We start from the raw sequence: 144179 nt of genomic DNA on the forward strand, positions 1-144179 counted from the left end.
GCGTTTAAGTTCCTCCCGAGTATCATTTATATTTGTTACTGTTGCTCCAAGATATTTTAATTTTTCCACCTCTTCGAAGGATAAATCTCCAACTTTTATAGTTCCATTTCGTACAATATTCTGATCACGAGACATAATCATATACTTAGTCTTTTCGGGATTTACTTCCAAACCTATCTCTTTACTTGCTTCGACTAGAATATCCGTGTTTTCCCTAATCGTTTGTGGATTTTCTCCTAGCATATTCACGTCATCCGCATAGACAAGAAGATGATGTAACCCGTTCAGTTCCAAACTCTGTCTGTTATCCTGAACTTTCCTAATGGCATATTTTAGAGCGACGTTAAAAAGTAAAGGTGATAGTGCATCTCCCTGCTTTAGCCCGCAGTGAATTGGAAAAGCATCAGATAGAAACTGGCCTATACGGACCATAAATAACTACAGTATTATCTAATAATCCTTGGGTACTACAGTCCAACTTGTTTAATTCGATCGTTTTTAATTCCAAATCGTGGATAATTCGAACCTTTTGCGCGTTCTCTTAATATACCTATACAACGGAGTGTAAAAAATATTGTCTGTAGTAAGATTTTTGTGATAATTCGAAGTGACATTCAATGAAATGTAGTTCCAAAATTATGAAAACCAGTCCGCAATATAGCGCGACCAGGAAGTCGCCCTGTCTTCAGATGAAGAATAAGCTCTCCTAAAAATTTATATAAATGTCAGATCACTGTGCCCCTTTATAACAGAAGTTTGTGTCTTGAGTCGAACGCCTCCGAAACGTACTATTTTTTGGTTTGTTGTACCAATTTTTCTCAACAACTGCTAAATGTAGGGCAATTAAATTTTATTTACAGCTATTTGCAATGTAATGAATATAATGTAGGCTTCATAATGTAATAATAAGCTATGGTATGGTTCTGGTATTGTACATGTACACTTCTCCATTCCAAAGACGGCTCATATTCTATTTATATTAAATTAAAAATATTAGAACCAACATAATCACTGTTAAAACGTTTAAAACGGCTGTTAAAATAGCACAATGTTACAGATTGTATTTTTAGGAAAATTTGGTAGTCCGGTAAAAAACTAAATTCCTTTCGAAGTTATAAGAATTTGAACACGATTCTATATCTGTGCATCCGTCCCTCTTAAGCTGTGTTGCTTATCTTAAACAATCACATACATTTTTTCTATATTACTGTTCCCTTACTATAAACACATTTTTCTGAAATACTGTACAATGTTTCTGGAATCAGTTGAGATTCTGAAATTACTTGAATGATTGTATATTAAGAGTTTCTCTTCGAAAAAGTACATTCAGCCTATAACTTAAATTACACGAACTAATCGTGAATATAATTTAATCTGAAATAGGATACCAAAGTTAAAAATGTAGGTAATTGATATAAATTGTATTTTTAAATCGTGGAAAAAAGTGTTTGATTATGAAAGTCTCATAATTATAGTGGGTTTTGTTTTATTTTCAATCTCAGCTATATAATTTCGTCACCTGAATGCAAGAACTAGGTAACCCGAAATTTTCGTTTTTAGTTTCCTCTGTCATACCATAGCAAAAATCGCACACAATGTAATGCAAGAACTAGGTAACTGATCGAACAATACCAGGGACATCTATTTTACAATGTAACAAATAGGTAAGAGAAAACGAGATATATTTCTTAATGCAATAAACAGCTAAATAGGCAGTATCTCAAAATAAGAAAAATTGAGTTACCTAGTTCTTGCATTCAGGTGACGATTTGATTTGATGTTCGAATTACCTTCATCATAATTTTGAATTCAAGTCCAGTTCATTTACTTACAATTTTGAAGCAATAACAGTTGCTACTGCGTTATGGTAAATCGATACGCAATATTTGCATTTGGCTTCCTCCTTGTTGGTGGTCTTTTGAACCGTAAAGTTACCACACTTCAGACCTACGTCGCATTTCGAAAACATTTACTTGATCACTGAGGTGCTCCTGTCTACAGAAATACTTTTATTTACACTCACTTAGCTGACAGATCTTTTCGAGAGGCAGAATTAAATAGCCTCTTTAATAAAAAATTTCCATGCTCAGGACGAGAGTCGAACTCAGGATTTCGTGATTTGTAGTCATGACTGCTGATCTTAGACTACGAAGACCTTATCTTACAGGATCTGCTTATTATTTCGTCATTTTAATAGCACTGATAGATAACATGGCCTGATGTTTATGATATTAGCAAAGGATTGGTGTTTGTAAGTTTGCGCTGTATTCTACGAATAGCTACCGGCGCACAGTGCCCAAAAACGCTAATCTAGATGGATTTCAACGGATTGTTATGAAACTTTGTACAGATCTTATAGATAGCACATATATTTTGTGTACAAACTTTGATTACGTTTGAGTAAGAGAAACTACCCCTTTATAAGGGATACGTTTAGACAAAATTAATAACTTCTCTCCTATCCAACAGATTTTATGAAACATTGTAAGGAAATTATAAGTAGCAAATATTTTATGTGTACAAACTATATTTTAGATTCCTAAAAGGCATATGACTTGGTTAAGAGAGAAGTTTTATATGATATTCTTATTGAATTTGGTATTCCCAAGATACTAGTTCGATTAATTAAAATGTGTCTTAGTGAAACGTACAGCAGAGTCCGTATAGGTCAGTTTCTGTCAGACGCGTTTCCAATTCACTGTGGGTAAAGCAAGGAGATGCACTATCACCTTCACTTTTTAACTTTGCTCTAGAGTATGCCATGAGGAAAGTCCAGGATAACAGAGAGGGTTTGGAATTGAACGGGTTATATTAGCTGCTTGTCTATGCGGATGACGTGAATATGTTAGGAGAAAATCCACAAACGATTCCGGAAAACACGGGAATTTTACTTGAAGTAAGTAGAGACAGGTTTGGAAGTAAATCCCGAAAAGACAAAGTATATGATTATGTCTCGTGACGGGAATATTACACGAAATGGAAATATAAAAATTGGAAATTTATCCTTTAAAGAGGTGGAAAAATTCAAATACCTGGGAGCAACAGTAACAAATATAAATGATACTCGGGAAGTTCACACCTGTGGAGTAACGGTCAGCGCGTCTGGCCGCGAAACCAGCTGGCCCGGGTTCGATTCCCGGTCGGGGCAAGTTACCTGGTTGCGGTTTTTTTCCGGTTTTTTCCCTCAACCCAAATGCTGGGTAACTTTCGGTGCTGGACCCCGGACTCATTTCACCGCCAGTATCACCTTCATCACATTCAGACGCTAAATAACCTTAGATGTTGATAAAGCGTCGTAAAATAACCCACTAAAAATACTCGGGAGGAAATTAAACACAGAATAACTATGGGAAATGCCTGTTATTATTCGGTTGAGAAGCTTTTGTCATCCAGTCTGCTGTCAAAAAATCTGGAACTTAGAATTTATAAACAGTTATATTACCGGTTGTTTTTTTATGGTTGTGAAACTTGGACTCTCACTTGGAGAGAGGAACATAGGTTAAGGGTGTTTGAAAATAAGATGCTTAGGAAAATATTTGGGGCTAAGAGGGATGAAGTTGCAGGAGAATGGAGAAAGTTACACAACATAGAACTGCACGCATTGTATTCTTCACCTGACATAATTAGGAACATTAAATCCATACGTTTGAGATGGGCAGGGCATGTAGCACGTATGGGCGAATCCAGAAATGCATATAGAGTGTTAGTTGGGAGGCCGGAGGGAAAAATACCTTTGGGAAGGCCGAGACGTAGATGGGAAGATAATATTAAAATGGATTTGAGGGAGATGAGATATGATGCTAGAGACTGGAATTAATCTTGCTCAGGATAGGGACCAATGTCGGGCTTATGTGAGGGCGGCAATGAACCTCCGGGTTCCTTAAAAGTAAGTAAGCAAAAACTATATTTACTGTTCCATAAGACGAACTACACCTTTATAAGGGGTGCATTTACACAAAATTAACCTCTTTCCTACTCAAAAGATTTTTATGGAACTTTGACCACGACTTACAGGTAGCATATACTTTTTGTATACAAACTCTTATTACATCTATGCTACCTGTAGGCCTAATTATTGTACAAAGTTTCATTATATAAGAGAGTAGTTACTAATTTTGTTTAAATTCACAACTATAAAGGGGCAGTTCCTCTTATAGAAACATAATCGTAAACAAAAAATATATGCGACCTCCAATTTCTCTATAATGATTCATAGATATGTGTTATATAGGAGAGAAGTTATTAGCTTTGTTTAAATGCACTTGCTATAAAGGGGTAGTTTTTCTTATGCAAATGTATTAAATGGTAAAAGAATTGCTGTAACCGGACGTGACCGACTACACTAAAATTCACATTATATTTGAAGAACTTTAAAAACGGTATTTTTCAATTGTAATATTTAAACCGTACTGTATGAAGAAAAATACTTTGAAAATTTGGAATTGAAGTTACATTAGTAAGAACGTACTTATCTGAACAGATTTAATGTCTCACAACACAATAAATCACTAACAATTGGCACTTACCCACATACGAAGCCTCTCTGTCTATAACTGAACCGGAGCGAGACGTGTTAGAAAGAACTCGTTGTTCATACCGTTCTAAAAATAGCTTGCCGCTGATAAAACAGTAAAAGCTATCCCTCAAAGCATTCTTGAAATGTTAAAGAACGTGAATTCATATTCTTCTACGCCTAACTTAACAAGTCGAAATTTGATTTTTGTCCACCTAGACTGAGAAAATTGCACAATGTGCAGCGTATGTCAGTCACCGAGGCGATCCGAAGCTACGTTTGGGGCGTGGGTTCGATTTCCGATTTGTTCCACCAATTATGTTTATTGTCAACAATAGCTTATGTATTTTCATGAGTCCATATTCTCAAGTTGTGTCAATGAACATTCGTGGAGATGTGAAAAATGGCTTCATTACCAACAACTAGTGTTTGTTATTGTCCATAATAATTAGCATGAATTGATCAGTAGTTACATGGCAACCATTATAGGGCAACAAATTAATGAGTTGTAATCGTTCTTTCTTTCAGCGGTGATTTAAAAATTCTGAAGTGTTAATTGCAGTTGTATAGTCGCTTAAACGCCACGAAGATCTTAGACACACACACTTTAATGTCATAACAAGATGCAAGAAATTAACACAAATCCTGCTTTTCATATCTGAGAGGATCAGAGACATTTTGGATACAGGTAACATGTTTTTCTATTAATACAAGGGCATTATATTCGAACTTGCCTAAAGGGTGAAATCAATTGTTAAAGAATGTTATGAATAGGGACCTGATTTTTATGTAATATAAAAGTGTGAAATATGTACATATTTATGTAAGAAAAGTAAGCTGAATATGTACAAAAATATGTAAAATCATGAAAATATTTAATATCAATATCTGGCAGATGTAGGATAGGTAAGACTCTCCAGTTGCGATTTCATAGAGCACCCGACTTTTTTACCGCACACTTGACACATTACTATTTTTCCATCTGTAGTGAAAGTTCCGTCCATTGCAATCCATGATTTTATTTTTGTCGTTAGGGTTGAAGATACAGGGCCATTTCAGTTAGCGTTGTTTGAAAAGTGACATTCCTGTCTTATTCAGAAGGGTAGGATTATTCAAGCCGAGAACCATACTTTCTAATTGCTCGGAAAATCCCATTTCCTTATAGGTATACTAAATTTAAAATAAAGAAGTCAAGCAATAATCTGAAAGTCTCATGTCAGACTTGACACAGGTTTTCCCCTGGAAAAATTAGGAAGAGGGTGGGTAAGGTTACAAACTGCATGGGAACGGCTTGTTAAGACATGTGCAGAACAATTATAGTTCGAGAAAAATCATGTCGTCCTCCTACCTATTTTCTGAGTGATTTTTACAATACAAGGTAGTTGTGTGAGGAAGACTGCCTTTTGTTCACTCATATTTACAGTGGGCGGTATGGAGTGAGTGCCTCTATTACTTCCTGGAATTAAGGACGTTATGTTTCGTCCCGAAATATATCCTTTCTTGGGTAGGTAAAAAGGCTTTTTAAATCTGTGTATTTCTAATTGTAAACTTCCCCAGCAGAAGTTTTCTTTTCCTTTCAGAGAAGTAAAAATGAATAAAACTCCTAAATATGTAGATTTATGTAATATTAAGCTATAATATGTAATGTGGGGTAAATATGTAAAAATACGTAGTATCAAATTTTATATTGGTGGTAATTACAAGACTCGCAAAGCTTAGTTATTTATATACGGTTAGTTTGAAAGGAATATAATAAAAATCCAGTCCCTAGTTATGAATGTTGACGTTGCGTTGCGTATTCTAGTAAGTTTGCGGATGCACAGGCGAGTTCCCAGCTCGCTGTTTTCTTCCACTATAGCGGATTTGTTTCGTCATATAATATAACAGATTGATCAGCCTAAGGATGGCTTTTATCAATTTGACTGTGCTGCCTTCTAGCGACCGCAAACGAAGCCACGTTATGATCCTTATGAAATTCCGTGGAGCAATTGTACTTCCATCTAGCGGTCGTTACCAAACAATGCCTCTTCGACGGTGGAGAATCTGGTGGTTGTTCTCCTTTTATGTTGCCGCTTCATAAAATGTGAATGGCCAATCTCATATACAGGGTGTCCCATTTATCTTGTGCACCTATTATAATTCTTTCTTTGGATAGATATTGGAATTTTTGTTTTTGAGAGTTATGTTAGAACGAGGGCTAACATGAGTGTAGAGATCTGGTGCATGTAACTACATTATGGTACAAGATACACGTGACGTCATAAATTTTTCAAATAGCACTACATACATTAATCATGTTACATTGATTACACACATTAAGACGAGTTAAAAATGTATCACAGTGTCACCTTCCCAACCAATAACAACAACAAAATGCAAAATGAATGCCATCAGAATGTGCCGTTTGTTGTGGAGTCCCATTCATCTTGTGCATTAACTTACACAACATGAAAGACGACTGACGTCCGTACACGTCGTGTGTTGTGTGTTTGGTGTCTTAACATGTAAAACCACAACTGTCGACGCCACAATCCTCGTAAAGTAGCCTGCAAGCTCTCTGGACCTGTCGCCACTCGACTTCTTCCTGTGGGGAACTGTAAAGGACAGTGTGTACCAGAACATTCTGACAACACCAGACGACATGCAGCAACGCATTCAACAGGCTTGTGTGTCCATTCAGCCAGCAACATGCCGGGCAGTCATACGGTATTTCGGGGAACGCCTTCGAATGTGCATTAATGTGAATGGTCACCACTTGGAACATCTTCTGTGACCCTCAAAGCATAACATTATTACATTGGAAGTACGTTTTTGTTTCGTTTTGTTGTTATTGATTAGGAAGGTTACATTGTGATACATTTTTGAACTCGTCTTAATGTGTAATCAATGTAACATGATTAAGGTATGTAGTACTATTTGAAAAATTGATGACGTCATGTGTATCTTGTACCATAATATAGTTACATGCACCAAATCTCCACACTCAAGTTAGCCCCTCGTTCTAACATAACGCTCAAAAACAATAATTCCAATACCTATCCAAACAAAAAAGTTATAATAGGTACACAAGATAAATGGGACACTCTGTATATGTGATCATGGGTCGAACCTAGTTCCACAAATGTCTCACTGTCAGTGCTATGCAGTCGTATAACGTATTAAATGTTTATTGTGTTGTACATGATGTTTGCGGTCAGTGAATTTGTAAAACCAGTGAATGTGTTATTTTTTATACAAAGAACTTTAAAAATAAAAACAGTTTCAAGTGAAGATTCACGATTTTAGGAACACAAGGTCAACGAAAATGCCGTTTTTTAATCTTATGAATTGGCTTCGCATATCACTATCGAAACATCCTCAACCCTCGACATACAAAGAGATGAGAGTGATTCAGATTGTGATAGAGAAGGTGATGTTCAATTAGCTAAAGATTCGTCTACTGATGAAAAAGAAGAAACAGAATCATCATAATCAAGTTATGAGCCTATTCCTCCAAAGAAGTCTAGCAAGGAATTCAACGTCTGTACAGAGTACAAACAAAACACAGTGAATCTGTGGCTAAATGAAAAAGAAAAGAAAAGTTACGGTATTCTCTAGGTACAGTACGTAAAGCACTTATTTATGTTACGTCCATAATACAAGTATATAGGCCTACATGGAAGTGAAACTGTGTTGGAAAGAGTGGTTGAAGAAACAATGAAGCTCAAGAGAAGAAGGAATTGGGGGGCGACGGAAATCTGTGAATGAAATGATTGAATACATAGAAGTGACAAATTGAACAGGAGGAAGTTTCTGGCACTAATTGAGTAAATTGTGGAAAAAATTGTAAAACCGTTTCGTGGAAACATGGAAAACTAAACAAATGTATGACAAGATCTGCGTGAACGTGCTCTAAATATTGCATCTTCAATGGAAAACGTTAAGTTTCGTGCTTCTAATTCTTGGGTACTCGTTTTAAAAACACATTTCCGTATTCGAATCGAAAAAAATCACAAAATTTATGTCAAGCAGCTACGCAAGGTCGGAAATGCAGGCCCAGGACGAGAGTCGAACCCGTGATAAGATTGGTAGTCACGAATGCTGACCGTAGATCACGAAGCTGTATCTTATATTATATCGTCATTTATAATGCATTGATCAATAAAAATTACTGTTCGCTGATAGTTTCAGGTAAATCTTGGGTTCCAAATACCATGGTATCATCATCACATGTTGTTTATGCAATTAGCAAAGCCTGGTGTAGCTAAGGTTGCATTGCATTCTACGAATGCTACTATTAGGGTACTCCTGATTGTTTTCACGAGTCAAAGAAGCTTTCCCGCCAAACTAGTAAATGGTGACAAAAGTTGAGGGGCTGTTTCACTCGTATAAAAATATACAATATTTCGTCAACTTTTCCTTCTTTCTCCCTGGTCATTTTCTCTTTGCCGAAACGAGCTTTTGCAATGTTTTGTGTTTAGTTGCTGTGTAGACTATGGTTACGTTCGGACACAGTGTAGTGAGTGTGCTACTGATTTGTGCTTTATAGCCTGTGATTGGTGCAAGAGACAATGCTATTCATTCCATATGTACAAATATTTTGAGAAAGAATTCGAAGATAATAAAACCTACAATTTCAATGAGTAAAGTTTTTGAGAGGACTGTTAAGGCCACTAGTATTAAAATTCTATCCAAAATTATTAAATAAAAGGAGAGAGTTGAAATTTTCTGCGGAAAAAGCGGCCTCACGAGTGGCCAAAAACGAAAATCGACGATTTTGATAAAGACGCGTTATTCAGACACGTCTTAAGTTTCCAATTGGGAAACGTTCTAGGATTGTGACACACGCAGGCAGCGAAAAAGGATTTGCATGCATCTCTTGCGTTTTTGGTTTTTAAATCAAATTCGACCAAGGATTACAACGAGAAGCTGGACAGAACGAGGGTTACGAAATGGATCCGGGAACAACTGATTCTCAATAATCCTGTGAACTCGATCATTGTTATGGATAATTTGAGTTATCACTGCTACGAACTTGAGAAGGCGGGCGCATCCTCATGTAAATTAGGAAAGGGGCCAAATTGTTCTCATAATAATAGAGCTCTCTCATTGAACATCGAAGAGGGCTTTATGAATCTAGTAGAAAATGAGAACATGGATGGTGTTTGGGTGAAGAAGAAAAAAAAAATTTCGGTCCCGATCTCGGGAGTCACTACGTCGTTCACCATATGATGTCAGACAACGTTTTTTCTTCATGTTGTTTGAATATTTTATAATTAGAAAAATCTATTAGGTCATTTTAGAACAATATATCTAACTACTTTAACTATTTCCTACTATAAATTACTACAATTGCACTATAAACAACATACAATTGATCAATGATTAGTGACTAAATCAGCAAAAATCTCGTCATCAAATCTGATGGAAGATTGATTGCCAATCAAACACCAATTATTCTTTCTGCAACGAATATAGAACTGATGGCCAATCAAGCCATGCTTGATCGCTGATCTGGTCGGCCTTTCTGACACCGAGCCAGCTATGCAAATATACGAGTATCTGGTGGTTGGGTAAAGGAGAGAAGAAACTAATAGAGACGTCGAAAATATAAGGGAAGAAGACAAAAGAAGAGAAAGAAAATAAAAAAAAGTTACATCAGAAAGAGACAAAAAAGAGAGAAAGAAAACACCAGAATGATAAAACTAAATAGGAAAAGTGACGTTCAATCACAGGTCGTGAAGTTATTAGGAAATATATTGCACCCAGCTATGAATTTGAAACCTTCTGCAGGTCTAAACTTTCTTTGCACGAGATTATAGAGAGTCAGCTATTTGCTGAGAATTAAAGGAACTGGTCCCAAAGAACTTTCATGCATTTCTTAACAGTGTAATGTTATATGGGGTTCATATATGGGGTAATTGGATTTGAACGGATGCACTTTGCGAAGGTAATGGAATTGTTTGTTTAAGAACAAGTTATAAATCAAGTGAAATCAAAGTTCTAAGGTACGAGCGCTAATATGTTTGTGTTTAATAATAGGTTTTATTTACACTGAAATAGTCAACAAGGTTCAGGTTTTCTATAGTTAATAATTTTAAAGGTATTTACGTCATGTATAGGTGAAATTAATTAGTTAATTATGAGAAAGGTGATAATGAAGCTGAATGTAAAAAATTAGCATAAACAGCTATTAGTGTAGTTGAGATAGAGAGAAGTGTAGAGATTAATAAAGTGTGATAAATTGGGAGGCATAAGTGAAAGCGAAAGGACATGAAAGACACAGTTAAGAGCAGGTAGCCATATTAACGTCACAATTCGCCCGTGTTTTAAGATGTAAAAAGTGTAAGTAAGGATATAGAAGTATGAAGAGTCAGAGGACAGATTATATTGAAAGAAATGTATATAACTTATCATATATGGGGTAACAGTAGTGGCATTCCTAATATTCCTTCTTATTCATATAATGTCCATTCTAGACAGCTATTTGTTAAAAGCGTTTTTAACGCTTATATGGGTTAAATCAAGACTAAAAGGACCTTAAATCAATTACAGGAGAAATCTGATGTGCAAGAGAAGATAGGCATGGAAAACAAAGAAGAAATGGGCAGGAAATAAAAAGACATATCCACAAAATTAACAAGTCAGGTACGGATATATAAAGAATATTGAAGCAGAATATAAGAAGAGAGGTGCAGAATATTGAGAACAGAGGAATGTAAAATGAAGAAGATGGCGCAGAAAATAAAAGGAGAGGTGCGTAAAATCAAGAAGTGAGGTATGCAAATATAAAGAAGATATGAGTTGGATATAAGAAGAGAGGTGCAGAATATTGAGAAGAGAGATACGTAAAATGAAGGAGAGTAGGGTACAAAATGGAAGAAGAGATGCACACAATTACCAAGTGAGGTATGACAAGTAAAGAAGGTAGGAGGTGGAAATAAGAACAGATGTGCTGAATATTGATAAGAGAGATATGTAAAATGAAGGAGAGTGAGGTACAATATAAAAGAAGAGGTGCACAAAAGTAACAAGTGAGGTATGACATGTAAAGAAGGTAGGAGCTGGAAATAAGAACAGTCGTGCTGAATATTGAGAAGAGAGGTATGTAAAGTGATGGAGATTGGGGCAGTGAAAAAAAGAAGAAGTGTACAAAATTAACAAGTGAGGTAGGACATGTAAAGAAGGTAAGAGCTGGAAATGAGAAAGATTGTGCTGAATATTGACAAGAGAGATATGTAAATGATGGAGATTGGGGCAGAGACAAAAAGAAGAGGTGTACAAAATTAACAAGTGAGGTATGACATGTAAAGAAGGTAGGAGCTGGAAATGAGAAAGGTTGTGCTGAATATTGACAAGAGAGGTATGTAAAGTGATGGAGATTTGGGCAGAGAAAAAAAGAAGAGGTGTACAAAATTAACAAGTGAGGTATGACATGTAAAGAAGGTAGGGGCTGGAAAGGAGAAAGGTTGTGCTGAATATTGACAAGAGAGATATGTAAAGTGATGGAGATTGGGGCAGAGAAAAAAAGAAGAGTTGTACAAAATTAACAAGTCAGGTATGATATGTAAAGAAGGTAGCAGTTGGAAATGAGAAAGGTTGTGCTGAATATTGACAAGAGAGATAAGTAAAGTGATGGAGATTGGGGGAGAGAAAAAAAGAAGAGGTGTACAAAATTAACAAGTGAGGTATGACATGTAAAGAAGGTAGGAGCTGGAAATGAGAAAGGTTGCGCTGAATATTGAGAAGAGAGATATGTAAAGTGATGGAGATTGGGGCAGAGAAAAAAAGAAGAGGTGTACAAAATTAACAAGTGAGGTATGACATGTAAAGAAGGTAGGAGCTGGAAATGTGAAAGGTTGTGCTGAATATTGACAAGAGAGATATGTAAAGTGATGGAGATTGGGGCAGAGAAAAAAAGAAGAGGTGTACAAAATTAACAAGTGAGGTATGACATGTAAAGAAGGAAGGAGCTGGAAATGAGAAAGGTTGTGCTGAATATTGACAAGGGAGATATGTAAAGTGATGGAGATTGGGGCAGAGAAAAAAAGAAGAGGTGTACAAAATTAACAAGTGAGGTATGACATGTAAAGAAGTTAGGAGCTGGAAAAGAGAAAGGTTGTGCTGAATATTGACAAGAGAGATATGTAAAGTGATGGAGATTGGGGCAGAGAAAAAAAGAAGAGTTGTACAAAATTAACAAGTGAGGTATGACATGTAAAGAAAGTAGGAGCTGGAAATGAGAAAGGTTGTGCTGAATATTGACAAGAGAGATATGTAAAGTGATGGAGATTGGGGCAGAGAAAAAAAGAAGAGGTGTACAAAATTAACAAGTGAGGTATGACATGTAAAGAAGGTAGGGGCTGGAAATGAGGAAGGTTGTGCTGAATATTGACAAGAGAGATATGTAAAGTGATGGAGATTTGGGCAGAGAAAAAAAAAAGAGTTGTACAAAATTAACAAGTGAGGTATGACATGTAAAGAAGGTAGGAGCTGGAAATGAGAAAGGTTGTGCTGAATTTTGACAAGAGAGATAAGTAAAGTGATGGAGATTGCGGCAGAGAAAAAAGAAGAGTTGTACAAAATTAACAAGTGAGGTATGACATGTAAAGAAGGTAGGAGCTGGAAATGACAAAGGTTGTGCTGAATATTGACAAGAGAGATATGTAAAGTGTTGGAGATTGGGGCAGAGAAAAAAAGAAGAGTTGTACAAAATTAAGAGGTGAAGTATTACATTTAAAGAAGGTAGGAGCCAGATATAAGAAAAGTTGTGCTGAATATTGACAAGAGAGATATGTAAAGTGATGGAGATTGCGGCAGAGAAAAAAAGAAGAGTTGTACAAAATTAACAAGTGAGGTATGACATGTAAAGAAGGTAGGAGCTGGAAATGAGAAAGGTTGTGCTGAATATTGACAAGAGAGATATGTAAAGTGATGGAGATTGGGGCAGAGAAAAAAAGAAGACGTGTACAAAATTAACAAGTGAGGTATGACATGTAAAGAAGGTAGGAGCTGGAAATGAGAAAGGTTGTGCTGAATATTGACAAGAGAGATATGTAAAGTGATGGAGATTGGGGCAGAGAAAAAAAGAAGAGGTGTACAAAATTAATAAGTGAGGTATAACATGTAAAGAAGGTAGGAGCTGGAAATGACAAATGTTGTGCTGAATATTGACAAGAGAGATATGTAAAGTGATGGAGATTGGGGCAGAGAAAAGAAGAAGAGTTGTACAAAATTAACAAGTGAGGTATGACATGTAAAGAAGGTAGGAGCTGGAAATGAGAACAGTTGTGCTGAATATTGACAAGAGTGGTATGTAAAGTGATGGAGATTGGGGCAGAGAAAAAAAGAAGAGGTGTACACAATTAACAAGTGAGGTATGACATGTAAAGAAGGTAGGAGCTGGAAATGAGAGAGGTTGTGCTGAATATTGACAAGAGAGATATGTAAAGTGATGGAGATTGGGGCAGAGAAAAAAAGAAGAGTTGTACAAAATTAACAAGTGAGGTATAACATGTAAAGAAGGTAGGAGCTGGAAATGAGAACAGTTGTGCTGAATATTGAGAAGAGAGATATGTAAAGTGATGGAGATTGGGGCGGAGAAAAAAAGAAGAGGTGTACAAAATTAACAAGTGAGGTATGACATGTAAAGAAGGTAGGAGCAGGAAATGAGAACAGTTGTGCTGAATATTGAGAAGGAGAGGTACGTAAAGTGATGGAGATTGGGGCAGAGAAAAAAAGAAGAGGTGTACAAAATTAACAAGTGAGGTATGACATGTAAAGAAGGTAGGAGCTGGAAATGAGAAAGGTTGTGCTGAATATTGACAAGAGAGATATGTAAAGTGATGGAGATTGGGGCAGAGAAAAAAAGAAGAGTTGTACAAAATTAACAAGTGAGGTATGACATGTTAAGAAGGTAGGAGCTGGAAATGTGAAAGGTTGTGCTGAATATTGACAAGAGAGATATGTAAAGTGATGGATATTGGGGCAGAGAAAAAAAGAAGAGGTGTACAAAATTAACAAGTGAGGTATGACATGTAAAGAAGGTAGGAGCTGGAAATGAGAAAGGTTGTGCTGAATATTGACATGAGAGATATGTAAAGTGATGGAGATTGGGGCAGAGAAAAAAAGAAGAGTTGTACAAAATTAACAAGTGAGGTATGACATGTAAAGAAGGTAGGAGCTGGAAATGAGAAAGGTTGTGCTGAATATTGACAAGAGAGATATGTAAAGTGATGGAGATTGGGGCAGAGAAAAAAAGAAGAGGTGTACAAAATTAACATGTGAGGTATGACATGTAAAGAAGGTAGGGGCTGGAAATGAGAAAGGTTGTGCTGAATATTGACAAGAGAGATATGTAAAGTGATGGAGATTGGGGCAGAGAAAAAAAGAAGAGTTGTACAAAATTAACAAATGAGGTATGACATGTAAAGAAGGTAGGAGCTGGAAATGAGAAAGGTTGTGCTGAATTTTGACAAGAGAGATAAGTAAAGTGATGGAGATTGCGGCAGAGAAAAAAAGAAGAGTTGTACAAAATTAACAAGTGAGGTATGACATGTAAAGAAGGTAGGAGCTGGAAATGACAAAGGTTGTGCTGAATATTGACAAGAGAGATATGTAAAGTGATGGAGATTAGGGCAGAGAAAAAAAGAAGAGTTGTACAAAATTAACAAGTGAGGTATTACATTTAAAGAAGGTAGGAGCCGGATATAAGAAAAGTTGAGCTGAATATTGAGAAGTGAGATATGGAAAATGATGGAGACTGGGGCAGAGAAAAAAAGAAGAGGTGTACAAAATTAACAAGTGAGGTATGACATGTAAAGAAGGTAGGAGCTGGAAATAAGAACAGTTGTGCTGAATATTGGGCAGAGAGATATGTAAAATGATGGAGATTGGAGCAAAGAAAAAAGAAGAGGTGTACAAAATTAACAAGTGAGGTATGACATGTAAAGAAGATAGAAGCTGGAAATAAGAATAGTTGTGCTGAATATTGAGAAGAGAGATATTTAAAATGATGGATATTGGGGCAGCGAAAAAAAGAAGAGGTGTACAAAATTAACAAGTGAGGTATGACATGTAAAGAAGGTAGAAGCTGGAAATAAGAACAGTTGTGCTGAATATTGAGAAGAGAGATATGTAAAGTGATGGAGATTAGGGCAGAGAAAAAAGAAGAGGTGTACAAAATTAACAAGTGAGGTATGACATGTAAAGAAGGTAGGAGGTGGAAATAGGAACTAATGTGCTGAATATTTAGAAGAGAGATATGTAAAATGATGGAGATTGGGGCAGAGAAAAAAAGAAGAGATGTACAAAATTAATAAGTGAGGTATGACATGTAAAGAAGTAGGAGCTGGATATAAGAAAGATGTGCTGAATAATGAGAAGAGAGGATAGAAAGTAAATGAGGTAGTGGCAGAAAAGGAAAGGAGAGTTGCACATATATTAACAAGTGAGATAAGCAGAAGTGAAATATAAAAGCTAGAAGTAAGAAACGAGGCTCTGAATATTTAAAATAGTGGTATGCAATATGAAGGCGACAGGGGAGAGAATAAAATGTGGTGCAGAGAGAAGAGAAGAGAAGGGAGGGGCAGGTTATCGAGAACAGAATTGCAAGAAATGAAGAATGTAGGGGCAGGAAATAAGGACCTAAGGGGCAGGAAACAAAGATTAAAGCGACAGAAAATGAAGATCCGATGAGCAGTAAACAAAGAATAAAACGGCAGAAAATGAAGATCATAATGGGCAGTAAACAAAGAATAAAACGGCAGACAATGAAGATCCTCATGGGCAGTAAACAAAGAATAAAACGGCAGACAATGAAGATCCTCATGGGCAGTAAACAATGAATAAAACGGCAGACAATGAAGATCCTAATGGGCAGTAAACAAAGAATGAAGCGGCAGAAAAGGAAGATCCTAATGGGCAGTAAACAAAGAATAAAGCGGCAGATAATGAAGATCCTAATGGGCAGTAAACAAAGAATAAAGCGGCAGATAATGAAGATCCTAATGGGCAGTAAACAAAGAATGAAGCGGCAGATAATGAAGATCCTCATGGGCAGTAAACAAAGAATAAAACGGCAGAGAATGAAGATCCTAATGGGCAGTAAACAAAGAATAAAGCGGCAGATAATGAAGATCCTAATGGGCAGTAAACAAAGAATGAAGCGGCAGATAATGAAGATCCTCATGGGCAGTAAACAAAGAATAAAACGGCAGACAATGAAGATCCTAATGGGCAGTAAACAAAGAATAAAACGCCAGACAATGAAGATCCTCATGGGCAGTAAACAAAGAATAAAACGCCAGACAATGAAGATCCTCATGGGCAGTAAACAAAGAATAAAACGCCAGACAATGAAGATCCTCATGGGCAGTAAACAAAGAATAAAGCGGCAGAAAATGAAGATCCTAATGGGCAGTAAACAAAGAATAAAACGGCAGAAAATGAAGATCCTAATGGGCAGTAAACAAAGAATAAAGCGGCAGATAATGAAGATCCTAATGGGCAGTAAACAAAGAATGAAGCGGCAGAGAATGAAGATCCTCATGGGCAGTAAACAAAGAATAAAACGCCAGACAATGAAGATCCTCATGGGCAGTAAACAAAGAATAAAACGCCAGACAATGAAGATCCTCATGGGCAGTAAACAAAGAATAAAACGCCAGACAATGAAGATCCTCATGGGCAGTAAACAAAGAATAAAGCGGCAGAAAACGAAGAATTGACTTACAGGAAATAAACAGCCTAGGGGCAGGAAATAATGGAGATAGCGGCACAGAATAACGAAGATGCAGGGCAACACCAACTATGGCAGCAGGTACGGCGCCGGGATACCTAGCCATATTCCTGCAAAGCAATTAAATAGTGACTGACAGATGAGTGGAAAAATGTTGGAGAAAAGAAAATAATGTGAGGCTGACAGTAAACACTGAAGTAAGAAATTAAGAAGTGAATATGGTAGATGAATGACGAAAGAAAAAGAGACAGGAAGTTTGGAAACAAAGAGTAAAATGAAGATGGAAAATAGTGATAAAATTTACTATATTAGAATACATTACGTAACTGGCCACGTCCAGCCTTTTTCGATTTAAATTGTTTTAAATGTTGTCTTGAAATTGTTTTATTATTATGTTAAAATCATTGTATACATATTTAAAGTCTTTTTTATATACATTTATATTATAATATAATATTGTACAATCTTTTGTAAATGTACCTACTTATTGTTTGCTGCAAAATAAATCCGAGTAGAGAAGAAGATAAAAGATGAATAAATGAGAAGTGTACTGTGAAATAAGGAAGAACAGAGTAGTTATTTCAATAAATACGTATATACATATGCATATCGATGACGTTCAACAGCAACATCGTATGTCAAAAATATTCAATTTTACAGAAGAGCGAAAAAAATGTCTGACATATGGGGTAAGTAACTTCTTGTAAAGTTTGTATCAAAGCCTTGACATTATGATGTGTTTGCACAGGATTCGCGAAGACATTCCGATAGGGATCAAATGAAATCTCATTTTGTTGTATTTTTTTTTTACATACGAAGTTACTGTTGAACACCATTGTTATACAGGTTGGAAGTAATATAACTGTGTAGGATTTAACAACTTATTCCTTCGACAGAGTAATAATACTAATAATAATAATAATAATAATAATAATAATAATAATAATAATAATAATAATACAAGTAGTCCCTAACAATACGTAATAATAATAATAATAATAATAATAATAATAATATTGAAATACAAACTGCTGAGCCATTTATATCCGGACCCACACTTTCTGAAGTCGAAATTGCGATAGAAAATCTGAAAAATTATAAGTCTCCAGGTATCGATCAAATTCCAGCAGAATTAATACAAAAGGGTGGAAGCGCATTATCTAACGAAATTGATAAGCTTGTACTTGCTATTTGGGAAAAGGAAATTGTACCAGAACAATGGAAGGAGTCCATAATCGTACCTATCTTTAAGAAGTAACTTTCGAGGAATATCACTTTTGTTGACGTCGTACAAAATGTTGTCCAATATTCTTTTGAGAAGATTAACTCCATATGTAGATGAAATTATTGGGGATCATCAATGTGGTTTTAGGCGTAATAGATAAACTATTATCGACCTGGTTGGCGAGTTGGTATAGCGCTGGCCTTCTATGCCCAAGATTGCGGGTTCGATCCCGGGCCAGGTCGATATCATTTAAGCGTGCTCATGTCAGTAGAATTACTGGCATGTAAAAGAACTCCTGCTGGACAAAATTCCGGCACATCCGGCGACGCTGATATAACCTCTGCAGTTGCGAGAGTCGTTAAATAAAACATAACGTTTTAAACATTTCAACTATTGACCAGATATTTTGTATTCGACAGATAATGGAAAAAAATGGGAGTATAAGGGTACAGTGCATCAGTTATTCATAGATTTCTAAAAGGCATATGACTCTGTTAAGAGAGAAGTTTTATATGATATTCTTATTGAATTTGGTATTCCCAAGAAACTAGTTCGATTAATTAAAATGTGCCTCAGTGAAACGTACAGCAGAGTTCGTATAGGTCAGTTTCTGTCAGACGCGTTTCCAATTCACTGTGGGTAAAGCAAGGAGATGCACTATCACCTTCACTTTTTAACTTTGCTCTAGAGTATGCCATTAGGAAAGTCCAGGATAACAGAGAGGGATTGGAATTGAACGGGTTACATCAGCTGCTTGTCTATGCGGATGACATGAATATGTTAGAAGAAAATCCACAAACTATTAAGGAAATCAGAGAATTTTACTTGAAGTAAGTAAAGAGATAGATTTGGAAGTAAATCCCGAAAAGACAAATTATATGATTATGTCTCGTGACCAGGACATAGTATGAAATGGAAATATGAAAATTGGAAATTTATCCTTTGAAAAGCTGCAAAAGTTCAGATACCTTGGAGCAACAGTAACAAATATAAATGATACTCGGGAGGAAATGAAACACAGAATAAATATGGGAAATGCCTATTATTATTCGGTTGAGAAACTTTTATCATCCCAATACCTTCTCATTTTTTAAAGCTTATTATTATTATTATTATTATTATTATTATTATTATTATTACTATTATTATTATTATCATTATCATTATTATTATTATTATTATTATTATTATTATTATTATTATTTTAATTCACTTTCAGTTGTCAGTTCCTATATTCAATGCCATGTTGAAATATGCGTGGTATGCATCAAAATTGATAAACGAACGAGAAGTGTTTGTGAATGTGAAGGATATCTGTTTCGCAGCAGAAGTGCGGAAAAATGTGTGTGACTGTGGACAACCTTCTTTCATTTGGTGTGCATGGTGCAGAAAATATGTATGTTTTGTGTGTTTTTATGACATCATAATGAATCTGGTACAAAATGAAGTGGAATAGCTGCTACAGAAATAGAACAGACACCAGTAACACATCTTACCTTCCTACGTGAGCAGTATTTCATTGTTTAACCTTTACAATACAATGTTAGTTAATTAGTAATTTGTTTAAAACATGATGAAGCATTCAATCCATTGAGAAAAATGATATAGGTATGTAAATAGATAACCGTGATCACAATATTAATCATTATTAAAAGAAAAATATATAGAACCAGTTAAGATTCGAATGTAGGTTGTCTGGATAACAACTCAGCATACAACCATATGGGCTACGCTGTGACATAGTCTAATGCTTCCCTATTGAGCACCTAACGGAAGTATGTCACAAACAATAGCCAGTATTTCCAAAACGAGGGGTCATTGGCCACCCATATCAGGTATGACTTTAAACAGTACGACTTGTACAGGGACATAATTTTATTTTTATTTCAATTTTTATTCTACCTGAGTTTTGGAATGTACTTCACTCCCACCCCTTCTACTAGTAAACTTCCAACCGTTCACGACACAAAGCCGAGGGCGCGTAAGCAGTACTGAGTTATTGAGTACAGTACGTTTCAGATATATGTTCGCGTTTTCCAGTGACGAAAGAGCTTTCAATATTGAATCATATTTTCGTACGGGCACTGTCGTCCGTTTCCCTATGTCGCATCCCGGTTTCCCCCATCTGCTTCTGTTCGCCTCTTTGTAAAGTCTAGTAGCTGGGCTATCTTAGCTCTTTTCTGAAAACATTAATTTCTGTTAGGAATTGGACATCTACGTAATATTATTCAAGTGTTTAAAATAACTTAAATAAAAAGGCCTCCTTAAGTAATTAACTGTCACGTGATTCCCCCCCCCCTTTCTACAACCCTGCGACAAAACCACTTGAACGGACAGTAGATAGCATTTCTGAATGATTTTATCTTTTCGGATCGGGCAGAAGTGAAGATTGAATTTACAGTACGTAAGGTACTCTTTTGTAGAGTAGGTACAGAATTATTTCAACATGAGTTACTCGTACGAAGGACGAAACTGGTAATTGTAATTAGGTACAATAGTCTATTGTGCGATAATATGCACAAAAGAACTGAAGCCTGTATCGAAATGAACGGCCACCATTTTCTAAAATGTGTTTAAATATCCATATTATGATTATTTTTCAATTTAACTTCATTCTCTATATTGTACGCTAATGTGCTGCAACAGTACAATATACAATGCATAATTAATACTTCCGAATGGACAGCTCAATTCGTGTGTAAAACACTAAGTGTTAATACAGTACTGTATTTTGATTAAACAAAAACCTAATGAAAATGATCAAACTCAAAATTGCGATATTTCCTAGTTTACATAAATGGATGAACCAATTTTCTTCCCTCCTATACCTAGTAAAGTGATTTGTATTTTACGCCAATATCATCGAACTCCGTCGTGGAAAGGGTAGCAAACGGTGTTTCCTGTTTCAATCGTTAATAGAAAGGTATAGCCAGGTTAATATTAAAAATGTTAGTAAAAATAAAATGATGTCCCTGTACTTTCATCTCACACAATCTTATTCCATTCGGTGATATACAGAGCGTGTCCTCTCCTTGTAAGTCGATAACACAATTCAGCTGGCAGTCTGCGTTATCAACCTTCGTTATTTAGCATTCAGATCTGTGTTGAGAGAGTTGTGTTTCCAACCACAGATACATAGTACAACAACGTATTTTCTTATTTACCGAAGGAGCCGTTAAGTGTGTTTACGCTTCGAACAATGTTTCTCCTTATTGAGAGAAGAATCTATTTCTAAATTAATAATTTAACTCACTGTTTAAATGGTTGTGTAACTTCTGGAGGAGCCTCAGAAACTTGAGTAAATTGTATTCTGAGGGTGCTTAATTGTTTATTAGCTATACATGTCTGATTCCTTCCTCCCCATTTTTAAAATTCTATACATAACTTTTACGACATGTTTTAAGTTTCGTGGGGGCCAGGCTACTAATAGGATTATACAGGGACATCATTTTATTTTTACTTGCATTTTTATTGTACCTGCATTTCTGAATGTACTTCACTCTCACCCCTTCACTAATGTCCTTGCTCCCGTCAGACACACAAACTTACGGCCGCTGTTGCATTCGAAGTCTTCAAGCAGTGAAGTAAACACTGCAGTGTATAGTGTGTTTCATAAATATGATTGCGTTTTCTATAGAAGAAAGAACCTATATTAATAATATCGTACTAAAAAATTATATTCAAGAAACGATAAATTCAATTTCAGAGATGTTTTTAATAATATGCGTACTGAATTGAAGCCTGCATTGTAATGAACGGCAACCATTTTCAGCAACTTGTTTAAAAATTCAGATTAGCTTATTTTGAATTAAGCTGGCTAGAATCAAAGGAATGCTAGTGACATTTGTAATAACATGAGTTAAGTGCATCCAGTGTAAGCTAAAGTATCTAAAATTTTAGTGGCAAAGGGATATTTCAATCGCATCACACATTAAAATTTAAATACAAAATTTCACCGATTTTACGAAAGCTTAAATATTTAAACCCCATTTTCTCAAAAGTAACTTAAGTGCACCTACAGCCCTTTACTTATGACCCCCTCAATTTAAATGCACTCTCTATATTGTATCATAACATCAATAATTAATATGCTAAATAAAGTAGACATTACATAACGAACATAGCCGCCTGAAAAGTTGAGTTTTTGAAAAAAAAAATGTTACTACTCTACTGTATTTTGATAAATTCCGTAAAAGTGATAATCAAACTGAAAATCGTAATATCGTATTTCCCTACAACATAAATAGATACACTACTTTTCTCTCCTATAGCTAGTAAAATGATTTGTTTACATATTGCACTAGTAACATCAAACTCCTGTAATGGAAGGGGGCAACAGTGTTTCCGAGTATAGCCAGGTTAATGTTAAAAATGTTGGTAAAAATAAAGTGATGTCCCTGTATTTTAGATAAGTACGATAAAATTCTTTAAAACCTTAAAGCCCTTTGTTTAGTGGTTGCTCGTATATGAAACTTTCTATTCGCTTCGTGGGTACCGGTTACAGATAATCGATTGTATGTGAAATAGAGAATTCGTGTGGTATTCCCATAATTGACAATAAAAATTAATTATTAATGGATTTGTTTTGTGTATAAGCGTACCACCAAAACAACATCGATTTCTTCCAGACTTACTGTCACGCAACCAAACAGTCTGTAAACGTTTACACTATTTTTGACGTTATAAGTGAAAGACGTCTATTGGTAATACACATTACAAATGTAAGGTGAGTTCTTTGCAATGTTGTAAACGTCTGCATCGGACGTTTTCGCTCGAGCACCAAGTAGTTCATAGCATAATCCGATAGGTAGCGCACATGCATGAGGGGTTAAATTGTCGCGAGCGATAAATCCTCGAACGGTGTAAGCCGAGCGTTAGGCATTCGTTCTTGTTACAGTGATGAACTGTGTAGTAACATTATAGATGTTTATCATTTCAAAACTTTGCAGTGTTTAACTAAACTCTCCATAGTACAACTACAAAACTTGCTTTAAAATGTAATATAAATGTTGTAGGTAAATGTTTTTTTTTCCCCCCCACACAGGAGTGATTTTATTTTTGTCATATATGATAGATGTTATTGGATGTAAATGTAATTATTATAAACGGAGAAAACAATCAAGACAGTGCAATAACCGTATCAAGTTTTCTAGTAATAATAATAATAATAATAATAATAATAATAATAATAATATGTAATAATTAGTGTATCAATCTTTGCGTCTGTAACAGTTGTGCAGCATGGTTATTCGTTTTATTATATTTTCTGTGACGTTATCTCTGTACTAATATTGCTATTAATCAACTGCTATATCAGTAATATTTTGTAAAACGTTTCTACATTATCGCAGTATGTAGGCGGAACACTATGTATGGACCTATCATATTGTAAATTTTATTAGTAACAACAATGTAATTTATTCGTCACAACAATAATTCCTTTCTACAATTCGCCTTAAACGCTCTCGTCAACAATTGGATTTTCACTCAACACAGTATTCGTTATAGCACTCCACTGATGACAATGACAATTTACTTGGACTAGTACGAACAACAATGAACTGTTAATCTTAACTAATATTTACAAAGCACTATTTACAAATCAGAACTATCAGTTCTCAGTTCACAGTTCTTCTATCTCAGTCACTCGAGTTCACAGTATCTCGAACCACAGACCTTCAGAGACAGTTCACTGTACTCGAACTCAGGTCCCTCCAACTGCGGTCCACTGCACTCGAACTCAGGTCCCTCCAACTGCGGTCCACTGCACTCGAACTCAGGCCTTCGGATGCTGACGCAGATGCGGACGCACACTCGAGTCGAACTCCGGCACACAAGTCTGGCTTGCTTGCTCTGGCTTACTCACTGACTGAATAACTGAAAAACTGGAACTCCTGTCGTTCCTTCGCGACCGTAATTTATAACCACAGCGACGTAGCCTCGAAAGTTCGAATTCGCGAGTCTTCCACTTCGACGGATTTCTCGGCCTCTCTAGGCAAGCAGAAGATGCGCGCGCAAACTCCCTCTCCACTCTCTCGCCACGCGCCGTCCCAAAGTGCTCCGCGCGATCTTCTCTCTTGCGGGACGCTGGTCGTGAGTTCGAATCTCACGTCGCTGTCACAATATTATATATGTGGTAAATCAAATATTGAATAATTATTAATTAGCAATAATAACTGTATATCGAAGTTTTTCATACAATTTGATTTATAACTTCATGTTCCTGTTTTGGTACGTTCCATTAGACTATTACATTAAATATTTGTCATAAACGCAGAAAATAATGCCTTATTTTTTCCGTGTGAGCAAAACATATGTGTATCTTACCTGTCGCCTTCCATACAAGATAAGATATGTCTGTGAGATGACCTTGTACTGTTTTTCTATTTATTACGAGCGCAACATGACCGATCTTATCTCACTCTAGGGTGCAATACTCGACCGAGTAAAGTATGGACACTAAGAAAATGCGACGAAAGACGGCTAACAACTGCCGAAATGAGATTCATGCGAAAAACTGCTGGATACTCTCTTCTCGACCATCATCGGAACGTACAGTAGATATTCTGAAGGAATTAAAAATTGACTCTATTGTCCATTATCTGCAGCAATACAGGCTTCAGTGGCAGACACATGTCAAGAGGATGGATCGCTCTAGATGGCCCAGGCAGATTTTGTCGCATGTCCCAAGAGGTCGAAGACATTTAGGAAGACCTAGGAAACGCTGACAAGAGACCGTAACAGATCCACTGGGGTCTAACACTTGAAGGCTGATGATGATGATGATGATGATGATGATGATGATGATGATGATGATGATGATGATATTATTATTATTATTATTATTATTATTATTATTATTATTATTATTATTATTATTACTTACAAATGGCTTTTAAAGAACCCGCAGGTTCATTGCTGCCCTCAGACAAGCCCGCCATCGGTCCCTATCCAAGTGCAAGATTAATTCAGTCTCTATCATCATAGCCCATCTCTCTCAAATCCATTTTAATATTATCCTCCCATCTACGTCTCGGCATCCCCAAAGGTCTTTACCCTCTCGTCTCCCAACTAATACCCTATACGCGTTTCTGGATTCGCCCATACGTGCTACATGCCCTGCCCATTTCAAACGTCTGGATTTAATGTTCCTAATTATGTCAGGTGAGATTACGAGTACAATGCGTGCAGTTCTGTGTTGTGTAACTTTCTCCATTCCCCTGTAACTTCATCCCTCTTAGCCCCAAATATTTTCCTAAGAGCCTTATTCTCAAAGAGCCTTAATCTCTGTTCCTCTCTCAAAGTGCGAGTCCAAGTTTCACAACCATACAATATAACTAATATAACTATTTTTATAAATTCTAACTTTCAGATTTTTTGACAGCAGACTAGATGACAAAAGCTTCTAAACCGAATAATAACAGGCATTTCCCATATTTATTCTGCGTTTAATTTCCTCCCGAGTGTCATTTATGTATGTTACTGTTCCTCCAAGTTATTTGAATTTTTCCACCTCTTCGAAGGATAAATCTCCAATTTTTATTTTTCGATTTCGTATAATATTCTGGTCACGAGACATAATCATATACTTTGTTTTTTTTTTCGGGATATACTTCCAAACATTATTATTATTATTATTATTATTATTATTATTATTATTATTATTATTATTATTATTATTATTATATTATTACAATAATTGTACTTATTATGTACTGTAGAGTGTCATCGTCTGACAGATTGATGCATGAATAGCTTCGACGTAATGCCAACTCGCATTTCCCACAATGATCCCATATCTCGATAACAAAGCCGTCACGGCTATATGTTTCTATGACAAAATCTGTTTATATTGGAGTATAGAATACTCAACATTATATTATAGTACACAATTACAAATCAGCCTGTATAAAGAATAAAGAACAAAATCAAATAAAACTTACAATGTTTCATGTGACTAGTAATAATTTAACGTATACGTGGATTGCGTGTGTAATATCATGGGATGAGACCGTATCACATGGCTAGTAGATAAGTCACAAATAATTAATGTTAAAAATCTTTTCACAATAAAATGTGTACAAACACAATAAGTGAGCTGAATAATGATACAGGTTCCGTGTGGTGTTAAACATAGGGACAAAAGCTTTATACAATTCCTTGAGTGTTAAAAAATCTTCGCAAGCGAAAGGCGTTCGTAATTGTATGTGCCTGGATCTGAAATGAATACGTAATCTATTTTGGTAGGAATTTAAGAGAGCGCAATCAAATACAATGTAGAAGGTTGTACAGGGACATCATTTTATTTTTACTTCAATTTTTATTGTACCTGAGTTTTTTAATGTACTTCACTTCCACCCCTTCTACTAAGGAAGTTCCAACTCCACACAGAACCAAGACCGCAGATAGTAAGCAGTACTGAGTTACTGAGTATAGTACGTTCCAGAAATATGTTCGTGTTTTCCAGTGACGAAAGAGCTTTCAATATTGAATCATATTTCCGCACAGGTACTGTCCGTTTGCCTACGTCGCATCCCGATTTCCCCCACCTGCTTCTGCTCGCCCCTCTGTAATAGCTGGGCTGTCTTAGCTCTTTTCTGAAAACATTAATTTCTCTTAGGAACTGGAAGTTTACATAATATTATACAGCTGTTTAATTTAACTTAAATAAAAGGGCCTCGTTAAGTAATTAACTGTCACGTGATTTCCTCTCTTTCTACAATCCTGCGGCATAACCACTTGGACGGACAATAGATAGCATGTCTGAGTAATTTTATATTTTCGGGTCGGGCAGAAGTGAAGATTGAATTTACAGTACGTAGAGTAGGTACAGAATTATTTCAACATGAGTTACTAGTACGAAGGACGAAAGTGGCAATTGGAATTAGATGCAATAGTCTATAGTGCGATAATATGCACAAAAGAACTGAAGCCTGTATCGAAATGAACGGCCACCATTTTCAAAATTGTGTTTAAATATTCATATTATGATTATTTTTCAATTTAACTTCTTTCTCTATATTGTACGCTAATGTGCTGTAGACAGTATAATATACACTGCATAATGAATACGTTCGCATGGATAACTCAGTTCGTGAGTAAAAACACTTATTCTTAATACAGTACTGTACTTTGATTAAAGAAAAACCTGATGAAAATTATCAAACTCAAAATCGCGATATTTCCTAGTTTACGTAAATGGATGAACTACTTTTCTTCCTTCCTATACCTAGTAGAGTGATTTGTGTTTTACGCCAGTATCATCGAACTCCAGTCTTGGAGGGGGGAGCAAGCAGTGTTTCCGGTTCTCTAAAGGTATAGACAGGTTAATATTAAAAATGTTAGTAAAAATAAAATGATGTCCCTGTATAAGTTGTGTAATAAATATTAAAGAATTATGAAACTTACGGAACAGATGTTGAGAACTGATGGATCCAGTATCTTCGGAAGACAGGCACAGACTCTTAGGGGCCGTATTCATAGACATTCTTAGCGCGGGCTTTCGGTGGATGATGAGCGAACTAACGTTTTTTGTATTCACAAACCAGTGTCAGCGATATGATACGATATGAATCCTGTTTAGCACGCTCGTAGCCCGGGCTAGCGAAATGTCTATGAATAGCACCCTTAGTGACGTCTCGTTTACAAATCTAACCAACATCAATAGGTAAGGGGGATGACAATTGGTTTTAAGCTCGATGGGAGTCATTTGAGCTATGAATGTTTAAATTGAAAAGTGGATTACGTACGTTTGAAATCTGTTGTGAAATTTCCTTGCAGAGCAATTCAAACAGATATAATATTTCCGCAAATCTTAGGTATGTGGATGATACCCTACTTATTTATGAAGATGATAACAATACTACTGATATTATTACTAATTCATTTAATGACGTGCACCCATCAATAAAGTTCATACCAGAAACAGTTATTAACAGCTCTATAAGCGTTTTAGATCTGTGGATTTTTATAAAATTATTCTAAAATAAATTCTGACATCTTTAGAAAACCTACATCTACGGACCATTCCATATATATTTCTTCTAACCATCCGGAAGTACATAAATTTAGTTTTTTTACTTGTTTATTTAACGATGTTGTATCAACTACAAGGTTATTTAGTCTCGATGGGGATTGGTGATAGCAAGATGGTATTTGGCGAGATGAGGCCGAGAATTCGCCATAGATTTCCTGACATTTGGCTTACGGTTGGGAAAAACGTCGGAAAAAACCCAAACAGGTAATCAGCCCAAGCGGGAATCGAACCCATGCCCGAACGCAACTCCGGATCGGCAGGTAAGCGCCTTAGCTACGTCGGTGGCTTATAAATTTAGTAAGTTTAGGTTCCTCATAGATAGATTGCTAACAGTTCCATTAAATTTGTTACAACAATGAATACAGATACTGTACATTGTCAACTTAGCAAAAATCAATGGGTCTGGTAAATTTGTAATAGATATAAGCTATCCCATAAAATAACATACTACCTCACATCTAATACTTCCGTACCCAAAAAATCGTGGGCAAGTATGACTTACTTTGGTAAAGTGCCTAATCAACTAAGTCAGTTTTTCTCAAACTTTTTTGAAGTGGGGACCACTTTTTTAAGTCAGAACAGTTTCGCGGACCACCTTACTCTTGTTCCCTTCGAAAGCAAATATATCATTTTTGTAGCATATTTTAATACCAGTATATTTATATTTTAAAACAAAATTAATTTATTAAAATTAATTTTATTAATTTAATTTTATGTTAGTATTAACTAATTAAGTTATTGTTAATAGAAAAAATTCATTTTTGATTTTTAATAAATCAAGGCTATTAGAGTTTGGATAATCTTTAACTTAGTAACTAAACAAAATAAATGGTGGTACTCACATTAATGAGATGGATAAGCCTGCCGATTCTTGCACAATTCTATATTTAGATGTATGCTGGTAAGCTTAAGTCGGAGATAGTCACATATATCGATTCGATTTCAGTACTTTGTTTTTATTAGAGTTAGTGATGAAAACCCTATCTCACAAAGATACTGAATTATAATCTGTAAAGCACCATTGTATAGTTCACTATATTCTCTTTTCACTAGTGATAAGGTCCAGAAATTAACCATACTTTCCGCTTGGAATTTCATTTTAAGTCCGGTCTCATTCGAGAGTTCAATTAACTGTTCTCTTTTACTCAATGAAAGTTTGTTAGTTTCAATATCGCAATGAAAGGGGTCACAAAGCCATGAAAATTCGTCATATTTACTTGCAAAATAAGTTTCAAATTGTGACGCCAGAGTTTCGAAATGCGAACAGATGTCATTGCATAATTCTTTTCCAATAACGAAATCATGTTCAAACAAAAAAGACTCTAAGGTTGAAAACAGTGAAAAAAAATCCCCTGTTTTACGGAACTGACCATAAACTAAGTTTCCTCTCGAACACTATTTTCTCATGCGCACTGAGAACAGTCAAAGAATTACCTTGTCGAGAGAGATTTAGTTCGTTTAGTTTTGAGAACACATCTGGAAGATATGCCAATGTACTTAGCCACATGTCACTAGCTGATGTGCAGGAAAAAGATGGCGAGAAACACCACGTTCATAGTGCTTTAAATTCCTCTTTTGTTGCTGAGAGTTAGTGGGAAGTCGGTAGACAGGTAGGGTAATAAATTTCATAAAATGTCAGTACTGGGAGAAAAAGTGAAAGGTGGTTGCCATATGTCATTTCCTCACTCTGAGATTTTCAGTTATAGTGCGATACGCAATTCGTTTGAATTTTATTTTCTCTTCTGTTCTTTTTGAAGGACCACAAGGGCAGACATCGGGAACCACAGGTGGTCTGAGGACCATAGTTTGAGAAACGCTGAACTAAGTACAGTGAAACCTCTCCTTGCGGACACTCCCAAGATACGGACACTTCTCATATACGGACAGATTTTTATGTCCCAACTGAAATAATATAGAAATAATGATAAATTTTACACTCATTTACGGACACACTCAGACACGGTCACGGACAGCTGTTTCACAGTCCTAAAGCTTGCTTTACCTCCTGACTGCGGACAGAACTTGGATTTCAAGACCTAATGTGTTACAAAAATGGAAAATTTAGTACAGAAATTCCTTAACATGAAAGAAGACAATAAGGGTCTCGTAGGCTACCACTAGCCCAGCCAGCTACCCCTTGTTAACTGGAAGCGGGTGGATAAACAAAGTCATTAAATTTAACCTATCTGATGGGTCCAAGGTTTCCGCGATCGTGAAATTGTATTCGACACATGATATGGTTAGTAGGATTATTCTCCTCACTTCACTCAGTTGTCCTGTTTCGAGAGATATGATATCTGAACGTAAATGTTAAGTTGAAAACTGTAAATTACAGTACTGCAATAACTGTAGACCTAGAATAAAATCGCTGGCACAGTACTGTATTTTCCTTTCTCGGTCTTATCTACTGTAGTTCAAAGTTACAAAGAATTTACTGTAGTATACTGTATTTGGAATGAAACTACAGTAATACATTTCATTTAGAGCGTGAAGGGATACATAATGCATATTATAAATTTACTGTTAGATTGGGTAGCCTCCCTCTCAATAAAGGACACCTCCCAGATGCGGACAGATTGTTACGTCCCTTCTATGTCCGTAAATGAGAGGTTTCACTGTAATTTCTTAAAAAAAAACATAACATAAATATAACTTTCCGTACGAGTAATAAATTCACTAATAGCATCCCTAGCAAACTACGTAATAGTGATAAATACCAGAATGAAGGAATATAATTCTGTGGTGTTCTGGTAAAGGGGTATGTCATCTTTTTGTGCAAATGGAGCTTTATTCCCCAGGGGAATACACAAGCTAAATTCTACAAGTGATTATGCAAAACAAAAAAAAAAACACACACAAACAAAAGATGTGTTTTATCTATGTAGAAAATTATTTCCAATAAGGAAAATTTATGACTTATCTCCCTTTGCCCAAACACCACAGATTTATGTTATAATGCAAAAATTGCCCTATTAAATATATTGGTCAGACACAGAGAAGCTTTAGAATAAGTTATAATTAGACTTCGTTGAATTGCCACACGCAGCGTGCAATCAGGTTGCCGATGTACGGTAGTATAGAGGAGGTGAGCGACCGCCCGTTCTTGTAGTATAAGCAGTTCATGTTAAGAGTTGTGACCGGTCCAAATAGATAGAGCAGCTACAGCTAATGTATACCTATGTAAGAACTTGTTTTTGCATTACTATGGTCGGAATAGTCAAAGCTTAACATTTGTTCAGTGCAGACAAGAATTCAATCAAACATACTACAATGAGATTGTTGCTGCTCCAAACAATTTCCTCTGGAATACCCTTACCCCCGCAGCCAATCTTGACCCGTTGAAAAACGTGATTGGATGCTGTTAATTATTATTCAGAATATTATGGCAAAATAATGGAGGTAATTGAACCATTACATAGCACAGACAGTTCCGCTGTTGCAGCTGTAAAATCATTGCCTTCTGAACAGCTATTGGAAGATATTCTGTTCATTGATTCTAATTTTAAAATCGTGTCCAAAAGCATCACCCTGTTAGAATCGTCTAAACTACAACTCTCAAAAGCCCTTAATATAGTGGATAAAGTATCACAAATCGTTATCCAAAATATCACTAATTTCAGAAAAAGTGAAATGTAAGTTGAGAAACATTATTGCTAAAAATTCTGCCTATTCACAATTTCGTACTATAAATGATGTACTATCACGTCACGACAAGACGTGTGAAGTTGGTGTGCTAAAAAGTAGTGACTTCCCGTTCTTCAAATATGCACCTATTATATCGTGTGATGTTGAACGTACATTTTCCCAAAATAAAAACTGTTTAAGTGACCATCGGAGGAGGTTACTTTGCAGTCGCTCAAAATGTACGTAACTCTTCACTGCAATGCACATATTCAAGGATGATGTAAGTATATTACATTAAATTTTAAGAGTTAATATATTCACTACAAAATAATTGTGTATTTACATGTTTAGACATTTCCTACTTCAATGATCATTCATTATATTTCTTCAATGCAGGATACAGGTTTTATTGTAACCGCAGTATACTGCTCAGTGTTTACATCAGAGGCATACTCGATCCGTTGCATGTCCCCTTCTCATACAGTCTATACCGCTAGCGTAGTAAACCTTACGATTCTCGTGGCAATTCCACGAAGTCTAGTTATAATGAACATGTTTCAGACTTTAAATACAACAGGAGAAAGTCCAAATTTGCCACTCATTTAGCTGAACAGGGTCAAAGATTTATGACATAATGTAAAAATTTCCCTATTAAATATATTGGTCAGACACGGAGAAACTTTAGAATATGTTATAATGAACATGTTTCAGGCTTTAAATACAACAGGAGAAAGTCCAAATTTGCCACTCATTTAATTGAACAGGGTCACAGGTTTATGATATAATGTAAAAATTTCCCTATTAAATATATTGGTCAGACACGGAGAAACTTTAGAATATGTTATAATGAACATGTTTCAGACTTTAAATACAACAGGAGAAAGTCAAAATTTGCCACTCATTTAATTGAACAGGGTCACAGATTTATGATATAATGTAAAAATTTCCCTATTAAATATATTGGTCAGACACGGAGGAACTTTAGAATATGTTATAATGAACATGTTTCAGACTTTAAATACAACAGGAGAAAGTCCAAATTTGCCACTCATTTAATTGAACAGGATCATGAATTAACTAACATAAAGGCGGCTTTGCATATTATTCTTCCTACGAACAATACTTCAAACATTAACATAGCATAAGAGTTTCATAATATGGATAGCCTAAGCATAATATAATAAAGCCGTCCAGCTTTTAAAAGAATTGATTTCAAACGTACGTAATCCACTTTTCAATTTAAACATTCATAACTCAAATGAGTCTCATCGAGCTTACAATCGTCATCCCCCCTACCTATTAATGTTCGTTAGATTTGTAAACGAGGCGTTACTAACAGTCTCTTCCTTTCTTCAGAAGAAACTGGATCCATCATTTCTCAATATCTGTTCCGCAAGTTTTGTATTTTTCTACTATAGATTACACAACATATTAAAATTTTTATTTACCTGCACTCTCTTAAATTTCTACCAAAATAGATTACCAGACCCAGGCACACAGTTACGAGTTCCTTCGTTTCTGCTTCGCTTTGCGAAGATTTTGTAACATTCAAGGAACTTGTATGAAGCCATTGCCCATATGTTAACACCTCACGGAACCAGTATCATTATTCAGCTCACTTGTTGGGTTTGTACATATGTTATTGTGAAAAGTTTTTTAACATTTAATTTGTCACTTATCTACTAGCCATGTGATATTTTCTCATTACACGCATTTGTTAAATTATTACTAGTCGCATGTAACCTTGTAAATTATATTTTATTTGTTGTTTATTCTGTATTTATTTGTGCTGCTCATCTTTCACTGCTCTGTATTCGTTGTTTATTTTATCGTGTTGTGTATTTAACCTTTTAGTATTTGACATATTTACAAACACGTTTATTTTATTAATGCAATATTGGTTTTGTTTCCATACACACTTGCCACTCTTTTATAAAAGTATTCATTTGGTACTTACGTTAGTCAATAAATAATGTATAAACAACTTGTTGATAATATTTGATAAGCATAGACGAAATCTATTGAAATCAATTTATTAATTAAATACATTAATGTTGTTATAGTAATGTTAGCTGTATTCGATATTTAAAAGGATCTTGTAGCAAAATGTAAACGATTATCGACCATACTGATTGATGAACTTCTGCAAATGGTTTACAAACACATTTTTTTTTAATTCATTACAATATGAATTAGAAAAGTACAGCAATTTAAAGTAATAATTCCAAAGAATCGTTTAATTTTCTGCTACAAATGCAGAAGATGCAGATATACGGTATTAATAAGGTAACTGTCTGAAATAAACTTCCACAGCATGTTTTGATTTGCTTGTTCTCCAGATTGTATTCATCGGGAGTGTTTCTACAAGGACAACTAGGAAGAATGAACATTTTTCTTACTGCCTTCATACTTTGTGACATATGGATACACGCAAAGGCCAACTACCAGTATTCATCTTCTGATCATCACCACATTGCTCTGTGTGTTCCTGCAGTATTACGTCAGTACTTCACACCGGAAGCTTCAGTACTCTTATCAATGCCGAATAATGAGTATGGGACAACCAGAACAGGCATTCAACCTTCATTTACAAGTGCCCAACAGCTACTAGTGGACGATATCCTAAGAAATCTAAACAAGCAATCAGTTTGGACTTTTGTGATCTCTCGACCTGGTTTTGAAACATTTGAAAATATTATTCAGGACAAGGATAAACACAACTATCTCATCTTCACGTGGCCTGACGAGGACGAAGACATATTGTCGAATGTCATCAATCAGATAGGAGATATATTGCAAACGTCGATGAATTCACGAAAACGCTTCTTAGTGGTAGTAACAGTTATTGGAGATCAGAGTCCATCAGAAGTGGCATTGTCTATCTTGCAGGAACTCTGGAGTTCTTCCATGATTTTGGATGTCCTTATCCTCACGCCGGCGGATACATCACATTCAAATGTAAATGGCCATCAACTTCCCACTATTACAAGAAGCAAATTGCATTTTTATACGTGGTTTCCTTTTAGTGGTATAGCAGAAAAGCCCATACTATTGGGTGAAAGTTATATGGTAACTGAAGGAAATATATCCATGTCTGATGGTCTGTTTCCTTTAAAAATCCCCCCAAAATTTAACATTTCACCAATAAAAGTCGCTAGTTGCTTCATAGAAAGTTTAGTTAATGTTATAGACTCTGGCGATGATGACGATATCAAAAGGTACAATTTTACAGGACCAGAAATGTATTTCTTGAGTGTTATTGCAGATAAATACAATTTCTCGTATTACTTCATACCACCACCTCCCGGTGATGTGACTTATACGAAAAAAATTCGTACAGTCTTAACAAATGTTGCTATGGGTGAAGCAGATATTGCAGTCGGCGGACTTCTCTTACACGAGCAAGCTATCCATTTTCTGGATTTCACTACGTCATACTACAGAACAGGGGAGACATGGTACGTTCCCTGCCCAAAATCCTTTGACAGACTCGGAAGAATTACGGCAATATTCTACACGTCAGTTTGGGCGTTAATGAGTGTCGTGTTTCTCTTGGTTACGCTAGTCATATGGGGATTAGTTTGGCAACAACATTCCACGGAAGCCACGGGTTACAGGTTAGTAGGTGCATGCTTCATGAATATGTGGGCCGTTTTCATGGGAATATCCGCATCTGAACCACCTCGAACGTCTGTAATAAGAGTTGTGTTCATTATCTATGTTTTGTACTGCATCGCAATGAGCACTGTGTTTCAGGCATTCTTCACCAGCTTCCTTGTAAATCCGGGAATGGTGGACCAGTTACATTCTTTGGAGGAGATCATACAGTCAGGAATAGAGTACGGATACTTGCGTGATTCAGATAATTACTATTTTTTAGATCAAGAAGAAGACGATTTAGCGAAAACATTGCAAAGACACGCAGAGAACTGTTCAGATTTTAACAAATGTTTGGCAAGAGTGGTCCTTAAAGGAGATTTTGCGACACTTACAACAGAAACTTATTCAGAGTACTTTGTTGCGACCAGAATGCCGAACAGATTAAATTCACTCTGCACAGTGGATTCTAATTTTGTGACATATTATATAAACATGTACATGATTAAGAATAGTCCGTTGTTGGACCCATTCAACACCGTTATCAGTCGTCTCATAGAAGGAGGTATAAGTAAGAAGGTCATTGAAGATCACAAGCATGCTTGGAGGTACCAGAGAGCACCAGATGCAGATAAATATGACACCGAGTACGAAGATGATTTCAGCGATGGATACTTTGTTTTTACAACTTCTCATCTTTCATTAACATTCTATCTCTTATTCTTTGGATATGGTTTCAGTTTTATATTCCTTTTAGGAGAAGTGCTTTATTGTAAGTTTTCACGGACGTATTCAGAAAAGGAGAATTCCCGGAGTATCGTGCAACTATAGTTCGTAAGCAGGGATCGAAGAATGTTCGAATCGTCCCCGAGAGAAAGAGCCTAAATCCACAAAAATGCAAAAATGAATCGAAGACCTCCCTCGAATAAGGGTGTAACATCACATTTTGCTCAAGTGGTGGGAACAGTAGCCTACGCAACATCGATGTATTATGTGATGCTGCGATCTGCAGGTCAGATTCGTAATATTAAGTGAGCTAGAGATAGTTGAAAGTAACTGTCCGTGGAATACAAATGTAACAACTGTCAAGATGGAAGCCAACTACTCTGTTGTGGTAACTCCAGTATATAAAAAACTATAAATAAAGGATGTAAACGCAAGATTAACATTGACGAATGGAAGGATGTCAAAGGAAATCATTAAAGGAGTATGGGCAGAAGTATAGACCTACAACAAAGAAAGGTATAGTGAAACATGCAAAATAATCTCCAAATCAGAGGTCTGCATGAGACGTTTTCGCTTGAGCGCCAAGTAGTTCATAGCATAATCCGATGGGTAGCGCACATGCATGATGGGTAAAATTGTCGCGAGCGATAAATCCTCGAACGGTATAAGCCGAGAGTTAGACATTCGTTCTTGTTACAGTGATGAACTATGTAGTAATATCATAGATGTTTATCATTTCAAAAATTTGCAGTGTTTAACTAACCTCTCCATAGTACAACTACAAACAAAACTTGCTTTAAAATGTAATATATATGTTGTAGGTAAATGTTCCCCCCCCCCCACACAGGAGTGATTTTGTTTTTACCACATCTGATAGATGTTATTGGATGTAAATGTAATTATTATAAACGGAGAACACAATCACGATAATGCAAGAACCGTATCAAGTTTTCTAGTAATAATAATAATTTCTAATAATTAGTGTATCAATATTTGCGTCTGTAACAGTTGTGCAGCATGATTATTCGTTTTATTATATTTTCTGTGACGTTATCTCTGTACTAATATTGTTATTAATCTACTGCTATATCAATAATGTTTTGTAAAACGTTTCTACATTGTCGCAGTACATAGGCGGAACACTATGTATGGACCTATCATATTATATATGTGGTACATCAAATATTGAATATTTATTAATTAGCAATAATAACTGTATATTGAAGATTTTCGTACTATTTTATTTATAACTTCTTGTTATTGTTTGGTATGTTCCATTAAACGTTTGTCATAAACGCAGAAAATAAAGTCTTATTTTTACCGTGTGAGCAAAACATAAGACATGTCGGTGAGATGACCTTGTACTGTGCTTCTATTTATTACGAGCGTATCACGACCGATCTTATCTCACTCGAGGGTGCGACATTCGACCGAGTAACATCATTACAAAGTCTTTATCTAGGTTTAATACCCTCATTTTATAAAAAAATTTCCGATGTCTTTGCTAATATACAGACAAATGCATAATGTAGTCATTATTCTACTCAATATGCAATACAAAAATTATAGCCTATCTATAGGTTAGGCGTAATGTTGATGAGATTGAAATGTTAATGCATTTCATTGTGAATGAAATATATTTGTGTTAATTTATACATATATTGAAAAGTTTAAGTTTGTATGATATATATACTGTGTATAGTATTATATATATATATATATATATATTTCAGGAAGCTGTTTGCAAATGTAAATATGCAGGTGCAAAATTCTCGACTATGACACAAAACTACTCTTGTTTACGAATTATTACAATAAGACACACTATGAACAGTTATCGTTTCTTGTTCACCAGTGTGCATTGAATTGTATGGCATTGGAAGACGTTACAGAGAAGAAAATCTCTCTCTTTGCAGTGATTTTGAGCATGTGCTGCCTATGTTGTATGAACATTAGATTGTACTGTCCATAGAAATAAAGAATCTTTGATTTTTGTTCATAAATTTTCTCTTGTATTTTATTCTGTTTTTCTAATTGCAGAGCATGTGATACCTATGCTGTATGAACATTAGATTGTACTGTCCTTTGAAATAAAGAATCTTATTTTTATTCATAAATTTTCTCTTGTATTTTTTTTTCTAATTTGCAGAGCATGTGATACGTATGTTGTATCAACATTAGATTGTACTGTCCTTAGAAATAAAGAATCTTATTTTTATTCATAAATTTTCTCTTGTATTTTTTTTTCTAATTTGCAGAGCATGTGATACGTATGTTGTATGAACATTAGATTGTACTGTCCTTAGAAATAAAGAATATTTTATTCTTGTTCAAAAATTTTCTCTTACCTTTAATTTTTTTTTTCTATTTTGCAGAGTATGTGGTGCATATCTTGTATGAACATTAGATTGAACTGAACTGAAAAATAAAATATCTTTCATTCTTGTTCATAAATTTTTCTTACATTTTATTTTCTTTCCTATTTTGCAGAGCTTGTGATGCCTATATTGTATGAACATTAGACTGTACTGTCCTTAGAAATAAAGAATCTTTCATTCTTACTTACTTACTTACTTACTTACTTACAAATGGCTTTTAAGGAACCCGAAGGTTCATTGCCCCCCCTCACACAAGCCCGCCAGCGATTCCTATCCTGTGCAAGATTAATCCAGTCTCTATCATCATAACCCACCTCCCCCAAATCCATTTTAATATTACCCTCCCATCTACGTCTCGTCCTCCCTAAAGTCTTTTTCCCTCCGGTCTCCCAACTAACACTCTATATGCATTTCTGGATTCACCCATACGTGCTACATGCCCTGCCCATCTCAAACGTCTGGATTTAATGTTCCTAATTATGTCAGGTGAAGAATACAACGCGTGCAGTTCTGTGTTGTGTAACTTTCTCCTTCTCCTGTAACTTCATCCCGCTTAGCCCCAAATATTTTCCTAAGCACCTTATTCTCAAACACCCTTAACCTATGTTCCTCTCTCAGAATGAGAGTCCAAGTTTCACAACCATACAGAACAACCGGTAATATAACTGTTTTATAAATTCTAACTTTCAGATTTTTGGACAGCAGACTGGATGATAAGAGCTTCTCAACCGAATAATAACACGCATTTGCCATATTTATTCTGCGTTTAATTTCCTCCCGAGTGTCATTTATATTTGTTACTGTTGCTCCAAGATATTTGAATTTTTCCACCTCTTCGAAGGATAAATCTCCAATTTTTATATTTCCATTTCGTACAATATTCTAGTCACGAGACATAATCATATACTTTGTCTTTTCGGGATTTACTTCCAAACCGATCGCTTTACTTGCTTCAAGTAAAATTTCCGTGTTTTGCATTCTTGTTCATAAATTTTCTCTTATATATTTTTTCTATTTTGCAGAGGATATGATATCTACGTTGTATGAACATTAGATTGTACTGCCCTTAGAAATAAAGAATCTTTCATTCTTGTTCATAAATTTTCTCTTAAATTTTTGCTCTTTTTTACGTTTAATTCGTTTTTTAATTGATGATACATCCTTATTCCACTGTATTCTCGAAACAATTTCTATTATTTCAAAACTATGAACTTGAAATATTACCATTTCTTATTTAATAATTGAATAAACCCTCAAATAAGATTATACTGGAAGCTGTATTGTTACATAACTTAAGAAGAGCCTATCAGATGTTTTTCGTTCATAATATAAAAGTAGTATTTTGTTGTTTACACCGTTATTCCAGGGAGGTCTTCAGTTGTCACCGGAAAATTGATCTTCCGCGTTGAAATGACCTATTTACTATTAACATTAACGGCGGTGTGAGCTTGCCTGTATCTTTGTTCCAAAGAGATTGGTTCTATATCCAGTGAGTTGGGACACTTCTCTCCGTTTTGTAATTTGGCTATGTGAAACACTATTACTAGTATTATGTAGAAGGCTGTGGGTGAACATGCTGAAGTGTGTCAAGTGTTTATTGCACAATGTAATACCTTTTGGCTGGTTAATTTAATAGGCAGTAAAAATTAGTTTACTAAAACATAGAGAATTCCTGTGTGCATAAATTATTTAAACTCCCTCAAGTAATATACAGTCAACTTCGGTTACAGTGAACCTCTGCGGACCAGCATATTTTGTTCACTATATCCGAAATTCACTAAAACCGAAGTGTCTGTTTTTATACTATTGACGTTGCTATACATACAATATTAATGTCCACTTGGGACAGACCACGTTCAGTATCAATAATAATGTTCACTTTATCTTCCAACTTCAACACTTTATGCTTCGACATTCTGATGGTCACAGTTCGAAACTTGAATCTAATCTGACCATGTAGGTAGTAGGCACTGACCGATTTCGCACCTCTTTCCACTAGAGGTACCGGTATGCTACTGTGTACTCGGCCTCGGAATTTCCCAGGTTCACTTTTACAAAGATGCGGGAGGGAGGGTTGAGGACCATTATACTGTAATCCTTCTTGTATTTACCCTTTGATCATCACTCTACTCCCTTTTACAAAAGGGAATAACCTCTTTTAAAGGAATCAGATCTAATCCTTCCTTTCTTCCTCACTGCGTACACTATTCTTTTTAGCAAGTTTCAAGCTGTACAGGAAGCTGAACAAATTCTTTGTCTTTTAGTGCACTTAAAGATTAGAAAGTTTGAGATTTTGTTCTGAACATATTCTTGGAAGTTTAGAAGAGAAAGGATTTTCTTGATTACCATTTTGGCCATTTTAAAAGTACATTTTCTTGGGGAAGTTCTAGTTTTAGGTTCACTATAACTGAAGTGAGGTTTCACTATAAACTGAAATATTAATGTACTTTTTAATGTATGAGGGTCGGGAACAACGATTAAGTTCACTATAGCCAAATGTTCACTATAACTGCATCACTATACCCAGAGTTGACTGTAAATGGATTAAAAAAAAAGTAACAGCCATGAGAAAGATTATCATTTTTACTAGTTATAATAATGGTTTCGTATAATTTGAGGAATTTAGTAATTAACAAATCAGTTTTTTTTTAATTTCCATAAAATTTTGCTTCTGGAGCTTTGGCCTTTCTCTTTGGGACGATTCATTTATCTTGTTTGCTGCAGTACGTCAAATCGAAAGCATTTGAACAAAATAACTCGTATATAGGAAAACGAATTGGATGACAGTAACAAATAGAAATTACTGACAAGAAAACAATTTCTTTGACAAATGATACACAGACAAAAAGCAAGACTCTTCGGCAGCCGTCTTGCAATGGAATTTGTCATGCTTTAATTTGTGAAGATGTCATTAAGTGGTATGTGTTTGGATTTGTTTGATGTAGTTTAGTGACTGTTTTGTTTGCTTTTATGATGTAAATGTAATAATTCAATTTTATTATTTAAAAAATTAATAAAGGTTCCATATATTTTTAACAGCTGTCACTATGATCATGTCTCAGAGTATTTCTTACAATTATCTTGGCTTCGTTTACGAGAGAGACGTTCAATTCATTCACTCTATTTGCTGTATCAGATTCTAAATAATTCAACAACTAGTTACCTATTTCCTCGCTTCACACTTTCAGCATCCCACCACAGCCGTGATACGCGTTCACAGCATAACCTTGTTCAATCAATTCCATATCATCAAACATCTCTGTACTTTACTTCTTTCACAATACACATCCCGTTCCTGAAATTCCTTGCCACAGGAAATCAGAAGCAGTAGGAGTCTAAAATCTTTTAAGTACACACTACTTAGAAATGTTTTTATTGAACAGAACTAGACTCTTGTGGAAGTCTCTAAATAGTCTTAAATGACCAAGTTGTTATTTTTTTCTCCTCTCTCTCTTCTCTTTTTTTTTTCCTTTTTTATTATCTTGATATATTACTTAATCATTTGTATCTGTATGCCATGTAGTACGATTTTGCTATTCAAATTTTTATGTCTTGTAACCCACAAGTTTTTTTTTTCCTATTAGTATATTAACTGTACAGTATATCTCAAGTGAATTAATCATCGAATTTATCTCGAGCAGTTTATGTATATATATATTACGAATAGTCAAGATTGTTATACAATATAAGGAGAATATGAAATAAAGTAGAAAATGACATATAATCAAAATCAGTTAAATAGCATATGCTATTTAACTGATTTTGATTATATGTCATTTTCTACTTTATTTCATATTCTCCTTATATTGTATAACAATCTTGACTATTCGTAATATTCTACTATATTTATTTGTATTTCATGTATATTATTGAAACCTGGTTGAGGGAAGAGAATGCCTTATGGCATTAACTCTGCCAGGCAAAATAAAACTACTACTGCTAACTACTACTACTATATTTGGGGCGCGAATTTAAATTAAGTCAAGAGCTTTGCAGTTTTCACCAGAATAAAGTGCACGTATGGCGTAGCTCTTGAGGAGACAAGCGTTATGTCAGTGTGAAAGAAAAATAAATTATTACATTCTGAGGGTCATGGAATTATAATTAGGCTAATACAACTGAAAAGCGTGACGAAGAAGCTAAACGCACGCTTATCGGTTTCACGCCGCATTCCTACCGAGGTGTACATTTTTACTCTAGTAAAGGCTAGTACATACTTATGTCATCAGTCCAGGCTTCGAGACTTGGGACCCGATACAATAAGTTTACTGTGCATGTACTATAGATTGTTGACTCGCTGCAGGTAGTGAAAGGTAAAGATGTGTTGAGCTATAGTCGCGACGCTGTTATTCCCGGCGTGACTCCTCCTCTTTTCTTACGTCTTTGGAAGTGAAGGCTCTATAAAGTCTAGGTAGGTAGTATCGTTCGCCATTTTTGTTCTTTCGTTGCCGAGCTACCATACGAGGAATCTATTTGCCACACCGTTAAACATTATCATGTCGTAGCTCCTATGATAATAAATCAAACGCAATGTAATTGAGCAAATAATTAAGCGGCAAATAACGTCTTCGTGTGCTTCCTACGAACGCCAACTAAAGAGCCAAAATGGCGGGCGATTATATTAAGTATTTATCGAGCCTTAAGAAATGAATAACGTCTTCCTCAGCGAATCACAAGACGCACACGTTTAAATGCAGCCGACCTGCAACGCGATTGGCTGCCGGAAATTAGAGCGACGGGACTATAACAACGTTGCTATTTAGAATAGAGTACGGTAGTATGGGGGAACACACATAATCTGAAAGTAAATATATATTACACAATAATAATGTCAAAAGAATGTGAAAAGTATTTATTCTTCTGTCTTTTATAAGCATTTGTGTTTAATTATACACAGTGTTAATGGTGGAAATAAACATGTAGCAATTTTAATTTCTGCATTTATCCTATTGGTCGTCTTTAGGAAGTGCAGTTACAGTACCAAATTTCAATGTACTAGAAGATACATTTTCAATGTTTCAAACGTAAATCTTTTTCGGTTATCTGCCCAACACAGCTTGTACTGTGAAAAGCTACGCTCTACGTCGTATGACGTGACAGGATCTAAACGAAAAAACCTAACATCATTGCAGTCTCTAAGATTCGGGTGACTCTATGTCCACTAATTTGCTGTTTATATTAAACAATATCCCATATCAGTTATTTTTACATAAAATTGATTTCCACTTCTGTTTTACACATTCAGCAACCGGTGTACTTTGTGTCTCATTAATTCTCTGTGTCATTTCCTCAACTAATTTAAAGTTTCCGGCATCTCTTGCTCTGACTTTTCTAACCGTGTAATAGTTTGACACAGTTTTAAAATGGGTTTGTATGAAAACCAAATTATTCGTCAGAACCTTGTAGTGTGTGCGTGGCTAGGTTAACAAATAGTGTAAGTACTCTCGATCAAATTAATACCAATTCTCACTATTGCGTCTGGGCCGTTTCTCACTTTTAATATCCTCTGTAGCATCAAAAAAAATTCTTTCTCTCTCTAGTAAATATAAACACCTAACTTGCTGGGTTCCCAATTCCCAATTCCGTGGATCGTGCTTCTATACGAAGCATGCCCGAGTTGTCTCATTGTTAGGCCTACATTAGAGCGAGATAATAAATAATCATTAACAACTAAATGATAATTTATTATGGTAAATGAAAAACTATAACAATGTTTGGACAATGATACATATTACTAAGCTAAAATGAATGGGGAGGTGGCAAATGAGTCTTAAGGGGACAATCAACTCTATATTTTGGAACTTTTTTCCTATTTGACCAATCTTTTTCAAATTTGGAGAAAAAGTTTAATATTAATATACACGTGGAAAGTAACATGCAGAATCTCAGCTCATTAGATCCAATACTTTTCAAAATAAAAAATATTTCAATTTTTAATTAATCATTAATTGAAATATCACTTTTAATTATAATTTTTTTATTTTTTTGGCTTTGTGCATTTGACTGTGACTTCTCAATGAATAGGGGAAGAATTCTGCGTATTGATTTAGTTCTGTCACGTAAATTAGTGTAAAAATTTAATTTTTCATTTCTATGACACTTTTTCTCCAATTTTTAAGTTGAGTGTCCCCTTAACTATCTGTCAAGCACTACAACTAGGGAAAAAAATCCATTCTTCTTCTCCATAAGTCCACCTAGGCACGCATCTCTTTCCGCACTAACCAGAGTAATCGTACTTTCAACCCGCCAATGAAATTGAGTACGTACCTCACTGTCACGAGCACCATCACAGCACCTGAAATATACCGCACGACACCGAGTAGCAGCCCAGAACTTGATGGCATGATTCCGGAGTGCGCAACGTCCTGTAGCCAGCACATACTGCAGCGTAGCCGACGATCCATAATTAACTCGTAGCTGATGTGCCCAATGCCCACGCAGCGAACACACCACTAGTGTGCCCCATACTGCGTAACCAAGCTGCAAGGTGCAGCGTCCCGGACGCTCCATAGGCCACAGAGACAAGTGTGCCTGACGTTCCGTGGCTAACTCAACTGCAGCGTCCCGGACGCTCCATAGGCCACAGAGACAAGTGTGCCTGACGTTCCGTGGTTAACTCAACTGCAGCGTCCCGGACGCTCCATAGGCCACAGAGACAAGTGTGCCTGGCGTTCCGTGGTTAACTCAACTGCAGCGTCCCGGACGCTCCATAGGCCACAGAGACAAGTGTGCCTGGCGTTCCGTGGTTAACTCAACTGCAGCGTCCCGGACGCTCCATAGGCCACAGAGACAAGTGTGCCTGACGTTCCGTGGTTAACTCAACTGCAGCGTCCCGGACGCTCCATAGGCCACAGAGACAAGTGTGCCTGACGTTCCGTGGTTAACTCAACTGCAGCGTCCCGGACGCTCCATAGGCCACAGAGACAAGTGTGCCTGACGTTCCGTGGTTAACTCAACTGCAGCGTCCCGGACGCTCCATAGGCCACAGAGACAAGTGTGCCTGACGTTCCGTGGTTAACTCAACTGCAGCGTCCCGGACGCTCCATAGGCCACAGAGACAAGTGTGCCTGACGTTCCGTGGTTAACTCAACTGCAGCGTCCCGGACGCTCCATAGGCCACAGAGACAAGTGTGCCTGACGTTCCGTGGTTAACTCAACTGCAGCGTCCCGGACGCTCCATAGGCCACAGAGACAAGTGTGCCTGACGTTCCGTGGTTAACTCAACTGCAGCGTCCCGGACGCTCCATAGGCCACAGAGACAAGTGTGCCTGACGTTCCGTGGTTAACTCAACTGCAGCGTCCCGGACGCTCCATAGGCCACAGAGACAAGTGTGCCTGACGTTCCGTGGTTAACTCAACTGCAGCGTCCCGGACGCTCCATAGGCCACAGAGACAAGTGTGCCTGACGTTCCGTGGTTAACTCAACTGCAGCGTCCCGGACGCTCCATAGGCCACAGAGACAAGTGTGCCTGACGTTCCGTGGTTAACTCAACTGCAGCGTCCCGGACGCTCCATAGGCCACAGAGACAAGTGTGCCTGACGTTCCGTGGTTAACTCAACTGCAGCGTCCCGGACGCTCCATAGGCCACAGAGACAAGTGTGCCTGACGTTCCGTGGTTAACTCAACTGCAGCGTCCCGGACGCTCCATAGGCCACAGAGACAAGTGTGCCTGACGTTCCGTGGTTAACTCAACTGCAGCGTCCCGGACGCTCCATAGGCCACAGAGACAAGTGTGCCTGACGTTCCGTGGTTAACTCAACTGCAGCGTCCCGGACGCTCCATAGGCCACAGAGACAAGTGTGCCTGACGTTCCGTGGTTAACTCAACTGCAGCGTCCCGGACGCTCCATAGGCCACAGAGACAAGTGTGCCTGACGTTCCGTGGTTAACTCAACTGCAGCGTCCCCGATGCTCCGTAGTCAGCACACCACAAGCGTGCACAACATCCATAATAGTGGTGGGGAGATTATGAACGAGTCGTTCATAATGAACGAATCATTGAATCGAACGAACGAATCATGATTCAGTAAACGAAATAAATCGATTCCTTCCTGAATCGAACGTCTTCTCGGTTCTCACTCGTTATGAATCGTTTTCTACATTGAATCTTCTGAATCCAGATTCCTTATCTGTCCGCTCAGTAGCAGACGTCTAAGGGTACGTACACGTTGGAGCAACGAGCTTTGGTATTATCAAAGAATCAAGTGTTCATATCGGAGCGACGAGGACGCGGAAAGCGAACATTTTGATTTATCAGTAGAAGATATTCTATGCATCCACATAATGAAAGAAGATACATAGGAAATATCAGCTGCTAAGTTCAAGGTTAATATAAGTTAAATACGTACAAAATTAAACCAGTTTCTCATCCCAAAGATAGTATAAATTCGTTGTGTTGTGATTGGTTCTTGTGATCACATAACATATGACCAATAAATACACAACTGATCAATTTGCCAATATCTACAATAATTAATTTAATATACCGAAATAATAATAAATCGATTAATATTCGGATATATTGACAACCACCGGTAATTATACAGATTAATATTATCTTAATCAGAGATCATATAAACGACAAGAGCGAAGAAAATGGAACTTATCTTTTTCGTCGCTTTTATCGTGTATCTTCGCTTTATCGTTACTCCAATATGCACACCTCAATGACAATGCATGCTTCAATTCTCCCTGATATAGCATCGCTGCTTCTTTTATCGTTTATCGTCGTTCCAACGTGTACGTACCCTAAGAATAAGACAAAATCGCCAACCATTTATGAAATATAGAAAATGTAGCCTACCATAAGTTTAAAAATATGAAGTTAGGCCTACAGGAAAATTCAAAAACAAAACTTGTGAATGCATAAAATGTACCATTTGTATAATATTTTTAGACAAAAATTGTAAAAGAGATATGGAAAACACACACACCAATTAAGTAGATTTTCCTGGATTTTAATGTTTTATTAAAATTTTCTCAACTTCCTTTCGGTGTTCAAACTGTAAAATCTGTGACCTGTTTAATTATTTTATCTCTATTTTTCATTACTGATTAATGATTATGTAGCCTAAATATTATAACTTTATAACATTACACTACAGTCACATAATGTAGGAGATATTAAGGTCAATGTTACTTATGTCCCACCCACTATAAAGACATAGGCCAATTTTACACATATTTAGTATAACTTGTTGCTTCTTTGACAGGTTAGGTTTGGTTAGTTTAGGTTTTTGTTATAGCCTACCTTGCATATACGATTATAGCGCAGCATTGGCAGTGATAAAAGTGAAATATTCGTTCAGTGGGCGTTGGATACTCTACATTCACCGATATTAAACTTATTTTATATACAGGTACCCATTTCTCTATCTCTTAAAGTTTATGTCTTTAATACATCTTTGCAACCAGTGGACGACCATGTCAATTTACCACTAATGCAGTGAAATGAAATGTGCTGTCATCTAGTGTGCAAAAAGTGAACGTGAAGTAAATAATGTAGTAACGAACGAAAGGTATCGCTGAATAGAAATGAAGATCCAGTGTGTAATTCTTTCATACTTGTATCGGAACATCTGTGAATCAAATGAACGAATCATTTTAGGGAATCATTCTTACTGAACCGATTCTTCAAAATGAATCGGACTTCCCATCTCTAATCCATAACTGACTGCAATATACAGCGTGCCCCGCGCTGTATAGACAATCCCAATCGTGTCTAGCGTTCGGTAGTGAAGTTGGCTCCGGCGTGCCCGACGCCGCGTATTCAACACACATCCAGTATGAGCGACACTCCGTAGAAAATGTGATTCATAATCACAAAATCCAATCTCAATGCAGACCGCACTCTCATAACTACTGCCTTCTTTCCAATTCGTGGTTCACTCCCAAAAGACTCCACTCTAACCGGACAAACAGGTTCGTTCCGGTACGTTGCTACCTGAAGACTCTCGTATTAACCAATTCAGCGAAGCGAAGATTCCAGCAGCGTTGCCAACCTGAACACGAGCGAGTCGGCTACAAACATCCCGAAATTCAGCTACAAAAACTGAAATTAAGCTACGCTCAAAACTTGAAGAATTTGCGTATATGTTGTTCAAAGTGCTGCGTTTAACGATGATTTCATTGCCCGTTATATTAATTTAATAAAAATAATTCGAAATAGCTACGAATATTATTATTATTATTATTATTATTATTACTTAGAACTGCACGCATTGTATTCTTCGCCTGACATAATTAGGAACATTAAATCCAGACGTTTGAGATGGGCAGGGCATGTAGCACGTATGGGCGAAACCAGAAATGCATATAGAGTGTTAGTTGGGAGACCGGAGGGAAAAAGACCTTTAGGGAGGCCGATACGTAGATGGGAAGATAATATTAAAATGGATTTGAGGGAGGTGGGAGTATGATGATAGAGACTGGATTAATCTTGCACAGGATAGGTACCGCTGGAGGGCTTATGTGAGGGCGGCAATGAACCTTCGGGTTCCTTAAAAGCCATTTGTAAGTAAGTAAGTATTATTATTATTATTATTATTATTATTATTATTATTATTATTATTAATGGGTTATTAATATTAATATTTACTATAATCATTATTATTTCTTACAAACTGAAATATCAATACACAGGCCTAAGCATCAACACACTTCTATAGGTTTGGTAAAGCGTTGCTCAACCCCAATCTATAAACCATGCACCAATATAAAAAGGGAAAGTATTTATTAACTCACCTAATGAAATCTAGTTGAGCCTTCTGATAACACATACAAAATAAAGTCACAGTGTCCACGTGTTTATACATATTTGTCTACGTATTTATAGGTACATATTTACAGTCAAAATTTTGTAAACACTAACACACATTGAAGAAGCCATCATCCTCTCCTTCTCCCTGCTGTTCGTCACTTGGTCCTGCCTTAGGATATAACACTGACTTGTCATTGATCTTAGCATGCGGTGATAACAGGAGACCAATCAGTGTGTTCGTAGCAAGCTTATTACGTGGATTAATTTCTATGCGGCAGGCTTTTCTTCCTCGTGAATGATTGGCACTCACTGTCAGATGTATCAGAACTCAAGATGAAATCACAACACAGTACACTAAACTGCACACAAAAGTTACGTTTACTAAGTAGGTCCTATCTCAGCGGAACTCGACTGACTGGAAGTCAGACACATGTAAGACTGTTTTCCTTAATTTCCAGTCAACTGACGGGGAAATAAACAACAATGAAACATAAGACTCACACATTTTAAAAACTGGCCCTAACGGCCTTCCCACTCTCACTATCTATCTCACTGTCAATTTGTTGCGACATTTTGTGCAAAACACTGTCATCAGAAGACCATTCGTAAAGTACGGTATGTATGAAGATAGTTTAAATTGTACAACTTTAAAGATAGCCCTTATTCTTGAGTAATAAATAGAACCGACGATCAATGTTATGATGTTTACAATGTTTTGCACCAAGTGTCGCAACAAGTGGACAATGAGATAGATATGCGTGGGAAGAGCCAGTTTTTTAAATCTAAGAGGCTTAAGTTTCATTGTTATTTGAAGTCGGAATACGGTTATTTTTGCGGAGTAGGCGACCCCTAATAAAAACTCTGCCGTGTGCCTGGAAGTTCACAAACAGAGGAACTGTCAGGCTACTGGTTTACTTCTGTTGAGTAGGCGACCACTAATAAACCGCCTGACGGGTGTCTGCAAATTCACGAGTACAGAAATTGTCAGGTAATAGGCGCTATTCACATAATAGGAAAATAAAACTGAAAATAGCAATGCTATTCTTGCCATAAATGCGGGTCGCATTGTTCAGAATTCAGTCTGTGACACAAAGCTTCTACCGGTATGTTTTCGTAATTTTAACGAGGAAGTGAGGAAATTCTGGTGGGTATTAATATGAGAAAATAAATTTGTTGAAAGTGTTTACACATAAAAGTAGAGTATTTACAGATGGTCGCTCGATCGAATCTCAATTCGGCTACATTTTGACATTCGGCTACGACCATTCTGCTACAAGCTACATGACTAAAAATTAAGCTACGTTTAGCCGAATTCGGCCACGGTTGGCAACACTGCATTCCACTCTCAGCGGACACATCGCCCCGTTGCCATGCGTAGCCGCCTGTAGACTCGAAGTTCAGTTTTCGGATGCCACTCTCCGAATCCCGTCGTCTCCGAACAAAACTCCCTCATACAGCAAGCTCGCCACCCAGGGCAAGAAAAAATACGTTACATTTTTAAATTAGCTAATGAGAGGGCTCGTCTCAAACACAAACTTAAGATAGTTAATCTCGAACCCAGTAGACCAAGAACAAATATGCCACCTGGCAGGTATGCACACAAAACAAAATGGAAACCGCCATCTAGCGGACATGTATACGAAACAATATAGAAAGTGCCATCTAGTTGTGAGGGCATAAATCACCAATACCCTCACAACCTTCAAATCCAGAGCGATTTCCTCTGCGTATTTGTTGGCGTTCATTCAACAGTACCCCCACCCACTGTACGCTTTACCCAAAGATGTTGTAGTTATATATCTAGACACACAATTGGCGCTGGTGTCGTGTACAAATTTGAAACCTCTCGCGCAAGTTCGCGCGACGCCATGTTTGGGGAGCACGAATGATTGTTTCTATAAAGCATTCGGAATTTAGAAAATACTATTGAATATATAGGCGTTTTCTTAGTGGATTTCCTCCTTCACTGTAATATAACTAAACTTATTTACGTATTTTCTAACGTATAATATAAAATAACAAAAGTAAATCCAAATATTGTAACTAAGCATTGTTTTAAATATAAACGCCTTATATTGCTCATAAATAGACTTATTAGTTTATTTCTATTTCCTATGACCGAATACACTGAATATTTTACTTATGTTATTTTATATACGTTAGAAAATACGTAAATAATTTATTTAAATTATATTATAAACAGAGGGATGTCTGCTAAAAATGTCTATATACCCAATGGTATTTACCAAACACCTAACGCACTGTAATAATAATCCTCAGTGTTTCGAGAATCAGAGGCGATATGACTCTTCTACTGCAGACATTGATTGCAACTCCCTCATTCTTACATCATTCTCAATAACACAATATTGTCAAAATATGATTGTATTCATTGCTGGCTTAGTTGTTTAATCATTTAGAAAAATATGGTGTAATAAATCTAAAGACTCAACGAAAGAATAATAGGAGTCTTGTCATACCATCATCTGAGATTATAGAAATATGCCACTTAAGTGAAAGAGCGATTATACAGATGTTGACAGTTCAATGGCATATTACCACATCGTGTGAAAACAATGTGCTCTAGAAGTAGAACACTTGTACAATCTTTCTACACTTATAGGAACATATTTTAGAAAATGGATTCCAGATTCCTCCCGAGAATCATATTTTAAACTTGTTAAACTGACCATAAAAGTACATAAAGATCTACTGGACTAAGAACTGTCGGTCCGGAGTCGCGCTCAGTCGCGGGTTCTATTCCCGCTGATTTCCTGGTTAGGTTTCTTCTTATATCCCCAACCGTAAGGTGAATGTCAGGTAATCTATGGTGGATCCTTGGCCTCGTCTCGCCAAATATCATCTCCCTATCATCAATACCATCGATGCAAAATAATCTAGTAGTTGATACAGCGTCATTAAATAACCAAATAAAAGAAAGTACTACATAAAGAGCAGATGTTAGCACACAGCTTAAGGTAACCAGTACAACACGACTTTACATAAAAATGTTGTAAGACAATATTTAACGGAGTCAATAACAACAACAATAATAATAATAATAATAATAATAATAATAATAATAATAATAATAATAATAATAATAATAATAATGAATCAATAGGCAGGATGTTCTGTACACTATGCCTGAGTTCTATTATATGACTAATTGACTAATTCATGCATGTAACGTTTATTTCATATTACAGCTGTGATAATATAATATGCTATTGCACGGTAGGCCTACTTATATTTCTGACTAAAACATTAGGTACGTGTTTCTATTTTACAGGTGTAGGCATATATTATGTGATATGGAAGCGAATAAATGATAACTGTTCATTTCTCGTCCACATCAAAGCAAATGTGTTTACAATGTAGGCCCAATGTAACGTCTTACACAGGCAGTGTTTTGTTATAGTTAATACTAATAATTTTCTTTTCATCTGAACTATTACTACAATATGCATTTGTATTTCTGTTCGCTCTATATGTTGTCAAATAACTATACAACATATTTAGTTACGGTATCAAATTGTCACAGTTTTCTTTCGTTTCATGTCAAACTAACGGTAACTAAGGTTGATTATGTCTTTAACGTGGTCGCTTTAAATGTTAATATGATTTTTTTTCATTTATCCATTCAGATTGATTTATAAGAGACACCAAACATACATTAAACATTCAGCATTGTATAGTGCAGCCGTCTGCTAGCCGGCGCTTCTCCCAAAGCATGGCTGCGGACGCAAGCTTCAATTTGTCCCTACTCTAAATTTCTGCGCAGCGTCGGCTGTAGGGGATCGGCTTTACCAGTATTCTCAGTACGCCATTATGCGCATTACCCACTGAACTGTTCTATTGGGTCCGAAGTCTCGAAGCCTAGTCGTCACCATAGACAAATAAATGTCGTCACCCACTTACCGCTTCCACCCATCATTCCTGCCGCGGTTCCAAAGCTGGCGCTCAGACATTAAATATCCAGATAGCAAATTTGTTATATTCTAATTCAACTTGATGTAATTTTATATGACGGGTGACTTTATTACAGTTGCCCTCGACGATACAGCTTCTACGATATCCTTTTTGTTATTCTCAGTTCTTTTAATTAAGCTTACATTTCTTGTGTACTAAGGATACGTATTTTAGACCAGCAATTGATTGTGGTCACAAATATTGATTCTCGTTGCTGTGACTTTAAGGTCAAAGACTCATTTATATCTGTTTATCACATTTTATCTTTGGAGATAAAAATTACAAATGATCCACGTTTATTATCTGAAATTTTAAAATCTATATTCTCTCAAAGTTCTTTTCCTTTGGGTTTTAAACTTTCTTCGATATTACTACTTCTAAAAAAAAAAAGATCCGTATGAATAAAATTAATCAATTAATTTATATTTATAAGCCAGGTAGCGAAATTCGGTTATGAAAGCCAGCTATAACGGCTGGGGGATCATCGCGCTAACCACACGATACCTTCATTCTGGTTGGATGATCGTCCACCCCTGCTTCGGCATGTGGACGTGAGGCCAGCAGCCGGCTGGTAGGTCATGGTCCTTCATAGGCTGTCGTGCCTCGGATTGTAACGTTACTTTCAACATTTCTTTAACTATTTGACAAACAGCTGTATAAAAGAATTGCTTCTTTCGTAGGGTTAAGTAATAATTTATCGAAATACGAACACGGTGTCATTAAGGATAAATCTAAACAGTTCGCTTGCGTTGAGTGTGTTAATTTTGTGTTAAGACGTCTTGACAAAAAGCAAAATGTTTTTACTTATCGTGTGCCTTTGACTCTACTGAACATGCCTTCATTATGTGTAAATTAAATAATCTAGGAATTTGAGAGTCAGTTGCTGATTTAATATCATTCTATTTAAAAAATCGTACTTTATTGTTCAAAATAAACGAAATGTTTGCAGTGAATACCCACTGAATACCATACTGGTATGCCGAAGGGTTCCATTTTTTGTCTTGTCTCTTGTAATTTCTCTTTTTGTTAATACCTTAAACCGCATATCCATGAAGCAAGGCTCCTTGTCTCGCAGGTTTGTTCTTCCGGCACAGAGGCAAGAATGCGAATCATCGTGAGCCATTGGTTAGTGCACGACAATAAAATCACGATAACAACATCGGGTTACATGATGGCATTTTTATCACTACTTGCCACCTTCACGCTCTTTCTTCATCGTTCTATATTCAATTTTGAAGAGGAAGAATGCAGAACAACGAATATAAATTCAATTTTACGTGACACGAACTAGAATTACAAGAGATTAGTTTTAACAGTTATTTACGTTCCAAGGACTGAAGGTGAGGTTTTACGGTTGAGTTGAAGCCGGAATTGCGAAACGAATTCGTAAAACACTTTTAATTCTTGTAACGTATATTTTATTTCATATTACCCTATGTCGAAGTTCATTATTTTTAATAAATAAATATAAAGATAATGATAGCTTATTGTGTCCCATGAAGGGCAAAGGCCTCCTTAAATAAGGGAAAGCTCTATTTGTCTAACGTGATGAGCTAGTTCACGTTAGACGTGCTATTTAAGTCTAAGAACTTGAATTTCTTTAACAATGATTCTCTCACTGCCTTTCACAACTTCCTGTCTATGCACAAATGTCTCTCGAGTAGTTTCCACTTTCTTCTGTCTCTTGCCTCTCTGGACCACTGTTGACCTGCCTGTTCTCTGAAGAAGTCTGCCCATCTGCACCGAGGTCTGCCCTGAAGTCTCCTTCCTATGCGGGGGTCCCACATGGTAGCTCGGTATGAATGAACCAGAATCTTATTGGAATAATAAATAATCCTAATATAGTACTAATTCAATTTAATGATAGATTTATTATACTTGTCGCCTGGTAGCCTGGCCACGTGTCCACTCCATTTCCATTTGGATGTAATGGCTGCATGTGTGATGTCCTGTGTATCTGCCAATTGGTACAGTGTCGCATTGGGATTTTCTCCTTCAGTGATACGTCCATAATTTTGCGCATCATTTTCCTTTGACACGTTTGTAGTTTGGTCCTGTGTTTCCCTGTTAGCGACCATGTTTGGCACCCATAAAGTAGTACAGGATAAACACAAGTCTCCAGTGCCTGTATTTTAGTTTCTCTGCTTAAGGTTTTGTCAAACAGAATGAATTTAAGGGCCCAAAATGCCTTCCAGGACAGGGAGATCCTTCAATTTATTTCCTTTTCTGTTCTGTCCTTGAAAGAGATTAGTTGTCCCAGATAAGTTTATTCATCCACGTATTGAAGTGGTTGTCCATCCACTGATACTGGGATTGTTGGTCCGTTTAACATTACCTGCGTTTTTAGTATGTTAGCATTAAAATGTAAAGAAAAGGATACCCCTAAAATATGCTCAGAACGAACTGGTCTGTATGTATTGTTGAAGTTGGTGAACAAACTACGCTCATTACGGGGCTATCCATGCAGGAACAGTTGATAGAAGGAAAATCATGGAGGGAGATTTAGATGATTATTCTGAAGGGGGTAGAAATTTTGTAGAAGTTTCACAAGGACAATAGACGCAGGTATGTACGACTTCCACAATCGATAGAAGTAATATTTCATCGATTTGTGTAATAGATAACTTAACTGCACAAGAAATATAAATATGATGTAGATGTAGACTTAAATGTCATTTACTAATTTATGTATTATTCTATAGTGTTGTAGGTCAATGCTAAAATATTGCACTATGAAATGTTAAAAATTCAATATTAATCTTATTTTCGTTTGAATTCATTATGTCGCATTTGTTGTCAATAATAAAGTTTAAGTAGTCCGCCGAATTAGCTCTGTGGTAGCGTGTCTGCTTCCTGAGTTCGATCTCCGGCGGGGTCACATATTTTCATGTAAAATTTCTATCTCGGCAGTAGAAGAGATGGTGGTGCACAACTTCTAATCACTAGGTTGTACACAAATATTCCTAGATTAATTCCCAAATCTCTCCATAATGCATATGAAGATAAAGCATATGTCACTGTTGTTAGTGATTCGTACGGGTACGTTAAGCCTGGCGGGCCACTTGGTGCTATTCGAAAGGAGTAGGCTACGTGCCGGCACCGGGTTTCCCCTTCTCCCTTTCTCATGTTCATCATCACCACTCAATCCATACACTACACTTACACGAAATAAAATAATACACTCACCCTAGAACACGACATAACACTCCACAGATACACATCATGTACAGCGTGGCCCGCCGAAGTGGTGTGCAACTAGAAAATGGGTCACAGTCCTGCCATATATCCACAATATGCGGAACCCGAATCACGTAAAGTGAAGTGGCTAGGCATTACATACATACATACACACATACGTACATACGTACATACATACATACATACATACATACATACATACATACATACATACATACATACATACATACATACATACATACATACATACATACATACTGTTATTGCAAGTTATCTTGAACTTCCTGAGCGGGGAGAGGGGGGCAGAGGGAAGGAAGCGCGGAACGCGGGTGGAGCCAACTGAGTTGTTTGCGCATGCTCCACATCATAATCTCTTGTCAAGAAACATGGAACTATTTCATTCACTGCGTACCAGTAGTGTTAACATGGAGCAGCAACCACATGGTGAAATCACACCACCGCAGAGAAAAAGTAACGCTGTTATCCATAGCGGAGAAAGAGAAATTATTGAAAATATAATTAAGTGTTGCGAGGAGTAAAAATTAAACAAATATTTGCTAGAACCTTTTGATAAGGAATATGAGAGAGCGGCTAAATACTCTGGCAAAAGTATTAGTTCAGTGAAGAGAATTAAAAATAATATTTGCACATTTCAGCGAGTGCTGACGACCACTGTCTTAAAGCTTCAATGCCAATGTAAGATGTATAGAATAAAATGTTGCGTGGGTTTCCTTCCCACTGGTAAAAATGGGATATATGGGTTGTTGCAATATAAAATAAAATTCACAAGATGCAACACGTTATATACAGTCCTTTCAGCCTCAACCAATAGAAATTATGCCCACTTGTATCCAGTCTTTAAACTTCGATGTTAAAGTAAGATGTAGTCTATGGAATAAACTGTTGCTGCATGGGTTTCCTAACAGATGTTAAACTAAAGAAATGTTAGTAAATTGGAACATACGGGGTAATGCGATATAAAATAATATTTACAAAATGCAACTATTCTATACAGTCACTTTCCGTGTTATCTATAGGAACCACACCCACTTGTTGACCAGTTAGTACATGGCGGATATAGGTTCAAAAGTTTAAAAGATGGCGGCGCGATCGCCACTATATATATTCTTACTTCTAGCTCGTTGCAAGTGGTTCAACATCGATACGGCCGTTTGGCAAGCCGTCATGACGTGGCTTTAGGGAATTGACGCAGATTTCCTCTATGCCGGCATCGATGCCTTGGTCTACCGTGGGAATAAGTATATGGACAAGAGCATGGTGACTGTTGAAAAGTAGAGCGTACCAGTGCTCTACCACTGTGTATCAGTATGTCTGCCTGTGAAATAAAGTTTGTTCATCAGAGCTTTGTTACTCTACTTTCGAAGCACCCTCGTACATTGTTTCACTCACACTGTTCTGTAGCAAGATTCAAGACACCACTGGAAGCGAAGTAGTTGACATGCTTATGAACCAACAGTACCTATGCGTTTGATAGCCTGTTTCAGACTCGACTCCTACGAGACGTCCAATGGCACGCCAGCGTGCAATTCAAACGTGCGTTGAAAAATCCCCGCATGCATTTCAATGTTTATTTTTTCGACCTGCACCGATCTCGCATGCAATTCGGGAACGCCCAGAATAACTTGTGAGCTGTGATTCATGCTCAGAACAGTAGGATGTACTAAATGGGTTATAAAAAGGAACACTGTACACACCATCTTGCAAGAATGAGCTCAAGTAGAACCCCAAAAGTGTTTATAATTACACACCCAACTAACCGAAGATCTGTGGATAGACCTGCAAAACGTTGGCATGTAAATTTTATGTTGGTGTAGACCAGGGGAGATCTTCGCGAGTGAGCTATGTGACTGTGAATGGAGGAGTGGGACTCGTTGAACTCCGAAGTAAAACATTGACCACTTAGAGTGAATCGGGGGGGGGATATGACTATCGGGGGAAGATGCTTATTTCTTTGTAGTTTCACATTCTTCCAAGAAAGAACGTGACGCGCATGTCTTCATGATCACTGAGACAGTTGAATATCTGTAAAGTGAAAGCTAACTCATTTTGTCAAGTGTTCTTGTTGTAAAAAGAAGAAAAGCGACAAAACAGTTATTTTTCTGCTATAAAATAATTGCAAAAGTATGTTACAATTTTAATACATCGTTCAATTCGTAATAACTGTCAAACATTTGTAATGAATATTGTAGTAAAAGTTCCAAAGTTTGTATTGTTAATAACAAATGACCTTCTTCCACCATCTTAGGTTGCGTCACAGCACTCGGCATCTTATCCCGATACTTGGGGAAGCTGCTCAATTTTTTCGTGTTAAGATGGCAAATTGTTGCAAGGGTTTTATTATTATTTTTTTGCAGGGATTGCGTAAACATTACGTAAGGTCCTCTGATAGAAGTCAGTGGATTGAGGACAGTGTTCAACTAGCGATGGAACATAGTAGAACCGGGGATATGAACTGTTTTAGAGCATTGCAAATACAGGATTCTTTACAGTACCTTTAAACGCCGCCTAAGAAAGAATGATGCACTGGATTGAATTCATTGTGTGCAAGAAGTGATTTCTAGAGTCTTGCACACGGCAATAAAATATGTGCAATGACTGTATTGCTAAGTAAATGAGTGAGAAAATGTCAATGAGCTTCAGATTAAGTCATTTTTGTTATATACATATATCAAACCAAGTTCAGGTAAAATGCATACATCAGTAACTGTGTTAATTGTTTTTGCCATGTTACCCGACTATCGGGGAAAGATGCCTACAGTGCAGGTAAGAAGAAAACCTGTATATACAAACAAGGTAATTAATGTTTTCTGTTTTGTACCAAATTTATAGCTTGAAAATACCTTCCAGACTGGACATTTCGATATGAAATTCAAAACTAAGTGATCAGTATCTTAAATTTTCAATCAAAGAAAAAGTGAGGCACCTTCACCCGATCCACTCTACCTCTATAGTCTATACAACTGTTAGTCTATGTTCCCTCTATATCTGTATCACTGCTCCAATCGTTTATGACAGTACTTCTCGTCCCATATATAGAGTGATTCAGGACCTCTGCAACACAATCTGCGGATCGATAGATCTTGCAATGAGGATCGTTTTTTGTAAAACAACCCATGTCCTGCTGTGCCTCGTTTAGGAAATAAGCGACATCGAAACAAAGACAGGTTTTAGTGACATTAACAATTATGAAATGAATTATTTTTCAAGTATGTTTACTGACAAGTTACAAAGGTTCGAAGTGTCTACCCTGAACCTGATTACATTCATTACGCCGTCGTAGAAATGGTTATCAGTCTGTGTCGAATTTGATCAAAAGCAGCCAATACTTGCATAGTCGGTTCCTCTCTGGCGTCAATTCGAGTGGTGTATTACTTCACATGTGCCAAAAATCAGATTAAGGACGTGAAGTTGAGTGATCACGCTGGCCACGCAACAGGTCCGGTTCTCCCTGTCCATTGCTCCCCGCAGATGTTGTTCAGATATGTTCGTACAACCAGGTTGAAGTGCGTTGGGACGTTATATTGAATCACATGTCCCCTCACATCGTGAAGGGTACATCCTCCATGAGCAGGGGAGGAGTGTTCCGAAGAGCGTTCCATTGAAACGGGGCAGCAAAATGACAGGACACTTATAACCTATCCACAAGGATATTTGAAAAAATAAATGAATAATTCATTTCTTAATTAACAGTAAATGTCACTAAAACCTGTCTTTGATTTTCGATGTCGCGTAGCTCCTAAACGAGACATTGGAGAACATGGGTTGTTTTACGAAAAATGATCCTCATTGAGAGATCGATCGATCTCCAGAGTTTGTTGTAGAGTTCCTGATTCACTTTGTGTTACTCTATTTTTGCTTTTCAGTTTTGATACTATCAGAGGAATTAAAAAAATTGCAGTAACAAAATAGCACATGAATTTACACAAAACACTACGCTGACTATAACAAACGGGTTTCAATTTTTACGCAAGCCCACACTACTTACTATCACACGATAGATAATATTCTTATCCAATCCGTGGAGCGAATAAGTCATGAGGTAGGCCTATCAAGACAGATTAACCAGCTGCTGACCTTACGTTCACATGCCTCAACAGAGGTGAACGATCATTTAACCAGTACAGGGGTAATGTGTGGTCAACACGATGATCCACCAGCTGTTATAGCTGGTTTTGGAAACCGGATTTCGCTATCTATCTTAGCTCCTCAAATTTAGCACAATGCTGTGTGGGCACCGGTCCCATACAGTGGACAAATTTCATGAGAAAATGCCTTCCCCATGAGGACTCGAATCAGTGCGCATTCCGTAACTGAGTCCAGGCATGATATCTTAAACTAGGACGCTACGGCGCGGAACTATTATTCTTATAATACACTACCCGCTCTCGTATTAATTTATTACACGAATTAGAATGAAGTTCACTGTACGTAGAGGCCTATAATTTGGGTAATGTACAATGAAAGGCTGTTCACTAATGTTGGTTACTGGACTTTCAGCAAAACTAACAAGTTTGAGATGTTTCATTTTAAGGCAACTACAAAAGGTTGGATAAAAAGTAATGGCAACAGTTCGATAATTCTGACATGGCTTTATTCACAGGGGTACAACATTAACGTACCTTCAATATAGTCACCCTCCTTATTTATCACCTTTCGCCAAATGTTTGGAAGGCATCGTACACCATCAGCGCGTCTATGTTTGTTGATGTTCCGTATTGACTGCTCTATAGTACGAATAAGTTCATCTCTGGTATTGTACCGGGTCCCTCACAATGGTTCTTTCACTTTGGCGAAGAGATCGTAATCGTATGGACTCATATCGGGTGACTACGGTAGCTGTTCCAGAATCTTCCATTGCCAGCGGCGCCACAGGTCGTTCACAGCAGCAGCGGTGTGACTCCTTGCATTGTCATGAAGAATGATGGGGTTCTGTACCACCAAGTGTCATCGTTTTCTCCTGAGCGCTGGACGAAGGTGGTGGTGCTTCACACAGTCCCTGAAAACATTCTTGTGCATTACGACCTCGTGCCACATCAATTTTGATGCAGCAATGTTGCTCTAGTTTTGTAAACATGATCTTAGGGCACTCGCACTGTCCCTATGAAAGTCAACGTTCTACACACTGCAGTAGATAGATAGAGCACTGTCGCCGCTGGCTGCACTAACTCATCTAACAGTCCTTGTTCATGTCCACACAGCTGGCAGCTCTCGAACTCACCATCGTCATGTAACAGCAGTGTTGCCATAACTTTGTATCCAGCCCTTGTAGTAACTAAATTACATTGAGTTAAATGTTTTGGTGATGAATATTATCTTCTTCACCCGTCCAAGTGAAAGGTGTGGTTCCAAGTTTGAATGTTAAAAGTGTTCAGAGTGTAAGACTGCAACAGGTCTTAGGATCTAAGATTTATCAGGAAGATGATGATTAATATTATTATTATTCACATTATCATAATTAAATGTCAGTAGGAAAATAAATAATCGCTAATTTTACGAGTTTTTAAAATATTCGTAATATTTTGTTTATTCAAATATGTTTAATTTGATGCGAAATTGCATGGAATTAGAACTGGCTACTAGTGTGTTCAATAGGCCTATAATTAGGTGTAAGATTCAAAGATGTCTATGATCGGCTTGTTGACCAGTGTGGCGATATATTTGTGAGTGACGAAATCTTGATGGCTGAAGCCGCTGTAAGGCACTTTGAACAGTTTGATCACGTTGGGTAGTTTCTTGTACAGCTTTTTGACATCCTGAAAGAGAGTAGCAACTAGATTTTAGAATACTGGCTTATATCTTTAAGACAGTATACTGTTTTTTTTTAATTTCATTCTTTCCCCTCTCTTTTCAACATCCCCTTCATTCCACTTACACATCACTGCTGGTAGAAGATGGAGATTTATTTGCTGGTAAACTGGAATCTCATAAAAGCTGGCCTTTTTGGCCTAATTTAGTATTTATTTGTTTAACCTGGTAGACAAGTGGTCATCAGGCCTTTTCTTCCCCTCTAACAGGAGATTACAATGGATACAATTAAAATTAGAATTACAATTACAATAGTAATTGCAGTGGAATATAAGCGCTGACATGTTACCTGATAAATACAGACTGGACAATTACTGAAGCTAAGAACAAAGAAATAAATATTTTACTGAAATAAAAATTAAACATATTCGTAGATTAATACCGTGCGATCAGTTATGCTTTCCTCCGCGGCGTGGAGATTTTCCAATGCGCGAGCCCCCCTCTCGTTTGCCGCACACTGGAGGGAGTAGCAAGCCTGCGTGCTTACTAGACCTTGCTGACTGTCGCAGTCGTAGCGCAGCTGTTCCCGGGTGTGTGTTGTGTTGTTCGCTTCTTAATTCGACAGTATACATGAAATGTATTATGTCTCGTGAATTTACGGCACAGCGTGTATTTATTTACCTTTCATACGTGTTAACTCGGTCAGCTCCTGAAGTTCGAAGAAAGATTCCCGGGTGTAGATGCACCAGATCGTAAAGCAGTCCATAATCTTTATAATAAATTTCAGGAAACCGGAAGTGTCCAGTCTAAGAAACCAAAAAAGAAAAAAAAAGAAGAAAAAGAAAAATCAGCATACCGGTAGTGTTCTCACCGAAGATAGATCACATGACATTCGTAATCGTTTAGAAAATTCTCCTAGAAAATTTCTTCCTCTTCTTATGCAAAAAGTGGGAATTTCATATGAAACTGTGCAAAAGCTACAGTACTAAATTATTGCACTTCAAGCCGTATAAAATAGCTGTGGAACATACTCTTCAGCCAGGTGACCCCGCACGCAAGAGCACATTTTGTGAGTGGATTTTGGAAAATGTGTACAATGGACAAATAGACATTTAATATTCTTCTCGCACGAGGCCTGGTTCCTGGTTATGTTTGTACTCAAAGTAATCGTTATTGGAGTACTATAAATCTGACTTCGTACATGAAATTCCCTCTATGATGACAAAGTCGGTATGTAGTGCGCCATCAGTGGTGAAAGAATCATAGGATTATTATTATTATTATTATTATTATTATTATTATTATTATTATTATTATTATTATTTAGAATACAGTTGATTCTGTTACTTATGTGAATACCATACTAACCTAGTTTTCAGAGAATTAACCGACAGAAAGCATGACCATGCATTTTTTCAACAGGACTCTGCCAATGCTCATATTTCCATTAGAGAAATTCACAATGTGTTTCCACAAGAGAGAGTTATTAGTAGAGATTTGTGCCCTCCTCGGTCCCCCGATTTAACAGCCTGCGATTATTATCTCTAGGGTAAATTAAAAATGCCGCGTACAAGACGAACCGCAAGCGCTCTGACCACTGAGCTACGCTGAATTCAATTCACAGCACCGGAACGAATTCTCCTCCTTCAATGTTTTCCTTTGTGGCCTGACTCCATGTTAGGCATATATATGTTGACGTATATGTCCAATGCCAACTGCCATTATACTAGGAGCGCACTCAGCCATTAAGGGAAACACTGAAGGGGGAGAATTCGATCCGGTGTTGTGGATTGAATTCGGCGTAGCTCAGTGGTCATAGCGCTTGGTACGTAGAACCAAGGACCCGGGCTCGATCCCCGGCGCCGGAGCGAATTTTTCTCCTCACATATTAATTGTCAATATTACAGATATTATTCTGTCTGACAAATTAATAAATCTATAATATTCTCATAGCTAGCAGTACGTATGTTTGTGCAGATTACTGTGCACTTAACTGCGGAATCCCGGCCAAATAAGTCACTCAGCTGAGAGTGCGCTCCTAGTATATTGGCAGTTGACATTGGACATATACGTCAACATATATGCCTAACATGAAGTCAGGCCATTAAGGGAAACATTGAAGGAGGAGAATTCGATCCGGTGCTGTGGATTGAATTCGGCGTAGCTCAGAGGTCAGAGCTCTTGGTACGTAGAACCAAGGACCCGGGTTCGATCCCCGGCGCCGGAGCGAATTTTTCTCCTCAAATATTAATTCTCTTAAATTTGTTTCTGTATGGTTGTGTGGTGGGTTTGTTTTATTGTTTTGTCCTGACGCTAATCACCGAGACCCGGCTAACTGGCTAACGGGCTAACGAGCGACGTAAATTTGTTTGTGTATTGCTGTATGGTTGATTTGTTTTATTATTCTACCCTCCCGCATCACCGAGACCCGGATAACTGGATAACCGGCTAACGAGTGGCGCGCTCGCCCAAAGACAAAACACTCCGGCGGAAAGCAAAACTGATCGCACTGTCTTACAGAGGTATGCAATTATTTGAGACTGAAATATTTTAAGCTAGAACAAGAGAACTGTTTACAAGAAACCAGAGCTGAACGAGTATGAATAACTGCGCAAGTAGCTACCAATTAATTTTGTATTTGAATTGCATTTCATTTCGACAGTCCTTGATTCTATAGCAGGTAGCGAATTCATAGAGCCACAATGTTCCCGAGCTCAAAGTAGGCACCTATTTCTCTTCATTGTAACGGAGTTACACCTGCGCGGCATTTTGTCCATTTCATGCCAACAATGTGTCGATGCACAGAATTGCCAACTCACCAGGTAGCCTATACCAACAGCAAATGAACACAAGGTATGCAAAAGTGTCGCTTTCTAGCGGCACATTTGTGACAACATTGGCTGTAACGCACCAGAAATTGTTTTTATTGCCAAGCATATAAACATGTCCTAGAATTATCCCTGGCGGTAAAGTGTTCGAGTGATCAGTTAATTATGAAAGACCCCTGCACATAAATTTTTTCTGAGTTTCTGTTACTGCTCAAGTGCCTAGTGAGTTTGTGTTTGATTGCATTTGACTTCGACAATCCCGATTATTTACTAATAATTGCAGTTAGCGAATTCACTGTGGCTGAATTTGAGCCACAGTGTTCTCGATCTCAAACCAGGCAGCAATTTTCCTTTTATATAGGCCTAGCAGAACTAACGCCTGCACGGAGTTTTCTCCGTCTATTCCACGCCAACAATGTATCAACGTACAGGATGCCAACACACCAGGTATACCAAAAACAAATGAAGGGTCCAGGGGAAAAACGTGCTAAGTCCAATTTTATAAATTTTTTGTTTTGGATGCCATGTAATACCTCAGGCAATAGAGATTTCAGTGGTTTAATTGTACAGAGTAAAAACTTGATTAAGACAGAAATATTTGAAAAATGATAACTCAGAGACAATAGAATGTAATGGACCTTGAAACTTTAAACTTGCTCTCCTGTAAAAACAGTAAAATGTGACTTAGCATGTTCTTCCCCTGGACCCTTCAAATGCTTTCTAACAGGCACATTTCTGACTAGATTGGCTGTACAGATGCCTCAAACTAGCAAGCTGTCTCGTTCGCGCAGGCGCATAGAGCACTTCTCCCCTACCACTGTCCGCCTACTGCTGTGCACTGTGGACTAGAACGGTACAGCTCAGTTATAATAACAGTTGAGAAGGCTGCATAGGTAGGGTACATTTTGAATACATTGTCAAGCGGTCAACTTTTCAGATAATATGACTATACCTGGGTATTGGAGCCTAAGTGGGCCCCCTCCGTTAGCTCTACTACTTCCCCTCTCCAGGCAGCTTCCTAGTTTGAGGCATCTGTACGACACCAGAAAATTTTTTTTTGGCAACGATACAACATGTTCTAGAATCACCCCTGTCGGTGAAACGTACGAGTAATCAGTTACTTATGAGGCCCTGTATATCAATTTTTTTCTTGATATTTAATTTTTCTAATTCTTTTAAAATTGTAACAGAAATATACAAATATTAATAATTATTAATTTTATCACAATGGCAAATAAAAAAATTAATAAAAATTGCAATAAAATATTTAAGTAATGCAATAAAAATTAGGTTATCCATCACTGATTTAAACTTAATTCGCGTTTATACCTAGTGGTGCTGACTTCTATTCCAATGTTTATTCTCATGGCGACCAAGCTATATAATGGAGAGGAAATTAATAATGAAATCGTTCTGAAGCGTGTACATCAAGGAATCTAGAGTCTACTAGAGGAAAAGTAGGAGAAGGAGAAGGAAACAATGATAATAGTGATGACTTTGGTGGTAATATGAATCGTGACAGTGCTATGAATGATTCTCAAATCCCAGTTCCAACTCTGAAGTGTTAAGTGCTATCAGTGTATGCAAACATTTCATGGAGAAAATAGTAATAGTGAAGCTGTTTTAATAAGTTTGATTAATTTGCAGAGGGAAATGTCATTCTCAAAGCAGAGAGTGTAAAAGAGAGAAAAATATTTGATAGCAATAAAACGAAAACAAATTCTCTCTGAGTTCAACTATTTATTTTCTTTAGTGACACTTTAAAAATACATTTTTCATAAAGTACTGTTTAAAGAAATTTTGTAGACAAGAAGTATCAGATTGAAAAGGAAAGGTGACTTGTAGTGTCAGAATTGTGAATGTAAGTTGAAAATTTTCATTAAAGTTTACATTTTTTGCAAGTTCTTAGTAAGAAAAATGTAAAAACGCACAACTTAATTACACGTAATTCTGATCTCCACAGCAAATAGACAAAAATTGTTCCCCCGAATTACGTATAAACAAGTTTCTACTATAGTTCTAAGCCCAATTGTGTGTCGAAATGTAACATATGCGACGCTGTTCAATGGTTAGGCCGGCCAATTCCATAACGTTCAATAATGATATGTGATAAATAACAGCCTACTTACTGAACACAGTAGTTATACTCACTATTACATCGCCGAATTTATCGCCATCTGCGTAAAACAGAGCAACAGGTATTTTTACTTCACTGATATTGTAGCTGGGTGGATGGATACTGTGATAGCGAATAAGATTATCAATTAAGCCGTAGTCGTATTGACAGAAACGCCCTGAAAAATATGAACAAATAATGTTACATTCGCTGTCTACGCAAAACAGAATTACAGAAACACTGATTTTACAGGACTGCAGTTGAGTGAGTGTGTAATACTGTATGTCAGGGTTGGGCAGAATTATGCACTCTGTGCTTGCACGGTGTACTACGAGAGAAGTGTGCTTATAGAGTGCACGAAAACCGGTTTATTCAAGTTGCGGTACGCACTGTATGTCTCAAAAGAAAATGTTATTCTTTCTACCAAACTAAATAAGAACTCAAAGTAATGAAACACTTCCTTAAACACAAAACAAAACATGTCTGTTGCACATCAATTCATATTACTCAATTTCTCAGGATTTGGAGAAACTATATTAGCACAAGCTATGTGAAGAACTGCCGTTAAAAGCCCATCATTTCTTGTTTGAGATTTGTTTATTTGCGTAATAGAAAATAACTGTTCACATCTATAAGTGGAACCAAATAAATACAAAACTTTCTCACACAGCTTATGCAGATTGGGAAAGCGTCCTCTTGGGAATCCGTCATAAAACTGCATAAGACTCGACCTTGAATCATATTTCGCTCGCATCTCTCGATCACATCGCAGGTCAATCAATTCACACTATAATGAAGGGGGGGGGGCGTTATCAATAATCAGTTGGAATCGGAACATGTAGCAAAAATACGCAAATCCATTTCCAGGCAATCTAAATTGTGGAACCTTGATGTAAATTCCTCTAATATACCGGATAGAATAAATGCGTACATTTCGAAATTTTCATTGTTCAAAATTCTATGCTCTTAGATGAGAATGGGAAATGATATATTTCGCCCTTTTGCATTTGACGTATCCATAACAGCAATTTCTCCTTAAAAGCTGCAATTCTATTACTAAATTGTGTATTAAGAATTTCTTTTCCCTGAAGTCCTAAATTTAGCTCCTTTAAAAGCTGTGTAAGATCTGTTACAGCTGCTGGCACACTACAGCGCTCGCACTTGGAATTCCCCGTGCGCACGGAGGGCAAATGCACTCAAACGCCCATCGCTGCTGTATGTAATAGAAAAGCATCTGAAATACGCAAGATGGCCGCGATGATTCGGAGGGTGCTGTACTCACTCCTGCTATATATAATTGTAAGCGTTGCAAGACTAAGTCTGTGAATGTTTCAACTTGTGTGAAATGTAATATCCATTTTCATAAAAGCTCTGCTAAGTGGTAATAATATAGTGTTGTGAAAGTAAAAGTAAAAGTGATGACGTAAGTATTCCAGGTTTGGAAGGAAGTGAGATCAGTGGCATCGAAAAGACATTCTTTGATCTTTATCGTCAATTAGTGATAGACATAATAACTTATGGCAGATATTCGTATTTTTAAGTACGTTATTCAATTAAAGGACATAGCATTAGTGAATAGAAAGCAAGAATTGATAATTTAACGCAAGATAAGAATTCTATTAGTGTTTCACTTGAAATCTAACATACAACTACCAAAAGAAACCGGTGTGTTGAAACAAAAATGTTCACAGCAGCGAAATTAAACTTAATAGTTCAATTAAAGAAAAAAGTACTGACAGCGATACAAAATTAGATGCATTGAATGAAACTTCTCCAGCAATTACGTACAACAATGTAGTGAAATCGTCATGTAGTAGGCCTACTGTTAATAATGAGGAAATGAGTAATAACTTATTCAAGTTCAAAGTGATGAAAATAGGGCACAGGAAAGTGAATGGCGCACTGTTATGTATACAAATAAGAGAAAGACTGTAAGCAAGAACAGTTACAATAACACTATTAATAATAATTAATAACGTAAATATAACAAATAATGACATCTGGACCTTCTACAATCCCAAGGACACGAAATTATACGGACAGTGAAGTAACCAATATAAATGGAGTGGAAAAATCAGTGTTTTTGTATGATTATCGAATTGATCCTAATATTAGTTCTGATGACATTATCTCTCTTGGAATATTATCCTGAAGTAGAATGTGAAGAATTAAATTCTAGACATTCTGAGGATTATTCTTCATTTAAAGTAAAAATCTCTCAAAATAATTTTGAAAGAGGCATGGATCGCTCTATATAGCCGAGAAATACTTGTGTGAGATATTTTTTACATCTCAAGCCGAAAAAGGCCCAAGTAGAGTAGCATTTAAACCAAATTTATTGCTGTTAAACATACAAAGTATAAGTAATGATAAAATAAATAAATCAATAATAATTGTTGGTATTTCAGCACTAAATCAATTAAATTTTTTATGTATAACTGAGACATTGTTCAGCGACGGTAGTATCTCAAATTTTATTATAAAATACATCGTTTTTATTTGAGTACTTATTATAAAAGAAATACATTACAAAGGTGGTAATGTTGTTATATGGATTAAAGATGAAATTAAGGTTAAAATAAGTTCTTCTGCTTCTTCCTCGTATTTTAGGATAAATCCTGTATTTTCAAACTTTGTTGTCTTAATCCGATGTTGGTGTCCAACTTTCCTTCCACCGTTTAGGGGTCGTCCCAAAGGTCTTCCGGTGTCCAACTTTCCTTTCATTGCGATTTTCGGGAGTCGGTTTTCCGTCACCCTTAATACATGGTTCCGCCATCCTTTTCTTCTAGTCTTGATCCATTTCGTCACATCCCGCACTCCACATTTTTCCCTAATCCGATCGTTCGTCAGTCTGTCATATAACGTAACGCCAGCTATACTTCGTAATGTCCTCATTTCTGTTTTCATTTTTGCACGCTTTTTTTTGTTTCTGCTCGAGTTTCCGTTGCATATGTTAATACTGGCCTTATACACGTTTTATATATTCTGATCTTGCTTTCAATGTTCATGTATTTATTTTTCCAAATTACATCTCTTAAATATGCTGATATTATATTTGCTTTAGTATTCTGTTCTCTTACTTCTTCCTCTAAATTTTTATTGCTTATTATTTTTGTTCCTAAGTAACTGAAACTCATTACTTGTTCTATGGGTTTATCGTATACTGCAAGTTCACATCTGAGTGGCTGCCTTGAGATAGTCTGTAATTTTTAAAATAATTTATATAGAAAAATTTAGTCATGATAAGCATATAGAGGTTTGTGCTAGTTCATATGAATATGAAGTAAATAAAAATTGATATAAAAATTGATTATTTTAACTATGTATCGATCACCGTCTGATGATATGAAAATATTTTATGATGCTATTTATCAAATATTAAATTATTTGGATAAACTTAATGTTAAAATTTTACTTTGTGGGGATATGAATATAGATGCCTATATCGAATGTACTGAGTACAAAGTGTTATGTAATTTTTTATCTGAGTTTAATCTGTATAATGGAGTTCATTGGCCTAATAGAGTTGCAAGATCTATTACGAGAATGAGAATGAGAGGGAAATGGAAGGAGAAACTTTAAAGATACGTGAAAATACGTCCTTGCAAGGGAGTTGGGGCTATGAAAAACTCAATATGTGAGCTCCAAGCCTGTTGGACATTTGGCTCACTTCGGAATTCGCTGCTCCACTGAAGGAACTCTAGAAAATTTCGAGGGGGAAAGCCGAAAATGGACGTAACGTATTAGCTAAAAGACACGGGGGGAAAGGGGAAGAAGCACAAAGACCTAACCAAGAGGGGATAGAAAGTGTAAAGAATTGGCTAAGATTACAGCCCGAGTTAGATGTGAATAATTATTAAATTTCAGCCGTTGCCAGGGTAATGGGGGAATGAATGCAGGTCCGTGGCCCATTTCTTTTAAGGCTCATCCCGACATTTTGTCTTAGTGCCGTAGGAAAACTATGGAAAAACCTGATGCAGGATGAGTTGTCTCAATATCAGAGGCTAGCCAATTGGCTTTTAAATAAAATAACTCTGTGATTCTATGAATGTAGACTAGCCAATTTGCTTTATAACGATTCCATCGACCAGCAGAGGGGCACTATTGGGGACAATTATATTATAGCCCAAGTTATTTAATCATCGAAACGATAATAGTCAATTGGCTCTTTGATGATTTCTGTCAGATCAGGAGACTAGCCAATTGGCTCTTTACTCCATCGTTCTGTAAGAGGGAACGAATAGATCTATAGCCCGAGTTGGAACAAGGTCATTTCACAGCGGTTGCTTTATTCGAGTAGATATATTAGGTCATGAGTGATTCATATACTTAAATTTGAGAGTGACACCTGCCTCCCTGTCTTTCTATCATAAGAGAATAGCTAATGGACGTGTCTGGTTTCTTCGCCGTAACCTATTATCATACCGGCTGAGGCCATATATGAGCGGTTGGGACTGATACGTGGTGCAGTGTAAAGGTTCCTAGCCAGTCGACCAATGAACTCGTCTACGGTTGACAAATCTAGCTCATTATGGAACTTCTCTTTCGAGGCAACTAGGGGGAGGTGTGTTATGATTCAAATCACCTGGTTCTGGATAACTTGGAGTTTACGGAAATGGATCACTGCCGCGATCCCCCATGTTGTTGCACCATAGGTTATGACAGAGCGAATGAGGACCTTACACATACCCCCAGGTTGTCAGGAGTTAAGGCCGCCAGAATGGGATAGTGTCAACCTACCAGCCCGTTGGCCTTACGAAGAAGGGATTGGATGTGATCTCGGAAGGTGAGATGTGAGTCCATAATGATCCCTAAGTATTTAATTTGGTTCATCCACAGCATTGCTTGTCCGAAAAGTGTGCGCCTGCAAACTACGGGACGCTAAATTGTAGGTTTTTCTCATCGTCAAGAGGACAGTGTCGTCTGCATAGATACAAAGATGACTATTTCTGGCGTGGATATAGCGAAACGGGAGGTCATCTATACTAATAATAAATCTGTAGCCGAAATTTTTCTGGTAATTTTCGATTTTCCAAAAATAATTGGTTCTAACATATATAATTAACCACCCTGGAATCGAAAATCGCTTTTTTGGAATTTTTGTTTGTATGTCTGTCTGTCTGTCTGTATGTTTGTTACATTTTCACGCGATAATGGCTGAACGGATTTCGATGAAAATTGGAATATAAATTAAGTTCGTTGTAACTTAGATTTTAGGCCATATGGCATTCAAAATACATTATTTAAAGGGGGGTTATAAGGGGGCCTGAATTAAATAAATCGAAATATCTCGCTTATTATAGATTTTTGTGAAAAATGTTACATAACAAAAGTTTCTTTAAAAATAATTTCCGATAAGTTTTATTCCTTGAAAAATTTTGATAGGACTGATATTTAATGTTATAAATGAGTTTTAAAATTAAAATAACTGCCATCTAAGACCGTGTAATGAATTAAAAACAAATGACTTCGTCTATAAGGGGCCTTGGACAGCAACAATCGAAAGCTATGAAAGATAGCCTACAGAGAATGTTTCTGTGTTTGTATGAAGTAATATCGGAAGCTAAATTAATCGATTTGTATAATTAATTATTATTTCACCATCGGAAAGTGTAGTTTCAGTAGATGAATATAATGCTATAATGTTATTACAGTAACTTCTGATATAATATAATATAATATAATATAATTTATAATGTAATGTAATATTATATAATATAATTTAAGTTATTTGAAGGGTTCAGAACCATAGTAGGCCAAGCGCCATTTACTGAATACGTAGAAAACAAGGATTACAATGAAATTATTACCATAACTAAATGGAAACATATAACAAGTAAAATAAAGTATACACATTAAATCTAAATGATGTCAATGTTAATTAAACTATGGTTGCATGTGATAAAAATTAAGAAACATGTTAAAGGAATTGTCATTGCACCAAATGAGTGTCTCTGGACCAAAATGATCGCATTTTAATTATTTGGATGCAATTTAGATTAAGTAACATATTAAACGATTTATCCTTCTATCAAACACGAATGTTCACTGGATCAAATGTCCTATTTTAATTATGTAATTACTTTATATTTATTTCTAACGGGTGCAGCGGAGTGCACGGGTACGGCTAGTTAATAAATATATTGAAAAGTATAGAATCGATAATCGATCCCTAAGGGACTCCTGCTCGACTTTCACGAGAGGTGGAGAAACTAGGGTCTTGAATGTACAGCCTCGGAGGTAATCTGAAATGAGGCATACCATTCCATCCGGGATTCCCATGCTCAGTAACTTAACCAGGAGCCCCTCATGCCAAACTTGTCGAATGCTCGCTCGATGTCCAGGCAAGCTGCAGCTATGACACGCTTGTGCTCATGCCACAGGTAATGCCCTCCATCATGCGGAGTGTGTTGGAACGGACAGGGTGGAAGCCGAACTGCTCGTTCCTGATTTGGGGCAACATTACTTCAGTGAGGCGACTATGTAACTTATAACCCGCTCCACCAGTTTGCTTAGATTCGTCTTATCCTTTGCGGGCTTAGGAAAGAGGTCTACGTGGCCTCTTTCCAGGTAATGGGATAGTGGTCCTTATCGTGGTTCTTGTTGTTTTTCTTATAGTTCATATCATGGTTCTGGTTCTTGTCGTGATCCTTGTGGCCTTTGTCGTTGCTCTACATTTATCATATCATAAGATATTTGGTTTTATGCCACATGGTTCCTTCCATACTTTCATAAAAGATAAAAAATCAGGACGTAATCAGGGATCTGTACCAGAAATGGACAGATAACTGACAACATTTTAACTGGTGTGTATCTTGAAACATGGTGAAAATGCGCATGCACTGCCAGATGTCTTTGTACATGGTTACGTCGATATCGTGTGAACCGCGCTATATAACTTAGACTTTCACATCACCAAGAGTCGTCTCATTCCTTTTTTGGGGACTGTGCATATCAACCAGAACCTCAATCAGAGGTAGGTTTTGTATTTTACCTATTGGTGTTTGGTTGGAAGAAAAGTAACTTTTAAGAATGAGTTTGAAGACGAAGAAACAGTTTGTTACTAATAGATTCTGAACTTGGAATAGTCGCTACAGCATTACCAGGGGAAGTACGAATTATGAGTTAAGTCAATTTACTTGTAGGAAAAATTAAGAGACAATAGATTCATATTCTATTCAGTCTATGCATCAAAGCCTTAACTCGCGGCTTTTAGTATGCGTACACTTAATTATGGAAACATTACTTTGATTGAGAATTTGTATGAATTCTTACCAGATTTGAAGATCTGAGCGTAATGCATGATTTGCTTCGTGGATGATCCCGAAAACATGTTGTTAAAATACACAGGAATTAAAGTCTGTAAGCAAAATATTACAAATTAACTAAATAATATTGTGTGTTCTTGAGCCATTATTATGATTTCAGCTTTGTTTCATGGTCTTCCTGACTGCATCGTTAGGAATTTTCTAACAAATTGTTATAACAACGGTGGAATTACTCGCAGAGAATACTTTGTGAGTGAAATAGACAGAATAAAAGGCTGCGGTTTGCAAATAATTATTTAAATGCTCCAATTGAACACTGGAAGATGGTCAAAATAGTAATATACGTTACAAGAGTGGTATGTTGACGTTTTCGTGTTCGAGGAAAAGATTGAAAAAGCGAAATATAGTTGAGCTTTTTTAATTTCCGAAAACATGAAAACAAACATACCGCTCGTGTATCGTACATTATTTTGTGCGAAGATCGTTTATTACATGCCTGAAAGACGAATTTCTAATTAGTTGCAATGAAATCTCCATCTTGGTTTCTGTTTAATGACGGCAACTTCGGAAAACCAAAATATCTTTCTTCAACAATGTTGCTATAAAATGTTTTCTGTGTTTACTATATTCCAGCAGGCCGTGATATACGTCTGTCTTTTTTTTCCCCCAGTCTATAAATGCGAACTTAAAACAAACGGTAAGGTTATGTAATGATTTATTTTTCATCTTAATATTTTAACAATATTATTTATATAACATATTGCAGTAATAACATCGGCATCTGGAATCTTGTTGATTTTTTCACGGCTTCCTTAATGTTACTTGCATCAGGAATGCAATAAGTTTCGTGGAGTAGTAGACTTTACTTAATTTTTGCAAATATTTAAAAACAAATATTAACATTGCAATTTAAGTGAAATTGCAGTGGTAAGTTTCCAATTTATAATTATTACTATGTTAAACGTCTCTAAAAATAATATGTTAAAAGCCTAAAGCAGTAAAATGAATGTCGAGCTTAAGCGGTAAGAAGAGGGAAATTGTTATGTGTGTTACGTTGGGAATACTGAATGTGGTATTCCACACTTACCGCGTATTGGTTCTGTGCGGAAAACAAGCAAATACGCACGATCTCGCACAATATATGTTTGTACACAATTGAAGTGTGATTCCAGAACACGTTAAGTCCATTTTTATGAATGGACTAGGCCAGTTTTTTTATTCACCGGTCTACGGACTGAAAGAGTTTTCAAGTGACATGCACAATAACATAATCTTTTAGACAAGGATTGGCGTTGTTTTGAAATAAACCACGCTTCAAATATGATAGAGAGAGCAAACTTAATCGTATTTATATGTATAAATCGTAAAAATGGCCAAATGGACAGAGGAAGTTTTGAGATCACATTCTTCAATTAGTTGATCCTCCAAAACCATGTTTAGATATTTTCTGGAGTGGTCACAGAAACAGGTCTTCTAACGCCGTGTCTATCTTTGATCTCTTGAATTCCTTAATCCAATATTTCATGGTATCATACGAAGGACAAAGATTCCTCAAAGTATCCATTATTTCCGCATAAATTTCCTTGATTGACAAGCTTAGAAATATGTTACTTGGTCACCGACCGATACTGAATTTTATCAAAATTGAATTTTTATTTGTCAGTTTTCTTTATTAAAAGTTCAAAATGTAGTGTCTACTAACGTTTTTATAATGAAACATAGAATAACTACATATTAAACAAAATGATAATCACTTTTCTTTTTATTTTTAACGAAGCTGTAATGATAACTATACCTTATATCAGGAACTCTTAGATGTTGTTCAGGAAAGCAAAGGAGCCAAAAATTTTCATGGAGAAAACCCAATTTCTCGACTGAGAGGAATATACGAGTATGAAATTTATAGTAAGCGAGACAAAACTGAAGTTTATTTTGTGCAAGCTTTTCCCTGTCATTTTCATTTCATATTATTCACAACATTTCAGCGCACATGAATAGCATCGATTCATAAAATTGTAATGGATGTAAAACAACCTCTCTCTAAGAAAAATATGTTCATACTTACTTGATTAAGGCCTATTAAGTCAAACCCAAAAACTGATATTATCAGTTTCTGGCAGACGTCGCTGATCATGGGTGTTTCAAAGCAGAGAGTCGTTACAATTTTTGACAGCATGTGCGACATTGGTTTGAGTTGGGTAAGACCGATCAGATCCAAGAGTGACTGGAAAATGTAACAACCGTTATTAAATATTAGCTACTATACTTGAATACACATATAAGTTTACACTTAAATATACAGTATTTATAGCTCAGTTTCATTTGTACCAATTGCGTCCAAAATGAAGCATTATCTGAAAGTTGAACTGTGATATTATTTTGAAGGGAGTAAACTTCTAAATTCTTCACAGTATAGGCTTAGACGAAGATATTCGAACATAAAAAGAAATGTCTTTTACATTTGAAATAATTTTCAATTACGAAAATCACTTTTACGTGTACTATAATTATTTGTATTCTATAAAGCTTTCGATACTGTTTCCCTTAACGTATTACTGTACTTTGAAAAATAAACAAATTGGATTAAAGTGAAGTTATATTATCCATTCTTAAACAATGTGTCTAATAGACTTCAAATCGTTAATGTCGATAATAAATTTAATATGCTTAGGACCGGGTGCATCAACATCGCTTAGCAATTAATAGTAGTGAAATTCTAACTTAATGTTTGTTGAGTTAATTTTACACTGCATCAACGGTTAACAACAATTAAAATAGGCTTAGTGCCTGTTAACTTTAACAGCTAATTGCTGACCTGTTAAATAGCTAATTGGAGTAAAGTGTAGAAAAAAACGGCTGCCTTTAGTGAGAATTTTCAAGACGAGTTGCTTAATTCGGATAATTAAGACAATCCATATTTTTGCTTCTATGATCATAATTATATTTGAGACTGTTTTAAATGATTTAACCTTATAATGAAACACGACCAAAAATACGGTGTGTGAGTTGAGAATTTTTTTTAATGCTTTAAAATTTTAAGCAATTTCTTGAATGTAAAAAGCTCCTTTGACAACAGTTATTTTCAGATTGGTCTGAAACCTTTCACAGAGGTAAATTAAATGTCGATAAATAAAATTTTTTGCGTGGGCAACTTATTTATTTTTATTTAAATTTAAATATACAGAATAAAGAATATAATTACAAAACAAACAAGAGAAATAGAAATAAAATAATACAAGCAATATAAAAAGAAGATAATTATAAAATTATAAAAAGAAGAAATTGAATTAGTATTTTGTAAAATATTAACATTAAATTCCTTCGGGGAATATTAATATTGCACTTAGATCAAAATATGTTGTAATAATAAATTCATGAAATTAAAAATAATATTAAGAATGTCCATTTAGACTGAGCTCGAAAAGCTAATACATTCTTGTTCCCATGACTGTTGCTTAAAAGCATTACGCAAGGAGCCTTTTTAGTGACGTCAATTTAAAATACACTTAAAAAATATTATTTCAAAATCATTAGCCCTAATGGAACCAAATTTTGAACAGATGACAGTATCGTAGACCTGTTTAGGGGAGAGTCGGGTAGTATCGGACAGCGGGTAATATCGGACAGTGAGTTTCTTTCATCTACCACCAGATGATACTCTCTGAATGACATGATTACGTTTCTGTGATATCGCATACAGAAACATAACTATGTCATTCAGGTACTACCATCTGGTGGTAGATGAAAGAAACGCACTGTCCGATATTACCCGATGTCCGATGCTACCCAACTCTCCCCTAACGTCAGTAAAAGTTTACAATCCTTATGTAATGGCCGAAATTAACAGACGTTAATGCATCCTGCCTTTAATGTAATAACTGACGTTCCACAAAGTTGTGGATAAGGGCGCTTTCTTTTTCTCACTTGCATATTATACCGGGGTTATTTTGAGAGGTGAATCAGAACAGTGAATTGAACATTGTGGTCTTTTGCCAACGGTGTTTGAGAAAAGAGCCACTTTGGCCTGAATTTTAGAATACGTGTTCTAGGAAAACGAGAGAAGTTGTAGAGGTAATATTGCAGGATTTTGTAGGGAAAATATCAATATATGTCTTTATTTGTTACACGCGTAAGATTAACGGTTTGGCCGTAATTTCATTGAAGATCGGTAACAAAGTTTGTAGAATTGGTGGCAACCGCGCATTCAATGATTGTAGAAGCAAGTCGGAATTAAGACAATTGCGGGAAGGAGGAAATTCACAGCCACCAATATCCCTCTGTGACGCATTAGATTACTTAAACTTTCGTGCAGTTACATACACAATTACGATTTATTGTTTTGCGGCTGAGCCGTCACTGTTACGTGAACACATGTTGCAATAAAGCAAATAAAGTATATAATTATGTCTCGTGACCAGAATATAGTACGAAATGAAAATATATACAATTAGAAATTTGTCCTTTGAAGAGGTGGAAAAAGACGAATATCTTGCAGCAACAGTAACAAATATAAATGATACTCGGGAGGAAATTAAACGCGGTATAAATATGGTAAATGCCTGCTTTTGTCATCCAGTCTGCTCTCAAAAGAGCTGAAAGCTAGAATTTATAAAACAGTAAAGTTATATTACCGTTGTTCTGTATGGTTGTGAAACTTGGACACCCACTTTGAGAGAGGAACAGAGATTAAGGATGTTTGAGAATAAGGTGCTTAGAAAAATATTTGCGGCTGAGAGGTATGAAGTTACAGGAGAATGGAGAAAGTTACATAACGCAGAACTGCACGCATTGTATTCTTCATCTAACATTAAATCCAGACGTTTGAGATGGGCAGGGCATATAGCACGTATGGGCCAATTCAGAATGCATATAAAGTGTTAGTTGGGAGGCAGGAGGGAAAAAAGATCTTCGGGGAGATCGAGACGTAGATAGGATATAATATAAAAATTGATTTCAGGGAGGTGGGATAAGATGATAGAGACTGGATTAATCTTGCTCAGGATAGGGACCGATGACGGGGTTATGTAAGGGCGGCAATGAACCGTAAAAACCATAAGTTTTGTACAGCAAAATTGTAGAGAAAATTTAAAACAATAATTGGTGAAAATGAGTTATCTGCTTATTATGCTTTCTTCCAGTATTGTATTATGAACTCGGTTTCAAATGGAAAAAGTTTCAAAATCGGAGGAAGATACTGATTGAAAATCCTCACATTGTAACATGGCGTCACGACTATGGGCCGGCGCGATTTGTCAATCTTACTTCCTGCGACTTCTGGTCATGGGATTACATGAAGAGCATAGTTTACACCCAACTACCAGCGAGGAGAGGGCATCTGTTAAATGCAATTTTGGCTACAGAAAATGCGATCAGACACATGCCTGACATTTTCCAATTCACTACGAATTCTTGGCGCAGGAGGGCTGAATTATGTTGTGAAGTTCGAGTATCTTCTGTAAACTTGCAATGACGTAACGTAGTTATTTTTATTTCTACATTGAAAATGTAGAGTTTGTTATATCAAACTACATAAATTATAGGATGTAAACGTAATTTAACCGCTAAATTAATAAACCGAGCTGCAACAAAATCTACTTTGTCATCAAGTTGCATGCAATTCGACCATACATTTTACAAACAAATGATGACGCTGTGGTACCTCAGTAAACAATGACACTCCATTCAGTTATACAATAGCATTTCATATTGGACAACATAGTAATTGAATGAATAGTAATTCAAACAATAATAAGTACGGTTTAAATAATATTCTGCTAGTTTCTTACCTGCTCTTAACATAATTATATGACGCGCCATAAGTTACGGATATCGATGCACTATCATTCATTATGGAAGAGATGTCTATACTGGTGCTGTACAGTAGAGTTGGGTCGATTCGTGAACGAATCGTTCATTCGAACGACTAATAATAAAGAATCGTAAGAATCGATTCATGGTAACAACGAATCGCAGTTCAAAAGAATCGTAAGGAATCGTCGTTCAAACGGATAGTAACGAATCGGCATGGTATCGTAACCCACGATTCTAATTACCTGTTTGATGTAACCTGTCAACGGATATTTCCGAACCGTGCCAGATACTCCCGAGCGAGAGTGAAATCAAAATACTGCATTTGTTAAGTATGGAAAATAATGAACACGAGCTTGAAATTTACATGGTTAAATAGAGATGTAATGCAAAAAATATACTTGATAATAAGGTTCAGTTGATAAATTATAATTAAGAAACACTAACTTGAATAATTTTGTAGACTAATGGAGGTCATGATGAATGGTTACAGCCAATGAGAAAGAGACAATCCAATGTCTCGCCTCTTATGCCATCTATGCGAGAGATGTAGAACGCTTTTATTCTACCTGTGATTTGCAAATGAAAGTGTCCTGTAAGTCGTTCGTTGGAATCGCAGACTAGGAAGAATCGTAAACGAATCGTTAGAATCGATTCGTAATGTGTGATTGAATCGTTGGAATCGACTTCTGAAAAAGAATCGTGTTGCCCAACTCTACTGTACAGTGTATGCCTAACTCCTCCTCCGGCTTTGCCTTCCTACCCCGAGTCCTACGTACGCTGATATCTTGTCCAGGTAGGTTTGGTCGCAGATCTGGTAATAAGTTATCAGCCTTTACATGTTCTACATATTTCCTTAACTGAAATTGATGTATAATTCAATTGTATTACAATAAACATTACTCTAAGAGTTTTTATTCTGAAGTTTTCCACTCCTTACCTCGAGCACGAAGCTGTTGCGGCTATATATTTGTATGAAACAATATGTTTCTTTTTAGTATAGAATAGTCTGCAACACTTTGCACTACACAATTGAGGGGCTGGGTGCAAGAAGGGCATTTTAGAGGATGTGCCCTTTTCGAGTAAAACGATGTATTATGTTCTCTGATCTGTTATGCATATGATCACCAAGTTGTAGTTCAATACTGTGATCATAGAGGTCAGGAATACCCAAAAAGTAAAGTCATGCATAGGTAGTCTAACATCATTACGGTTCGAATTTTCAACATCAATTTTCTCAAAACTTGCATTTGAGAGAAGTGCCTTTCTTGCACCCAACCCCTCAATTACGAACCACTGTATATGAAACAACAGGTTCTAATGTCGACCGCTGTGGAGCAATGGTTAGCGCGTCTGACCGTGGAACTAGCGGGCCAAGGGTCAGATCCCGGTTTGGATAAATTACTTACTTGAAGTTTTTCCGGGGTTTTCCCTCAACCCATTAAGAGTAAATACTAGGTAACTTTCGTCGCTGAATCCTCGATTCATCTCGATAGTATTATCACCTTCATCTCACTCAGACACTAAATAACTATAGCAGTTGGTAAAGCGTCGTAAAATAACAAATTAAAATCATTATTAAATCATCTTATACTGTACAAGTGAATTGCACTGACCACAAATCAATACAGAACCCAGTGGCAAAGTTCTTAATGTGTATGCGTAGTTTGCGGTGGCTGTATCTTATTATCATCATCAGAGTTTGTTAACGCCACAATCACAGTTGACTTGAGTTGCACGAAATAATGCTAGACTGATACTTACATTGACTAGACTGGAGTGATCGGCAAACACACTCAGCAGACCGATTCTAGCGTGATTCACGAAGGCGATGGGGGCTAAACTGACCATGGCAGCGACCTTGTCGTTGTATTCAGGCCGTTGAGACATCATGACGTAGAACATGGTGGTGCCCATGGAATGCCCCACGTAGAATATCTTCTTCTTTCCAGTCTTTTCCAAGATATAGTCGATAGTAGCCGGCATGTCATAAATTCCACCTTCGTGCCAACTGGAAAATTTCAGCGTTTGTGTGTACAAGGTGATTAATGTATTGATCAGCAAGCAAATAGATGAATTGCGGAATATATGTATACCGAAAATTTCTTCTGATCGAGAGAGTGTAGGTAGAGTTGTTATAATTAAAATGTGTGTTATGTAATCAACATAAATTGTGTGCATGCTATTATCATTAATCAAATGTATGTGAGTAAAAATACACAGATAGCTGCGTTTGATATTGACGTAGTTTGCGTTGGTCATGCAAACATATTTGATGCCCGTGTTTCCAGCCGGGAGCCAAGATGAAAGCGATGAATGTGTGGGTGGGTGCATAGATAAACTGACAGACCAATTGGTGATTGGGTGGATGGATTGAAGGATGATAAATGAATAAGGGTGGACGGCTGAATGGATGGATGGATGAATGGACGGGCGGGCGGGCGGGCGGGCTGACGGGCATATTGGAAAATGGAAGGCTTGCTAAATGATTGGATGGATGGATGGATGATTGGATAAACTTGTTTGGTGGACAGTTAAATATGTAAGTGGCTGCCTAGTTTCTGTATAGATCACAGATGGGCATCGTCCCTCACTTGAGAATTTGTGCCTCACTGACCTTAACAGAGCTTATCGCTCTGAGTGACATCATCTTCAGAGATCCCGTTCCTCCCTCACGTAGCTCCTAGGCGTGGGCAGGTTCTATATCAGTTTCATAAGCAATATCAGTGGTGGCATAATGGCAATATCAAAGCAATGTGTACGCGTTAGAAAACGATTATTTCATGAGAAATGGGAGGAAGAGTTTTTTTGTTGTTTAGAAGAGGAGAACATACGATGGTTGTTATGCTCGAAAATCCTATTAGGCATTAATAAATTTAATATACAACGACATTACTCCTTATGTCATAAAGAACATGTTGAATTAGAAGGTAAGACAAATTAAATGTTATTTTTCGTACTATTCCGAAGAAAATTTATGATCTTAACATTTGCATAGTGTACTAAATACGACATTATACCTTAAACACGCTGCATTAAAAGGTACGAGGAATTAAATGTTGTTTGTACGTATTATTTCCAAAAGAAATTGATATAAAAAATATCAAATGTTCATAGAAAACGAAATATTATTTTCTGAAATTATTTTAGGTCGAGAACGTGCAAATCTATTAAGTAATCTTGATAAATGCCAGAATATTAAAAAAATAAACGTAGACAACGTGATGGAATATTATTGGCTAGTTACGCAATTTCTCGCCTGTGATTTAAATCAATTCAATGATTGAGAAAGAGGTTTATGACTGAAGGTGCCGAATTAATTTGCCAAATTGAATAAAAGTTTTCGAGTCTCTCACATTAACCAAGCGCTTTCCTAACAATTCGCCACTGACTGCCTTAGCGATTACGATAAGATGACGCAGGTCACAGCAGTTTATATTTTCCATTCTACTCTGCAGTCTCCTCTCCTAGTAAACAAACTATTTCAAATCGAGTGCCTCACGTAACCGAAAATTGTCCCCTTGTATGGTACAGACGGAAGGACAGATTGATTGATGAACGGGTGATTGTAGATAGTTGGTACGAAAGGGATAAAGATATGTAAGAAAAACCATGGAGACAATGAATGAGTAACAAGGAATATAGCCTGTTCCTTCAAGAAAATAATAACTAATTTTGTTTCAAAAATTCAATTCACCTAAAATCCCAGAACTCTTTTGTCCGAGGATCTCTACGAGGAGTGTATATCGTGGAGTACACATTACCACGAGTGTTGGGCATCCACACATCATAGTTTCGGTCGGCAAGCATGTATCCTGGAAAAATAAACATACCATTTATGATGGCGTTCACTATATGCGACGATACGTCTCAATATCATACGTGTTGAGAATAAAATTATTTAATATCGCGCTTAAGCTGAACAAACATAAATATCATCGTTAGTGACGTCAAATAGCATGCGTGACTACAACATTAAATTACAATATATCATGCGTGATAAGAAAAACTTTCGTGCTTAAGGTGAACAAATACAAATATCGTGTGTTGAGTACGTCAAATATCATGCAATGAGAACAAAATCTTGCTTAAAGTGGAAATATACTAATATCGTGTGTAAGTACGTCAAATATCATGCAATGAGAACAAAATCTTGCTTAAAGTGGAAATATACTAATATCGTGTGTAAGTACGTCAAATATCATGCAATGAGAACAAAATCTTGCTTAAAGTGGAAATATACTAATATCGTGTGTAAGTACGTCAAATATCATGCAATGAGAACAAAATCTTGCTTAAAGTGGAAATATACTAATATCGTGTGTAAGTACGTCAAATATCATGCAATGAGAACAAAATCTTGCTTAAAGTGGAAATATACTAATATCGTGTGTAAGTACGTCAAATATCATGCAATGAGAACAAAATCTTGCTTAAAGTGGAAATATACTAATATCGTGTGTAAGTACGTCAAATATCATGCAATAAGAACAAAATCTTGCTTAAAGTGGAAACATACTAATATCGTGTGTAAGTACGTCAAATATCATGCAATGAGAACAAAATCTTGCTTAAAGTGGAAAGATACTAATATCATGTGCATGGGTGGGCAACTCGTGCTCTCATAGTATCAACACAATCTCAATCCAGGTAGAACGGACTCTGTACTAGCTGTACTGTTTGTGTGCTGTTCTTTCAAGACACAAGTTCGATCGCGTCTGCAGCAAGTGGCGGCTCGTTTTAAGTGAAAAACAATATAATTCACAGATCATTTCCCTTTAGTTACGGGCAAAAAGAGAATTTTTTTATTAAGAAGAGAGGTAAAGCTTGTATTCTATTATACTTTCTTACGCATGACATTTTATGTTAGAAATAAACAGTGAAGGTTTTAGTAAAGAAATACTGTCTGCATCTGCTTTAGAACAGCTAAAGGTAAAAATGAAATATCAACAAGGTGAGACTGATATCAAATATCATTAGCACGTTGTGCGTGCGAGTTACAGAATTGCACTACATAAAATCGACTAGCTAAGAGCATTTATGGATAAATCTGCAGTGCTGGGGAAAAGTGACATAAGTCAGTTTCCACAAACCTTTTTTGATAATTTATTGACAACTTACACTGGTTTATGTCGATTTGATTTTTTTTCTGTATGAATTATTATAATGGGAGAAATACTTATGTATTTTTTTTTCCAAGCGAGCAGATGTTCCGTAAGTTGTCAATAAATTATCAAAAAAAAATTTGTGGAAACTGACTTATGTCACTTTTACCCTAGCACTGCAGAATTTTGAAATGTGGTAGTATCATGTAGAACATAGACAACTTCACTTTCTTTGACTATAAACTATCTTGAAGAGTGATAAGAAAATCTTCTTACCAAATATAAGACCCTACTTCAAGACCTACAGCAGAATTCACTACTAAGTTTGGAGAAACAGTGATAATTGACAAGGAATCGAAATTTTTCTGAAATCTTTTTGGCTTACGCCGATAGAAAATACTGAAAATTTATAGCTTGAATTAATAACAGTACAGCACGCCACTCAGATTCCAGCAAAATCAGGAATCGAACTGTTCATAATGTTGCCTAAGTAGAATTTCCAAATATACTCTTTGCTTCCATATATACTGTATGTCCTTGAGGCAGAGTTTAATACAAGAAAGAAGTGTAAAAGCTCTCAAAGTAAAGAAAGAGCTCAGAAGTAAGCTTATTTCATCTACCGTGACATGTAAAAAATACTTCCTTGAATTTGTTATTGTTTGCGAATATAGACTATTACCTTTCTGACAACTGAGGAATACTCTTTAATGAATAAAGAATTGTAAACTGTAGCGTTCTACATTTTAAATAGACATATAATAAGAAATATTAACAAATAGTGTAATAATAAATAAGTGTTGCAACTATATTTGTTGTATCTTGAAAAGGTTGTATTCAGTTTGTGTTTCCAGTACTAAACTAATTTACAAAGCCAGGAATTAATATAATTTTGTTATGTGTTCAGGTATAGTCTGTCTAAAATTACTATAATTATTGTACCATGTGTCATTCTGAAATTCAAATCATGGAGTAGATATCACGATCACCTGCACGAGCCGCCAGAGCTCACCGTGGCTTTTGCAGCGAAACTACAAACAACTTGTAACTGCTGCGGCTGGCTCCGTCTACCTTTCTCTCTTTCAAGTTTTTCAGCACTTTGGGAGAACGAGTTGCCCATCCATGATCATGTGTGACTACGTCAAATATCATGTGCGATACTGATGAGATAGGCCTACTGGTTAATAATGAGACTGCAAGAATTGCATCAAATTGTGGTTGTAACTTCTCGTGCATATGGAATATTAGCAAATTTATAAGAATTTTTTTTTCCATGTTGTCACTTACAAGTCTCCTTAGTATCGAAGTAATTTAAATTACTACATAATGCATAAGACTTAGAAAGTTAGTTCCGTATGTGTGAGTAAAACGAAGCAACTCACCGAGCGCGCTGTTCACTCCAGCGAAGATCCAGTTGGAGGAGCTGCCGAATAGTCCGTGGTCCAGTACCACGACCGGCTTGTCGCAGTCCGTGCAGTTCCCCACGCCACGGCCGTGAGGGATGCGGTGTACAGTCAATGCATAGCCGTCCTCAGTCATCACCCTGTACGTCTCCTGGGGGTAGCCGTCGTGCACTATCATCCCCGGCTGCAATGTCAGAGTATCTGTGTGAGTTGTATGTATGTATGTATGTATGTATGTATGTATGTATGTATGTATGTATGTATGTATGTATGTATGTATTTTTTTAATATTAGTTGAACGGCATGTCCCATTACAATAAAGGTAATACTACATGCCTTGCTACCTGTATGTTTACAATATAATACATTATGTCTCGTTTCTGTCACTCTCTAGGCGTATGTAGGTCTGTTATTCTGTTGTGAAAATTTGAGTCTTTCATTATATCTATTGCCTACTCTTATCTATCCTAGATTAAATTATCCTAAGTTTACTCATCTAAATTTATAACATTGACATAATTTATGAATGTATGCGCATGTTCTTGCATTATTTTAAGCTTTGTGAAAGTCCACTTGCCAGTTTTCCTTAACATTTCCCGCTGGAACGCTAGTCTTTATTTGTCCAATTTCGGGCACTCGAAAAGGAGGTGGTCGACGGTCTGTTCCTCTGCTCCACACATACACGACGGGTTGTCCCTCAGCTTCAATCTGTATAAGTAAGCACCGGTTTTTCCATGTCCAGTTAGAAAAGTTGTGACCTTTCCATTAAGTGGAATGTTAACGCGTAACGTCTCTTTTACACTGGGGAAAAACGATTTTGTCACTACACCATTTATCGTGTTTTGCCACTCACTTTCCCACTTAACCACACTTTCTTCTTGAAGTTCCCGCATGATGTCGCTGACTGGTATCCTGTCGAAGCTCACTGGTAACTCGTTGTTACTTGCTGCCTGCTTTGCCAAGTGGTCGGCCAGCTCGTTCCCCGCAAGTCCAACGTGTGCCTTGACCCATGCGAAGTGAATAGTCCAGTTTAATGTTTCCAGCTTTCTTATCTGTTTTCTAATTTGTTCTATCAAGTGGTGATGGTTATTGAAATTTCGTAACGAATCGAGTGTGATTCTGCTGTCGGTATGAATGGCTGCTGATTTTCGAACATCTTGCAGTTGTTGGAGTAATTCGAGCTGTTCTAGGGCTTTGAGAATGGCGTACTGTTCCGCTTGGTTGTTCGAGCACCGCCTGTGGAGTTATATTGCTGCTCATGGACTAATTCTTGATCAATGAATATGGCGACACCTGTGCCAACTCCCGAGTGTCCCTTGCTGCCATCGGTGTAGATGTCTACTTTGTAAGTTTGATGACTTGATTTTTCTTTAATCAGGATTTTATCTGCTGGATGCGGCCATGTTGTGTAATGCTCTACTGTGTCAATTTTAATTCCCTCCTGGATCCTTTTCGTTCTTTCATATGCTGTTGCCAGCTTCTGAATTTCTATACCTACGGGTGTGTTTTTTGTTAGGATGCATAGTGCTTCGGATGACGTAGTTCGAAAGGCCTTTGCTATTTTTATATTTATGAGTCTCTGGACTCTTTGTAGTTTCAGTTTGTTGTGTCTTCTGTTTATGGCTTCAACCCACACTGGTGCCCCATATGTTAAAATCGGCAGTATGGCTCCTTTGTATATTATTCTCATAACATCACTATTTAGGCTCCAGTCTATTTTAGCAGATTTGGATAGTGCGTGAATAAGGTTAATGCATTTTTGCTGACGTATTCTACATGCTGTGTGAAGTTAAATTGTTTGTCAAAAATTATGCCCAAGTACTTTAAGCTTTCTGTCTGCTGTAACTGTTTATTGTTGAGGTATATCTTGAGATCCTGTTCACTCACTGGTGTTCTTTTTGATATTACTAGCAGTTTTGATTTCTGCTCATTAAAGGAGATTTTGTTTTCTCGAGCCCAGCTCGATACTTTCTGGAGTTCGATATTGGCGTAATTTTCTAGTTCTAGAGCGCAGCTTCCTTTAATAACCAACATTACATCGTCCGCAAACGCAATAACCTTTGTGTTCTTATTATATTTCAGATTCAGAAGTGAATTATACTGTATGTTCCAGAAGCCCGGTCCGCTGCAGGAACCTTGTGGACATCCTTTGCTGATAGTTCTGTTTATGGATAGACAGCTTGCTGAGATTGTAGCGCTCCTTTCACTGAAGTAGCTTCTGGAGAGATCATAGAGATTCCTTGGGCATTTGAACTCTCTTAATGAAGTCAGGATGCTGGGCCACCATGCGGCGTCAAATGCTCCTTTGACATCTAGGCTGATAAGGACAGTCATCTGACCTTGGGTTAGGGTTTCTAGGATTAATTCTTTCAGGTACATGGCGGCATTGAGGGTGCTGGTTTGTGTGTGAATCCAAATTGATTTTTATTCATAAGATTATTCTTATGTATGCGATGCATTATCCTTTGTATTAGAAGCTTCTCTAACACCTTTGCTGCTACGTTGAGTAGGCTGATAGGCCTATATTTACTTACATCGTCACAATTTTCTTTGCCCGGTTTAATTATCGGCACAATTTTTGCATGTTTCCATCCACTGGGGAAACAGCTTCTCCTTAGACACCCGTTATATATAGCTGTGGTGAATCTCGGCAGTAGTCTGAACACTAGGCGAAGGATCTCTGCCGTGATTCCATTAACACCTGGAGCTTTGTTTGTGTCCATATTTTCTATTACTGATTCTACTTCTTCTCTTGTAAATGGAGTGTCATCCTGTGTATCTAGTTCTTTCGTTACTTCATGTCTGATTTGTCTGTGGTATTCATTGTCCTCTTTTTCTTCATCAACCGGCGCAAATGATTCCATCATGAAGTTCAGAGTCTCAGCCAAGTCTCTGGTGTACTGACCACCGGGTTTCCTTATGGTCGATAGGGTGTAGTTTTGTGGCATCTTCCCAGACTCAAGCCTGTAGACTGCGTTCCAAGGATTGGCTGACGTGGTAACGTTGCAATAGTGTATCCAGGACTCATACTTGGCTCTTTTAATTGATGATTCATATCTTCTCTTCTCTTGGATGTACTGTTGCTTCCGCAGTTCCCTCTCGTTTTCATTGCTTTTAGCTTTCTGATATCTCCTTCTCATAGCTGTGGTCTTCTTCCTCATGATCGTCAACTCCTGTGACCACCATGGAACTGGTTTGTGGTCCTTTACTTTAGTTGCAGGTTTGCAGATCCTAAAAGATTTGTTGCATGCTGCAGTTATAGCTCCTTCAAATTTTTCTACCAGTATCTCAATATCCGTTTCGACAGATGCCATGTCTTGGAGAATTTCATCCAGATTTCTCATCTCGTTGCTTGCATTCTGTACTCCAAATTTGAGTTTAACCTCTTCTGTAAAGTTGTTATTAAATTCCTTGTAATTATCTGCCTGGACTACGTATCGTGTCCAAAGGAAGTTATACGATTTGACTTGTCGTTTCTATATTCTATGCTGAATGTAATCGTCCTGTGGTCAGAACAGTTTTCCTCGTTTACGCAACTCCAGCTATTTATAAGTTTAAGTATATTGTTATTTGTTACTGTTAAATCCACGTTGCTGGAACCTGTAGGTGACTCAAAAGTTGTGATTTCTTTGTTGTTGTTTATAATATGAAGATTGTTGCTTATTATAAATTCTTCGAACATTTCCCCTCTCTTGTTTGTTATTTTGTCATTCCAAGCCCTGGACCTTGCATTGCTATCCATGGCCAGTATTAAACCCTTCCCTTTAGCTACTTGGGTAATTTCCTCTAGTTTAGTTAGATCTGTGTGTATGTATGTATGTATGTATATATGTATGTATGTATGCATGTATGTATGTATTCACACAGCAATGGGTATATACCCGGTGGCAGTGGTAACTAATTACACTCAATAAAGACAATAATAAACACAATTAATAAAAAATACAATTGATAATAATACTAATAATTAATACTAACAATAATTAATAATAATAATAATAATAATAATAACAGGGAACATCCTAAATTAAGTGAAGCACGATCAGTTAAAATAACATTTAAAGTAAATCTAATTTGTACCTTAAACCTAAGTTCGAACTAAAACCCACGAGTATGATATGTTCATATCTGCACAAGTACCTTTCAGCACCACTCATTTCGCTGTCAACTCACTCACTGCACTGGAACTACGACACATTTCACTGATTCTAACCTGATTTCACTAACACTTCAAAAACATTTCACTGTTCAAATACTTTGCATTGCCACTATAAACTATAAAGCTTCAATGACAGGAACACGTTTCACTTACACAACACACTTCACTGACACAACATAATTCTTCACTGATAGAACACTTCAATAACAAAATATCAATTACATCCTTTAAATACTGTGTATAATTATCGTCTATTAGTAAAGTCCTTAAGGCTATTTTTAAATACATTTTTGGTTGTTGGTAAAGCCTTTAGTAAGTCTGCAGGTAAAGCATTCCAGTCCCTGATAGTTCGATCGTATACCTTGGAAACAACTTGGGAATTTATTTGCAAATGAAAACTAAATTAATTTCCTTTTCGTACAAAAACTGAGAAGCTGGATGTAAAAACGAAAATTGGATCAAATTGTCTTTTTTTTTCCACAAAGTGTATCATTTCATAGTGTCCTCTGCCCTCTGCGAGACGGTCCACGAATAATTTAAAAGTATTAATTCCTTGTTGATTTATAGCTCATTTTCATACAGAAAAATTTCCCTTTTACCACAGAACGCTAAACCTGGGTCATGTCGACAACAATTGAAGACGATGTAGCTCCATTTTTACTATGTTGTGCAAAAAATAATATTCTAAAAAATTAAAATTTAAACTAAACTTCGTTTCTTGTTCAGAGTACAGTACGTCCTAGGTACCTATGAGTTTCATTTTATCACTCAATTATTTATTATCATTAGCAATTTAGAGGGAATGAAATATAAACAAATAATGGGGCAACCCTCTTTTTGTAATAAAATTAGATATTATTAGCCACGTTTTGCACTGAACACAATTGAACACAACAGAATTGTGCACAAACAACTGACAGATTACCTCAATACTCACAATATTCTTGACCCTTACCAATCAGGCTTCAGAACGGGACACAGCACATCGACTGCACTGCTTAAAGTGACTGAGGATATACGTGAAGCTTTAGACAAAGGACAGATCACAATACTAACACTTTTAGACTACTCCAAAGCCTTCGACACTGTAGATGTTGACTTACTAATTGCAAAATTAAGAGTACTGCATTTTTCTGATAATGCGTTAGCGTGGATGGACTCCTATCTTCGTGAACGCCAACAGTGCGTGTCTATTAATAATCGTTATTCCACTTGGCGTACCACGAAGACTGGCGTACCACAAGGCTCTGTCCTAGGACCTTTACTATTTTCTATTTATATTAATGATATTTCTTCTAATCTAACATCCTGCCGACACCATATTTATGCTGACGACATACAAATCTATCTGCATACTCGACCTAACTACATAAATGACGCCATAACTAAAGTTAATGATGACTTGAATTCTATATCCATATGGTCGAAAACGCACGGACTTAATTTAAATGCAAGTAAATCGCAGGCAATCTTAATAGAACATCAAAGATCGAAGTGTGACAAACAAAATTTGCCACCGATAATTGTAAATAATACTACTATTCCATACAGTACGACTGTGAAGAACCTTGGTATTTATATGGATTGTCACCTGGAATGGAATGAACAAGTGAATCACACTTCCAAAAAAATATTTTCCATTATTCACTCATTAAAGCGATTGAAGAACTTTCTTCCTGATAAATTAAAATTAATCCTTGTACAAACACTCGTGATGCCACACTTTGACTACTGCGATATTATATTAAGTAACCTAAATGCAAATTTGAGCAACAGGCTACAACGTGTGCATAATGCGTGCGTCCGTTATATTTGTAATATTCGTAAGTATGATCATGTTTCCCCGTCTTTCCAAACTCTGTCTTGGCTAAGGCTAAGCGATCGACGAGCCCTGAATTCTCTTGTTCTCTTATTTCAAATTCTGCGCACCGCTACCCCAATATATTTGGCTTCTCGTTTTCAAAATTTATCCGCATATCATCAGCTAAGTACAAGATCTCATTATAACAATTTACTCATTATACCCTACCACAAGACATCTTTATATTCTTCATCCTATACAGTTTCAGTTGCTAGAAATTGGAACTCGCTTCCGAGTGATATAAGGGGTTGTTGGACAATAGCTTCATTTAGGTCAAAATTACATAAATTCTTACTTAACAGATGAATTGCTGATTAATATTTGTTACTTATAATGAAACTAACATCTGTCCATTCTTATTATTATTATCTTTAATTTCTCTAAATAGATTTACAAAACCTCTAATGGCAATTACATTAATATTCTCATTATAGAAATAGAAATATATATATATTCTCCCTGTAACATAGTCCTAATAAGCTTATATTAAATTAATTTTCATCATTTTACTAGCTATCTCAAATATTAAATTAATTATAATTCATTGAATTAAATTAGCTCATAAATTAAGTTACTACTTTACCTTATAGATTTATCTAAATTTAAATAAATGTGTAGTGAAGATTATTGCTGGAGAACCTTTTAAGTGTAGTGAAAATATTTGTAATTTAAATTTATGTATTGTATTGATTAAGGCTGGTTGAGTGGAAGAGAAGGCCTTATGGCCTTAACTCTGCCAGCGAAAATAAAACATTATTATTATTATTATTATTATTATTATTATTATTATTAACACACAATTACTGTGTCAATATCATAAACTACAAAACAAGGCATATACATAAACTTACAGGTTGAACCATAAGTAGTGTCATTAATTTTAGGGAGTTATTCTTTGAGTTATTTCGAACAAAAAAGTATAATACAATTTTGCTCGTTTTTGCTTCCTTTCCAGATAAAAATTGTTTTATATGAAACATTTCATAACGTGTTTTGAGAAAATCATTGATTTAATCTCCAATATGCTCGATCATTTTAAGAGAACAGTAGTCTATTATGATTTATTTATTTACTTATTTATTTATTTATTTATTTAATGACTTATTTATTTATTTACTTACGTTTAATTAATTAATTAATTAATTCACTTATTTATTTATTTATTTATTTATTTATTTATTTATTTATTTATTTATTTATTTATTTATATATATTTATTTATTTATTTGTTTATTTAATCTGACAGGATTAAGGCCATAAGGCCTTCTCTTCTATCCTACCAGATAGCACATATAAATACAAAAAAGAAATACAGACGCTGATGAAAATAATACAAATTAAATTAAAGCCCTATAGAGGGTCAACAGGGTCAAAAGAACTAATACAAGAAAAAGAATAAAGAAAGACAGAGATAGAAATGATGATAGCAATAACTGATAATAATAATAAAATTAATAATAATAATAATAATAATAATAATAATAATAATAATAATAATAAATATATTACATATTAATTGTCAATTTTACAACAGCAAAGTTACAATATTTACTGTATGTCATGCGTTAAGCCTAAGTTGCGCAACCTGAAAGGTATTCAACAAGCAATTCCATGAACTAGAATGTGATTTTTTAATTTAAATTTGAATTTTGATATTGTCCGACAGTCAATAATTTATTGAAAACATTTTAGTTTACTCCTTTAAATATGCAGAAAGTTGATACGAAAAAAATATAACATTGTAAAATTCATTTTCAGAACGAAAAGTTACATTTTGTTTGGAACAAATTTCTGCACATTTAAAGGGAAAAACCAATTTTTTTTTAGTAATTTATTATTATAATACACTGTTGTCTTAAAATGATTCAGCATATTGGGAATTAAATAAACGGCTTTTCCAAAATACACTATGATAATATGTTTCATATAAAACAATAAAATTTTCATCTCAAGAAGGAAGCAAAAACGATCAAAATATTATTAAATATTTTTATTTGCAATATCTCAAAGAATAACCCCCTGATATTAATAGCATTACTTACGGTGCAGTCTGTATATAGACTACTGCTCTAGGAGCTGCGTGCTTTTTGCAACGAAACGATTGGGAGCTGACCTTCAATCCCACTGTAACTTACTACCGAATACTCGGAATCACACGGTTTTCGCACTAAAAGGTCGTGTATATTATTTAATGTATGAAACAAGGAAAACATTAATTTCACCAAAAATGTGGAGAAGCACCCTTCCATTCATTCATTCTCCTATTTTCTGCCTTCCTCTGTGACATGCACGCGTTACGTATGTTTCCTTGGCTTCTTAATTTTTTTATCCTTGCATTTTGTACTTTTCTTTATTTTGTATTTAGTTCACATTCCTATATTTATTTATTTTGTTAGTTTTCATTTCATATTTAATTTATATGTATTTATACATTACTTAGTTAATAGTTTAGTTACACCACAGTCTACTATATACAGTCACGAAGCTTGAGTTTTGAGGGTGCTAGAAACAATAGACTGTGCCGGTACTATTTTGCATTGCCTGTAATGAGCCGATATTAGCGATCCTAGTGGTGAGCAACTATCCAATGTTTGCATATTTACTACGTATTGTGCTTCGTGACTATATGAATGGGTTATTTATGAAAGGGCCTAAGTCGCTAATTTTGTGAAAATGAGTTTGTGATGCAATACTGCTCTTTGGATGTAGGTACATCGATTTAGATATGAAGAGGACTAAGTTTCACACTCTATAATACTTAGTAGAATTATGATACAATTTTTTATTTCAGCCTTAATTTCAAAATTTCGGCCAGTAAGCAGTTTTTCTTAAACTGCTAACAATTTAGTATTCAAGACTTAGGCCCTTTCATAAATAACCCATTCATATATACTAAAGTCTGTGTGATGAATCTTGTCTCACTGTGAAAAGAGAGAGAAAGGAGATGTCTTACCTCGTCTGTGTTGTTATTGCGATGGGGGGAGTGACGCGATGCCAGTGGCGGAAGGGACTAGTTGATACATTCTGTAGCGCAAAATAAAGTAACAAAATATCTCTCTTCGTACTGTATAGTTCCGTCACTGAGCCTTGTCTTTCAAGAAACTGAGTTCCGGTAGCCTGCACAATAACAAGGTTTTGAAAGGAATCCTGAAAATTTACAACCCTCCTATAATCTCCACCCTCATTTGAAGGAACTTGGTTTTATTGCTACTGAGACAAGATAAATCTTACCAGGTATAGACTGTGATTATACTCCAGACTCCGCCTTTTTCCTCGTTGTTTATTTAATATAGGTAACTATAGGTGGGGTATATGTTTTGCTCACATAGTAGCTTGTAATAGCTCCGCTAGGTGTCGCCTTCAGTACTTTTACCCTGAATAGCATAGTCATTTTATTGCTACCCTGGTTCGAAGTTAGGCCGTTCTTATACGTCAAATTCAAATGTAACGTTTTTCTTATCAAACCCCTTCCGGGGAGTTGGAGCAGTGCGGGGGTCAGCAAGGACTCGAGTGGAACTTCATCTATGGAGATTTACCGAGACAGACAGGGCCTTGCCTCTAGGGTTGCCATCCGTCCGGCAAAAGGACATGTCCTCTTTTTTAATCATTTTATCCTGTCCGGCAGGCATTTTTTTTTTTAATTTTAAATGTCCAGCATTTCACATTTCAACTAAAATTAATATGAATATTGAATAATGTGCGATATTATGCATAGAATATCTAAACAAATGGTGAAAACCTATGAAAGAATTTAACTGCTTTCAATGGTTGAAGCTGAAGCACATGGAAAACATAAAATATGATGACTTATTGACATGCATTGAATTCTTACACTCTAAAAAGTCACTATTCATGATTCTAAACTATTTTATTTGCAATGTACGGGCTATTCCATCTCAAATCGACCGAAATATAGAGAAAATTGACCTTGCAATTTTTAAATACAATGAAACGTTTTCTGTCCGTTGACAACTGTCATACAATGCTTTGTGCAAAGTTTGAGGTATCAGAACTTCATAGTGTTTAAAATATTTAAATTTATCGTATTTTCATAAAATTAGCAACTTTAAACTGTTGTGGGTCCAAAACCCTTTCACCCAATGATCAAAATCATGGTTTATTTTGGTGCTGAGAAATTAAAGTTTATATTGGCATGTAAACTGTTTTTCTTACTTTTATGGAAATGGAGATATTTAGATTTTTCTTCATTAAGACGGCTTTGACCACGAAAAAATATTTTTAAAATATATGGTTAGATTCCGCATTGAAAGTACAAATAAACATATTTTTTTACTGGTGCACCGTTGATAAGAAAGTATTGAGAATATCAAATAAAGAAAATAAATAGTAGGCCTACCCGCGTGAAGTAACCAGCTGACTGTGAGGCATGTATCCCATGGCATGACAAATGTCTCAATTCCAATGCGGTATATGTTCAAAAATAGCGCAACAATTGCTGTATCTGTTTCAATAAATCTTTCAATGAAATTTTGCTTTCTTTCTGTAAACTGCCCCAGGGAAAATCACTTCATGAACGGCCTCGTAATTGCGGTCGAGTGGCCAAAATTTGTACAAGCACTTGTTTTGGCATTATTAAACATGGTGAAGTAGAAAATTTTACTTTTTTTTCCCTCCCCAATGGGAATGTTTGCTTGTTAGTCTACGCTTACAAACCATATATCTTAATGTTGTCTATCATCCGATATCTTCTTTTGTTCTGAGCTTTTCTCCCGTTCACTACTGCTTCCCGTGAATCTTTCAGTTTCTTTTCAGTCAGTGACCCAGCCAATACCTTTTTCTCTTCCCTATCAGTTTCAACATTATTCTTTCATCACACATTCTCTTTAGCACAGCTTCATTTCTTAATCTCTCTGCCCATTTCTCTATCACTGTGGCCGAGAGGAAAAAGGCATTAAGTCAATTTTTTGTGAAAATGAGGTTTTTATATACTCTGAAAGCGGAAACATTTCTCTACAATCTTGTAAAACGGTTAAAGTGAAATAAGACTCCTGACTGGATTTATAGAGGGTTACCAAATGTCCTAAGTACTTTTTGAATCGAGCACACATAGAATAAAGGACTTAAGAAAATTTAATACTTTATTCCTTACAAAGCACCAGATGTTTACTTTCCATGCTTCCCTAATAAAAAGGTCTAACTTGTATTTTAGCCATTTTATCACATAATGACGCCCTTTCCTTTCAAAACTTTAAGTTCCAGGGTAAACAGTCCTATAATTGTTTAAGACCCATTTTGCATTCCTAACAAAATTTACATTTCTCATTTATTTTGACATGAAAAAGGCCTTATGTTTAAATAGTCCCTTCCACTTAGTTCGGATTCTAGTCTTAAAAGGGCTTAAATGCGGCTATTTTTGGAAATAATCAAGAAAATTGTTAAATGGGTAACTTTACCAGTGGCGTAGCGTCAATGTAAGCTAAAAATCTTAGCTTCCCCAGTTAATAATAATTTCATAATAAACCTGCAGTTTATGGAGAAAATTGTTTATTAATTTTAATAGAATTATATTTACGCGTTAAATATTGTGATGCAGCAGCTCAGGATGATTTGTGATGCAGCAGTAAACAAGAAGCCTGCACACACCAGCTTCCAAGCAGACTGGTTTCTTCTGTGTAATCCACTCCGCAGATTTTCCATCCCTTTCTAACTAAACTACCCTAGTCGCAAGGCTCGCAAGAAGCTAGCTTTAACATTTAAAATAAGTAGTTTCCGAGTTATCCCTTTTCGTCAGTTGTGTTCAGTTGAAGTGTTAGTGTGCATTGTGGCTGATATAATAAATAATGAGCGAAATAACAGTTCCTGACACTAATTTACTTGAATTTTTTTTAGGACAATTGTATTATCAAGACTGACTTACGAACAAAAGTGTGATTTAAAAAAACAAATGACCGACTCCCTTGCTGTCAATGAAGGACACAACCAAAAGACAGACGCATACTTACGTAATGATACTAATATTGTGATTTCTCTAAGTATGACAGGGAGTGAGCTAATGTTATACGTATACGTGTCTATTTGTTAAGAGATATGTGTAAACCGTGAAATCATATTTTACTACGTATCATTTGAGGTCATGCCTTATTGGTGTTACTTACGATGTTCCAACCAATCTTCGACTGCTGACTTGAAATTGACTACTGTTTATTTTAAGACTGTATTTTTGTAATACGTTTTCTCATATTGCATGAAAGACAACTTGAGTTAGCTTCCCCTGCTCAAAATTTCATGCTACGCCACTGAACATTACCTATTTTAGAAGAAATATAAACAAATAATACCCAGGAAAAACCTCTTAATTAAAAAAAACTCTATAATTGACACCAATTTCAATCTTTCTACTGCTCTCTTGAAAAGTATAAAATTTTTACTTCATACCTTTTTCCTCCCGGCTACAGCTATATCCATATTTCAAATGTTTCTACTCCTTTTTCTTCACTTCCTTGTAATGTCCATGTTTCTTCCCCATAAAATGTCACAACGTACTTCAATAGACACTTCATTAGTTCTTTTCCCAAGGGTTTGCGGAAGACGCTCCATTTCTTTTAAACCTTTCTTTGCCACTGCTATCCCTCTTTTGATTTCTTGGCAGTAATTTATGTTACAACTTAAAGCTATGTTATAAGCAACCATACAATTCAAGTATACGAAGCTATGCATTTGTTCCACTGTCTCATTCCAAAGTCGAAATTTTGTCCTCTTTGTTTTCCTTCCGATAACCATGGTCTTCGCTTGTTTACATTTATCTTCATCCCATACTGCTCACAGCTGTCATTTAGCTCTAGTAGCATATCCCTTAGTATCGCCTCCTCTTCTGCTAACAACGCCATATCATCGGCAAATCTTAGTGCTTTTTATTCTTCCTCATACTATCACCCCTCCCATGTTTTGAAAACAGTTCTTCACTAAATCCTCGCCGGCCTGTTTGGCATAGTTGGTATAGCGCTGGCCATCTATGCCCGAGGTTGCCGGTTCGATCCCGGGTCATGTCGATGGCATTAAAGTGTGCTTAAATGCTACAGGCTCATGTCAGTAGATTTACTGGCATATAAAAGAACTCCTGCGGGACAAAATTCTGGCACACCGGCGACGTTGATATAACCTCGGTAGTTGTGAGCGTCTTTAAATAAAACATAACATTAACATTTAACTAAATCCTCCAAGTAGATGTTATCAGGTTAGGTGATAATAAGCATCCTTGCGTACTCCTCTCCCTATTCGAATTCCCTCTGACATTTTTTTTTTAACCTGAACTTGACTCGTTTCATGCAAACATGACTGAATAGTCTCCTCTCTTTGCAAACACTTTTCTTTTGTCAGAAGCCTTTTTTCAGGTTCATAAATATTTATAGCCTATGTTGGTGTTTAGTCAACTGTCCGAAGACAGGTCTGAATCTCACAAGTGACACAAACAAGACACCACATATGAGGCAACTGGGTCAGGAAAAAATTGGGTAGGATGGCCAGTTCCTTTCCCCTGCATTGCATGCAACGCCGACGAACTACATATTACACTGATCAGACTCCAGGTGTATGCAAATGTTATGTCCCGCTAATTTAAGGGATAAATTATGGTAGTCATACATAGCAATTGTCATGAGTTTGATAGCAAGTTTTACGGACAACACCATGTATATGAGCTATCCCATCTCAAATCGACCGAAATATAGAGAAAATTTACCTTATAATTTCTAAATACAATAAAACTTTTTTTGTACGTAGAGAACTGTGATACAATGCTTTGTGCAAAGTTTGAGGCATCAGAACTTCACAGTGTTTAAATTTAAAATATTTAAATTTATCGTATTTTCATAAAATTTACAAATTTAAACTGTTGTAGTTCCGAAACTCTTTCACCCAATGATCAAAATCATGGTTTATTTTGATGCTGAGAAATTAAAGTTTATATTGACATATAAACAGATTTTCTTACTTTTTATGGAAATGGGGAAATTTAGATTTTTCCTCATTAAGACGCCTTTGCCAAGGAAAGAAATATTTTAAAAATATATAGTTAGATTCCGCATTGGAAGTACAAATAAACACGTATTTTTTTACTGATGGCACGTTGATAAGAAAGTATTGAAAATATCAAATAAAGAAAATAAATAGTGCGCGCGTTCATTTTGTTTCGAAGTAAATCTAGTGACAGTACAGTGCAGTCAATCTATTCGTATCGAGTGATAATACAATTTCAAAATACTTCAGGCTATAGGGATTCTCCCGTTACTTTAAAATGGAACACAAAATAGTGAGGAAAAATATGATTAAAGCAATCCTTAATAAAGATCAACATAGACCTACTGCAATGGAAATCCACAACTGGGTAGATGAAACGTTAAAAATACGAGATAAAGATCTGCAGACTCTGCAACTTGTGGGAAAACAGAATGCTGCCTACATCAAATTCGCCAATTCGACCAACTGTGAAATCTTCTTAAAGAAACATGAAGATATGTCTCAACTTCCATTATTATATGGTTCAACCACAACTGTGCGTGTGACACCAGCTGAGGAAGAAACAATTAAAGTTAATTTTTCAATATTCCACCGGAGATTCCTAATGACAGAATTAACAATGAGTTGTTAAACTATGGAAAAGTGCAACAAATAACTAATGACATGTGGTCAATGAAGTATAGTATAAATACCAAGTCGATTCAGGTATTAGAATTGCATTAATGATTATCACAAGACACAATCCGTCAAATTTGAAAATAGCTGGAACTGAGGCCTATATAACGTATGAAGAACTACAATGCTTCATATGTAAAGGGACTACACAATTGCGGCAGGATTGTCAACAAGAAGTTATGAGAAGGAAAATAACAACAGTAGCCAGTAGCTCCTGATGAGTGGTCTATTCAAACCACACAACATAGAAGCAAGACAAGGACGGTTGTCAGATGACGATGGTAGTAAGGAAGCTGATGAATGCACGGAGGAAGAACAACGAGAAATGGTGGTGGAGAGTGTAAAAGGAAACGAGAACAGTTTGACCATACCTGATACGCAAGAAGAAAGTCAGGAACGTATTGTAACGGCAACAATAATCATGAGATGGAAGTCCCACATTTATTTATTTATTTATTTATTTATTTATTTATTTATTTATTTATTTATTTATTTATTTATTTATTTATTTATTTATTTATTTATTTATTATTTTGCTAATAATTGTAACATAAAATATAATATATACAGAAAAACTTTAGCTCGCCCCTGAAAGAGTAGAACTCGTGCTCAGGGGCGGATTCCTGAATTGAAATTAATAATTATACAATATTTGTCTTATGTCTACTGTGCAATTATAGTATATAAATTTAAATTTACAATTTTTCAATTTTTATAAAATCCATACATAACTTTTTAAATTTAATACTAGAACTATTAGAATTGACAAGATTAGGATATTTAAATATTTGTTATATATTCGTGGGCCTAAATTACTACTATGATTAAATAATGTAACAGTGTTGCATTTTGGTTCAAACAATCTTAAAGAATTCATACCTTTTGTTTCGTAACTATGAGAATACAATTCAAAATTATTTCGATTTTTATGTATGAATTTTATTAATACAATATAATAAATTTGTCTTACGTTAAGTACATTAAAGTCTAGAAACAAATTTTGAGATGGAAAATCAATAGGTTTATGAAGACATATTGTAATTATTTTCTTCTGTAATAAATGAAGTGGATTAAAATTGGATTTAAATGAGCTACCCCATCCTATAATTCCATACATAATTACCGATTGAAATAAAGTTAAATATATTGTACGTAATAAACTTATTGACAAGTAATTCCTCAATAAAACAAAATAATATACTATTTTACGTAATTTATTACAAAGGTAATTAATGTGTTGGTTCCATTTTAAATGATTATCGAAAATTATGCCTAAATACTTAACTTCAGAGGACTCTTTATTAATCGGACATTTACACTGTATAAGACAACAATCAGAATTACGTAATTTAATACTTGATATAGATGTAGGAGGTTTGTTACATTTTTCAGATAATGAGAATGGAATAATTGATGTAATAGGTCTGATGGTGGGAGCACGAGGTACCATACCCTCCTTCTTTGCCAACAAATGTAAAAACCTGGGCCTAACACACAGCATTGTGAAGGAAATAGCCATTAGTGCCCTCAAAGAATAGGTACAGATATTGAGAAATCACTTGTATGGGAGTGATAATGGAAATTTGAAGTTATCTTAACCGATGGCTGTTGATTGGTTTAGATATCAATGCCAACAAATCCGTACTATTATTTTTCTCGCGGTATATGGCATTCAAATCATTCTAACCTATCTGATATTTTTTCCCCCTTTCTTAACTGTAAATGAGCACAAACGCTACTTAGGTGTAAATTTTTTTGACATTTTGTATATTCGATTCCCTAACCGTTTCAAATATATATCATTTTGCCTTTTAGATGTGTTTCCAAATTATATGCAATACGCTTTGTCAAATCTGGCAACCTTCCATAAGGGAAGCTAAATTTATATTTATATTATAGATGAACGTACTAAAAATGCTCAACAAGAGATTACTGAAGAGTGTAGAGGAAAACCGCAAAATAAGACGATCAAACAAGAACAAGGAAATAGGCAAATACAATCTGTGGTGGTGAGCTCGGAACATAAAACATCGTCCTCTGTTGCTCCGAAAATGTCTAACAACGACCCACGTCTAAGAAGAAACAAGCCGACTTCGGAGACAGTACAACATGTGGAAGAGACTACCCCATGGAATCAGCTGAGCTCAGGACAGCAGTGATACACCGGAAGAAGCAGTGTTACAGTGTCATGAAAGTACAGAATCAACGAAAATAATTAAAGTTTATAATACCAATAGAAACCATCCGTATAAAAAAGACGAAAGTGAAATGGATTTCCCCCTCTATGGAATTATAGCTAGTTCAAAACCAAGTCAGAGGGTATGTATCATCATGCTTGATGATAATTGGAGGGTTTTTAATTAATGAAATTTCTGACAACTTTTCGAACATACTGTAATATCAATGTTTGACATGAGACTTATTCAGTTCTTTCATGGTTTATGCTTGTGTTCAATATGTTTGTCATATTTCGTAAACCGTGAGATTAAGTATTAGTACTATTATATTTTATGTTTACTATCCTTATGTATTGATAAAATAACTATGAGATTTATTATCAGAGTTATACTGGATCATACTTTGGCTTCATGTGTTTTGTAATAGCACGAGAATTACGAGAAGCAATATCAGTTAGGCCTATATTATGTTCAATATGTTTATACAGAGTGTTTCAGAAATACTTGGACAAACCTTGGGGGCATGTTCCTCACACCAAAACAAGAAAAAAAGTTCATATAAACGTATGTCCGAAAATTCTTAGTTTTTTAGTTATTAATGAAAGAACATAATGAAACATGTTAGATATTGTCAGCTTGGTAGCAAGTGTTAATCAATTCAGAAACCCAGAACAAATGTTTAAATGACAAATGACCAGTAAAAAAGTCTCCTTGGCAACACATAGCCATCTAGGATACAATGGGTGCATCAGCAGACTTGTATCCATAACATCATTCGATTATCTAACAAAATGCATTATTATCTGTTACAAACTTAAGTTAAGTTGTTGGTTTGTACCTCCAAACGCGTTGAACGTAAGCTATCATTGTTATGAGTTTCTGAATTGATTAAAGTTGCAACACTTGCTACCAAGCTGACAATGTCTAACAGATGTTTCATTATGTTCTTTCGTTAATAACTAAAAATCTAAGGATTTTCGAACATATGTTTATATGAACTTTTTTTCTTGTTTTGATGTGAGGAACATGCCCCCTAGGTTTGTCAAGGTATTTCTGAAACACCCTGCATACCATTAAATTATGAGCTCACGTAAGTGCAAATTTTTTTTTTCTAATTCGTTTAAATGTTTTTGTAATCTTACCTGATCCACTAGAATTAACATTAATACTAAATGTTTGTTCATTTTTATTTTGGTGTTTTTGGTTTATATGTATTTCGCGTGAATCATGAGAACTAAAATCAGTGCTAATATGTTTTTATGGTAAATTTTTGTAATAATTGCTTGGATCATGAGAATTAATAGCAGTGATAATCACTTATAATTTATGTACATGTTTTTTGGAGTATACGTAAACCTTGACAACAATATTATAGTGTTAATATATGAGATAAGAGTTTTATTATTAGTGTTATAATGGCTATCATACTTACAATAGTGACACTTAACTTTAATAGTAGTTTTCCACCTATCAAAATGTCAATGTTACAAAAATGTCTTAATGCACACGACATTGATATTTTATTTTTACAAGAAGTGTCGGTGAACAATTCTGATAGCATATACAAGTTTATTATAATTCGTATATTAATATTGGTACTGAAGATCTAGGGACGGCAATTTTAACTTAATCTGGCATTGTATTAAAATATATTGCAAAATTGCTCTCGGGTAGAATAATTAGTGGAATTTATGGGGATTACGTTTTTATAAATATAATTATATGCACCATCTGGAAATAACAAACGTAATGAAAGAAAAAGATTTTTTTCAGAATGATGTTCCTTATTTATTTAGACGGCTACCGTAAAAATTTGTACTAGCTGGTAACTTTAATTGTGTACCTAAACAGATCTGATGATTGTGCCGGGAAATATCGACCTTGTAATAATCTACAAAGTCTTATCGAACAATTTAATATGTACGATGCATGGGTTCTTAAGCGTAATCGAACACAATGCACACATTTTGCGTACAATTCAGCTGCGAGGCCAGATAGATTTTACATATCACGATCAATGAAAGATAAAGTACAAGCAATAGAAGTTATACCAACCATTTTTACTGATCACGCAGCTGTTTCAATTCATTTGAAGACTAATGTTTCTTTTATCCCAATAAGTCTTTTGTACTGGAAATTGAATGTAACACTGTTAGAAAAGAATGACGTTCGTGACATATTAAATTTATAAACGAATTGAGGAAATGAAAAGGTCAACAAAGGCGATATAATGATATTGTCTTATGGTGGGATAATTTAGTTAAACCACGTACTGAAACACTATTTAAGCAACTTTCCTATGAAATTTACCGTGACGAGGAAAATTTAATTAATTTCAGCTTTCGATGTATCTCTGATCTTACTCAAAATTATCAACCTTCAGCTGAAAATGAAAGTTTGTTTGCAACTACTCAAAGCGAAAATATTGACTATTTATATAGGGTGTCCTATTTATCTTGTGCACCTATTATAACTTTCTTATTTGGATAGGTATTGGAATTTTTGCTTTTGAGCGTTATGTTAGAACAAAGAGCTAACATGACTGTGGAGATTTAGTACATGTAACTACATTATGGTACTAGATACACGTGACGTCATCAATTTTTCAAATAACACCACTACATTGATTACACACATTAAAACGACTTCAAAAATGTATCACAATGTCACCTTCCTAATCAATAACAACAACAAAACGAAACAAAAACGTTCTTCCAATGTGATAATGTTATGCTTTGAGAATTACAGAAGATGTTCCAAATGGTGACCATTCAGATTAATGCACATTTGAAGCGTTCCCCGAAATACCGTATGACTACCTGGTATGTTCATGGCCTGTCGAATGCGTTGCTGCATGTCGTCTGGTTATGTTAGAATGTTCTGATACACACTGTCATTTACAGTTCCCCACAGGAAGAAGTCGAGTGGAGACAGGTCCGGAGAACGTGCAGGCCACTGTACGTGGATTGTGGCGTCGACAGTTTTTGTGGTTTGTTTACATATTAAGACAGCAAACACACAACACACGACGTGTACGGAAGTCAGTCGTCTTTCGTTATGTGTAAGTTAATGCATAAAATGAATGGTGCACCACAACAAACGGCACATTCTGATGGCATTCATTTTGCATTATTTATAAATGCTAATTTTTGTCCTTATATTATGGTATAATTGACATCTTTTATTCTGTCAAAATGTAATTTAAAAAAAAAATAAAAAGGAAAAAAAAAACATTACGTTATCGAAGTTTCCTCTAGAAGTACATGTTAAGTATGATATTTCTTGAGTTATCATAAGACCAAACTCTGAGAGATATGTAAATCCTAGTAATTTCACATTATTTTATCAGTTTTTTTACATTAGTGCCTAATTAAATATTATTATATAAATATTTATTGCACTTCCAGAAGGCTTTATGTTTTTTGTAACAAGGACTGAATTAAAAAGGTATATAAGTTCTTATGGCTAATGGATTTATAATCTTTGCAGAATTTCAATTCACCCACCAGTGAGAGTTTTATGGGTATCATCTATAGAATGTTTTCTTCTCTTTTGACTTTTGAACTCTACTACTTCACCTTCCATTTTATAAACTTAATAAGATAGCCAAAATTTTAGCAGTTATACTTCCAGCGGTTTTCTCTGCAACAACTATAAATTTAAAATATCAAAATAAAAATGATCAGAATTGTGCAGCAATCAATGAAGTCAGAGAATGTGTATGTAACTTAAGTGGGGATTGGAAACAAATTTTTTCATGACTTGGGTGGGGTTCGGAAGAAAATGGAATTTTCCCAATTTAATTTCAGTGTGACTTAAGGACTTTTGAATGATATTAGAGTGAAGTAGCCTACATGTATCTAATCCTAGTAAGAAATATTAACACAAAAACAACAAAAATGATAAAAAAATGCCTTAGGTGGAGTTTGAAAGTAAGCTCTTCATTAATCATTTTGCTAACATCTCTATCACTGCGTAAGAATGATTACTGTATAAATATCACAAAATAAAAGTCAAAACACCCTTCAGTGACACTTTAAATATACGTTAAATCACAGAAAACTTTAGTTTCCTCCAACCCATTCCGAGATCACATATAATAATAATAATAATAATAATAATAATAATAATAATAATAATAATAATAATAATAATAATAATAATAATAATAATAATAGTAATAGTAGTAATAATAATAATAATAATAATAATAATAGTAATAGTAGTAGTAATAATAATAATAATAATAATAATAAACTGATAATTTTACATACAATATAGAACACAAAATATCAAAACAATATTTCGTTTCGTAATGAATGAGTTCATAGCCATAGGAATGCGTATGAACTATTAATTGAAATGTTAATGTATTAAATGAATTTATATGTTGTGAGGCGCCTAGGACATACTATGGGGAAATGTGGTCTACCTTCTTTCTACTCGCCAATTTCTTGAAAAGTGGCCGCTATCCTACGCCTGAAATCTAGGTGTACAGGAATCTACACTTGAGACCCTTCTAATTTGACCACATTACACCCTCGTTCAAATCTTTATCCTGGCTGCAAATTAATAACCGTAGAACATTTCATTCGCTCTCTCTTCTGTTTCGAGTTCTCCACACTTCTATTCCAAATTATCTTCGTTCCCGGTTTAACTACTTATCCTCCAATCACAATCTAAGCACCCGGTCATAGGAGAGCCAAATCCTAGCAATTCCTGCCCATAGAACATTCCACTATTCATCCTCTTTTACTGTCTCAGTCCCCCGTGAATGGAATTCTCTACCTCAGAAGATTAGGGGCTGCCAGATAATAACCACTTTCAGGAAAAGGCTAAACGATTTCTTATGGGCGCAGTCAAATTGAAGTTACAATTGTGATCAAGTTTAATAATTGAATTTAATTTAATTTAGGTATGACTATCATTACTATTATTATTATTATTATTATTATTATTATTATTATTATTATTACATAATTAGTTTATTGGTGTTGTGAAGATGACAAGAATTGTCATTGTATTATATTAATTATGTACTATATTGTCTTGTATTGTAGTATTGTATTGATTTGAATTGTATTGTATTGTATTAATTATGTTATATTCATAGCATTGTAGTAATTTTCTATCATACTGGTTGAGTGGAAGAGAAGGCCGAATGGCCTTAACTCTGCCAATTAAAATAAACCATTATTATTATTATTATTATTATTATTATTATTATTATTATTATTATTATTATAAATAAAATGTTTTTAGTAAGGCATCGAGTTTGACTATCGCGACTTCCTGCTGTTATCACATTATTTCTCTGCCATTTATTATTTTAATTACAGCAACTTGCTGACAGCAAAGAATGTATACAGACTCACCACTTCCAGAAATGTGTCGGGATTGTCACCATTCACTTCTACGTGCAACGCGAGTGCAAATAAAATGATACATAACTTCATGACCATAATGGTTTTCCTGAAGTTAATTTACCCGTTTCTCTCTATATATAATAACAGTTTGCCACAGACATGTTTGACGAGACTAAACATGATGAGAAGTTTTGCAGGAAATACAAAAAGAAAAAACTCGACAAATTGGAACTCGAGTGATAGTGTTAGGCGATAATGAAACACATGTATGTCACTTCGATAAGAGAATATCGTCCTTGAACGAAATCGTTTTCGCATTTGCCTATTTCAAGTTTCTAGCGATAGGATATCACCAACCTTGATCAAAAAACTGCGAGAAGGTAGTATTTCATTATTAATCTGGTGTGAGAAATTTGGGGTTTTATAGTCATACATTAAATGAAAAAGGTACAACATTCTGACCCTACATATTGATAATATCATAAAGGAAGATAAAATGGACATGTAGGCCTATCTGTTAGTTTCGTTATCAAGAAATATTCTCCAGCACAAGAACCAAAGGGTAAATTTGAAATATTCAAGATAGTCGTTTGCAATAGATCCCATAATTAAATTCCCTATCTTCTTTACCATCATTATGGTACTGAAACGTACTGCAGCTAGTAAATTTTATATAATTCTGTGTTGTTTGGGTAAAGGGAGATAAGTCATAAAAATGAGTTCGGAGATAAATGAAAATTAAACTTGGAACTCTTATTACAAATAATTTTCTACACAAATAAAACACATCAACTGCTAGTATTCTTTGATTTTTGCACACTCACTTGTACAATTCAACTTGTGTGTTCATCTGGGGAACAAAATTCCATCTGTACAAAAAAATGACTTATACCCCTTTACCCGAACACCACGGAATTATTCCAGAAGAGAGACACCGAGATGCGCCACGGTCACCTCAACTGACCTAGGACATAGTGCAGAGTGCGCCACAACTTCCGGCTCAAGATAGTGTTAGATGCGCCAAGGTTTCATAATTGCCTAATGACATATAATTTCCCTACAAACTTCACCAGACTCAGGACTGGCTACGAAATTACGTAGGAGTGATTAAGAATGACTGGTGAAAGCGCTTTGTCAGTACTGGTTAAAATGCTTTAGCGAATACTTTTTTGTCCATATCGATACCTGACGTATTACCATTTGTTAAGTTTAGAGCGTCTATTTTCATAATATGGTTTTCTAGTAAAATCTGCTAGTGTTTCGGTTTTCAGCGTATCTACTGCTCTTTCAGTTTCGTAATTCACATGAACTTGTCACAGACTTTACGAATTCTTCTCACTATACATGCGGATTTTTATTTGGAATTTTTTGGATTGGAATTGAAGTGAATTGAAGAGAAATATGTTGCGATGGCTATGATAAAAGGAAGAATAGAACTCTGGATGGAAATATTCTACGGCATTTGTGCTTTCTTTCATCTCTGTACAATGTACGTTTGCCCACATTCTAGGGAAGGGGAATATATAGTTCTCGGATATGTAATCGCAAAAGGAAGCTATTCTGTCTCGTCTAGGTTTGCTAACCATCAAGTCATCTGTGAAGCAGTTATGAATGCCTTTAATTTCTAGAAATGGAAGTCCATAAAATTATCTCATAAAGTTATCGGACTGATTCCACTTAAGGAAAATATTGCCTTTTCCTTCCTTCTCCCATTATGTGTTCGACAAGCAGCTCCGAAACTTTGAAGAATGTGTCCAACAGATAGGTTATTTTTCCTACTTTCCATTATTATGAGAGCTGACACGTACATCCCATACTTTTAAAAATATCTCTTGATAATTAATCCAGCAAGAGGTTACCATTTTTCTACCCTCCCTCATCATGAGTCCAACAAATAGGTCCCCGTCTTTTGCCTTTTCTCATTATGGAAATTCGAAACTTTGAAAAAAAGTTATGGTTAACGGACTTTACAGATTTTATTATCATTGATGAAATCGCTAATACCTACTACAGATCCTGAACTTTGGAAAAGAGCTATTTTTTTTTTTTTTTACATATCCAAGAGATGAACTTCTCTTGCTTGCGTTTTCTTCTTATGGTGCTGTAACTTAGCTCAATTACTTTAGACTAGTCCATACTGATGTATAGGGACCGGATTTTTATGTAGTATCAAGTTGTGAAATATGTACATATTTATGTAAGAAAAATAAGCTGAATATATACCAAAGTATGTAAAATCATGGAAATAGTTAATATCAATATCTGGCAGGTATAGGATTGATAAGACTCTCTAGTTGTGATTTCATAGAGCACCCAACTTTTTTTTACCGCACACCTGACACATTACTGTTTTTCCATCTGTAGTGAAAGCTTCGTCCATCGCAATCCATGAGTTTATTTTTGTCGTTAGGGTTGAAGATACAGGGGACATTTTAGTTAGTTAAAAGCAGTAGATAAACTCATTTACACTTTATACTGTAAGTACTAAAGCTAGAGAACTGAGTGAAATGAATGACATAACAGAACTGCAAGCACTGTTTCGCTTTACTGGATTAGGAGAAAATAGGAGATGTGGGACACATGCATTTTAGCTGCTCCCTGTAAGAAACAAAGTACCTACTAAAACCTTAAACTATAGGCATTTACAAACTGTTGTTTGAAAAGTGACATTCCTATCTCATTCAGAAGAGTAGGATTATTCCAGCAGAGAATCATACTTTCCGTATAGGTATACTAAATTTAAAGTAAAGAGGTCAAGCATAACCTGAAAAGCTATTTATTTTAATATTTCAACATTTTTCCAGTTTGTTCCTTTATTCCAGCTTCTGTTCAAAAATCGGCTACTTTATTGTGGCTCATGTCAGACTTGACACGGGTTTTCCCTGGAAGGATTAGGAAGAGGGTGGGTAAGGTTGCAAATTGCATGGGAACGGTTTATTAAGACATGTGCAGAACAATTATTATAGTTCGAGACAAATCATGTTGTCCTCGTCCCACTCCACCGCATGAAGGCAACGCTACTTTCTGAGTGATTTTTACAATACAAGGTACTTGTATGAGAAAGGTTACCTTTTGTTCACTCATATTTATAGTAGGCGGTATGGGGTGAGTGCCTCTATTACTTTCTGGAACTAAAGACGCTATGTTTCGTCCCGAAATATATCCTTTCTTGGGTAGGTAAAAAGGCTTTTTAAATCTGTGTACTTCAAATTGTAAAATTTCCCAGCAGAAGTTTTTTTTTTCTTTTAGAGAAGTAAAAATGAATAAAACCCCTAAATATGTAGATTTATGTAACACCAAGCCATAATATGTAATGTGGGGTAAATATGTAAAAATATGTAGTATCAAATTTTAATATATTAATGGTAATTACAAGATTCGCAAAGATTTGTTATTTATATACGTTTAGGTTGAAAGGAATATAACATGTAATTAAATAAAATCCGGTCCCTACAGTGATGTAGTACAACATGGCCATGTTGCCATGTCGGGAGGCTTACAACATTAAATTAACTTAACGTGTGAAAAGGAATAAAATAAATTTTCTGAGATCGATGAACAAGCAAAGGGTTGCAAACTACTACTACCACTACCACTACCACCACCACTACCACCACGACCACTACACTACCACTACCACTATTATTATTATTATCATTATTATTATTATTATTATTATTATTATTATTATTATTATTATTATTATTATTTTACGTTTTTTGGTGTACCTCGACTAAAATGTTTGAGTAATTATGATCTAAGTTTCGCTTCTCTTACCTTTCTTGTGAGCTCTTGGTTACTGATACAAGGTTAACACAAAGTCTTTCCCTGGTTATGAGTAATTACATAACTTTAAAACAATCTTAGATAGAAAAATGAAAGATCCGGCATGATATTACTGAATTCACAGAGTTTCCTTTTCTTACATGTAGCACTGCAGTAACAGTACAGTTCAGTATCAAAATGGCGTCTATGCAGAAAAAATCGTAATGCGTTTTGTGGTATCACGAAACAAGATACAGTTCAGCGACACTTCCCGAGGGAAATACGGATGAAATCCACTATATGTGAAGGCCATAAATGAAGTTTAAGAAGACTGCAGTGTTGGAGACCAGAAAAGTTGTAGTCGTGGAGTGACAGTTGGGACTGTTGATGCTGTGCTCACAGCTTTTGAAAGTTGTCCGAAAAAAAAAAAAAAAAAAAAAAAAAAGACGCGTCGTACCTCAAAGTACTGTGGCTTGAATTTTTCACAAATGGCTGCAGTTCCACGGGTGTAAAGTGAAAATCATACAAGGTTTGTTGCCAGTGGACCTCCCCCAAAGTGCTGCATTTGCTGCGGACATTCTGGAATGAAAGCAATGACTATAACCTCAGCAAGTTTCACATCCCCAACAACAAATAGAATGTTCGGGATCGCAAAAGAGGGATATTGACGAGAACATGGAATGAAATCGGGTAATGACTAGACGTTATCCGGACAACGAAGGAGCGATGATGAAGTACATTCATGGAAACTCTGTAAGTTGAGGTACCTAACATTGTTATCGGGTGCGTGGTGGTAACAGTAGAATAAAAGTTACAATATCTTCTCTGACAATTTTGAGAAAGAAAAGAAAATCAAGATATTGTCGTCAAGAATTTAAATTATCATGCTGATTAGTACGATAAATAACAATAAAATAAAGATAACAGAACTGAAAATAAATATAATAATTATAAGACATGACAAGATTGAGGAAATATTTTACGAGAACTAGGTGTAAAATATGGCGCCATTGCAGTGGGAAACTTCAGGTCGATTTATTCTTGTAAACAAGTTCTGTATGTAGTATGGCAGGGCCGGATTTGGGTCCCCGGGAGGCATGCATGTGGGGGACTCTAGAAACCCATATACTGTAAATTACGTCACAGCATGTATGAGGATATGCACAAATTAAACAACTGTTTTGACTTTACACATATTTATTTATCTACTTATTTATTTGTATTGTCAGCAGCCACATTTCTGTATACGTGTTTTCACCATATTATACTAGGACTATTTATTATTCCAATAAGATTTTGATTGATCCCATCACGACACTATATTTTATGAAACGAATTATTAACATATTTACATACAGAATTCAAAACACTATTTGGGACAAAAAATATTAACAAAGGACTCTCATTTATTTTCACTGATAACTTCTATTACATTTACCTACAATAATTTGTATGCAGTTTCGACAGTCTGTACTTTACGCATATGTAATATTAACAAATTAAAAGGAAGTAGACTATATAAAGACAATAAAAACGCTAATTATATACAAACTTCCCTTGTTTTCTTTTCAACAAAGATATCAATAATGCCTTCAAGTCCATTTCATAAAGAACGTCACTTTCTATGCTGAGTAGATAGTTATTAGACCATCTTAATTTATTGTTGTACGAAGCCGATTATTTATTAACTTAATTTTTGAAAATTACCTTTTCTCACTACAGTCTGACACCATAAGTACAGAATATCTTCTTCAAAATATTTCAATGTTGGGAAATGTTGCTGTAAAATTGTGTTCATTGGTGACTTCATAGAAGAACGTTTCCTTTGAAGGACTTGTTTGTGTAGTTTTCTTTCATGTCTACCACTAGTGCTCTCGGGTGGATTTAAAACACGAAGCTGTCTCAGGAACCCAAGCTGTTTTATGACAGTATGATAAGCAGATAGTCCGCGAGACAAAGATGAAAGTTTATCATTTGAGTCATTGAACATAAATTCGTACAAAATGGACAAATATTGACTTTTATATGTCATACAACTTAGTTTCAAAAACTTGTCCACTTTTTCAATTTTTCAGATATTTAAGAAAAACTGTTCCTCCATATTTCCTGTAGCATCTTAATAAAGGATTATGTTGTTTTGAAAGATATAATATTAAAAACAACTATTCCGAAGGGATAATGAGGGTAATCTCCTACTAATAATAAATCTGTAACCAAAATTTTTCTGGTAATTTTCGCTTTTATAAAAATAATTGGTGTTAACATGTACAGCTGTCAAAAAAAAAAAGTGGCCGCACTCGTGAACAGCGAATATTTTCAAAGTCCACTTCGGGTCGCGGCGATGTTACACGATGCATATGCTTGTACAAGCAGTTCCGGAACTATGAAAGTGTTCCATATCTACGCCTCGTAGACCAGCGGCAGAGTGCTTGTTTAATGATTCAAAGGTCGTGGGTTCGGGCCTTCTTCAAGTTTTCATTTTATTTTTTAATCTTTCTTTAGCGATGTAAATGATATTCAAATTATCATTTATATCCAGTTATCGTTCTTTATGGATATCACGTTATTTATATTTTGTTATCGTTCTTCAGAGATATGAATAAAATTCAGGTCATCATTTGTATTCTGTTATCGTATTATAACGATATGAATAATAATTATTATTGTATTTCTAATGGGGGTTAGCCGTATTTTACATATGTATGTTAGGGCTATAGTTTTATACACAAAAAAGATAAGCATAAAGAGAAATGGAAAGGAAAATTAAATTAGCTTACGCGATGTAAACAAAACATAAACAATCCGTAAATTAGGCATTGCGATTGCAAAACAAATATCAGGTATCAATTTGTAACATACAAAAACATTAACAACACACATACGTAACACTTCTATAACACAAATATGCAGCTTTCCGTACCATACATCATAAATTAATACACAATAGTCACACGAACACAATCAAATTATAATTACGACATTGCGACGACAACAAGCATCCCATAACTGACTCACATACATAACAAATCAAGCATCCGTTACAACACATACACTTCAACATTAGTAACCACACTTTTAAAAGTTACAAATTTGGCTCCAAGAAGAATAAATAGGACACTGTTACTATTTACTATTCTTCTACAATTTCTTAAATACATCTGTAATAAATCTGTGAAATTCCAATATGAATAATATTCACGTTTTTTATATTGTTATCGTTCTTTAGCGATTTAAATAATATTCAAGTTATCATTTATATTCTGTTTTCCTTCATTAGCATTATAAAACAGTATTCAAGTTATTTATATTGTTATTGTTCTTTTGCAATATATTAATTAAACAAACCGATATTTATCATTTATATTATGTTATCGTTCTTTAGTGATACTCTATAAATAATATTCAAGTTATTTATATTGTAATCGTTCTTTAGCGATATAAATAACATAAATTTAATATTAGGTTTGGAAAAATCCAGTTGCATAATACTGGTATTAGTTTTTCTTTTTGTATTATTACATTATACTACCTTGAACCACAATAAAATGCAAAGGAGTAACGAGGAATTGAACCTGAGACGTTGACATCTAAATTCCGACGTTCGTCCGCTGAGCTCCGACAGCAAAAGTGTGGAAACATTTTTGGAAAAATTGGCCCAATCACACTCTAAGATCTTCTGATGATTCGTAGAAGCTAGTCCAGGATGCGGGGGGCAAAGGCTAATTGAGATTTCCCGGTCTCTGACCGTGTCAAACATCCTGATAGAATTAATATTTTTAACGCTTGCCGTGACTTTCGGTGAAGTCCGGAGGGCCCAATTAGTCAAATCCACTCTCCTCATCTCCACGCTTGGGCCCCTTGGAATTTAATAAGATGCGAAAGAGATAGTGGTGTGCGGAAAGCAACGGGATGTTACCGCATTTAGGCATATCCTTCCCAAGAAAACTGCAAACATGAACAAAGGAAGCTTTTAATAGAAGAAGAAGGATCTTCTGCGGACCTCTGGAAAAAGAACTAAGGAAGAGACTAGTGAAGTGCTTTGTGTGGAGTGTGGCATTGTATGGGGAAAGAACATGGACATTATGACGAAATGAAGAGAAACGAATTGAAGCATTTGAAATGTGGATGTGGAGAAGAACGGTGCGTGTAAAGTGGACAGGCAGAATAAGAAATAAAATTGTGTTTGAAAAAGTGAGTGAAGAAAGAATGATGCTGAAACTGATTAGAAAGAGAAAAAGGAATTGGTTGGGTCTCTGGTTGAAAAGAATAATAGACGACATTAGGATATGTGGATCATATGCGGAGACTAAGAGGAAGGCAGAAAATAGGAAATATTGGAGATTGCTGGGTTTGCAATGTAAGACCTGCCCATGGACAGAACATTTATGTGTGTATGTTCAGAATGCCTGGAATATCGTGTCTAAGAACAGTCGCTATTTGCAAAGACTAGTCAATTCCATGCCCACTCGACTGCAAGATGATCGAGATAAGAGGAAGATAGACTAAATATTGAATTGTGGCTTTTTGATTTGTTTTTTGAACGATTAATTGTTGAATGTTTTAAGGCCGACGCCAGTAAATTTGTTATGTTTATGCCACGAAAGATATTTTATTGAGAATAAAATCTTTTTTTCTTTCCATTTGCAGCCACAATATCATAATGATAATGATAAAGTCATGGCATAATATATTAATGAACCTGATGTTAATTACTAAAATAATCATAAAAGAGAAAGGAGCCATTATTTTTAGTTTGTCTTTGTCAAAAACAGAACAAAAAAGGACATAAAAAGCACGAGGTTGTAGTCGAACGCAGGACCTTATGAATAAGAGGCCTGAACGCTACCATTATGCTATCGAATAACATACAGTAAACTTCAATTATAACTGTAGATATCAGGCAACGTGGTCCAACAACATGTAACATCGCCTGTCTCCGAATTGTAGCGAAGATATCCGAAGGGAACTTTGATACAGGAGAGCGGCCACTTTTTCTTTTGACAGCTGCACAATTAACCATCCTGAGACCTAATATCGCATTTTTGAAATGTTTGTTTGTAAATCTGTCTGTCTGTTTGAATATTCGTTACCTTTTCACGCGATATAAATTAAGTCACGGACAGGAGAACGCGAATTCGATTATGCGCACTGTTCAAAACATACAGAGGTGAGCCTGCCTGGAGAGAAATTAAAAATAGGTTGCAGCCGCCAAATTACTCTTCAAGGAACGACCACTCATATAAATTGAGGCAAAGAAGACAGAGGACGGACACTGGAAAGTTTTATTTTCTCAATCGTACTATCAGGGACTGGAATGCTTTACCTGCAGACTTACTAAAGGCTTTACCAACAACCAAAAATGTATTTAAAAACAGGTTTAAGGACTTTACTAATAGACGGTAATTATACACAGTATTTAAAGGGTGTAAATGATATGTTGTTATTGAAGTGTTGTATCAGTGAAGAATTATGTTGTGTCAGTGAAGTGTGTAGTGTAAGTGAAAAGTGTTCCTGTCAGTGAAGCAAAGTATTTGAACAGTGAAATGTTTTTCAAATGTTAGTGAAATCAGGATAGAATCAGTTAAATGTGTCGTAGTTCCAGTGCAGTGAGTGAGTTGACAGCGAAATGAGTGTAATGTTGAAAGGTACTTGTGCAGATATGAACATATCATACTCGTGGGTTTTAGTTCGATCTTAGTTTTAAGATACAAATTAGATTTATTTCAAGTATTAGTATTATTATTAATTGTATCTTTAATTAATAAGTTTATTATTGTTATTATTGAGTGTAATTAGTTACCACTGCCACCGGGTATATACCCATTGCAGTTTGAATAAATACATACATACAAGTCAGTTCCCACTTAGATTTTAATCTATATGGCATTCAAAATACTTCATTTAAAAGGGGAGTTATAAGAGGGCCTGAATTGAATAAATCAAAATATCTCGCTTATTATTGATTTTCGTGGAAAATGTTACACAATAAAGTTTCTTTAAAAAGGTTTGCAATAAGTTTTATCCTATACAAAATTTTCATAGCACTGATATTTAACGAGATATAAGAGTTTTAAAATAATGCATTTTGTCAGTGGTCTGCGACTAGTATAATGAAATAAAAACAAATGATTGCGTCTCTTTAAGGCGACCTTGCACAATAATCGAAATATATTATTCATTTAACACTATTTTATACGAATATAATTGTATTCTATGATAGGAATATATACGTAAAAATTAATGTATAGAGAATGTTTATGTGTTTGTATGAAATAATCTCAGAAGCTACTTAACCGATTTGGATAATTCTTTCACATTGGAAAGCATAGTTTCTCTAGATGGCGTAATGCTATATGTCATTATGGTAACTCCTGAGTGAATCGAGGACTGAAGTTGGATTAAAATAGATTGTATTACTTGATTATACTACTATAATTTTATACATTTCAATTTCTTTTTGTCCACAGAACATATAGTATTTTTACGAGTTTTGTCGTAAAGATCAGTATTTTACCTGGACCAAAAATAGAGCACATATGGAGTAAAAATTAATATTTTACCCTTAAGCTCACTGGAGCTAAGTCATTTTACAAAGTATCACGAAATGGCGTTCCTGCGCTCGTAATTTACCCATATTCGTTTCCTGTGCTTCTTAGAATACTATTTATGTATCACATTCATTTTCTTTTTCTATTTATATAAACAATGATACACAGCCGAGCAAGTTGACTCAGACAGTAGCATTTGAGACTCGCATTCGAGAGGTCCCGGATTCAAACCCCGTGGCCAACCAATTTGACTGGACTTTTCCATGATTTCCCTTAATCACAAAGTAATCTGTAATAAGTTACATGAACACAAGCCATCTACAACACACAATAGAAACAGGAACTCAACAAGAGTAAGGATGGCCTGCTGATATACTCACACATTCTAAACATGCGACATGACCACAGATGTTAAAGCGTGTAGAAAATAAACTTAATAAAGAATATTTTCATCTGGTATTGTATGAGGTTATTATGATTGAGATACGTATTGTTAATTGTAGGCCATACTGATCGAGCACCTAAAGATTCGCACACAGTGGGGTGGAAGTCGGGACTTTGACTGGCCACTAGTCAAAGGTCATACTAAATATGTTGGAATTGAATGGAATGGAATTTAAGTGAGGAGACACGGGTGGCCCAGCACTGCTACCTGTTGATATCTATTGCGCTAACCCTCGATATGGAAGGAGTTGCGTGCCATAGATCCCCTACGCGCACCAACCCAACCACGTGACTCCCTGACGACCGGTCACTACAGCCATCAGAATTCCATATACCATTTCTGCCTCGGCAAATTCCCCCAAGGCCCCCCTGTCGATCCGAGGCAAAACTCCTCCCCCGAGTAGGTCCGTCTCGGGTGCTCGTTGCAGAAGCCATCCAACGTCGCTTAGCTATATTCCACGGAGGCCAGTCGAGAGAGCCAGTAGTTCCGGGACGCCGTGATCTGAAAAACCAGAAACGGGATGATGAGGAAAGGATGATGGGGGAGGAAAGGAAGTGGGGAAGATGAGTGGGGTTCCAATCGCCTGATAAAGTTACCTGATATTCATCCATAGGAGTGAGGGGAAAAAACCCGAAAAAAACTCACCCAGGCAACTCGTCCCGACCGGGAATCGAATCCGGGACCGCTGGGTTCGGAGTTAGACTTGGTAACCCCTCAGCCACAACGGTGGGCTACTACATATGTTACTTTGCTAATTATTTAGTATGGAGTGTTGTGCACTATACAAAACTGTTACCCATTAATTATATTATAACTTTCTCATTGACCACAGAGTGGCTCCAGAGTGGTGTGTTATAATTCTGAGGTTATTTTCAACTATTTAAATACGTTTTCCTCCTGTGTGGTGTGGGAGTATATCGAAGTTGCACTTTATTCTGTAGTGTAGGTTATGCATTAATAAATTATGTGTCCAATTTTGAATCTACAGTGCGTATACTAATTGGCTCCGCAGTGAAGCAAGCGGCAGTATTCGACCCGGCAGCGATGTAAAATTGGTACTGTAAAGCGCCTGGTTTGAACGTAGGAATATTACATCTCCTCTGTCGGTCCCTCCCGCTCTCCACCATTGACTTTATCTGGTCGATAGCAACACAACTCCTCGAATTCCCGCGTTTTGCTTGCCACTTCTCCTGCAGAGCCAGTTATTATACGCAATCTATTATATACTAGATGACACTGCGCGGTTGTGTCCTACTTTACCGAGAATCATGGCAGACAGCATCCAGGCTCCGCTGCCTCCTAAACGGGCGTTAGTGCGTTTGGGGCTTTCAATTCTATTTGTGCTTCGTTCATTTTAGTGGATAAGTATAAGTTGTATATTGATAATTTCGGGTAGTATTTTCTGACAAAAAGTGCTATATGTCCACGTTAGGTACAGTAGATAGGCCTATTGTTTTTTTACATAGTACGTACTTCAAAAATGATAAACAAAAGACTCAGTTACACCAAAAAAAACTTCTGACTAAAGGCAAAAGAAACTTCGGAGATATAATAAGAGTGAGGAAGAACGGGAGATTCGTTTACAAACTAATAACGCAATCATTTCAGCGACTCGACTAAGAAACTTGCATCGAACACTTTGATCGATTTGCCTATAACAGAGTTCCAACTTACCAAGCTCGAGAAAGAGGAAACAGTGCTGAACGTTTACAGAGAAATCACGATCAACGGGAGTGTATTGATTTAGTGTGTATTAATACTGTAGTATGTTAAGTAAGTATTCCATTATGATCCAAATATTGTCTATGCTCATTTTAATTTTTTAATTGTGTTAAAATAGAGAAAGTGAGTAAACTATGCAATAAATGCAAAGCAAGAAATGCGGTAATGAGTCAAACGGGTTATGTTGCACTGTTGTAAAAGTTGTTCCTCCTGAGATTCAAGAGCCCCCATAACCAATTAAAAACTTACTTATCGGAGTACATCCGTTATTAAAACACTTCTTAAATAACATAAGACAGTACAACACCCTATTTCATATGGCATCGTTTGGTGCAAAAGAATTACATAAAGTCAATTCTATGCCATCATTTCAAGTTCAAACAAAGGTTTATCATTTAATTGGAAGTCTTCTTCCAACTGAGAGTAAGGGCCCTCAGTTCTTACAAGTATATTTTACTTCAGAGGCGACCAATTGTTTATTAGGTCTAATACAGTATCAAGCATAAAAATAGAATTGACTGAACAACTTCAGAAAGTATTGCTCATAGTTTTAAATACATATTTGAAAATGATTTAGGACCAAACGACTTACAACATATAAAAAGCTTATTGTTCACTAAGTAATTATAAAACTATATTTAGATTTGTGTCAATAATATTTATTTCTAACAAGTACAGCGACGCATACGGGTATAGCTACTATCATTAACATACACACGAGATAGAAATTAAATATGGAGAAGGCAACTTTTGGAATTACCTATTGGATAACGCAACATTTGGAATAAACACATCTGGATAAGGCAACTGACATAGGAATCTGAAGATTACTTTTGGGAGTAACGAATAATCCACAGTACTACACCACACTGCTAAAAAAAACTCAGTATGAGAAAATAATCTAGAGTTCTAGACCTACAAGAAAAGATGAGGGAATCTATCTGAAAAGTTCATTATTATATAGTACATGGCATTTCCGACTATATAAAGCCAATCTGACAATATCATCTCTGACAGAATTTCATTGGGAGGCTTCCGTTTTCTCTGTAGTATAAAAGACTGTAAACCTTCGGCCACTCTTTAATTTACAATAAGAACAGCACTTTTTATTTAAGAGCCTTTTAGTAGAAACATTTTATTCACATTCTCAGATCGCCATATTCGTCTTCACATCCACATTCACACAAATCATTGTCATTACTGGAAAAAAAAACAGGAAATTCATTATTTACACTAATAAGCTCATGTTAAAATAATAAGTGGTAGATCTTTCTAGAAATCTTAAATTTTTTTTTTCAGCTGATTTTAAAACATCATTTAATATTGCTTTTGTAATATGGTTTCTACATGCTGGAGGTACTGCAGAGTTGAATTCGTGTATTGAATGGCCCTTTTCTATTACAACGCTCCTGTTGTGGTGCAGTGGATACTCTTTTACTATCTTCGGGATTATGGGTGGGGTCCTTGGACCCCATGAGACTGAGTAACGTACAGCAGAATTTCTAAGTTGAGTAAATATTTAGATAGTTTATTCCGGTATTTAATTCTGGTACGTCTGTTACAGGGTCTTAGACGTACCTCACACAAGCAATTCTACAGAACGACATTATATTCCTCTTTACACGGATATTTATAAGGGGAATAAAGAATGGGAACAAAAGACTGGATTGTTCCTCTTGAAGGCGAGACAGATTAGAACTACAGTTGTTTAAGTTTGTGATGCGAACCGACGAAGGGATTCTCAATTATACACTTTGATGCCTGTTAAGTTAGGATATATTATATAATGTGTTTTGTTTCTGTCATTTTAATTTTAATCTGTGTGTGCTTTAGGAGAGTGGTTGGATCTAACTGTAGGTAAGGGGAGTGAAACCTACAAAGTAAGACTTGTTTTAGGTACAAAGCACGTACGGTCAGAAGATCCGTGCATTGGATTCATGAGATAATTATGATAATATAATATCCGTATGTATAATATTACTCAATAAATCCATCTAGCTATCTAATACTAGCTCTCAAAGTGAGCTAGGGGTTAAACCAAACGACAATTATGATGAAATAGTTCCAACAAAATTCGTGATACTTGTTCGAGAGAGTTCTATTTATCAACCTACAGTTAGATCCAACGGCTCTTGCAACATGCCAAGCAAACCAAGCAGTATCATCATTGTCTGGGGTTCAGGGTTCGTTAATTGTCACGTGCAATCATGCTTTAGAAAAATTATTGAATTACATGAGAATAAGTTGGCGTAACATCATACTGTAACCGCATGAATTACTAAGAAGAAACTGTTCCCTCCTGATAACTACTTCCTAAAATTAAATCTCTCATCTTTTAAGCAGAATAAAATAAATAGCTGTAATAGCATAGTGAATAAGGCAAGCTTTGGAATAAAGACAGATAGCCGACTCCATTTATGAGAATGAGACAACTTTTGAAACGGGCCTGGAGTAGGCAAGTTTTGGGACAATCCTATTGAGGATAAGACAGTTTGTGGAATAAAACTAAATTTTTCATCATAACTTTAAATAGAATCAGATTGTCTGAAACGAAAACAAAATTACAATAGCTCGATTTTATAATATGGAATGCACTGGCATTGGTAATACTCATTTTCTGATTTTTGAGGAGAAGACAGATTTTAGAGCTATAGGACTCAGATCGCTGATTTCATTTATATTTTTTATTACTTCTACATGCCTAATAAACTAGCATGTGTCTGTCTTACTAACTGATTTTAATATAATTATTATTAAAGATAATGTTTCATGATTCAGTTTTAACGACTTCCCTGATTAACCCGAGTTAACTCGGGTTGCTAACTTCCGTCAAAATTTATTAACCCGAGTTGACTCGTGTGAGTCCCGTTTTCGCTGCTAAGTATTATTATCCCGAATATATGTTTCCATCATTTCATTAACCTTTTCCTGACTAGATGGGTACAAAAGTTAGTGATATTGCTACATCTGGTGGTGGAGTTCCTACGTTTGGTATACGATTTCTGAAGGCAGGAAGACACCCTTTGACTATCGAATGGTGGTAATTCGTAAGATTTTCGAAAAATACACCCGAATGTCCTATCACTCAAGGCACGATGGCCAGGAAAATCGCCCAACCCACTTCGGCTTACAGGTAGACATTTTCCAGAAGTTATTCCACGAACTCTGAAGAAGAACAACCCAACCAGACAGGATTTCATGTGTAGTATTGCGAGAGACTCAAAATACAAACAAATTCGACACAAGAGCAGATACTACTGTCCGGAATGCAATGTGCCACTGTGCGTAATACCCTGCTTTTGAGTCTATAACACGACAAGCAATATTTAAAGCCTCGATAACAGTAGTGGCATTGTACCTCATAATTTAATCCATAAAAAAAAATATAAGTTGGTAAATAGTTCAGTAGAAAATCAAAGTGGGACAACTACCAGAGCTGGAATCAAGGTGCACGAGATAACTCGGGATAATAATTCAGGTATGAATGTATGTCTATTTTATAGCGATTTTTAGGTATGTAAGGAAATTAGTGATTTACAGTGATTCTGTAATATTAAATGACCTCTATACAAAAATAAAAAAATATTATTCTTTTTTTTTTCACAAAATTGGTAAAACATATAGTAAGGGAAGAGGTTAAATGTTAGATATCATTGTGAAAAAGCATCATTAAAATCCTAAAAATAAATGCCTACAAAGTGCATTTAAGTATTCCTAACAACTCCAGAGAAAATCACGAAGGGATCTCAAGTTAAATAGAAATTTAATTATTTACAAAACATGTGTAGCAGACTGGGCAGCAGCAGAGGACTGGAGAACAGTTGATTGCGCTCTGTGCCGTAGGCATATCAGCGCTGTATTGCTGTTTTTGCTATAATTTTCTTCTCTTGATAGGTGATTTTCCTACTGACACTAAACTCTTGTTTAGCTCCTCAATATTTCTGATTTCTTGCACTGTGTTTATAGACCTACCAGAAGGAAAGCTGGGATTGTCACTTTAGTTTTCAGCACTACTTTCACTTAATTCACGCTTATTAATGTCATAGGAACTACCCTACCGGCTTCACATATTATTTCACTTGATCTATATGGAAGTTGATAGCTTTTTTATGACAAGAATCACATATTCGTACATTCAAAGACTCAGCTAAATTGAGCTTTATGAGTAGGTCTAAATCGCTACTTATGCGTCTTAGCGTCCTTTTAAAGGCGTGATTAGGAAGGTTAAATAATTCAAACACTTGTTATGTATTACAAGATGTTTACCGTCACCCATGTTGTAGAAGTCACAAGCGTTAATATTTAACGCACTGAAATCAGTGTCCGTGAAATTCAAACCCTCACTGATTATTTTTTCGTTTCTGCTTTATTTGTTTACTCTAAACAAAGTGGCTAAAACTATGGGAAAGGAAAAACGAAGACACAGTTCAAGGTTTTTGTGATGATAATAATAATAATAATAATAATAATAATAATAATAATAATAATAATAATAATAATAATAATAATAATGCCAATCTGATAACAGGTACTTTATTTTCACGCAACGTATTTGAATAGGTAAGTAGGTAGAATTGTTACTAAAACGTTGCTGACAAATATAATTTTATAATAAAATGATGATAAATAATAAAAATAACAATAAATATTATTATTGACAATGGACTTGACTGACTTACGAATAATGAATAGAAAATCATATAGTAATAATGATGATAACAATATTTTTTCGGGCACAATATTCGCTAAACACCATAAAAAATAATTATAAGCCTACACTGAAATCACAAAAAGTAATCCTTGATTAACCCTAGTGTGGAATACTATCATAAAAACTATGGATCCAAATTCCTACATGTGTAAATGTTGTGATTGTTTGAATGTCTTTACTGGCAAATGTGTCAATGTACAGTATGCGCCAAAATATACAGTACTGGATTTCGCGCAGCCCGCATGCGCATTCCTGTGCCTCTGCGTGTTGTTGCATCACCATTATGTATTGCTAGTTGTGTAACTTGTGTAACGAGCGTTGTGCTGTGTGGTTGGAATTGACAATGGGTCTCGCGACGGAGGAAAAAGTGTTCGTAGTGGAGTATTATTTTCGCTCGTACGGAAATGGTTATCAAGGCGGGCCGAGTTTAAAGTTAGTGGCGCAACAATATCGCAACAATTCCCCCGAACTTACAACATCTGATGCTTACTGTGGGGAATGTTAAAAGAGAACATTTTCAACTGTAATGATCCACCCACAACTGTGCTTGCATTACGTCAGAAGATCGTCTCGAGTTTCAGAACTCTGCAGCAACCTCCAGAATATGTTTCAAAATCTGCGTGATCGTTACGAACACTGTCTACAGCGCAATGGAGCACATTTTGAACATTTATATTATCATCCCGATAACTTACAACAACAAATAACAGTAACATATTGTTCCAGTACTGTATATTTTGGCGCATGCTGTACTAAATCAAAAGTTAATGAAAAAGCAAAAGGAAGAAAAAACACAAAAAAGTGCATCATACAATCCGAAAGCTAACAAAGTAATGCATGATTAATGTTATGCATTAGACTCAATAAAGTAAAGAAGAATTGTGTAACTTATGTTTTTTAATCATTTTTTCCTTCAAAATAATTTTCCTTTTACATTTAAGTTAAATACTGAACAAAATATGCATATTACGAACTCTAATTTCCTCATCCAATCCCGTAAATTAAATGAAGAGTTTGAATTCCCGCCTGATTTGAGAGGTCGAGCTGCTAGGAGCGCCACATGCAAGATGTCTCCCTGTTATATCGTGCGAAATACTGCAAGCAACGAGTTATAACTCGTTGACTGCAAGATGTCCGTCTTGTTAGTATAAAGTCTTTGTCGATAGTAGCCAGCGTTAAGAAACTATTTGAGGTTAAATCTGACAAGGATACTGAAGTAGGCGGTATTGGTACTCTACACGGTTTTTTTTATGATATTCTCTCTATTATCGCAGAACAAAGATGTTTCTTAATGAAGATTCTCCACGAGCGTAGAAAATTTTAAATCAATAATATGATTAAACGGCTGAGATCGTTTTTTTTCTTTCCTAGCAGTAATACCAATCGTATTACACTACGGTTTAACTTAACCGTGACTCTGTAATACGGCGCGTTGAGTTAAACTTTCGGTTAGGTTTAACTCAGGTTTAACATAATCTTTAGATTAGCCGTAGGCCTATTTATAAAACCGGGCCTTAGTCCCAAATATTTTCCTAATCACCTTATTCTCAAGCACCCTTAACCTCTAAGCCTCTCTCAAAGTCAGAGTCCAAGTTTCACAACCAAACAGAAGACCCGGTAATATAATCATTTTATAAATTCTAATTTCCAGCTTTTTTGAGAGCAGACTGTACGATGTATGACAAAAGCTTCTCTACCATATTTATGCTGCGTTTAATTTTCTCCCGAGTAGGTTACTGTTGCTCTAAGATATTTGAATTTTTCCACTTCTTCAAAGGATAAGAGTAAGAGTATTATAAAATATTCATCGTCGGCTAAGAATGAAAACCTCGTACCTCACGAAAACCAAACTTTACAGGAGGAACAAAAAACTGTCTGTAGACTTTATTTTTATATTTTTTAAACATACTGTAATTGACCAAATTTAACTTTTAAATCAGAAACAGTTGTTTTTACACTTTTTACGAATGAGTTACGAGATTATCTTCCGATTAAGAAAAAAAAAATTGATATACAATTGAGATATGAAGTTTTCATTCTTAGCCGACGTTATAATATATCATAAGCAAAATTTGTATAGTAAATGCTGGATTTTAAAGCGTTTTCTATGTTTGTATTATTAAGTCGAAATGTCCCCCATTATGGGAGAAGTCTACACTTCGGCATTAATTTAGTATTTCTTAAATACAGAGACATAAAGCGATTACATTGGTACCAGATATGTTAAATGTACAGAAAACATATTAGGGGAAAAAATTAGAATAAAATTTGCACAAATAGGTCCCGAAATTAGCATCGTGTTGAGATGTTCTTAAACGACTCTACATAGGCCTATATATATATACACGGACATCATTTTATTTTTACTTCAATTTTTATTGTACCTGAGTTTTTGAATGTACTTCACTCCCACCCCTTCTACTAGTAAACTTCCAACCTTTCACGACACAGAACTGAGGGCGCGTAAGCAGTACTGAGTGAGTACAGTACGTTCCAGAAATATGTTCGCGTTTTCCAGTGACGAAAGAGCTTTCAATATTGAATCATATTTTCGCACAGGTACTGTCGTCCGTTTGCCTACGTCACATCCCGGTTTCCCCCACCTGCTTCTGTTCGCTCCTCTGTAAAGTCTCGTAGCTGGGCTACCTTAGCTCTTTTCTGAAAACATTAATTTCTGTTAGGAATTGGACGTCTACGTAATATTACACAAGTGTTTAAAATAACTTAAATAAAAGGGCCTCGTTAAGTAATTAACTGTCACGTGATCCCCTCCCCTTTCTACGACCCTGCGACAAAACACTTGGACGGACAGTAGATAGCATTTCTGAGTAATTTTATCTTTTCGGATCGGGCAGAAGTGAAGATTGAATTTACAGTACGTAAGGTACTCTTTTATAGAGTAGGTACAGAATTATTTCAACATGAGTTACTCGTACGAAGGACGAAACTGGTAATTGGAATTAGGTACAATAGTCTATAGTGTGATAATATGCAAAAAGAACTGAAGCCTGTATCGAAATGAATGGCCACCATTTTCAAAAATGTGTTTAAATATCCATATTATGATAATTTTCAATTTAACTTCTTTCTCTATATTGTACGCTAATGCGCTGCAACAGTACATATACAATGCATAATTAATACGTTCGAATGGATAGCTCAATTCGTGAGTAAAAACACTAAGTGTTAATACAATACTGTATTTTGATTAAACAAAAACCTAATAAAAATTATCAAACTCAAAATTACGATATTTCCTAGTTTACATAAATGGATGAACTACTTTTCTTCCCTCCTATACCTAATCCAGTCGTGGAATGGGTAGCAAACGGTGTTTCCTGTTTCAATCGTTAATAGAAAGGTATAGCCAGATTAATATTAAAAATGTTAGTAAAAATAAAATGATGTCCCTGTATATATGTTACTTCCCTTCCGAAAGAAGCCACAACGGTTTTATTACCGTGTAAATCCCATCACCTACGGCTGGGTTTAACCCTATAAATTCGGATCGAATGGCCAGCGTAGCAACCACAAGAACACCGAAGTTGATGGTGATACCTCGCTTAATACCTGTACTAGGCTACGTAGGAAGAGAAATATGGCGGCGATATGCAGCAGGTGGTAAGTCAGCGTGAGTCGCCAGATGACTTGTTGATCAACACTTCCACTTCCATAGAGGTGTTATATTCTGACAAATGTTGTTGAAACCGGCCACCTATCTTGGATTTATTTATAATCGCTTTAAGTTCAAGGTTATTTCGCGACTATCGGCCATATGTTTCGAGTGGCACATTGTTTTTTATATATTTGATTGATGCCATCTTTCGGCCAGTCTGCTTGTCCTCAGTCTATTCTTTAGGCATGTACACCATGTACAGTCCCTAGAGACTAGAATCTTGGGAAACATTATTTTGCAGTAAGGGCTATATTTATTTTTAACATTTTGGTTCTGTTATATTTTGTGCACACTGCGTCTGATACCTTATAGTTGGGGATGGCGGTGGGGTTTACTTGTAGGTTATACCAATGTTTTCCATGTAGATCTACTATGATATCTTTAACTAGTGTCTGCAATTATTTTATAGTAGGGCCTATATTAATACGTTTAACTTTTCTTCTCTGTTATTTTGTCTTGTGCAAATAGTTCGGGTTTAGGCCTAGACTAATTTTTTTCCATATAGACATAATTATTATTTACCTGTACTATGAAATCCTTAACGAGTGTCTGTAACTCTTTTACATTAGTGGGACCTATATTTATATTTAACTTTTCGGTTTTATATAATATTTGTATCTTGAGTCCACACCTGTGGAGTAACGGTCAGCGCGTCTGGCCGCGAAACCAGGTGGCCCGGGTTCGTTCCCGGTCGGGGCAAGTTACCTGGTTGAGGTTTTTTCCGGGGTTTTCCCTCAACCCAGGATGAGAAAATCCTGGGTATCTTTCGGTGCTGGACCCCGGACTCATTTCACCGGCATTATCACCTTCATCTCATTCAGACGCTAAATAACCTAAGCTGTTGATAAAGCGTCGTAAAATTACCCAATATAATAATATAATAATGTATCTTGAGCACATTCTGGGCAATAACTATTAGGCTATAATGGATTGTATTACTTCTTTTTCTGTAACTATAATTATTATTACTATTATATTGTGACTTTTAATTCAACAATAATGTTACTTTTATTCACAACAATAATGTTACTTTTATTCACAACAATAATGACTTCTTATTTCTGGGTTTAAACATTCCCGTCAACAATGGGTATTCCACTCAACATAGGAACACAGTAGTCGTTATTGCACCCCACAGAACGACAATGACTATTCACGTTTATTATTGAGGAGAACAACAATGTGCTCCTAATCTCAACTAATTTTCACAAAGCATTATGTACAACACAAAACTATCAGTTCTCAGTTCACAGTTCGTTCGCCTTGGCTAGTTCTTCTAGCTCATTCACTCAAGTTCGCGGAATATCGAACCCAAGACTTCCAGAGACAGTTCACTGCACTTCGAACTCAAAACTTCCGGATGCGTTGCTTCCGCCTGGACGCTGCCACAGTTACTCAAGTTCACTGCGTGTCGAACCCAAGGCTCCCGGACGCGTTGCTTCCGCCTGGACGCTGCCACAGTTACTCAAGTTCACTGCCTGTCGAACCCAAGACTCCCGGATGCGTTGCTTCCGCCTGGGCGCTGCTGATTCACAAACTGAACTCGCTGTCCAAACTAAACTGGCTTTGGGGCTCTTCTTCGCGTCGAACCCCGGTCTCGAAGGCTGGCTTCCTTGCTCGCTCACTGCTGCTTCACAAAACTGACTTACAGACTCGAAGGCTGCTCGCTTTTATGTGTTAGGTCACATTTCGCGAAACTTCGATCCTCGAAGTATCGAAGTTTCTATTTCTGGACATTTCGTTACTTCCGCCGCAGTTGGTTTTCTCCCCCTCTCTCTCGCACAGCGGCTAGCGTCTCGTAGTTTTCCCCTTTCCTCTCCGCGCCGCGCCCAGCGCTCCGCGGAGCTCGAGTCTCGTCTCCCGCCTCCTTCCTTCCCGCGCGCCCTCCCTTCTGCCGGACGCGCTCCCGACTCCTGAGGCAACGAGAAGTTTCCAGCACGGTTTTAATTTTGATTATTGTGTTTTTTTTAATAAATCATGTTTAATGAAGTTTAAACCATACTTGTGATGTAAACACTTATTAATATTATCATTTATGTTTATGTAATTGTGACAGAATAACTTCAAAACACTCATAATACAGAAGCTTGAGAATGCACCAAAAAAGTAAATTATTTAAGCTTCATACTCGGAAACAAGACAAGACCCATGTGTATAAACTCGTTCTGTTTCCTTAACCTTTTCGTTGCCTGAAGTTAATGTGAAGTTAATGAATGTGTTAAGTGTATACAACAATTTATTGAATACACGATTAATTTGTATGCATTGTTATGGGACTGTATTGTTGGACAGCAAATTAATAACAGACAATGCACATTTTTATGTTATGTTTACTTTCTGAGAATATATGTTAATTGTTGTGTAATTAGGTATTGAAAGCTAGTAATGAACAAATCTTTAGGATATAATTTTGTACTAGAAACAAGCTAGAAGTATGCACAATAAAACAAGGGAGTTATTTAATTAGAATCGTTTAATTAGGTTCTACCAAACATTTTGAACCTAATACATTTTAGGATGGGGAGTCCGCTGCTTCAGGAATAAAATTACCGGGTTAGACTTATGACTCGCAAGGTTATCGGCCGCAAGTGTCGTAAAATTTAAGTATAGGTCAATTAACGGCTCAAAAGTGTAGGTTCTCTATAGACTTATGATAATAGCCTAGATTAATATAACAGATTATAAAATAATTGTAACTAATAAAGATAAAGATGGCCTATTGTGTCCCATGAAGGGCAAAGGCCTCCTTAAATAAGGGAAAGCTCTATTTGTCTAACGTGATGAGCTAGTTCACGTTAGACGTGATATTTAAGTCTAGGAACTTGAATTTCTTTAACAATGATTCTCTCACTGCCTTTCACAACTTCCTGTCTATGCACAAAATAATCTCTCTCGAGTAGTTTCCACTTCCTTCTGTCTCTTGCCTCTCTGGACCACTGTTGACCTGCCTCTTCTTTGAAGAAGTCTGCCCATCTGCGCCGAGGTCTGCCACGAAGTCTCCTTCCTATGCGGAGGTCCCACATGGTAACTCGGTATGTCCATCTGTCGCCTGGTAGCCTGGCCACATGTCCACCCCAAATTGTAACTAACTTAGATTAATTATTAAAAAGACTTTACAGACTACATACCGAATTTGTCATTAGCTTCGGTGACCTAAACATAAATTATATCTATCAGAAAGCATACGTAAAAGCAAACTAAACTCACTTCTTCAAACTTATAATCTTAGTCACCTAGTAAGTTTCCCAACCAGAATACAAGCTGGAAGTAGTACAGCCATTGATAATGTATTTATAGATAAAAGTATATTGAATTCCTATTCAATAGTGTCTTTAACCAATGACCTGTCTGATCATGATGCACAAATTCTAAATGTTTCCCAATGTGAGTGAAAAATTCCGAAGTTTTAATTTAAAAACAAAAAATGATTATAAATACTGAATCTCTTTATCATTTAAATGCATGTCTACAAAATGAATCTTGGGAAAATGTATATAAAGTACCGATACCATTGATATTAGTAATAAATTTAATGCATTTTTCACTACATTTACGAATTATTTCAATTAATGTTTTCCAGTCAAGGTGGTGAAAATATGTAAAAGTAAAAACATGTGGATAACTCATGGAATAAAATATCATGTGTTAGAAAAATTAATATGCTTCTAAATTGAATTATTCTATTTGATATGAAATGCACAATTTTGTATAGCTCAACTAAAATATACTTGTAAATTGAATTGATCTGTTTAATATGTATTGCATATTTTTGTATAGCTTAACTGATGAATTGTATACGCTGTAAATTGAATAGTATTCTGTATAGCTCAACTGATGAATTGTTTATGATCATAAACTGAATTGTGAAATTTTGTGTAACTTCACGAAAGTATGCTTGTAAATTGAATTAATCCTGATTATACATCTTGATTACACAACTTTTAACACTATATCACTTCCGAATATGTATTATATATCTTTCGCATGTTAAATATTACAGTACCTGGTTAAGTAGTTTCAGCCTGTTATGGGCCATCTTCAGAATATTGTAATATTTAACACGCTAGTCCACGCCTGTGGAGTAACGCTCAGCGCGTCTGGCCGCGAAACCAGGTGGCCCGGGTTCGAATCCCGGTCGGGGCAAGTTACGTGGTTGAGTTTTTTTCCGGGATTTTCCCTCAACCCAATACGAGCAAATGCTGGGTAACTTTCGGTGCTGGACCCCGGACTCATTTCACCGGCATTATCACCTTCATTTAATTCAGACGCTAAATAATCTGAGATGTTGATACAGCGTCGTAAAATAACCCAAATAAAAAAATTAACATGCTAAAGATAAACAGGATTAGTTAAAAGTTCCGCACCACCTAAATATAACTTTTGAAGTATGTGATTCAGTGACATGAAACTTAGCACATGGGGATAACCATATACTATGAATTGAATAATGGTATTACCGAGTTTATTCTACTTCCGGTTTAACCGGAACTGTCTCCAACTCTCTTATTTTAAATGGAACAGCCAATATATATTTTTTTATTTTTGAATTGTGCTCATTAAGAGCTTTTCAAAAGTATCCACACTTCATACTTCTGTATAAATTCAGTGTTGCTAAGTCAAGAAAACAGAAAAGTGTATCGAATATTAAAACAATAAAATACTCCTTCCTTAACGAAAACAAAACAAAGCTAGCTCACCTTCTAAATTCTGTGTGCAAACTGGTAGCCCTCAGCTGCTTGACAATGCGTCAGTCGATCATAGAAACCATTTAAGGAATGATTTAACCACTTCCATTATTCGATGCTCCAGATCTTCTAAGTTGTTTGGTTTTTCTTGATATACTACTGACTTCAAATGGCCCCACAAAAAGAAGTCCAAAGACGACAAATCTGGGGATCTAGCTGGCCACCCTATGTGACATCTCCTACCAATCCATCGTTGTGGGAAAACCTGGTCTAAATGCTCACGAACATTCTGTCCATACTGAGCTGGAGCTCTATCTTTTTGGGAATAGATGTCATCTCTGGGTAGACGATGATTGGCTGGATGTGGAAACAAGTTTGCGATGGCCGGTACTACTTGATTTTGGAGCAAATCCAAGTATCTGTAAGAATTTAGCGTTTCTCTAAAGAAGAAAGAACCAATAATATGGCCACTAATCATACTAGCCTAAACATTAAGTTACTGCGTGTGGTTCTCCTCCATTCATTGTGGATTTACGTCTGACCAGTATCGCCAATTGTGTCTGTTGACAAATCCATTCAGGCAGAATGTGGCTTCATCTGAGAATACAATTTTTCTAAGAAAAGCCGAATTGTTGTTAATGCGCTCCATCGTTAATAAAATTCAAAAACTGCATTCTTCTATCTTCGTCCTCTGAAAGTTCCTGCAAAAGTTGCATTTTATAAGGATTTTGCTTGGCGCTTGTAAGGATTTTCATCTCGGAACTTTGGATTATATTAGATTCTAACGCCAAATTTGTAGTAGATACTTATGGATTTGCTTGCATACGGAGGAGAACGTCCAATGAAGTATTATCATCAGTTGCACTTTTCGGGCGACCTGATCTTGGTAAGTCCTTTACACTTCCAGTTTCAGTGAATTTCCTTACGTTCGTTGTCACTGTTGTATGTGGAATTGGATTGCGATCCGGATGCATACCATTAAATAAATTCGCCGCCTCTCGATGAGATCGTTGTCTGTCTCCATAGCCAAAAATCATTAAAATTTGAATTCTTCCCCTTTCGCTCAACATCAGACAGAACTATTTAACATACTAGACTGTCAGATTCAATTCCTTAAATAAGATGTCTGGATATAAACAATAGACAATCAAATGACAGTAAACAAAAGAAGCGTTGTACCCATATTCCATGAATATAAACAAAGGACAGTCTAATCAGAGTAAACAAAAGAAGCGTTTTACTCGTATTATTCGTTAGACTTACACTTTTCTGATTTTTTTTTATTTTAGCAACACTGAATTTGTATAGAAGTATCAAGTGTGGGTACTTTTTGAATAGCTCTTAATAAGCACAATTCAAAAATGAAGAAAGATATTGAGTGTTCCATTTAAAATAAGAGAGTTGGAGTTACTTCCGGTTAAACTGGAAGGAGAAGAAACTCGGTAATACCATTATTGAGTTCTTAGTATATGGTTATCCCCACACACCAAGTTTCATGACACTGAACCGCATGCTTCAAAAGTTATTTAGATGGTGCGGGACTTTTAACTAACCCTGTATAATATATATTCTGAATTAATCTATTTACTGCGCACTGCATATTTTTTTTTTTGTATAGTTTGGCTGATGAATTATATATGCTTTAAAATGAACAGTTATCTGTGTAGCTCAACCGATGAATTGTTTATTCTTGTAATTTGAATTAATTTGCAAAATATGTGTTATCAATTTCTGTATATCTCAACTGATTGAATTGTTTACGCTTTTAAATTCGATTAACTTACTTGCTATGTATTATATTTTATAGCTCAACTGATGAATAATTGTTTAGGTTCGTAAATTTAATAATCTAATAGCTATGCACTGTATATTTTTTGTAGAGCTACCAACGTAGCTCAGTCGGAAGACTCGCTGGCCTGCTGTTTCAGAGCTGCGCTCTGGCTTGGGTTGGATTCCCGTACAGAAAATTTCAATAATAATGTTTGTTTCAATGTATATAAAGAATGATATAAGTAAATATCATTTAAAAATAATGTAAATTGTGACGCAAGGGACTTTTGTATAAAGCAATACAATATTATTTTATTAAATTATTAATACACCTGGTAGCAGACCTTTAATGCATGTCATTAAAGTACACCTACTCATTAAAGTTCAGGTCTTTCAGCCAATGACGACTCAGGTTACAACTGTTCAGCCAATGACAGGTCAGCTTTCTACCGTTATAAAACAGCAAGTATCGATTATTCTCGGATTATGCAATCGAAAGAGAATTAGCGAAAAGTCATGGAGGCTGGAAATCCAATACTGTCGCAGAAGGTTATGTTCTGTTACTATAATAATTAGCGTTAATTGTAAATAATATTCAAATAAATTCAATTTGTCATCTCGTTTTTCAATGTCTAATTTAATTTCAATGTTAGCTCTGTAGGTTCTTATGGCCTAGCAAGGTCAATGTGGACATCTGTTCCTCGGAAAAAAATCAATACTTTCGCGTCTGCGCACATCTCACAACATACGGGACATTGCTCCAGGTCAGATACAATAAAATTAATAATATCAAGTTAGAAATATGGTCGAGCATAAAAAGTCGTATGAAACTCGCCTATAATGGTAATTAAGAAGCTCGTATGAAAATTATGAAACTCGCTTGCGCTCGTTTCATAAATATCCATACTCACTTCTTAATTACCTTCATTATAGGCTCGTTGCATAATGTACTATTATGAATTTAGCTTTAAAAATATGGAAGTTAGTAATTTCAGTATAATGTCCCCAAGGATACGCTGATGTGAAATTTTCAGTATAGTGTTCCCTTATATGCGGAAGCCGGAGAGTTTCCACGAGGAATGCAGTTGGAAATGTTTAGGTTTATTGTTTTTTTATTTGCAACATTTGCAACATTGTTGTTTTCATTGTTGTTACTTGTAATTTATTAAGTTCTTGTTGTTGTAATAAGCTTACCTATAATTGTGACGTTTATGAAGAAGTGTACTGAACACTTACATGTATATTTATGCTGTAATAATTATTAAATGAAGTTTTTATACATTAGTATGTTGACTGATAAAATGTTCTAAAATGTAAGAAGATGCTTTAGAAGTGTTTGCCCTTCAAATAAAAATTATCTGAGTTTTACTTTAAATATTCCTATCCCAAGCGTGTTGAAAAGGAATAACAATGGCGGCCGACTCGGTGACTCTGTACGCCTCCAGCTACCACTGCCATCTACCAAGACCTATGCTGAACTACTGAACGACCGAAGCGAAAAGAGGAACGAAATATGGCCCGAGTTCTATACAACAGATGCAATGATGAACAACTGAAAGCGAGCAAACTATGACCTACGACATAAATATTTTGACACGGATGGCGGTACATGGGTTCCATCACCTCGTATGTCGTCGTCGTCTTCCTAACAAGTATTAGGCCGAGTGGCCTGTTACAGTCTCAGACTAGAATTTTCAGTCCATCTCTTCTTCGGACAACCTAGAGATCTTTTACCATGCGGATGGTAATGAAACAATGCTTTTGAAATTCTGTATCAATCCATTCTTTCGAGATGACTCTTCCACTGAAGTTGATATTTACTGATGAACTGCATAATGGTTTCTATTTGAAGTTCTTGCATTATGTCCTCTTTTTATGATCCCAGCGAGTATATCCAGCTGTTGCTCTCATGAACCTCATCTCAGTTGCTGTTATTCTACTGACATCTTTATTTTTCACAGTCCAAGCTTCACTACCATAGCTTAATACTGGCTGTGCTAAGGTTTTATACAAACTTATTCTTGTGTGTCTTTGTACTAGTGAAGGTTTCATGATTTTATTAATGATCCCCTTGTTTTATTGTATTTACAGTTTTTTTCAGCAATATCTACTTCATCATAAGGTGATAATGTATAGCCAAGGTAAGTGAAACTATTTACTCTTTATATTATTATTTTATTATTCAAACAGATTTTATTCGGTACAGGGAATTTCCCACGAAATGACATGATTTTCGTTTTTTTCAATATTAATTTCGATGTTATATTTTTCACTGACCATATTTAAATTGTGTACTGAATATTGTAAATCATCTTCAGTTGATGCCATGAGAACTAAATCATCAGCGAAAAGTAAAGCATCAAGCTGCAAATTTCGATTAATTGGAATAAATCCATGGCGTGTCTATCGCCAATCTTGAACGATTCTATATATATATATATATATAATGAACAGAAGTGGTGAAAGACCACAGCCTTGTCGTACTCCACTACAAATGGGTCGCGATTGTGAAAGTCTATTGTTGCTTCGAATTGCTATGATGGTTGTTTTATATATGTTGTAAATATTTTGTATAATCTGTTGAAGTACTTGATCATCTGCCAAAATCTAAAGTAATTTATTCCGATTAACTTTATCAAAAGCCTTTTTAAAGTCAATGAATGCCATATGCGTATGTAAAAATTAAAAACACCACCAGCCAGAAGAATAGTGCACCTGTGTTTTGAGTGGGAATAAAAAAATGTGGGCGCTACCACGTTTTAAATTGTAAACAAAAGAAACAATATCTGGCAAGCTTCTGTGGAAGTTAGTGACATCTCAAACTCTGCACATTATGCGCTCTTCTTTTTATTATTTATAAACTCCCCGAAAGATGGTCAAATCCTCAATTTCTTTTCACAAACAGTTCAGGCGGATGTTCTAATGCGTGGTCGTCAACACTCCCTAAAATGGGTAAAGGGTAAGCGGAGCAACGTGTTGTACCCCGTCGTGCAGCAGGAAGAGGTAGAGAGCCTACCCGCCAGCAGCTACGAATGCACCAGAGTGCAGTTTCTTCTTCGCGGGTAAGAGACGTTTGCCTGAGGGTGCAGTGTGCTGATGACCGCTGTCCTAATGTGTTAAACATCTTAAAAATGAGAAGAGAATTCTTTGGTTCCTAATTATATAGAAAAAATGTAATTTATTTTAAGTGTATCGCTTTTTTTTTGGCAGTCAGTGTATTTCAAATTCGCACCAATAATATCGTGTCATGTCGAAAGAACATTTTCTTAGTACAAACATTGTTTCAGTGAAAATCGAACAGGTTTATGTTTGACATTTTACGAATGTACACAATTGCAACAAAATCAGTGACACTTAAAGTATACATACAATTCATTTTTATTTAAATCTATCACCATTTTCTAAAAAGAGAATGAGGTAATAGAGACCTGCAAAACTGTGCACACAACCGGTTTAGATTTGACCGGTCGGAGCTCAACCGGCTACGATGAACATCGGGCCGAATAACTCGGTTGTCGAGCGGTTACGCCTGATGTATTGCAAAGTAGACAGAACATCAGGCGGATTTACATGAAAGTAACGTTTTTCGAGTACACAACCGGAGTAACAAGGAAATTTACGTTGTCTTATTGAAAAAAAAAAAAGTGTTTGCAAGTATTCTTACAGTTCATTCAACACTATAACACATATATTTTCTTTATTATTCTGAACTTGCAGTAACTTTATAAGTATCGTTTATATTTTAAACTTTTAGAGTTTTACTAATGAAAGTTGCTTATAGATATGTTAAACAATGTTATAGTTTTTCACAGAACAAGACGTAAACAAGCCATGTATATTTTTCTTACCAATAAACGCTATATAGCTGGCGTTTTTCCATACCAGTGTTAAACAATATACGTCATAACTTCATCATTTGATTACGTCGTAACTCTTTCTCGTCACATATTGACTGAATCTTGTTCGATTTATATAACCCAATGATCGATATTACATAAGTTAATGTAAGATCGCGAATTATTTAGAACACAAATCTCACACAGAAAGAAATGGTAAGGAGGAAGAAAATACGATCTCCAAATAACACCAGGTACATTTCGCCATACAATAACTCTTTAACATTTTCTCAGTAGGCTATACAAACAGAGTAATAATATTGAAGGATATTTATTTTGTTTAATTACAAAAATATGTTTGCTTCAAATAGGAATACAAATAATTTGATACTTTAATACATTTATTTTTGTATTTCGAACTTGCAGTAATTTGACTAGTAACAAATAAATGGACAATGGACACAGTGACATCGAAGGAAATAGACGTAATGTAGAATGTGAAATATCATAATGTAAACATATTCAAAAATATAATTACAATTCATTATGAAAGAAAATAGGAAATAAGTACATAAGTCCACACAGTAATGTTATTTTCAACAATACGATCACTTAGGCTCCCAATGGTTGTTGTTCTGTACAAAATAAGTATAATTTTCACATTTCTAAACTACGAATAACAAAAGAATAGCAAGGTTTAGAAACAAATTATTCTATATAGAAAAGATCTACTTCAGAGAAAACAAGTGTCATTCAAAGAACTATTTTATTACACACGTGCTAATATCAACTATTTGATGTTCATAATTATTATTAGGGCCTATTATCATAGACTACATGATCAGAGTTGACTTCTTGTGTTTATGTATTAATAAATCTGTTTTACTAGTCTAAAGTTACGCTCGGTGGAAACACTTATTCATGGAATGGCCAATATTCGTTTCACAAGTGTTGCTAGAGAGGCTAGAGTTGTTTGGTGATCTTTCCATCAATTTAGTATGTAGAAAATGAAATGATCATAATGTATAATGTGAGATATAAGTAGTAAATAAATCCAATATAGAATTACAATTAATCACAAAACATAAAATTAAATAATTATTAACTCTAAATGCATTCCTCCGAAACAGTAGCTATTCATATACAGGGTAGAAGTGAAATAACCCTGCAGATTGTACGGGGCGATAAGGTTCACTTAAATGAATGGAAAAACCTATATTACGTTTATGGCTCTAATCATAGTAAACATACTAAAAGCATTGGTTGTAGTAGGTATGTATGTATTTATTTACACTGCAAGTGGGCAAGCACCCAGTGGCAGTGGTATACACAATATAAACAGTCTATACTAATAATAAATCTGTAGCCGAAATTTTTCTGGTAATTTTCGGTTTTCCAAAAATAATTGGTCCTAACATATATAATTAACCACCCTGAAACCGAAAATCGCTTTTTTGAAATTTTTGTTTGCATGTCTGTCTGTCTGTATGTTTGTTACCTTTTCACGCGATAATGGCTGAACGGATTTCGATAAAAATTGGAATATAAATTAAGTTCGTTGTAACTTAAATTTTAGACTATATGGCATTCAAAATACATTATTTAAAAGGGGGGGTTATAAGGGGGCCTCAATTAAATAAATCGAAATATCTCGCTTATTATTGATTTTTGCGAAAAATGTTACATAGCAAAAGTTTCTTCAAACATAATTTGAGATAAGTTTTATTCCTTGAAAAATTTTGATAGGACTGATATTTAATGAGATAAATGAGTTTTAAAATGAAAATAACTGCCATCCAAGACCTTGTAATGAATTAAAAAACAAATTACTTCATCTATAAGGGGCCTTGGACAGCAACAATCGAAAGCTACGAAAGATAGCCTACAGAGAATGTTTCTGTGTTTGTATGAAGTAATATCGGAAGCTAAATTAACCGATTTTTATAATTAATTATTATTTCACTATTGGAAAGTGTAGTTTCTCTAGATGGACATAATGCTATAATGTTATTACAGTAACTTCTGATATTATATTATATTATATTATATTATATTATATTATATTATATTATATTATATTATATTATATTATATTATATTATATTATATTATATTATATTATATTATATTATATTATATTATATTATATTAATTTAAGTTATTTGAAGGGTTCACAACCATAGTGGGCCAAGCGACATTTACTGAATACGTAGAATACAAGGGTTAAAATTAAGTTATTACCATAATACAACGGAAACCTACAACAAGTAAAATAAAATATACACATTAAATCTAAATGATGTCAATCTTCATTAAACTATGGTTGCATGTAATAAAAATTAAAAAACAGGTTAAAGAAATTGTCATTGCACCAAATGAGTGTCTCTGAACCAAAATGATCGCATTTTAATTATTTGAATGCAATTTAAATTAAGTAACATAATAAACGATCTATCCTTCTATCAAACACGAATGTTCCCTGGATCAAATGTCCTATTTTAATTATGTAATTACTTTATATTTATTTCTAACGGGTGCAGCGGAGCGCACGGGTACTGCTAGTACACAATAAAATGATAAGCAATACACAATAAAATTTACAGTACACAATACAATTTTACAATACATATACAATTTTATACACAATACAATTTAACACAATAATAATTATACATAAATAAAATACCTAATTTTACAATACAACCTACATAATTATGTATAGGCTCTACATAAGTTTCAATAGTCTTTCACTTTACTCTCATCTCACTCCCTGTAGTGGCACTATGACGCATTTCACTGACACTTTAGCACACATTTCACTGACACTCTGTAACACATTTCACTGACAACATAGGACACATTTCATTGACGCTATGAATTACTGTTCACTGCACTGTAAAACCATAACTTCACTGATTCACCTCGCTTCACTGATACAACAGTTCAAATAAGTCAAATAGTTACACCCTTATGCATACTTATAAACAGAACTACATTTAAACTAAACATTTCTAGTCTAAGGCCCTCTTACACGCTATTTTTAAATAATTTACAATTCAAACCAAGGAAGTAACTCGTCAGGCTAGATAAATACATGTCACCTTAAAAAATTAAATGCTAAATGTCACCTTAATTTCAATTTGCACTTTATACACAACTTTTTAAGTTATTCTTCAATCTCCTTAAGGAAGGACAGCCCTCAAAGACCGCTGCAGGTAGGTCATTCCAGTCATTTATAGTTCTATTTAAAAATGAGAATTTACCCACATCCGTTTTCTGTTTCCTACATTTGATTTCAAAATCATGATCGTTCCTACCATAGTACGTTGGCTTTTCTAACCGAGCCGTTATGTCTACCCATACTTTTTGATCTAGATGTGCTCTATACAATGATGTTATTCTAGTTTTCCTACGTCTGTTTTCCAAAGTTTCCCATTTAAGTTCTTTTGTCGTATCGTTTCCATCTTCTCTTTTACCTTTAACAAATTTCGCTGCCCTATACTGGATTCTTTCTAAGGAATTTATCTGATATATTTTCCAAAAATAATTGGTCCTAACATATATAATTAACTACCCTGAAACCGAAAATCGCTTTTTTGAAATTTTTGTTTGTATGTCTGTCTGTCTGACTGCATGTTTGTTACCTTTTCACGCGATAATGGCTGAACGGATTTCGATGAAAGTTGGAATATAAATTAAGTTCGTTGTAACTTAGACGTTAGGCTATATGGCATTCAACATACATTATTTAAAAGGGGGGTTATAACGG

The 144179-nt window shown here is 35.7% G+C and overlaps 1 protein-coding gene across 1 annotated transcript; it reads right to left on the reverse strand.

The window, feature by feature from the left end:
* Positions 1–61334: 61334 nt before the first annotated feature.
* LOC138710041 (lipase 3-like) lies at positions 61335–109426 on the reverse strand. The gene is made up of 8 exons (XM_069840693.1): positions 109262–109426; positions 87017–87221; positions 84230–84347; positions 82297–82543; positions 76790–76948; positions 74732–74816; positions 67492–67634; positions 61335–62520 (listed from the first exon to the last, which is right to left on the reverse strand). Exons 1-8 carry the CDS (start codon positions 109346–109348, stop codon positions 62368–62370), a joined length of 1197 nt encoding a protein of 398 aa, XP_069696794.1. The 5' UTR covers positions 109349–109426; the 3' UTR covers positions 61335–62367.
* Between the last annotated feature and the right edge of the window lie 34753 nt (positions 109427–144179).

Source organism: Periplaneta americana, chromosome 12 (genome assembly GCF_040183065.1).
Source record: "Periplaneta americana isolate PAMFEO1 chromosome 12, P.americana_PAMFEO1_priV1, whole genome shotgun sequence".
Classification (NCBI taxonomy): Eukaryota; Metazoa; Arthropoda; class Insecta; order Blattodea; family Blattidae; genus Periplaneta; species Periplaneta americana.

Excerpts from the sequence above, each read along its gene's own strand:
- LOC138710041 (XM_069840693.1), bottom strand. The coding sequence starts at position 109,348 with ATGGTCATGAAGTTATGTATCATTTTATTTGCACTCGCGTTGCACGTA. Across the intron at positions 87,222-109,261 it reads CCGACACATTTCTGGAAGTG|CCGGGGATGATAGTGCACGA; the intron begins GTGAGTCTGTAT and ends CTGACATTGCAG. Across the intron at positions 82,544-84,229 it reads AAAGAGTTCTGGGATTTTAG|TTGGCACGAAGGTGGAATTT; the intron begins GTGAATTGAATT and ends GAAATTTTCCAG.